The sequence below is a fragment of the Salvelinus fontinalis genome, chromosome 37, assembly GCF_029448725.1.
Source record: "Salvelinus fontinalis isolate EN_2023a chromosome 37, ASM2944872v1, whole genome shotgun sequence".
NCBI lineage: Eukaryota > Metazoa > Chordata > Actinopteri > Salmoniformes > Salmonidae > Salvelinus > Salvelinus fontinalis.
In genome coordinates, this window is record NC_074701.1 from 19,328,106 (window position 1) to 19,450,001 (window position 121,896).

At 43.0% G+C, this 121,896-nt stretch overlaps 5 protein-coding genes across 14 annotated transcripts in view; 2 read left to right on the forward strand and 3 right to left on the reverse strand.

The window, feature by feature from the left end:
* Positions 1-53,831, forward strand: part of kcnq5a (potassium voltage-gated channel, KQT-like subfamily, member 5a) — a 112,099-nt gene extending 58,268 nt beyond the window's left edge. The window contains exons 2-17 of one of the 7 annotated variants that reach the window (XM_055902341.1): positions 705-795; positions 4,568-4,694; positions 15,244-15,419; positions 15,672-15,797; positions 17,426-17,536; positions 17,647-17,742; positions 20,135-20,229; positions 21,371-21,397; positions 23,267-23,299; positions 25,031-25,266; positions 28,757-28,865; positions 31,981-32,112; positions 32,997-33,116; positions 44,383-44,509; positions 48,543-48,732; positions 51,786-53,831. In XM_055902341.1, the coding sequence (XP_055758316.1) occupies positions 705-795; positions 4,568-4,694; positions 15,244-15,419; positions 15,672-15,797; positions 17,426-17,536; positions 17,647-17,742; positions 20,135-20,229; positions 21,371-21,397; positions 23,267-23,299; positions 25,031-25,266; positions 28,757-28,865; positions 31,981-32,112; positions 32,997-33,116; positions 44,383-44,509; positions 48,543-48,732; positions 51,786-51,820 (1,831 nt within the window). In that variant the 3' untranslated portion in view covers positions 51,821-53,831. Of the gene's footprint in view, positions 1-704; positions 796-4,567; positions 4,695-15,243; positions 15,420-15,671; positions 15,798-17,425; positions 17,537-17,646; positions 17,743-20,134; positions 20,230-21,370; positions 21,398-23,266; positions 23,300-25,030; positions 25,267-28,756; positions 28,866-31,980; positions 32,113-32,996; positions 33,117-44,382; positions 44,510-48,542 lie in introns of all 7 variants that reach the window. The other 6 variants (XM_055902334.1, XM_055902336.1, XM_055902338.1 and 3 more) reach the window with 6 other exon arrangements.
* A 3,153-nt stretch (positions 53,832-56,984) lies between these two features.
* On the forward strand, positions 56,985-86,830 carry ddx43 (DEAD (Asp-Glu-Ala-Asp) box polypeptide 43). The gene is made up of 17 exons (XM_055902342.1): positions 56,985-57,530; positions 57,680-57,735; positions 65,075-65,198; positions 68,887-69,075; positions 69,240-69,321; positions 69,542-69,704; positions 70,858-70,976; positions 71,158-71,268; positions 71,503-71,644; positions 71,765-71,865; positions 72,034-72,121; positions 74,208-74,335; positions 78,964-79,073; positions 85,534-85,672; positions 85,819-85,906; positions 85,996-86,126; positions 86,620-86,830. The coding sequence occupies exons 1-16, from the start codon at positions 57,191-57,193 to the stop codon at positions 86,110-86,112; spliced, it is 2,097 nt and encodes a 698-aa protein (XP_055758317.1). The 5' UTR covers positions 56,985-57,190; the 3' UTR covers positions 86,113-86,126; positions 86,620-86,830.
* A 12-nt stretch (positions 86,831-86,842) lies between these two features.
* Positions 86,843-88,999, reverse strand: cgasa (cyclic GMP-AMP synthase a). The gene is given in 6 exon segments (XM_055902343.1): positions 86,843-87,295; positions 87,511-87,610; positions 87,757-87,955; positions 87,958-88,016; positions 88,137-88,359; positions 88,447-88,999. Coding segments are annotated over 6 exon segments (1,329 nt in total). The 5' UTR covers positions 88,870-88,999; the 3' UTR covers positions 86,843-86,970.
* A 984-nt stretch (positions 89,000-89,983) lies between these two features.
* eef1a1a (eukaryotic translation elongation factor 1 alpha 1a) lies at positions 89,984-100,998 on the reverse strand. 4 transcript variants are annotated; one of them, XM_055902345.1, is made up of 8 exons: positions 100,891-100,998; positions 99,300-99,474; positions 98,864-99,043; positions 98,344-98,640; positions 96,985-97,135; positions 91,462-91,718; positions 90,890-91,124; positions 89,984-90,784 (listed from the first exon to the last, which is right to left on the reverse strand). In XM_055902345.1, exons 2-8 carry the CDS (start codon positions 99,441-99,443, stop codon positions 90,660-90,662), a joined length of 1,389 nt encoding a protein of 462 aa, XP_055758320.1. In that variant the 5' UTR covers positions 99,444-99,474; positions 100,891-100,998; the 3' UTR covers positions 89,984-90,659. The 4 variants fall into 4 exon arrangements, with proteins under 4 accessions (XP_055758320.1, XP_055758319.1, XP_055758321.1 ...); XM_055902344.1 differs by having other exon boundaries at positions 99,300-99,647; positions 100,891-100,989; XM_055902346.1 differs by having other exon boundaries at positions 99,300-99,532; positions 100,891-100,986.
* A 2,682-nt stretch (positions 100,999-103,680) lies between these two features.
* Positions 103,681-119,527, reverse strand: slc17a5 (solute carrier family 17 member 5). The gene is made up of 11 exons (XM_055902348.1): positions 119,342-119,527; positions 108,461-108,654; positions 108,016-108,249; positions 107,757-107,844; positions 107,507-107,593; positions 107,149-107,267; positions 106,559-106,720; positions 106,350-106,482; positions 106,006-106,153; positions 105,737-105,827; positions 103,681-105,504 (listed from the first exon to the last, which is right to left on the reverse strand). Exons 1-11 carry the CDS (start codon positions 119,418-119,420, stop codon positions 105,367-105,369), a joined length of 1,473 nt encoding a protein of 490 aa, XP_055758323.1. The 5' UTR covers positions 119,421-119,527; the 3' UTR covers positions 103,681-105,366.
* Between the last annotated feature and the right edge of the window lie 2,369 nt (positions 119,528-121,896).

Here is a 121,896-nt window from a genome sequence, read left to right on the forward strand (position 1 = left end):
GCCTGGAGTGGACCGCCAACAGCCCTTTACTCACCCTAATATTTCACATGAATCCCATGGAAAATAAACGATGTTATAAATCACCGTCTAAGGGGAAAGGGCTGAGTTCAGCTCCAGGCGAGGGGAGAGAGGGAAGAGGGAGACAGAGGAGAGAAGGGAGACGGTAGAGGAGAAAGGGGTGAGCGAGGGGAAAGAGGGAAGAGTGGTGAGGGGTGAGAGCTGTGGAGATAAGACTTACAGAGTGACACTCACCCACACACTCATAGCAGAGCGTGAGGGAAGAGCAAGTCATAAGACAAAGAGAATAACAAAATGTCTCTTGCTGACTCTTGACAAGATGAACATAGTGTTTTTAATGAAATGGAAAAATCCTGTACCAGCCATAGCCCTAGGCAGAGTGGACTTTCTTAGAGAGAAAGAGATGGAGAAGAGGGGAGAAAGGGGAAAAGGCAGCAATAAAGGTGAGCACAAGATGAAGAAAGAGGAAGAAAAGAGTTTAACACAGTATAATCATCACACACTTTCATGCTGTGTCAACTGCTAGTTCTGCAGTTTTATCCTCAGCAGTGTACCTCATCACAGTAATAAAGCTGGGGGGGTTTCTGACAGCGCGACCTGACCTTGATTTCATGTGTATTGTGTATTATCTGTAGGGGATGTATGTGTTATCTAATGTAGTGTATGTCTGTTTCTCTCTCTGTCAGGTTCATCTTGGTGTTTGGCTGTCTGGTCCTGTCAGTGTTCTCCACAATCCCTGCCCATCAGGACCTGTCCAACCACTTTCTGCTCATCCTGGTGAGTGTAATGCCTCTTTCACATTACAAATTAGCAGTCCGTTGCGTTGCGCTAGATGTCATTCATTTCAATGGGGACCATTTCAATGGAGTGGAATCACAGCACCCCCTTGCAGTTGAAGACTCCTTTCCAAAACGGATGCCATATACTTTGAATTTTTTCAAACTTTGTGTCGTCTTCAGTTCAGCCAGAGTCCGTCAATAGAACAGGAAGTTACCAAACCACAGAACAAGATGAAAATATGTTGTTTTTGGTAATGGCTTTATGGGATAGCTAGCAACTTGTAAACAATTACCCATTCCTACAACTGAGTACTATTTTAATAGTTATATTGAATAATACACATTGGCTACTAAGCCAATTATATTATATGACTGTTGCTTCCGGTTTTAGTTATTGTGATGGTAATGCCGTTTTGTTTTTGATGAAATTAGATTGTCACTAGCTACAGTATCTTCAACCCAGTCTAGCTTTTAGCTAGCTATCTGCTCTGTAAGCTAGCTTGACTTGCTAGAAAGTTAGAGAAACAAGTTGAGTAAAAAGTAACTAAACTAAATAGGTTTTATTATCACCTAAAACAATATGTTTCTCCTGTATTGAATTCAAATCATATTTTGCAATCTACCAACAGAGTTGTGTACGGGGCATAAGGTGTGTGTGTGTCTGTGCTTGTACGTGTGTGTGCGTGTGTGTGTATCCCTGCTGATGAGAGCACAGTGTGTGTGCCAGGCTCAGAGGATCAGACAGACTGTAGGATAATAAACACTATTCTATGGGGAACTCTGTTTTCATTTGAATCTGAATGTCAGAGACAATGCCCCAAGCAGGATGAGCGCCTAATGTCCTGTACCTACCACTACATTTCCCCTCAAGGCTGCAGGACATATAAGTAAGAAGTAAGTAAGCATTGGACAAGGAAGCCTTGTCCGAGGCTAGAATGGTCCGTAGGGACAGGACTCTGTCTCCTCTTTCTGTGTTAGGCAGCTTGATGTAAATGTACACCCCATGGACAGGACGCTAGGACTTACACATATTTTTACATATGTGCCGTTTCAGAGATGTATTTTTATAATTATTATTATTATTATTGTTATTATTATTATTATTATTATTATTATTATTATTATTATTATGTGTATAGCGCTTTCCAGTACAAGTGACGAAGGTTTCACATAATAAAATAAATACAATTGCTAACAAAGAAAGGAGGAAGGAGAATAAAAAAAGATAGCTCATTCAAATCATACATTAAAGCATCTTTATGGGGATTTATAAAGAGCCACTGCATCTGCAAGCCTCTTCTGACGGACCTTTCCAACGTTTAGGAGCCCGAATGGCAAATGCCCAGTCTCCTTTAGTTTTCAACCTAGACTTCGGTATGGTCAACAGTTCCCTGCCAGAGGATTTCAGGCTGCGTCCTGGAGATATAGGATGGGGCTAAACCAAGCCTTAAACGTGATTAATACAATTTTGAAATTGATTCTAAAAGTGACCGGTAGCCAGTGATTAGAAGCTAAAATAGGTGTGATATGGTTACATTTCCCGGTGTCTGTTAAAAAGCCGAGCTTTAGCATTTTGAACTAACTGTAGACGATGGAGAGATTCCTGACTGAGACATGTATACAAAGAGTTACTGTAATCTAGGTGTGAGGAAATCAAAGCATGTATAACTTTCTCCAGATTTGTTACTTTTATTTCTTATTTTTTACTAATCTATTTTTTACTTAACATGTATTTTTCTTAAAACTGCGTTGTTGGTTAAGGGCTTGTAAGTAAGCATTTCACTGTAAGGTCTACACCTGTTGTATTTGGCGCATGTGACAAATACAATTTGATTTAATTTCACTGAAATAAAATACTTGACTTTAGTTATATTTCTTAGATGATAAAAGCAAGACTGGACAATCTTCTGTAAATGCAGCTCGAGGTTTAGGTCAGGGTCAAAGAAGACACTAAGGTTTCTGGCCGTAGGCTTTACATTGTTGGACAAATGACCAAGGTTATTTACAATCTGGGTTCTGGCAAGGTTTAGGGCCAAATAAAACACATTTCTTATCATTGAGCTGGAGAAAATGATCCGATATCCATCATTTGATGTCAGCAAGACACTGGTGAAGGGTAGCTACGCTGGCTTCGTCACTGGGTATGCTTGGTAAATAAAGCTGCGTATCATCCACATATTAGTTAAACTGAATGTTATGATCGAGTATGATGTAACAAAGGGAAAGTATGTACAGGACTAGAAGGATGGTGCCCAGAATTGACCCGACGGACGCCATAGTGAATAGGTGCTTGGGACAATACTAAACCACCTATGCATACCCAGTAGATATGACCTGAACAAGTCGAGGGCAATACCGGAGGTTCCCACCCACCTCTCTAGCCGGTCAACAAGGATGCTTTGATCAATAGTATCAAACACGGAACTCAGATCCTAAAGAACTAGAATAGAGCATTCCCCGGCATCGGCAGCCAACATTAGGTCATTGTTGACTTTAAAGCTATAAAGGAGCCAGAGGTCAGGGAGCTATTTACAATAGACAGAATGTTGGGGCCAACAGTAGGCATAACCTTTGTGAATAGTCTAGTAGGGATCACGTCCAAGGGGCAGGAGGAGGTCTTCATGTGAGCTATAGTGTCAATGAGGGACTCAAAGGATATTTGCTCAAAGAAGCTAAAGGAAGCAGTAGACAGTTACAGAGTAGTTGCCTCAAGTGTCTCCTGACCAGAAATGCTGGTATGGTGTCGGCTACTGTCAATTTGGGATCTAATATTTTTTACATTTTCTGTAAAGAATCTTAAAAACTGTTCGCAGAGGTCAGCGGGATGCAAGCATGTCACTGTTAAATTCAAGGGTAGCTGACGTGTGTGTAGACCTGTGTCATTTTTTATCATCCACAGCAGTTAGAGCCTCTCTACTGTAGACTACATGGGGTACTGATGGATTGCAAACATATTAATTACTGGGTCTGCCTCTAACTGCGTGTGTGTGTGTGTGTGTGTGTGTGTGTGTGTGTGTGTGTGTGTGTGTGTGTGTGTGTGTGTGTGTGTGTGTGTGTGTGTGTGTGTGTGTGTGTGTGTGTGTGTGTGTGTGTGTGTGTGTGTGTATAAACTGTACATGTGTGTGTTGAAGTGAAACAATGTAGAGAGAAAAAAATATATAAATAGAATACAAATAGAAAAATAATAACATGAGGACTAAATACACAATGAGTAACAATAACTTGGCTATATACACTTGGTACAAGTATCATGTCGATGTGCAGGGGTATGAGGTTGTTGAGGGAGATATGATAGATTAAAAGTAACATCAGCGTATGTGATGAGTCAAAAGAGTATGTGTATGTGATGAACATAGTGTGTGTGTGTGTGTGTGTGTGTGTGTGTGTGTGTGTGTGTGTGTGTGTGTGTGTGTGTGTGTGTGTGTGTGTGTGTGTGTGTGTGTGTGGTGTGAGTGAACTGTACAAGTGTGTGTGCTGCAGTGAAACAACACAGACTCAAGCATACTAATCTTCCTGACTGCTCTCTTGTTATTTTGCAGCACCGCACAAATTAAAACACATGAATAATGGAGACATTTCATTTACTGCAGCTATAGCTTATCAAACTTAACAACCCGAGATGCTATATTGATTATTGGTGATCATTATTAATAATTTTCTTTTATACTAAAACTGTCTGGTATAAATATACTATTTTGCAGTATATTAAACTGTCTCCCGTCGCCTCTTGACTGACAATAATGGTCTATGATATTGTGTGTGTCTTGTAGGAGTTTGTGATGATCGTGGTGTTTGGGCTGGAGTACATCATCAGGATATGGAGCGCAGGCTGCTGCAGTCGCTACAGAGGGTGGCAGGGACGCCTCCGCTTTGCCAGGAAACCCTTCTGTGTTATAGGTAAGTGTGTGTGTGTGTGTGTGTGCGTGTGCGTGCGCCCATACCGGAAATGTAAAATAAATATATACTGTATATTCCAAAATATATTATGGAATATATTTGAAATATACAGGTAACCGCCAAAATAAAGGAAACACCAACATGAAGTGTTTTTTATTTGGGCTTTGGGCCACCTCGAGCCAGAACAGCTTCAATGCACCTTGGCATAGATTCTACAAGTGTCTGAATGTCTATTGGAGGAATGAGACACCATTTTTTCACAAGAAATTCGATAATTTGGTGTTCTGTTCATGGTGGTGGAAAACACTTTCTCAAGTGCCACAGCAGAATCACCCATAAGTGTTCAATTGGTTTGAGATCTGGTGATTTAGACAGCCGTGGCATATGGTTGACATAGTTTCATGCTCATCAAACCATTCAGTGACCCTTCGTGCCCTGTGGATGCGGGCATTGTCATCCTATGGAGTATAGCCATAGCTATAGCCCATGGGGTATAGCCAAAATAATGGCCAAAATGATGGATTTTTATACATGACCCTGAGCATGATGGGACATTAACTCAGGAACCACACCTGTGTAGAAGCACATGCTCTCAATATACTTTGTATCCCTCATATGACAAAGCCACGCCCCCAACAAGCCACACCTCCAAGTCTTCTAATAGGCTGCCACCGCTACAATATATTTTATCAAAATGCATTTTTTTCTGTACTTGACACATACCAAAAGCACTAACATGCATTTAAATGACTACAAAAATGACTACAAACATGATACATTATTGGTCATGTAACAACTCCATGTATTTCATGTGCATATGACAAAAACAAACAAACTTGAGGAGTGCATTGCACCCAAGAGGCAGAACTTAACGTGTACTGGGTGGCCTGTTATATAAAAGGAAGTGCCCTATAATATAGACCACATGGAGATTTAATAAATATGATTTTCAATATGAATAAAGACTTGCTAAAATGCTAAAATTCTGCATTTTGACATGTCCCTCCATGCACCCTCTAGGACTTCTAGAACCATCATTGTGAAGCCCTAGTTATTTCGTTGCTTTGACAAAGTTTCCGATTTTTTTTTTCATGTGATTAGTGATTCATTTACGTCTGTGCCTCATTTTAAGGTCAACCCTGGTTACAGGAACTGAACTTTAGTTAAATATTTATTTCAAAAGAAACATTGAACATCAAATCGTAGCGTAAAAGCAGGTGAGCTGGTTCTATTCTTTTTGGTAATGTTCTGGTGTTTTGTGGTGAAAAACGTAACAAAAAGCGTAACACGTCAACCCTGTTACTCATATATAGACAGGCTAGAAATGTTTTAACAATACATGTTTGGGTGTGAATTAGGTGAAATCAAGATATTTTTTTACTCATCACAATTTCAATTATATCACCGCCAAAGTTTTGGCTTGGTGGCACCAAATATTATCTCCATTGATCAATACCTAAAGAGTCTTTTAAGAAGCCTCATTAGGAAGCACTTTGGCCACCCTGTAGACTAGATGTCATAGCCATGCATTTCTGGAATATTGTCAGGCTTTACATGCATTGAGCAAAGATGCAAATGTATATGCATGCATTTCAAATACATTTTACGTGACGCTAAATCTAGTGAAATGTGTATATACATTGCATTAGGAAAGTATTCAGACCCATTGACTTTTTCCACATTTTGTTACATTACAGCCTTATTCAGATTTTTTTACATTTTTTTAATCCTCATCAATCTACACACAATACCCCATAATGAGCAAGCAAAAGCAGGTTTTTATACATTTTTGCAAATGTATATATAAAAAACTATGAAATATTACATTTACATAAGTATTCAGACCCTTCACTCAGTACTTTGATGAAGCACTTTTGGCAGCGATTACAACCTCGAATCTTAGGTATGATGCTACAAGGTTGGCACACCTGTATTTGGGGAGTTTCTCCCATTCTTCTCTGCAGATCCTCTCAGGTTGGATGGGGAGCGTCTCTGCACAGCTATTTTTCAGATCTCGCCAGAGATGTTCGATCGGGTTCAAGACCAGGCTCTGGCTGGGCCACTCAAGGACTTTCAGACGAGAAGCCACTTCTGCGTTGTCTTGGCTGCTTAGGGTCGTTGTCCTGTTGGAAGGTAAACATTCGCCCCAATCTGAGGTCCTGAGCACTCTAGAGCAGGTTTTCATCAAGGATCTCCCTGTACTTTGCTCTGTTCATCTTTCCCTCGATCCTGACTAGTCTCCCAGTCCCTGCCGCTGAAAAACATCCGCACAGCATGATGCTGCAACCACCATGCTTCACTGTAGGGATGGTGCCAGGTTTCCTCCAGATGTGACACTTGGCATTCAGGCCAAAGAGATCAATCTTGGTTTCATCAGACCAGAGAATCTTGTTTCTCATGGTCTGAGAGTCCTTTAGGTGCCTTTTGGCAAACTCCAAGTGGGCTGACATGTGCTTTTTACTGAGGAGTGGCTTCCATCTGGCCATTCTACCATAAAGGCCTGATTGTTGGATTGCTGCAGAGATGATTGTCCTTCTGGAAGTTTCTTCCATCTCCCACACTTCTTCCATTTAAGAATAATGGAGGGCACTGTGTTCTTGAGGACCTTCAATGCTGCAAAAACATTTTTGTACCCTTCCCCAAATCTGTGCCTCGACACAATCCTGTCTCTGAGCTTTACTGACAATTATTTTGACCTCATGGCTTGGTTTTTACTCTGACAAGCACTGTCAACTGTGGGACCTTATATAGACAGGTGTGTGAATTTCCAAATCATGTCCAATCAATTGAATTTACCACAGGTGGACTCCAATCAAGTTGTAGAAGCATCTCAAGGATGATCAATGGAAACAGGATGCACCCGAGCTCAATTTTGAGTCTCATAGCAAAAGGTCTGGATACTGATGTAAATTAAGTATTTCTGTTTTTTTTATTTTTATACATTTGCTAACATTTATAAAAACCTGTTTTCATTTAGTCATTATAGGGTATTGTGTGTAGATTGACGAGGAACATTTTGAATTTAATCAATTTTAGAATAAGGTTGTAACGTAACAAAATGTGGAAAAACTCAAGGGGTCTGAATACTTTCCGAAGGCACTGTGTATTTTTGTATCGGCGTGTGTGCTGCACTGCAAAGGCCCTATCACTCCACCAAGAGATCTTCAACAAGGCTGATTTCCGATTGAAAGATAATGCACTTAAATACACAAACAGGGAGAACAGAAGCTGGCATTGAGTTCTCATAAAAGAAAGGATAAACACAGTTTCCAAAAACCTAGATCACAATCTATGTCTTCTTTCAATAGAGAAGACTAAAACCATCCAAGGTTAGTTTCAGAGTTTGAAATGTGTTTGCTGAAATGTGATTGATGTGAATTTGAGTGAAGCACAATATTATTGTGGTTTACTGTAGGAGCAATAGTGGTTTGTATGCTTCAGGATCCTGGCTGTGATGGCCCTAAGTATGTGGGTTTGTGTAAACCCTCTTTGCCCCTCTTATTCTCACTCTCTCTCTTATACTCTTCCCTTTCTCCTCTGATCATGTGAAAGTGAATACTAGGTACTTTAGATCCCCGTGTTGACTCCTCCAGTACACGTGTCGATTTTCTTAACCAGTCCTAGCGCTCCAGATCAACACAGTTGAGGCCTCTGGCCCTCTCTCTGGTGTTGGGCATCAACAGTCAATTTGACTCTCCCGATAATATACCATGATAAATTGATGTATTGGAAATTATTTTCCCACCGTAGCTACTGGCTTTCTGTGGCTTTACACTACACAGTACTAATCAATTCCTAATTTTATGATTGGATCCCCTCGCCGCCAATTATGCTTTGTTTGGCCTGGTCCTCAGAGGCCGTGGTTTGTGAAGGGAAAGAAAGTTGCGCAATGCTTGTAAGGAGAATGGAGCAATAGCGTCTTTCTTTCTCCCTCTCTTCTCTCTTCTTAATAAAACCCTTAATTCTGTGAGCTAACTTGTAAGAAGCAAAGAAGTACAGTCACATTTAACATGGTAAATTCATAAGCATGAATAAATATATACCATTTTTTAAATGGAGAAGGTTTCTATTGCTAAGTGACGAGTGCGAAATTCGATGAATAACTGCTAATGGTTATATTGGGCTCAATTTAGTGAGTTCAAAGACAACTTTGGTAGTATTATAAACGTTGAAACAACTGGTTTCTAGTAGGCTACAGAATTGGAGAAGGGCTGTTTCTCTGAAACCAGTAGTTTCAAGCAAGCCTGTTTCTCTCCCCAGTCAGAGGCAGCCTGCCTGTCTCACAGACTCTAACCAGCAGCAGCAACCTATTTATGTTTGGAAAACAAATGTGAAGGCCAACATTGACGGGGGATAGCACTCATCATGTTTATGCAACCTAATAATCACCCTAAGAATACTTCCAAAATCACCATTATATTTTATTTCAACTGAGAAAATCTACAAAAGAAATTGTCTCACACCTTGCAACAGTAAACTGGTTTATTTCTCCTTCATAAAAATGTTCTTCTTGATTTCAATTTGGAAGAGAAACCAGATACTGGTGTTTGTATGCACTGTTTCTTGATGAGTAAAAGGTGTCCCCGTTTCATGATAGGATGTTCCCCCATGATAAAAGGGGGGCCATGACTGAAAAAGTTTGGGGAGCACTGATCTAGCTAATGATTAGCACAAATACAGATGGGCATGCTTCAGCCTGTTTATTTATAGCAAAGTCACCAGGGCTGAGTTCAGTTTGAAAAAAATTATTGCAACATTCAATTAAATGGAAACGGTGCTGTTCTGAACAACCAGTTAAAAAACAGGGAGGTGTTGGGTTGTGGGTTCAAAATGCACTGCTGCCCTTCAAATACGTCACTCATTTCTTCAAGCTAGAGGTCTTAACGGGTCCCCAAAAAACTGAGCCGTTCCAAATGGACCCGAGGACAATCAGACCTGTTCCGAAAAGGCAAGTTTAAAAATAGACGCAAACAGACCCGTGCCAGTTCGGATCCGAGAGACCCGTTCAGATTTGAGAGTAGAAAGAGAGCGAAAAGGAAATATCCGACTGGGCACTTCCAGCACCATCAACAAATGAGCGAAATTGACCAAATGTTCCACAGTCACGTGTCCTTAAACTGGCGATAACAAATTACAAAAAACGACTTGTTCTGATTCGATGTGTAGCGTATTCAGAATCATGTTCCCGACACCGACATCATTTAAAAAAAAATACTTGTCAGTAGGCTTCTACTGCAGATACAGTGCATTCGGAAAGTATTCAGACCCCTTGACTTTTTCCACATTTTGTTACGTCACAGCCTTATTCTAAAATGGATTAAATTCCATCTTTTCCTCATCAATCTACACACAATACCCCATAATGACAAATCGATTTTTGCAAATGTATATATATATATATATGTATATAAAAAAATTATGAAATATCACATTTACATATGTATTCAGACTCATTACTCAGGACTTTGTTGAAGCACCTTTGGCAGCGATTGAAGCCTCGGTTCTTCTTGGGTATGACGCTTAGCTACAAGTTTCTCCCATTCTTCTCTGCAGATCTTCTAAAGCTCTGTCAGGTTGGATTGGGAGCTTCGCCGCACAGCTATTTTCAGGTCTCTCCAGAGATATTCGATCAGGTTCAAGTCTGGGCTTTGGCTGGGCCACTCAAGGACATTCAGAGACTTGTCCCAAAGCCACTCCTGCGTTGTCTTGACAGTGTGCTTAGGGTCGTTGTCCTGTTAGAAGGTAACCCTTCGCCCAGTCTGAGGTCCTGAGAGCTCTGGAGCAGGTTTTCATCAAGGATCTCACTGTTCTCCCATCTCCACAGAAGAACTCTGGAGCTCTTGTCAGAGTTATAATTGGATTTTTGTTCACCTACCTGACTAAAGCCCTTTCTTCCGCAATTGCTAAGTTTGGCTGGGCGGCCAGCTCTAGGAAGATTCCAAACTTCTTCCACTTAAAAATGATGGACGCCACTGTGTTCTTGGGGACCTTCAATGCCTCGACACAATCCTGTAATGGAACTCCTTTTTTTTTTTACCCCTTCTTCTCCCCAATTTCATGGTATCCAATTGATAGTTACAGTCTTGTCTCATCGCTGCAACTCCCGTACGGACTCGGGAGAGGCAAAGTTCGAGAGCCGTGCATCCTTTGAAACACAACCCAACCAAGCCGTACTGCTTCTTGACACAATTCCCACTTAACCCGGAAGCCAGCCGCACCAATGTGTTGGAGGAAACACTGTACACCTGGCGACCATGTCAGCGTGCACTGCACTGTGCACCCGGACGACGCTTGGCCAATTGTGCGCCGCCCCAAGGGTCTCCCGGTTGCGGCCGGCTGCGACAGAGCCTGGACTCGAACCCAGAATCTCTAGTGGTACAGATAGCGCTGCGATGCAGTGCCTTAGACCACTGCGCCACTCGGGAGGCCCCCTATATTGGAACTCTACGTACACAATCCTGTCTCTGAGTTCTACGGACAATTCCTTCAACCTCATGGCTTGGTTTTTGCTCTGACATGCACTGTCAACTGCGGGATCTTATATAGACAGGTGTTTCCAAATCATGTCCAATCAATTGAATTTACCACAGGTGGACTCCAATCAAGTTGTAGAAACATCTCAAGAATGGTCAATGGAAACAGGATGCACCTGTGCTCAATTTCGAGTCTCATAGCAAAGGGTCTGATTACTTATGTAAAAATAGCATATACATATATATATATATACAGCTGAAGTCAGAAGTTTACATTCACTTAGGTTGGAGTCATTAAAACTCGTTTTTCAACCACTCCACAAATTTCTTGTTAACAAACTATAGTTTTGGCAAGTCGGTTAGGACATCTACTTTGTGCATGACACAGATAATATTTCCAACAATTGTTTACAGACAGATTTTTTTCACTTATAATTCACTGTATCCCAATTCCAGTGGGTCGGAAGTTTACATACACCAAGTTGACTGTACCTTTAAAAAGCTTGGAAAATTCCAGAAAATTATGTCATGGCTTTAGAAGCTTCTGATATGCTAATTGACATAATTTGAGTCAATTGGAGGTGTTCTTGTGGATGTATTTCAAGGCCTACCTTCAAACTCAGTGCCTCTGCTTGGAATCATGGGGGAAATCAAAAGAAATCAGCCAAGGCCTCTGAAAAAAGATGGTAGACCTCCACAAGTCTGGTTCATCCTTGGGAGCAATTTCCAAACGCCTGAAGGTACCACCTTCATCTGTACAAACAATAGTACGCAAGTATAAACACCACACATCGTATCGCTCAGGAAGGAGACGCGTTCTGTCTCCTAGAGATGAACGTACTTTGCTGCGAAAGTACAAATCCATCCCAGAACAACAGCAAAGGACCTTGTGAAGATGCTGGAGGAAACAGGTACAAAAGTATCTATATCCACAGTAAAACGAGTCCTATATCGACATAACCTGAAAGGCCGCTCAGCAAGGAAGAAGCCCCTGCTCCAAAACCGCCATGGTTTGCAACTGCACATGGGGACAAAGATAATACTTTTTGGAGAAATGTCAAAGCCCTGACCTCAGTCCTATAGAACATTTGTGGGCAGACCTGAAAAAAAGTGTGCGCGAGCAAGGAGGCGTAAAAACCTGACTCAGTTACACCAGCTCTGTCAGGAGGAATGGGCCAAAATTCACCCAACTTATTGTGGGAATCTTGTGGAAGGCTGCCCAAAACGTTTGACCCAAGTTAAACAATTTAAAGGAAATGCTACCAAATACTAATTGAGTGCATGTAAACTTCTGACCCACTGGGAATGTGATGAAAGAAATAAAATATGAAATAAATAATTCTCTCTCTGCTGTTATTCTGACATTTCACATTCTTAAAATAAAAGTGGTGATCCTAACTGACCTAAAACAGGGAATTCTTACTAGGATTAAATGTCAGGAATTGTGAAAAACTGAGTTTAAATGTATTTGGCTAAGGTGTATGTAAACTTTCAACTTCAACTATATATATAGTTGCATACCACTGCATACCACTGCTGGCTCGCTTCTGAAGCTAAGCAGGGTTGGTCCTGGTCAGTCCCTGGATGGGAGACCAGATGCTGCTGGAAGTGGTGTTGGAGGGACAGTAGGAGGCACTCTTTCCTCTGGTCTAAAAAATATCCCAATGACCCAGGGCAGTGATTGGGGACACTGCTCTGTGTAGGGTGCCGTCTTTCAGATGGGACGTTAAACGGGTGTCCTGACTCTCTGAGGTCATTAAAGATCCCATGGCACTTATCGTAGGGGTGTTAACCCCGGTGTCCTGGCTAAATTCCCAATCTGGCCCTCAAACCATCATGGTCACCTAATAATCCCCAGTTTACAATTGGCTCATTCATCCCCCTCCTCTCCCCTGTAACTATTCCCCAGGGTGTTGCTGCAAATGAGAACGTGTTCTCAGTCAACTTACCTGGTAAAATAAATAAATATATATATATATATATACACACACATTTCTAAAAGACAGTTTTTTCTTTGTCATTGTGGGCTATTGCGTGTACATTGATGTTGAATTTTTTGGGGAAAAAAAAACAATAATACATTTTAGAACAAGGCTGTAACGTAACAAAATGTGGAATAGGGGAAGGGGTCTGAATACTTTACGAAAGCACGGTATACGAGCACAGAAAGAGGCAAAGTTTTACATTTTCGATCTGAATATGTTTTTTATAAAGATAAGCTTTATATTGTTAGATTAAAGGAGTAACTCTGGTAGTCCTAAAACATTGTTCCTCACCTCAGTTCAACTGTCAGAGCCAGTTGTAGTGCCAGGGCGCACTGCCTTCATAGGCTTGCAGTAGCTCAGCCTAATAATATCCATACCACATTCACAAAAGTTTCTTGACTTTATTAGGGGAATATCATAAGGAAGGCATGTCATTGTTTATACAGAAAATACAAACAGATTATTATATTGCAGCATTAAATTAAGTTTTGCATCTCGTCGTCTTAGTTTTTTCCTCCTTCATGGTTTGAGTGTGAGTAGATAGAAGCCTTCTGGTAATTTCTATTATATTGCGGCAAACACAACATTACAATTGGAACTTAATTTGGCCAAAGAAAATTGCAGAGTGAAACAACACTTGTTGCATATTTAAAGAACTGGTTTAAACCTTCACAAGTGTGAAGCAATTACCTAGAAACGCGGGTGCTTAATCAACAAATGGCAGCAATAGGCTAATGACAAAGGGCACAAAATTAAAAAGGCAGCTCAAACTTACTTTAGCCAACAAATGTCTTAACAAAATGAAACAAAACACTTTTTGCACTGGTTTAGATTGATAAATAGCCATACAATAATAACAATGATATACAATAATAATAATAATATATTTTTTTAAATCAAATAAACATGATCAATTCTAAAATTGCATCAAACCTGGATAGCGAGTTGCATCACACAGTACATTTACCTGTGCCAACGTTCTTTTCATCTTTGTCCACGGCAGTATTGTCCCCTTGTCGGCATCTTTTCACTATACTCTTTCTCGTCTAACTTTTGTTTTCCTTCAATGAAAAGGCCTCCTTCTTCGTAATCAATAGTAGCCTGGACCAATGCTCCTCTCACTCACTCTCTCTCTCTCCTCTGAAGCAAGCGCATGTGAGGTGAGCAGCCGGAACCAGTTTTAGCGGGACATAAGCAATACGTTTTAATGAGTTGCAATTAGCTGACACAGATAAAAAGCTCTAGCAATTCTAATCACCTCACACATTAAATTAACAGAGGACAGGTCTAATTGGGTTCAGTCGGTAAATACATTTTATTTGCACATACTCGAGACCCGTGTCAATTATATCAGACCCGAGACACGTGGCAATTATATCAGAACCGACCAAGATCGGAGACAAAACTCAAAATGTAGGACCCGCTCGGGTCCCGAGTCGGATCTCGGGAATTTCCTGTCTGTTGGATCCGTGAAGACATCTACTTCAAGCCACATCCTGCCACACCCACCAAAGTGAGCAAACGTAGGCTATCTCAAAGTCTGTTCAAGAACAATGAAGAACGTTTTGGGGAAATGTGTTGTTCAGTACAAGCCGTTACGCAACGTAGCAAATGTTCAATCAAACCCAAGAACAAACTTTCTCACCGTCATTCTACAAACAAATTGTCAAACGTGGTTACTTTCTGAACTGTTAGAGTTAGACTAACAGTTTCAAGTAATACAGAAATTATTGGCAGGCTATTTCAGTTGTGGTTGGGATATAATGACAAAATTATCAGGAACTTTTGGGATGTATTTTCCCTTTATTTCACAGCTATTTTTTTTTTTTTTTTTTTATCTCATGAGGGATATGCCCCTGGAACCCCATAGAAGGGTGTTGACCCCGGAAGCCATTGACCCTGACCCCCCCAATATGCAACACAAAGTTACGTCTTTGTGTGATAGTATCACGTGTGTCATTCACACACACTGCAATACATTATCGGTAGGCTCTAATGGAAGTTTACAAGACTGTAAATACTACTATAGTATTGAAGTTGGTTTTGGTGACTTTTCCCCATTCCCATTTATCTGTCATTGTCTCTTTCCAGACATCATTGTACTCATAGCTTCCATTGCTGTGGTGTCAGCGGGTAGCCAAGGTAACATCTTTGCCACCTCAGCATTGAGGAGCCTTCGCTTCCTGCAGATCCTGCGAATGGTGCGCATGGACCGCAGAGGGGGCACCTGGAAACTACTGGGATCTGTTGTCTACGCGCACAGTAAGGTACAACCATGTTTGTAGTCTAATTCGGCATGGACAACAGTCTGGTACATAGTCCTATGTACTCTGTTTTCCTACAAAAAATAGGAGGATGAGCTCCCTAGTGTCTGGTTCCTCTCAAGGTTTCTTGCTAGCGAATGTTTCCTTCACTGTCACCTCCACTTGATCTTTAGGGATTTAGGACCTGGTTGACACAACAAATAGAGTGAGATTGGATGTATTTGTTGACACACATAATACATTGATTTCCTATAGGAGTTGGTAACAGCTTGGTACATTGGGTTCCTGGTGCTTATCTTCTCTTCGTTCCTGGTCTATCTTGTGGAGAAGGAGTTCAACAAAGACTTTGCCACCTATGCTGATGCTCTGTGGTGGGGCACAGTGAGTCTACACGCACACACATGCACACACACTGGCCCATGCATACACCACACAAACACACGTGCACACTCCTCACATACACACAATAATTTGTAGTTTGATCAAGATGTTTCTATGTAGCCCATATTGATATTCACAGGACTGAAGTTTAATCAGCAGATACAAGAAAACAACTTAACCAGCCCATCTCTGAAAGACAAAGAGAAAGAGTAGCTTTAATATCATTACTGGACTTGCCCACCAGTCTATAATATGACCTTAAGATATTAATTTTTTTACAACAAAATCAACAAATCCCAAAAATGTAAATGGCACATTATAGAAGGGTCCAGACATGCGATTTCACTTGTTTTAGAGAAACGTACACCCAACCAAGGACTCCTTTCACCATCCTGGTTGTGCGGTACGGGGCTCTGAAAAAACATGAACAAAGGCTCCAAAAACACCCAAATACATCCTTTAAGAAATGGAAAAGCTCTCAGTATAGTGATGCAGGTTGTTGTACACATGAAATTGTGTGATTCTGAACTTTATCCGCAACATTATATTGCATTGTGTTGTGACTTGAGAGATAGCGGTCTGTCCATTCTACATGTAACTGCCAAAATAAAGGAAACACTTGAGTAAGTGAGGGATACAAAGTATATTGAAAGCAGGTGCTTCCACACAGGAAGTTCCAGACACTTGTAGAATCTATGCCAAGGCTCATTGAAGCTGTTCTGGCGCGCTCATGGGGACCCAACACCGTATTAAGACACTTTATGTTGGTGTTTCTTTTATTTTGGCAGTTACCTGTAGCAACAGGCTTCACGGAGAATGGAACAGCTGGATATGGGGAAACGGCCTCACAAAATGGAATAACGTTGCGGATACATTTCGGAATGACACAATTTCATGTATACAACAGCTAAAGACCTGCATCACTATACTGAGAGCGGTTCCATTTCTTAAAGAACGTATTTGGTTGTTTTTCAAGCATTCGTGCATGTTTTTTCAGAGACCCCATTTTTAGAGACCACATAATGTACAACGAGGATGAGGAAATTAATGGTAAGTTTCCCAAAACAAGTGAAATCGCATTTTTTTTAAATCTGGACCCTTAACATCACATTTACATAAAAAAATGCAAATTTGGTTGTAAAAAGCTAACTTATCCTTTAATGACCATGTGGCATAACAGAGCTACAAGGTCATGCTTGGCTGGTCTTCAAACACCTCCCGTTCCCTTTCCCAGGCACCACTTACCAGACTTTATACAATGTCGACACAAACAATGAATGCCCACTGCTTCAGACCTGCTAAAATTACCCAATTGATGAATGTACTTTACAGTGTCTGTCAGGGGAGACTGGGTTATTAGATGTGCAAGGGGAGACAGGGACAGGGAGAGAAAGGAGGTCACTGAAATACACAACACACAAAAGTGCAGTGTTATTCAAACCTAGTCCAGGAGGGCTCTATAGGGTGGATCTTTCTATTCAGGAAGGAATTGACTGAATTGAAAATGGAATTTACCTAAATAAAGGGGTAAATAATTTACCTCTGTGCATCTTGTGGGGCTGTGGGAGTTACAGTGTAACTATTGTATTGTGACTTCTGAACTCTGTGATGATGATGTGTGTGTCTAGATCACTCTGACAACCATCGGCTACGGAGACAAGACTCCTCAGACGTGGACAGGTCGTCTGATCTCAGCTGGCTTTGCTCTGATGGGCATCTCCTTCTTCGCCCTGCCTGCCGTGAGACACAGACAACCACACTGACACACACACACAGTTTGAAGTTCATTCACCAAACGTGGTGTCAAGACCCCAGATTCAGTCCATCGTGTGTATGTGTGTGTGTACAGGGTATCCTGGGCTCAGGCTTTGCCCTGAAGGTACAGGAGCAGCACAGACAAAAACACTTTGAGAAGAGGAGGAACCCAGCAGCCAGCCTCATCCAGGTACACAACACACACTAACAAGTTTATCACCAGACATGCTATAACTGTTCCATTGGAGGCTGGTGAGGGGAGGAAGGCTGATAATGGTGGAAGGATTGGAGTGAATGGAATGGTATCAAACACATGAAAAACCAGGTATTTGATGTGTTTGATATCATTCCATTAATTCTGTTCTAACCATTACTATGATCCCGTCTTCCCCATTTACAGTGCCACCTGCTACCACTGAACTGTTCTCTCTCTGTGTGTGTGTGTGTGTGTGTGTGTGTGTGTGTGTGTGTGTGTGTGTGTGTGTGTGTGTGTGTGTGTGAAAGTGAACATGCCTACGTGTCTTTGTATCAGAGTGTGTGTGTTTATATACAGTACCAATCAATAATAATAGTGAAGACATCAAAACTATGAAAGAACACATATGGAATCATGAAGTAACCAAAAAAGTGTTAAACAAATTAAAATACATTTTATATTTGAGATTCTTCAAAGTAGCCACCCTTTGCCTTGATGACAGCTTTATCAAATAGGGCTATCTTCTGTATACCACTCCTACCTTGTCACAACTCAACAGATTGGCTCAAATTTTTAACAAGGCACACATGTTAATTGAAATGCATTCCAGGTGACGACCTCATGAAGCTGGTTGAGAGAATGCCAAGAGTGTGCAAAGCTCCCATCAAGGCAAAGGCTGGTTACTTTGAAGAATCTCAAATCTCAAATATTTTTTGATTTGTTTAACACTTTTTTGGTTACCACATGTTTCCATATGTGTTATGTCATAGTTTTGATGTCTTCACTATTATTCTCCAATGTAGAAAATAGTCAAAATAAAGAAAAACCCTTGAATGAGTAGCTGTGTCCAAACTTCTGACTGGTACTGTATGTGTATGCGTGAGTGTAGAAACATGCACGTGTGTGTACAGTATGTGTGTGTGTTTGTGTGTAGTCGATACCTAATCGTGGCTGAGACTCTTTGTACTCTCTCAGGTCCAAAGGAAATACAGAGGTGATATTTATGAGCTGTTTCCACTAGAGCCCAGGGTGGATTTCCCTCTACGCAATAGCTCATCCTATCAGACAAGACCTGGACTATTACAATACCCCATCAACGCAACATACACAATGAACTCAAAAACAAACACAAAACACACACACATCTTGTTTTTCAAGAGATTTTAACATCAAGCAGAAAAAAACGATTAGGCTACTCGTTTGATTCATGTATTCAATTTAGCTCCCCTTTTCCCCTGCTTTAAGGCCCGCAAACAAGCAACTCCATTTGCTCTATTCATCATTTCTGTACAGTATGGCTGAGTTGATAAGGACCTCAACACTTCTTCATCTGACCAGATATCTTCTCTCGACAGATGGACTTACATCTGCAGTCGGCAGGAATGTGTTATCTCTGTTGTTTGTTAGCCCCTGGTATTTCGCTTTGTATATACACTGAGTGTACAAAACATTAGGAACACCGTTCCCCCTTTTGCCCTCAAAACAGCCTCAAAGCATGGACCAATATGGCAAAAGCGTTCCACAGAGATGCTGGCCCATGTTGACTCCAATGCTTCCCACAGTTGTGTCAAGTTTGCTGGATGTCCTTTGGGTGGTGGACCATTCTTGATACACACAGGAAACTGTTGACCGTGAAACATCCAGCAGCGATGCAGTTCTCAACACAAACTGGTGCGTCTACCGTACCCCCGTTCAAAGGCACTTAAATGTCTTGCCCATTCAGCCTCTGGGTGGCACACATACACAATCCATGTCTCAATTGTGTCAAGGCTTAAAAATCCTCTGTTAAACTGTCCCCTCACATTCATCTACACTGATTGAAGTTAGATTTAACAAGTGACATCAATAAGGGATCATAGCTTTTACCTGGATTCACCAGGTTAATCCATGTGGACAAGCAGGTGTTCTTAATGTTTTGTACACTCTTTGTATGTGTGTCTGTCTGTGTATGTGTTGTGCACCTCTATCCGTGTGTGTATGATTACGTGTACCCTATCTCCTCACCATGTTGCCATTGCTCCCGTCTATGTATGTCTCTCTATGCGTGTCACCTCATATCCCAGGCTGCTTGGCGTCTCTACTCCACCGACGGTGCCCGTACCTACCTCAGTGCCACGTGGCAGCACTACCAGGGCGCCCACTCCCCCTTCAGGCATGTATCCCCCCCTCCCCATGATGCCTTGACACCACCGGTTTTACTAATCACTCTCTTTGTTTTATTTCTCTTTCTTTCTTTCTTACCCCAATCCCCCTTCCTCCCTCCTCCGTTCCCTCTGGCCTTGTTGTATTTTTTATTTTTTATTATCCCCCTGTTCTCCCTCCCTCCCCTCTCTCTCTCTCCCTCTCTGTGTGTTTTTCTTTTGTTTTCTGTTGACTCTGCACGTAGTGTGTCTGGCGTAGTTATGCTGCTGATGAGAACTCGGTTTCCATAGCTACATGGAAGCCTCATTTGAAGGCGTTGCATACCTGCAGTCCTGCAAAGTAGGTAACAACTAAAGTACGGCTGCTGCTCTGCTCTCTTCCTATTTGGTCTCTGTGCACCTCTAGTTTTTTCCACAATTTCCTGCTCTACTTTTTTAGCGGTTGGTCTCTTGTGGATATTTCTCCCTAATTGAGTTTTAATCAGCTCGTCAACTCCTTTTGACATTCCTTCCTATAGTTATTTTGCTGTTATTATAATTTGATATAATGGTATGGTTACAATACTTTCATATGGACTTTTTTTTTAAGGCTCACAGTCATCAAATATTCCAATATTTCCAGGCGCCCACACACAAAGAACCAACTCACAAATACTTTGCTTTCAATTAATTAATTTAAACATTGAAAGTAAAACAGAGTGTACAAACATGAACATTTTCCAGCTTATGTTGTCCAGGAATGACATCCATGTCTTTTCTGTAGATTTTAGGGTGTGTTTAAGGACACATGAGAGGATCCTGGAAATATTCACAGGATGACGTGCTTTATCGCTCGCTCTTTCTCACGCAAACATACACATACATACCCTATAGATCTACATCCAGTGTGGGCGCAAACACAAACATCTGCTTTTTCAATCACAAATACACACACACCCCACTGGGCACAGAAGTAAGTTCAACGTCTAGCTTTGAATTACCTTTGGTTGAGTTGTCAACTAATGTGAATTCAACGTGAAATAAACACAAAATATCACCAATATCCATATTAATTCAATGTCATCACATATCCTTTTTGGGATGAAATGACGTGCAAACAACATTGATTCAACCAGTTTTTGCCCAGGGACACACACCTTTCTATCTTCTATCTCTGTCTGTCGGTGCTTTCCGAGCCCAGTTGAGTGGCACAGCTATTGCTTGCATGTATGCCTGCTGCAATGTTCTGTAAACTAGTTGACAAAATTGGTCTTGCACAAGGCTTTGACTGTAGTGGTTCGTGTTCTTCATGCCTGACGGTTTGTCTTCTGACATCATGTCTCGCATGCGATACACACAGGGAGGACGTTACAGTATGAAGCTGGCTGACTTCTTCATCTCTCTGTCCCTGTGTGTGGTGTAGGGAGACCCTGTAGACTCTGTCATTAACGACTGATATCTCTTCCTTTGTCTCTCTCCTCTCTTCTCACTAACACCTAAAGGAAAGAACAGGGTGAGACGATTAGCAGGTTTGTAGCTCTCGCCTCTACACACATCACGCAATGGTTCATTCAAAGACATTCACTCTAAAAAGAAGACATATGCTGGTTGATAAACGTGTTGAAACTGAACCCTTGTTTTCAAATTGTTTTGAAAGTCACTGTTTGACCAGAGCACTCACCTGGTGTCCCTGGTCAGAATCAGTCCCTGGTCAGAGGGGAACAACAGTGCTATGACAGTCGTCGTCCTGGATTGAGAAAAGGCTCTCTAGTGTAGCAGCCTCTGTCTCTCAGAGCACCATGGTCTCTCTTGGCTCCTGGCTTTCCAAGCCACAATGACTGGAGTACCACTTTTCTCTGTCTCTGCCGTGTTTGAGAGAGTATCTGAGTGTGTTTCTTTGCTTATTGTGTGTGTGTGTGTGTGTGTGTGTGTGTGTGTGTGTGTGTGTGTGTGTGTGTGTGTGTGTGTGTGTGTGTGTGTGTGTGTGTGTGTGTGTGTGTGTGTGTGTGTGTGTTTCTACGATATGTGTGTGTTATGTGCAAACCAGCGTCTGTACCGTGTCTGCACCATGACGCGCGTTTTCCATTCCAAGGGTATTTATTTAACTTGTCAAACACCAGTCTCGGTCGGCAGGCCGAGAGACAAGGAGAGGAGGAGGAAGAGACAGGGAGATCTGTGACTTTAAGTATGATTTCAGGTTATTATTTTTACAATACAGGGCTCCTTTAGCAACGGTGGATTTCTCGTGTCATGCCAGTGCAGCTAAATTTGGACTTTATGTTGAGAGACATATGCACAGCACATGCGCAGGCACACACACACACACACACACACACACACACACACACACACACACACACACACACACACACACACACACACACACACACACACACACACACACACACACACACACACACACACACACACACACACACACACCAAACTGTCATTCCCTGCTAATCCTCCAAGCTGTTAGAAGTCATGAGGTTTTCTATGCTTTCATTGGCTTCTCAAGTAACTTGTGTTGTGGTTTAGTCAATTAGGCGAGAGCTTTTGAAATCATAATTATAGCCCAGCTTTTCATACCCTAAAATGTATACTATACAATTAGCTGTATAATAGGATTTTTCCTCAGCATCGCTCACATCAACGGTTGAGAACTTAGGTAATGTTGTAATTGCTTTACAGTAGCAAATTAGTCTGGTAAAACTGACTTATATACTCAACAGGCACTAAAAAACTAAACACTGTGTGTGTGTGTGTGTGTGTGTGTGTGTGTGTGTGTGTGTGTGTGTGTGTGTGTGTGTGTGTGTGTGTGTGTGTGTGTGTGTGTGTGTGTGTGTGTGTGTGTGTGTGGGGGGGGGGGGGGGGGGGGGGGGGGGGGGGTGGTCTGTTTATATGTGTGAGAGTATGAGAATTGGGGTGTGTCTGCTTATTCTGCTCTTTTCACAACTTCTGACTTCTGACTATCTAGATTGTAAAGACACAACCACCATAAATGACTCTCATGGTTTGTATTGCAACTCCTACAGCTAAAGGTGTGTGAGCTACTGTATATAATCAGACCAGAGAATGCGAGATCTACTGTATAATCGGCAGTTTATAGTTCTGACCACAGGAGGTTGGTGGCACCTTACTTGGGGAGAACGGGCTGGTGGTAATAACTGGAGCAGAATCAGTGGAATGGTATCCAATACATTAAACACATGGTTTCCAGGTGTTTGATGCCATTCCATTTGCTCCGTTCAGGACATTATTATGAACTGTTCTCCTCTCAGCAACCTCCACTGCTTCTGACGGTATTGACCGTACAGATGTCTCTCGTCCCTCCCTTCCCCACTCCTTGGTGTTTTAACCCCTTCCTCCTCTATCTGTCTTCCTCCCTACCTCCCTAGTAAGGGTCATAGTAATAGGAGGCGCTTCAGAAGGTATTACGCATGGAAATTTAGGAAGTACCCACTACCCAGCATCCTCTCTTCCCTGGTCACATGATCTCTGGGAATGCTGACTAACTGCCAGGTGCATGGAGGATGATGAGAGAACCCCAAAACTGCCACCTACCCCCTCCCCATTAAATAATTGTATTAGCCCTTTGCTTGTCTAATGGGACTGCTGCCTGTTACATGTTGCCTGTTGGTTTCGACCTCCACCTCCCTTGGACCACCTTATCAGACACAACCCCTAAATAACTGTATCCCGGTCCCCTTATATAGCGGAAGTAGTTCTGTGTGTAGAAATCAGAACTCTTAACAAAGTCTTTCATCACCATAAAATCTACAGTCCATCTAGACCTCCATTTGTCTGCTGAGGTCTCTTGGCTTGGCTGCATGGTGCCACTGCATGTCCTCATAAAAATGGTCACCACCACCCCGACTGACCTTTGACCCTACTCATCCCACACGGCATTGATGCATCTTCCTTTACCTAGGCTTGGGGAAGGTCCCTGTTATCATGAATAACTTCCTAATGGTTACTGGAGCGCAATATTCCCTCCTGAAGTTTCCACAGAAACTGGGAGTTTGCTCACTGATCATTGGTGCCTGAAGAATCAAGCCTGACCATTGGGCCTGCTGTCACGCCATCTGATTGGTTCACAGCGTTGCATGCGTCTCTTGTTGTCACGGCAGGGGTTAGGGTGTGTCTCAGGTAGAGGCTGTCTGCATCTCCCACTCATCTATAAAGCTACAGTATGTCTAAGCACAGACTCACTGGCACAATACAGGTCTAAGTGTCCTAGAGATACTGAGATACTAGCTTACAGTATAAGTAGGAAGAGTGCTTCTATGCATCTGTATAAAGTGTAAATCTTGCGGTGTTCCTTGGTTATTGTCTTTGTCTTGGAACACTGATCAGTGTCATACTACTGCCTTTGACCTCTACAACAGTAGTCCCCAAGAACTCCTATAGAGGTCCTGGAGAGCTACAAGGTGTTTACCCTGTTAGAAAAAAAGAACATTACAGCTTTATTCTAAGGCTGTAACGTAACAAAATTTGGAAAAAGTCAAAGGGTCTGAACTTTCCAAAGGCACTGTTTAACCTTGTATTAGTGGTGGGTTCCACTAGAAACCAAAAAGAGTGCTTTTCAGAGGGTTCTCATATGGAGACAATTGAATAACCCTTTATGGTTCTAAGTAGTAACTTATTTTCAAAATGTTTAGGCTTTTGTTTCTGCCCAGCTGATTCAGCTCCTTCAGTGCTGGTCTGGCGTTAGCTGATTAAACTCAACTCTGCGATTTACGATAGAGTTGAGCGTCGACTAGGTTGGGCGGATTGGAGCTCCGACATCACATAACATTTTAATCATAAACTACTGATTTCAGAACCAAAGAATAGCTTGCAATTACACACAACATTGTTCGTAAATCGTGGAGTTTAGTCGGCTAGGCTGGAGCAAAAGCCTGCACACCCTATATCTCCTCGGGACCAGGGGACCAGGGACCACTGTCTTAGAGAGTAGATGGGGTACTCTTGGTGTATTGTGTATGAGGTAAGCATGTTTGTAATGTTCGAGAAAAGGACAATACACTGCACTACACTGTAACTACACTCTGTCTGCACACATTTGTCTCTCTCAGGGGGAATGCATAATAAGAGGCTTTTGCTCACTCTCTCTCTCGCTCTCTCCCTCTTCCTCTCTGTCTTTCTGTCTCTCTCTTTAGTACTAAGTTGAGCTTTAAGGAGCGGGTACGTATGGCAAGCCCTCGCGGCCAGAGCATGAAGAGCCGCCAGACGTCCATCAACAATGATCGACGCTGTTCCCCGGGCAACAATGTGGCGGGCGCTGAGACGCGCAGCAGCCCTGCCAAGGTGCAGAAGAGCTGGAGCTTCAATGACCGCACCCGCTTTAGACCCTCCTTACGCCTTAAGAGCCAATCACGCACCGCGCCCTCCGAAGGTGAGTGGACAGGATGTGTGCCTCTGTGTGTGTGTGTGTGTGTGTGTGTGTGTGGGGGGGGGTTACGTGAATGTGTGTGCATGCGTGCGTACGTACGTGTGTATACGGTATGCACTTTTTTCCCCACAAGGGTAGATTAATGAGTCAAGACTTACAATCCACAGAAGTTGCAATATCCTCCAACATGACATGTGGAGTTCCAGTCCACTGCCATATACCAAACATCACGAACACCTTCCTAATATTTAGTTGCACCCCCGACTTTTGCCTTCAGAACAGCCTCAATTCGTCGGAGCATGAACTCTACAAGGTGCCGAAAATGTGCTGGCCCATGTTGACCCCAATGCCTCCAACAGTTGTGTCAGGTTGACTGGTTATCCTTACACATAGACAATCAATTGTCTTTAACCTGTCTCCTCCCCTTCATCTACACTGATTGAAGTTAGATTTAACAAGTGACGTCAAGAAGGCATCATAGCTTTCAGCTGGATTCACCTGGTCAGTCTGTCATGAAAACAGCAGGTGTTCTTAATGTTTTGTATACTCAGTATATGTCTGTTTGTGTATGTGCTTTGCACCTCTATCTGTGTGTGTATGATTACGTGTACCCCATCTCTTCACCATGTTGCAGTTTCTGTCTGTGTATGTCTGCACGTGTCACCTTGTACCCCAGGCTGCTTGGCGTCTCTACTCCACTGACGGTGCCCCCGTACCTATTTGGCACCCCAAGTTTTCTAAGCAAAAAATAATCATATTTGTTTTGTAACTTTTTTTTTTCAATTTTCATTGTTGGACATAAAAGACTAACAACACCAGGAAATCAACTCCAATTGATTTGAATTGATGAAATCTGTTCCCAATCTTATTCCCACGCATAATAGAGAGATAAGTGATCGTGTACAAATGTAAGCAAGGTTTGAAATTATCATGTTTTAGTCAAACATATCTGTTTGGCCTTCTTGAGGTCAATTTGCAGTCTACAAATTATTTTTAATTATGTTCCAGCCCCCTGACTATTTAAGTGGATTTAACAAATGACATCAAAAAGTGATCGTCGCTTTCACCTGGATTCACCTGGTCAGTCTATGTCATGGAAAGAGCAGGTGTTCTTAATGTTTTGTATACTCGGTGTATTAACCTCTACTGTAACAGAGAATTCAAGCTGTATGTAACCTTCTAATAGAGGCGGGAAGTGCTTGGCTGAGCAGTTCCCTGTTTCTGTCACCCCGCCTCTACCCTGTATATCTATGCTCTTTATCTGTGCTCTTCAGGACACGTATCCTATTAAAAATCAATATGACCTGAGAAACTCTGAGTACTCTCATATTGTTGGCTAGATGATGTATGCATCCTCCGCCCATCACGCATACAAGCTGAGTGGACAATTATTGACCATTCCTAGAGATCCAATTTTCATTTGAGGAGAAAATGGAAAGCTGCAAACTTATTTTGAAATATTATATTGTGGAGTTTCAGCTTGGAGCTGAAGTCTGTAAGGAAGGAAGAATTATTTGGACACCTTTAATTTAGAATGCATTCTCTTTTGTAATTATGACCGGGGGAAGAGATGCGACGGTGAGGGGTTTAACCTGTTGAGGCTGGGGGCGCTGTTGTCACTATTTATGCTAATCGTGTAATTTTTGAAACGGCTTCCCACAAAATTCTTGATCGTACAATATGCATATTATTATTATTATTGGATAGAAAACAGTCTATAGTTTCTATAGGAGTTGAAATTTTGTCTCTAAGTGGAACAGAACCCATTCTACAGCAATTTCCCTGACATGGAGTCAGATTTCAGAAATGTTGGCCCCTGATCTGGAGTCAGTTAAAAGGCCACTGTTATTGCTATGAGTATACGGACACTGCTTACATCTTCCCCTGGATGCCTTTACGTGATGACGATTTGAATGGGGTCGATTGCGCGTTCACAGGCACTATAAATTAAAAAACCCTGTAGCTAGCAACTCTTTTCTTGGTGCGTCATGCGCGTGGAGGACACCGACCCGCACCTGTTCCAAGCATTAGTGTTGGGAGTAATCTTTCTCCGGTCATGTTAAGACTCGTTATAGGAGTTAAAAACATCATAAGGTAGTTAATTTAAAGCGTTTTATAGCAATTTATATCCGTTTAGTGCGATTTTGGGACATTTATTTCTGAAACGCTGTGAATCGCTGGGCACGCTTCCAGTTCATCCCGAACGCAGTTGGCATTTCCACATGGCAAGAGGACAGCTTTCCACCAAAAGACGATTAGACCCAAGAAAGGTTCCTTTGCCCAAGATACTGATGGAAGAACAGCTCAAAGTAGGACATTTTTATTATGATAAATCGTGTTTCTGTCGAAAAATGTTAGTGGCTTAGGACGCCATGTTTTTTGACGTAGCTTCGCTTGGCGCAAACTGTATTGAAAAGTAAGGATAATTTAAAAAATGTAAATCCGCGATTGTATTAAGAATTAAATTGTCTATCAATCGCTGTCCACCCTATATTTTTTAGTCACGTTTATGAGTATTTATGTATAAGAGTAGATCACTGTCTAATATGGCGCACCAACATTTTCTCACCAGCTGGGCTACTTTTGTCATTGTGTAACCATGATTTTGGTGGCTAAATATGCACATTTTCGAACAAACTGTATATGCATGTTGTAATGTGATGTTACAGGGGTGTCATCTGAAGAATTCTGAGAAGGTTAGTGAAAAAATAATATATTTTGGCGATGTTTACGTTATCGCTCACTTTGGCTAGAATTAATGCTGGGGTAATGTTTGCACATGTGCTATGCTAATATAACGATTTATTGTGTTTTCGCTGTAAGACACTTAGAAAATCTGAAATATTGTCTGTATTCACAGGATCTGTGTCTTTCGATTAGTGTATGCTGTGTATTTTTACGAAATGTTTGATGATTAGTAAGTAGGTAAACACGTTGCTCTATGTAGTTATTCTAGTCCATTTGTGACGGTGGGTGCAATTGTAACCTATGCCATCTACCTGAAATATGCACATTTTTCTAACAAAACCTATCCCATACCATAAATATGTTATCAGGCTGTCATCTGATGAGTTTTTTTCTTGGTTAGGGGCTATAAATATCTTAGTTTAGCCGAATTAGTGATAGCTACTGTTGTTGGTGGACAAATAAAAGATGGTGGATTATGCTAATGTGTTTTTAGCTAATAGATTTACATCTTTACATATTGGTGTCTTCCCTGTAAAACATTTTAAAAATCGGACATGTTGGCTGGATTCACAAGATCTGTGTCTTTCATTAGCTGTATTGGACTTTAATGTGTGAAAGTTAAATATTTAAAAAAAATATTTTTTTTGAATTTCGCGGCTCTGCCTTTTCAGTGGGGGTGGGGGGGAGTGCCGCTAGCGGCACCCTCATCCTAGACAGGTTAAAGAGCCAATTGGAAGCTGACTAGTAGGCTATGGCAGTATAAGAGACAAGTACATTTGAGACCACCCCTCTTTCTGTATCTCAGTGGACACAGGAATGGTGAATGATGACACGTTCGACGACAGGGGATGCCACTGTGATGTCACCATGGAGGACATATCAGCTCCACTGAAGGCTGTCATCAGAGCCGTCAGGTGAGTGCTGTTCTCTCTGCTACCGCAGCAAACAATACCGATGCACCAAGTCTGCAAACAACAGAACGCTGAACAGCTTCTGCCCCCAAGCCATAACACTGCTAAATAGTTAATAAAACAGTTCATCAAATAGCTACCCGGACTATCCGCATTGACCCTTGTTGCACTAACTTCTTTGACTCATCACATATGCTGCTGCTACTGTTTACTATCTGTCACTTTATTCCTAATTATATGTACATATCTACCTCAATTACCTCGTACCCCTGCCCATTGACTCTGTACTGGTACTCCTTGTATATAGCAGTGGAGGCTGGTAAGTGGAGGAAGGCTCATAATAATGGGTGGAACAGCATTTTACTTTTCTATTACTTCTCTATTTTCTTTCTCTCTGCATTGTTGGTAAGAGCCCGTAAGTAAGAATTGAATTGTTAGTCCACACCTGTTGTTTATGATTGATCTATATCTCTATACAAATCTCTATGTAGACTTGTGTTTTCTTACACAATCCTTTGTAAAAATGTTCTTTCTATTTTGTTCAGGACATGGCTGTTGTAAACAGTGTACATAGCGAATGCATACACTACAACAATCGTAAACATAGACATATATTGTAAGAATATATATCTGAGCCTTCCAGGTTCTTAGATACAGATCCAGAGCATGGACCTCCTCCATGTTGTTCTAGCCCAATCGTTCACATACTCTCACAGGGCAAGACCTGTGGATACTACAGTACTGTGGTTGTCTGCCTGACCAGGGAGGTGTTTTCGCTGTCAGTCCCTGTCAGTCCACAGTCTACTGCTGTGAGGCTCTGTGGTGCTTCAGGGGATTCTGTTTACCCAGTGAGAGGTCAGGGAGTACAGTTTTGGGGGCTGTGTTTTTTGTTACAGCTGTCCAGTTACTCACTCTCGCACCAGCAACGTGTATCTGTTTACTAATGTGGCCACCCTAATGGTACTGTCTCTCCCTCTCCTCCCCCCTCTCCCTCACTCACCACCTCTCACTCTCTTTTTTACTACCTCACCTCTCTCTTTCTCTCTCCCACTCTCCATTTTCCTTTACCTCCCCCTCTCCCTCACCTCTCTCTGACGGTGTCGGAAGATGTCCTATTTTGATTGGCTGCCAACACCCCAATTCCCAACACCAGGTTGTTGCTCCAGAGGACCCCCTCTCCCCTGGCCCAGCCTGTCCGCTCAGCAGGCCCCCTCAATGGGCAACGGGAGTGTAGACATGCCCCTGGCTTTCCCAGGGTGTCAGGTTGACACCCTCTCAGTCAGAACTATTATTGCAGCAGCTCATCTGTCATGATGGTTTCCATTTATACAGTGAGGATCATGAGCAACTGGAGCAATTCTGAAGCCATCAGGGGGTCAGAATGAACCAACTGTAGATCCACTTACCTGCATCAATATTATTTACCCAGCAGTAGTTGTACTTGTACAGTACATTAAGGTTGAGGGATAATACAATTCTAGCGTGGATTGGTTTCAAAATAGCTCTGTCAGGTTTTGTTGACATGAGCTAAGGTTTCATAATGTTCTTGTGAAAATATCAGAGTAATGTTTTTTTAACCAATGCTCCGAAAATAAAAGGTAAAGGCCAGGGGTTGGAACCAAAATTATTTTCCAGTCGTTTAGTTCTGAACAGAACCATCCGTTCCACTGTTCTGACCAGCCAAATAATGTTCTGAACCGGTTCAAACCCCCCAAAATACCTGTTTATATCATTCCTTTCTGTTCCTTTTTAAACCTCTGAAATCATCGTTTTTTTTTACATTTAGCTCAACATTAAATTACTTAATGAATTATGCAGTGCAGATAGGGCAGCTTGCTATGGAGCAGGCAAGCTGTAGCTCAGTGAGTTGTTTGTATTTGTGATGGAAAAACAAGTGTAGAGCACGAGATGGATCTAACATTTTGCAGGTTGGGAGAGAGTGAAAGAGGAGGCTTGGCTTGAAGAGCTGGGAATTTTGTGATGACATGCATTATCTGATTTAGGCCCACAGAATTATACCTACGCAGGAGCAGCTTCTATGGAAGAACTTTGAATGTCTTTGAACTTCAGAGTTGGATTAACGTTGGACCAGAGAAGCTAGCTAGCTAACAAGCTTGTGTGTGCACAGTGGCACACAAATTAAAAATCTTCCCTTTATGTAGTTAATAATCCAATGTGAAATGTGATAACTATAGTATCCCTAACTAAATGTAATTCTTTTCCGGGTTTTCGGTTTTGTTCACCGAACCAGTTCCAACACCTGGTGAATAAGTTTTTAAACAAATTAGAATGGAAATGAAAAGGAGAAGAACCATCGAAACGAAAGGAGGGGGTGAACAATGGGAGTTCTTGACTTTAGATTTTTTATATATATATATATATATATAATGTAAATGTGATGGAACTTACAATGTATGATATTAATCAATTTTCAAAATAATAAAGATAGCCAAATTTCTTTTAGAGCAACAACAGTTGTGACTGCTTCACGTGATGTATTGTTGTCTCTACCTTCTTGCCCTTTGTGCTGTTGTCTGTGCCCAATAATGTTTGTACCATGTTTTGTGTTGCTACCATGTTGTTGTTATGTTGTGTTGCTACCATGCTGTGTTGACATGTGTTGCTGACATGCTGTTGTTGTCTTAGGTCTCTTTATGTAGTGTTGTGGTGTCTCTCTTGTCTTGATGTGTGTTTTGTCCTATATTTATATTTCATTTTTAATCCCACCCCCTGGTCCTGCAGGAGGCCTTTTGCCTTTTGGTAGGCCATCATTGTAAATAAGATTTTTTTCTTAACTGACTTAACTTAGTTAAACTGTTCTTAACTTAGTTAAATAAAGGTTAAATAAAATAAAAAGTTACAAAAACAAGAAGTGATGAAAATAACTGATTGTATCTCAAGATTGATAAAATAAACTGAGAAATATTTTTTTAAAGCTGATCTTGTTAAAAAAAATGTTTAAATACAAAAATAAAGGCTACAATAACAACTGTCAGCTTCTTGCCAACATACAGGGTTATGCATAGTTAAGCTCTTGTTACCCTCTAGTGGCTGACTAAGAGATGACAAGTAGAACATTGACGGATCTCTGTGTGATTCCCCCTACTTTTCCACTCAGGATCATGAAGTTTCATGTAGCAAAGAAGAAGTTTAAGGAGACTCTGCGTCCATACGATGTGAAGGATGTGATAGAGCAGTACTCTGCAGGACACCTGGATATGCTCTGCAGAATCAAGAGTCTACAGACTAGGTGAGATGCACAGACACACACTCTTAGAAAAAAAGGAGCTATCCAGAACCTAAAAGGGTTCTTCAGCTGTGCCCATAGGAGAACCCTTTGAAGAACTATTTTGGTTCCAGGTAGAACACTTTTGGGTTTCATTTAGAACCCTTTCCACAGATGGTTCTACAGGGAACCCAAAAGGGTTCTACGTAGAAACAAAAAGTGTTCTCCCGGGAACCAAAAATGGATCTCCTATGGGGACAGCCGAGGAACCCTTTTGGAACCCTTTTTTTCTAAGAGTGCACACAATACACACACAAGCTGACACACAGACACTGAAACACACACACTCACACACCTTTCTATATACGTATGTTCACCTTCTCCACTTCATTAACGTGTGTGTTTGCGTGTGTGTATATATCTGACCCTCCTATATACCTCTCCCTCCCAGGCTGAGCCCCCCCCCCCCCCCCCCCCCCCGCACTTATATTACAGCCAGGCCAGGAGGAAGCGCATGCCAGGGACGAAGTCTGACTCAGGGTTAGACAACCCCCCCACCCCCTCCCGCCTAACATAGGTCAAATTGTAGACATCTCATGCATCTCTATGTGTGACTCTTGCATTGCGTTATTGTCTGAGACTAACCAACCATAACATTTCAGGAGTTTGGATTGTTGTCTTCGGTTACGTCAGTGATATAATCCTGTTAGACATGGCATTACATTGTGTACTTTTACTGATTAATAGAGTGGAATCTACTAGTGGATTCTAGTAGTTAGTCTGTTTTGGAGAATGTAATTGTGGCGGGTACGTGCTGCCTGTAGTTGTCCTTTTTTGCTACGCTTCAGAGTCTGAGTGTGTGTGCGTGTGTGTGTGTTGTATCTGACCCCCATGTCTCTCTCATACAGACTGGACACTGGAGTGGGCCACACCCTGAGCAGCAAACCCAGGAACATGTCCTCCCCCTCCCTGCACTTATATTACAGCCAGGCCAGGAGGAAGTCCGCCCCAGGGATGAAGTCCCCAGGGTTAGACAACCCCCCTCCCACACCAACCCCTAATAACATAAACCCCCAAGCCACTACCCCCAACTCCACCCTGTCCCCAATCCCTCACACAGAAGACAGAGTTTGAAAGGAGATGGTGCTATGTCAATGTGTCCATCAGGGAGCACAAAGCCTGTGTTTCTAGATCCACAGAGACAGGATAGGTTTAAAGGGGAAATGGTGATGGCTCAACCTGCAGGCTTCCAATGGGACTAGAATAGTTTCTACTATATTGCTTACACTATCCAGTTACTTTTAGATCTTTTGATTTCGTTCACCATAGTTCTGTATATTGACTAGAAAGGAGACACTGCAACCCAGTTGTAGGAGCTTTGGACTCCCTGATGACATATGCTTTCTAACCAATGGACGCATTCAACTAGTAGATGTTACGTGTGTAACATCTCACCAAGCGTGTGGTAGAAGAAAAGCTGTTATGAATGTGTGGTCTGTTTCAAATCTTTTGCATGTTGCTGTGCTTCGGGGACATAGATTGACAGCTGCTGCTGTATCTTTACTAACATAATTTTCCTCCTTCAAAGGATTGGCTAATGACTAAGGATTTTGTCAACTAGAGGAGGCCGGTTGGATGAACTATAGGAGGGCGGGCTCATTGTAATAGCTGGAATGGAATAGTATCAAACACATCAAACATATGGAAACTACATGTTCGACTCTCTTCCATGAATTCCATTCCAGCCATTACAATGAGCCTATCCTCCTATAGCTCCTCCCACCAGTCTCCTCTGCTCTCTACATGGATATTTTGTGAACACAGAGAATGGCTGTAGTTACTAGTTGGAGCAGATTGTTGTTTTTTATCATGCACTTGTTAAAGGAAGTAGATTCCTATGTGTTCGTTAACCAATTCAATTATAACAAAGCAAACACTCTGTCCGTTTCTAAGAATTTGTAAGATTCTTATTTGCATAAAATAGACAAAGACCAGTGTCCAAATGAATCAGTAACTTTATTCTCGAGAGAGCTCTACTCAAAACACCATGTACATTAGTTTATATATCACACATAGCATCATAGCGTCCTAAATGTCCCTCCTACCTGTCCGACAAGAACAAAGCTGATTTAAAAGTCCATTCCAACACACTAACGCACATACATTACACACTATATCTGGATTATCTGCTGAAGTCTCACCACAGTTTATTACCACTTAGCTGACAGTTCCAGTCCCGCCCCAGATACGGAAAACCTGGAGGAGCTTTCGCTGTCTTGTCTTATCTCCACAGAGTTATAGCTGGGTCGGTTCAAACATAGGTTAATGATCCACTTAGTTTTCTTTAATCACACTGTAGATTGCATTGTAGTTGATTTAAAATGTAGTTTAGAAACAATGTATGATTGTGTTTTAACTATAGTCTGCCGTCACAAAAACACGCATGTCAAATTTGCAGTTTTTACATGTGAATGTGTGTTTAATTTCACATGTGAAACTGCAGATTAGATTTTTACATGTGATTGTTTTTTCACATTTGAACTTGAAATTCCACATGTGAGAGTGAAAATCAAATTTTCAGTTTCACACGTAAGAAAACTCTCCTGATTTGAAAAATGTTTGTTAACATGTTGCAGTAGCAATGTTTCCACAGGTGGTATTAGGGTGACCACATTTAAAAAGCTCAAATGTGGGACAAGGGCATGGTTATGCGGGACATTTGCGGAACAGTTGTCACGTTCCTGACCTATTTCTGTTAGTTTGTTGTATGTGTTAGTTGGTCAGGACGTGAGTTTGGGTGGGCATTCTATGTTTTCTGTTTCTATGTTGGTTTATGGGTTGCCTGGTATGGCTCTTAATTAGAGGCAGGTGTTTGGCGTTCCTCTAATTGAGAGTCATATTTAGGTAGGTTGTTTCACAGTGTTCGTTGTGGGTGGTTGTCTCCTGTGTCAGTGTTTGTCGCACCATACGGGACTGTTCGGTTTGTTTTGTACATCGTCATTTATGTGTAGGCTATTTTCCCTGTTCGTGCGTTCTTCGTGTTTATGTGAGTTCGTCGTCCAGGTCTGTCTACACCGTTTGTTGTTTTGTTAGTTTTAGTCAAGTTCGTGTTTTCGTGTTTTCTTTAATAAATGATGTGTTCACAACCCGCTGCGCCTTGGTTCCATCACTACTCCTCCTTTTCGGTTGAAGAGGAGGAGGACCACCGTTACAGAACCACCCACCAAATCTCCAGAACCAAGCAGCGGATGTTCGAGCAGGATTATACACAGGACTACTGGACTTGGGAGGACGAGCTGGATGGAAAAGGTCCTTGGGCTCAACCAGGGGAATATCGCCGCCCTAAAGCTGAGCTGGAGGCAGCGAGAGCAGAGAGGCAGCGATATGAGGAGGCAGCAAGGAAGCAAGGCTGGAGACCGGAGAATCAAGCCCATAACCGGCGTTATGAGGGGACGCGTCTAGCACGGAAGCCCGAAAAGCCCGTGAGTACCACCCAAAAATGTATTGGGGGGGGGGGGGGGGGGGGGGTAAGAGGTAGTGGGCCAAGGGCAGGTAGGAGACCTGCGCCCACTTACCAGGCTAACCGTGGAGAGCGGGAGTACGGGCAGACGCCATGTTACGCAGTAGAGTGCACGGTGTCTCCTGTACGGGTGCATAGGCCAGTGCGGGTTATTCCACCTCCCCGCACTGGTAGGGCTAGATTGGGCATTGAGCCAAATGTCATGAAGCCGGCCCTACATATCTGGCCACCAGTACGTCTCCTTGGGCCGTCTTACATGGCACCAGCCTTACGCATGGTGTCCCCGGTTCGCCTACATAGCCCGGTGCGGGTTATTCCACCTCCCCGCACTGGTCGGCCGACGGGGAGCATTCAACCAGGTAAGGTTGGGCAGGCTCGGTGCTCAAGGGAGCCAGTACGCCTGCACGGTCCGGTATTTCCGGCACTACCTCCCCGCCCCAGCCCAGTACCACCAGTGCCTACACCACGCACCAGGCTTCCAGTGCGTTTCCAGAGCCCTGTTCCTCCTCCACGCACTCTCTCTATGGTGCGTGTCTCCAGCCCGGTGCCTCCAGTTCCGGCACCACGCGCTGAGCTACCTGTGCGTCTCCAGAGCCCTGTACACACTGTTCCTTCTCCCCGTACTCGTCCTGATGTGCGTGCACTCAGCCCGGTGCCACCAGTGCCGGTACCACGCACCAGGCATATAGTACGTTTTGAGAATCCAGTGTGCCCTGTCCCTGCTCCCCGCACTAGGCTTGAAGTGCGTGTCCCCAGTCCGGTGCCTCCAGTTCCGGCACCACGCACCAGGCCTACAGTGCGTCTCAGCCGGCCAGAGTCTGCCGTCTGCCCAACGGCGCATGAACTGTCCGTCTGCCATGAGCCTGCAAAGCTGCCCGTCTGCCATGAGCCTACAGAGCCTTCCGCCAGACAGGAGCAGTCTGAGCCATCCGTCTCCGCAGCGCCATCTGAGCCATCCGTCTCCCCAGCGCCGTCTGAGCCATCCGTCTCCCCAGCGCCGTCTGAGCCATCCGTCTCCCCAGCGCCGTCTGAGCCATCCGTCTGTCCCGAGCCATTAGAGCCGCCCGTCTGTCCTGAGCCGTCAGAGCCGATAGTCAGTCAGGAGCCGCTAGAGCCAGTCGTCAGTCAGGATCTGCCAGAGCCGCCAACCAGACGGGATCTGCCAGAGCCGCCAACCAGACAGGATCTGCCAGAGCCGCCAACCAGACGGGATCTGCCAGAGCCGCCAACCAGACGGGATCTGCCAGAGCCGCCAACCAGACGGGATCTGCCAGAGCCGCCAACCAGACGGGATCTGCCAGAGCCGCCAACCAGACAGGATCTGCCAGAGCCGCCAACCAGACAGGATCTGCCAGAGCCGTCAGCCAGCCATGAGCGTCCAGAGCCGTCAGCCAGTCATGAGCGTCCAGAGCCGTCAGCCAGCCATGAGCGTCCAGAGCCGTCAGCCAGCCATGAGCGTCCAGAGCCGTCAGCCAGTCATGAGCTGTCCCTCAGCCCAGAGCGGCTATTTATTCAGAACTGCCCCTCAGTCCAGAGCTGTCTCTCTGTCCGGAGCTGCCTTTCAGTCCGGAGTTGCCCCTCTATCCTGAGCTACCTCTCTATCCTGAGCTACCTCTCTATCCTGAGCTACCTCTCTATCCTGAGCTATCCCTCTGTCCTGAGCTATCCCTCTGTCCTGAGCTATCCCGCTATCCCGGTGCTGCCCCTTGTGTCGATGTTACCCAAAAGATTAAGTGGGGGTAATATGAGGGTGGTCATTTGTAGGGGGAGAGGTAAGCTGGGATTGACTATGGTGGGGTGGGACCTCGCCCTGAGCCACCACCGTGGTCAGATGCCCACCCAGACCCTCCCCCAGACTTTGTGCTGGTGCGCCCGGAGTTCGCACCTTATGGGGGGGGTTATGTCACGTTCCTGACCTATTTCTGTTAGTTTGTTGTATGTGTTAGTTGGTCAGGACGTGAGTTTGGGTGGGCATTCTATGTTTTCTGTTTCTATGTTGGTTTATGGGTTGCCTGGTATGGCTCTTAATTAGAGGCAGGTGTTTGGCGTTCCTCTAATTGAGAGTCATATTTAGGTAGGTTGTTTCACAGTGTTCGTTGTGGGTGGTTGTCTCCTGTGTCAGTGTTTGTCGCACCATACGGGACTGTTCGGTTTGTTTTGTACATCGTCATTTATGTGTAGGCTATTTTCCCTGTTCGTGCGTTCTTCGTGTTTATGTGAGTTCGTCGTCCAGGTCTGTCTACACCGTTTGTTGTTTTGTTAGTTTTAGTCAAGTTCGTGTTTTCGTGTTTTCTTTAATAAATGATGTGTTCACAACCCGCTGCGCCTTGGTTCCATCACTACTCCTCCTTTTCGGTTGAAGAGGAGGAGGACCACCGTTACAGAACCACCCACCAAATCTCCAGAACCAAGCAGCGGATGTTCGAGCAGGATTATACACAGGACTACTGGACTTGAGAGGACGAGCTGGATGGAAAAGTCCTTGGGCTCAACCAGGGGAATATCGCCGCCCTAAAGCTGAGCTGGAGGCAGCGAGAGCAGAGAGGCGGCGATATGAGGAGGCAGCAAGGAAGCAAGGCTGGAGACCGGAGAATCAAGCCCATAACCGGCGTTATGAGGGGACGCGTCTAGCACGGAAGCCCGAAAAGCCCGTGAGTACCACCCAAAAATGTATTGGGGGGTGGCTAAGAGGTAGTGGGCCAAGGGCAGGTAGGAGACCTGCGCCCACTTACCAGGCTAACCGTGGAGAGCGGGAGTACGGGCAGACGCCATGTTACGCAGTAGAGCGCACGGTGTCTCCTGTACGGGTGCATAGGCCAGTGCGGGTTATTCCACCTCCCCGCACTGGTAGGGCTAGATTGGGCATTGAGCCAAATGTCATGAAGCCGGCCCTACATATCTGGCCACCAGTACGTCTCCTTGGGCCGGCTTACATGGCACCAGCCTTACGCATGGTGTCCCCGGTTCGCCTACATAGCCCGGTGCGGGTTATTCCACCTTCCCGCACTGGTCGGCCGACGGGGAGCATTCAACCAGGTAAGGTTGGGCAGGCTCGGTGCTCAAGGGAGCCAGTACGCCTGCACGGTCCGGTATTTCCGGCACTACCTCCCCGCCCCAGCCCAGTACCACCAGTGCCTACACCACGCACCAGGCTTCCAGTGCGTTTCCAGAGCCCTGTTCCTCCTCCACGCACTCTCTCTATGGTGCGTGTCTCCAGCCCGGTGCCTCCAGTTCCGGCACCACGCACTGAGCTACCTGTGCGTCTCCAGAGCCCTGTACACACTGTTCCTTCTCCCCGTACTCGTCCTGATGTGCGTGCACTCAGCCCGGTGCCACCAGTGCCGGTACCACGCACCAGGCATATAGTACGTTTTGAGAATCCAGTGTGCCCTGTCCCTGCTCCCCGCACTAGGCTTGAAGTGCGTGTCCCCAGTCCGGTGCCTCCAGTTCCGGCACCACGCACCAGGCCTACAGTGCGTCTCAGCCGGCCAGAGTCTGCCGTCTGCCCAACGGCGCATGAACTGCCCGTCGGCCATGAGCCTGCAAAGCTGCCCGTCTGCCATGAGCCTACAGAGCCTTCCGCCAGACTGGAGCAGTCTGAGCCATCCGTCTCCGCAGCGCCATCTGAGCCATCCGTCTCCCCAGCGTCGTCTGAGCCATCCGTCTCCCCAGCGCCGTCTGAGCCATCCGTCTCCCCAGCGCCGTCTGAGCCATCCGTCTCCCCAGCGCCGTCTGAGCCATCCGTCTCCCCAGCGCCGTCTGAGCCATCCGTCTGTCCCGAGCCATTAGAGCCGCCCGTCTGTCCCGAGCCGTCAGAGCCGATAGTCAGTCAGGAGCCGCTAGAGCCAGTCGTCAGTCAGGATCTGCCAGAGCCGCCAACCAGACGGGATCTGCCAGAGCCGCCAACCAGACAGGATCTGCCAGAGCCGCCAACCAGACGGGATCTGCCAGAGCCGCCAACCAGACGGGATCTGCCAGAGCCGCCAACCAGACGGGATCTGCCAGAGCCGCCAACCAGACGGGATCTGCCAGAGCCGCCAACCAGACGGGATCTGCCAGAGCCGTCAGCCAGCCATGAGCGTCCAGAGCCGTCAGCCAGCCATGAGCGTCCAGAGCCGTCAGCCAGCCATGAGCGTCCAGAGCCGTCAGCCAGCCATGGGCGTCCAGAGCCGTCAGCCAGCCATGAGCGTCCAGAGCCGTCAGCCAGTCATGAGCTGTCCCTCAGCCCAGAGCGGCTATTTATTCAGAACTGCCCCTCAGTCCAGAGCTGTCTCTCTGTCCGGAGCTGCCTTTCAGTCCGGAGTTGCCCCTCTATCCTGAGCTACCTCTCTATCCTGAGCTACCTCTCTATCCTGAGCTACCTCTCTATCCTGAGCTATCCCTCTGTCCTGAGCTATCCCTCTGTCCTGAGCTATCCCTCTATCCCGGTGCTGCCCCTTGTGTCGATGTTACCCAAAAGATTAAGTGGGGGTAATATGAGGGTGGTCATTTGTAGGGGGAGAGGTAAGCTGGGATTGACTATGGTGGGGTGGGGACCTCGCCCTGAGCCACCACCGTGGTCAGATGCCCACCCAGACCCCCCCTAGACTTTGTGCTGGTGCGCCCGGAGTTCGCACCTTATGGGGGGGGTTATGTCACGTTCCTGACCTATTTCTGTTAGTTTGCTGTATGTGTTAGTTGGTCAGGACGTGAGTTTGGGTGGGCATTCTATGTTTTCTGTTTCTATGTTGGTTTATGGGTTGCCTGGTATGGCTCTTAATTAGAGGCAGGTGTTTGGCGTTCCTCTAATTGAGAGTCATATTTAGGTAGGTTGTTTCACAGTGTTAGTTGTGGGTGGTTGTCTCCTGTGTCAGTGTTTGTCGCACCATATGGGACTGTTCGGTTTGTTTTGTACATCGTCATTTATGTGTAGGCTATTTTCCCTGTTCGTGCGTTCTTCGTGTTTATGTGAGTTCGTCGTCCAGGTCTGTCTACACCGTTTGTTGTTTTGTTAGTTTTAGTCACGTTCGTGTTTTCGTGTTTTCTTTAATAAATTATGTGTTCACAACCCGCTGCGCCTTGGTTCCATCACTACTCCTCCTTTTCGGTTGAAGAGGAGGAGGACCACCGTTACAACAGTGGACAGAATAATTTTTTGTTAATGGTTCACTTTCAAATGCTACATCCATTTTTGGATGTATAAATTAATTAAATGTACCCATTGATTTTTGTTTTATATAACTTGTAAATAAATGTCTCATGTTGTAGCCCACCAGAACCCAAAATATAAGCTTGTTTCACTCCAATGTTTGTAAACAAAGTACATTTTTTAATCAATACTTTTTTTTAAACACCATATAGCCTAAAAACATGGTTAAAACTATAATTTTGATGTCAATATCAAGCAAAACTACAGAAGTAGAGGAGACAATTATACGTATTGCAAACAGAAATAATGATATCGAAAGCAAAACATAAACCCTAAAGTATTGATAGCAAAACAAAATATTGCATGGAAACCACTTCTTGCCGTTTTCCATATCTTTGGTGATGTTACCCTGGCCTTTGCTTTCGCTGCCTTGTTTACAGTTGCAAGTTTTGGCACATTCATTCCAGCAACATAGCACCCTGCATCCCCCTGTTGGTTTGCCTCGGAAGCTAAGCAGGGTCGGCCCTGACCGGTCCCCGGATGGGAGCAGGGCCAGCGCCAAAAGGAGTCAGTTGGAGGGACCTTTGATTTCCTTAGGCGGTCATGTTTTTCCAGGGACCTCCTATGTGTGCACACGCTTGCGCGTTCATAATTGTTTTAATGAGTGTTAAAGTAAAGACCATAGGCAGCTCGTGAGGTTCAAGTTTGAGGAAGCTTACAATTTCTTCTACCATTTCTACCGATCTGCGTGCCAGTTATGATTATATTTATGTGTGCATTTTCGTGGAACAGTTTCATTTAAATAATAATGTTTTCGTTTCTCAAAATCATTGTCACCTGGTTAATCATAAAAAGTTAAATGATAAAAATCTAAAAGTTAAAGAAGCTGTCACTAGCGAACTAGCAATATTATATCTATCAACTAGCCTATTCCGGGCCCTCTGAGTTTTCCGCACCAGTGAGCTCCTGACAGACCGCTGTATTTCAATGAAGTTTCCACTAGATATATGGAATCATCAGATCATGACATTTTGCTCTTTCTCGAAAATAAAGGAGAGCCGCACACTCTAGGAGCTCAGATGCAAAAATGTAATGTCCAACGTTTCGACAGCCAAGCTGTCTTCATCAGGGTATGATCAAACACTGCCGTATGACTCGTTTATATAGTGTCAAAAGACACAGGTGTCTGTAATCATGGCCAAGTGTGGCCTAATATCATTGATGAATTATCAAATATTAAAATAGCATACAAAGAACAGCATACAAAAAACAAATGGATAGCATACGATCATAGATTCATTTTAGACTACACAAATGGACAAAACACAAATGGCAAAGTCACAATAATCACAAGAATGGCTTCAGATCAAAGTCTACGTTGAGACCGAAGGGAGCAAGGGTCTTTAAATTAAAGATCCAGGCAGCCTCTCGTTTTAACAATAAATTATCAAGGTCACCCCCTCTCCTAGGGAGGGTTACATGTTCGATGCCAATATAACGCAGAGACGAAATCGAGTGGTTTGCTTCTAAAAAGTGGGCCGCAACTGAGGAAGTCAAGTTTTTGCACCTAATGGTGTTATGATGCTCTGAGATACGCACTTTTAATTCGAGCTTTGTTTTACCCACATCATTTTTACCACAAGGACAAGTTAAAAGATAAATAACTGCCTTAGTGGAGCACGTGATAACACCTTTGATTGGGATCTGTTTCCCTGTTTGTGGGTGTTTGAAGGATCTACATTTATAAGTGCCATTGCATTGAGCACAGCCATTACACTTGTAGTTTCCATCCAGTAGGGGTGCAAATAGAGGTTGTTCAGGAATATCTTGGGGTGGTAAATCAGAGTGTACCAATTGGTCTCTGAGATTTCTGCCCCGCGAGAATACGACCAAAGGAAGGTCAGAAAACCACCTCCTCCTTTATTTTCAAGTTTTCCACTCCGCTAGCCAGCACCTCGCCTAATAGGTGTGCGTTTCTTTTTCTTCTAGATTTTGCTCTTTCTCACCTAGGCTTGGTGATCATCCAGGCCGGGAGTTTTGGAAATATTTTTCATATACTGAGCAATGGATGTTAAAAAAACATACTTCTGTGTGAGGTGAAGAAAAAATGACTAGGCTCCGCTTATTAGGGGTGGACGTGATGAGTTATGACAATCAGAAATCCAGCAGGCCAAGGAGACCTACTTCTTTGTGCTCAGGTGCACGTGCTCACTCAACATTATCAGGAAAGAGAAAACCAGACACGTGCTCATTGCTCACATGGAGCACTCCAAACAAAATACAAAATATATATATATGTTTTTTTACAAAACTAGTAATGGTTATGAAATAAAACAAAATGTGTTTCTCACAAATGGAGCAGGTTGTGAACTCCGAGAATGACTGTAGCATAAGTAAAACATGCATTAGCAGAAATTCATGTGACCAAATGATGGGGGATTAACTGTACATTTTCACGACCTACTGGTGACACAAGTTATTGGGAATTGATCAAACAAATAAACAATCAAAGGAAAAACAATTCACACAATAAAACAACGAATGTGGCAGAATTGGCGGGAGACAGCTGAGCGCATTCAGGATAGAGATCCGCCATATCTTTGCCACACACCAATCCACTTCTTCATGCAACATTTTCAATTATACTCAAGACACATTATTTTCACATATATTTTAGATGTGTATCACTGACAGCCACAACTCAATCAGCTAGACCTATTGCCACGCGCGTTAACCAAATTGCGGGCTTCCCAAATAGGCATAGGCCTAAACGATTGTGATTTGAAACAATACAGAGCTATTTATAAAACAAATAAATAAAATAAGCTAATGGTCCTCTGTGGCTAAGTCATGCTCCCTGGTGAATAATTTTTTATAATTGTATTTAGACAGGAGTAATTATAGCCTATTATGGCGAAATATCCATTTATTTTAGGGGACTCCAGCATCCTAACAACTTTCCTTTCCAATTCGCAAGAGGCTGAACCCAGAGATCCGTATATAATGACGAGATGCACATGTCTCCACCCTAACAATGGAAGTTTTTGTTCCAAAGGCGGAAGGCAGGCGAAAACCTTAGGTCTGCATATTATGCCCATAGAAACACATTGGGCTTATTCTGGACAAATTCTGGCGAGAGTGAGCCCTCTCGCTTCGCCTCTTCCTCTCTGATAAATCTATGTCACTGGAGAAAGCATGCGAGCTAGTGAAACAGCGCCCCTCTATATGTAGCCCATGTACAATATTTGATTCTGTCTGGCCAGAAATAGTATGACATGCCTTATTAATTTGGTCCAGACAGCATCAGATACTTGGTCTAGAAGTACTGAGACAGAGGGGCACTGTTTCGCTGGCTCTGATGCTTTAAATTAGATTGTCTTTCTGTCGCGGTGCGTCTCGGTCAAATAACATTTGATTTGGATGTGCTAGGAGGTGCAGACCTGAATGGGTGACCAGATGTAGCTGAAAGTGGGAAGATTTACGAGTGAAAGAAATGCCACATGTGGGGAATTATTTTTGTCAAGAAAGGAAAAAGTACATGTGAAACTTCACACGTAAAACCACCTGTCTGACCCATGTGAAAATATAATGTACCAACTGGCTATCAAAGTCCACTATTTAATTCAATGAAATGTGTGTATCATAGGGTGGATCAGATACTGGGTAAGGGCCAGATCTCCATGGACAAAAGGATCAGGGACAAGCTTCACCCTGATGGGGACACACTGGAGGACATGAGTATGCTGGGACGTGTGTGTAAAGTGCAGAGACAGGTGAGCGTTTGAGCCAATTATACTGAACAAAAATATAAACGCAACATGTAAAGTGTTGGTCCTATGTTTCATGAGCTGAAATAAAATATCCCAGAAATTAGTGAGCATTTCTCTTTTGCAAAGATAATCCATGAACCTGACAGGTGTGGCATGTCAAGAAGCTGATAAAACAGCACGATCATTACACAGGTGCACCATGTGCTTGGGACAATAATAGGCCACTCTAAAATGTGCAGTTTTGTCACACAGCACAATGCCACAGATGGCAAGTTTTGAGGGAGTGCAATTGGCTTGCTGACTGCAGGAATGTCCAAAATAGCTGTTTCCAGAGAATTTAATGTTCATTTCACTACAATAAGCCGTCTCCAACGTTGTGTTTGAGAATTTGTCAGTATGTCCAACTGACATCACAACCGCAGACCACATGTAACCACCCCAGCTCAGGGCCTCCACATCCAGCTTTTTCACCTGTGGGATCATCTGAGACCAGCCACCCAGACAGCTGATGAAACTGTGGGTTTACACAACGGAAGAATTTCTGCACAAACGGTCAGAAATCGTCTCAGGGAAGCTCATCTGCATGATCGTGGTCCTCACCAGGGTCTTGACCTGACTGCAGTTCGGCGTCGTAACTGACTTCAGTGGACAAATGCTCACTTTCGATGGCCAGTCAAAAGTTTGGACACACCTACTCATTCAAGGCTTTTTCTTATTTTTTTTACTATTTTCTACATTGTAGAATAATAGTGAAGACATCAGAACTATGAAATAGCACACATGGAATCATGTAGTAGCCAAAAAAGTGTTAAACAAATCAAAATATATTTTAGATTTTAGATTCTTCAAAGTAGCCACCCTTTGCCTTGATGACAGCTTTGCACACTCTTGGCATTCTCTCAACCAGCTTCACCTGGAATGCTTTTCCATCAGTATTGAAGGAGTTCCCACATATGCTGAGAACTTGTTGGCTGCTTTTCCTTCACTCTCATCCCAAACCATCTCAATTGGGTTTAGGTTGGGGGATTGTGGAGGCCAGGTCATCTGATACAGCACTCCATCACTCTCCTTCTTGGTCAAATAGCCCTTACACAGCCTGGAGGTGTGTTGGGTCATTGTCCTGTTGAAAAACCAATGATAGTCCCACTATGAGCAAACCAGATGGGATTGCTACAGAATCAAATCAAATCAAAGTTTATTTGCCACGTGCGCCGAATACAACAGGTGTAGTAGACCTTACAGTGAAATGCTTACTTACAGGCTCTAACCAATAGTGCGAATAAAAGGTGTGTGTGTGTGTGTGTGTGTGTGTGTGTGTGTGTGTGTGTGTGTGTGTGTGTGTGTGTGTGTGGGGTAAGTAAAGAAATAAAACAACAGTAAAAATACATTTGAAAATAAGAGTAGCAAGGCTATATACAGACACCGGTTAGTCAGGCTTATTGAGGCTTACAGGCTTACAGGCTTACAGGCGTACATGTAGGTATGGTTAAAGTGACTATGCATATATGATGAACAGAGAGTAGCAGTGGCGTAAAAGGAGGGGTTGGCGGGAGGTGGGACACAATGCAGATAGCCCAGTTAGCCAATGTGCGGGAGCACTGGTTGGTCAGGCCAATTGAGGTAGTATGTACATGAATGTATGGTTAAAGTGACTATGCATATAAGATAAACAGAGAGTAGCAGCAGCGTAAAAGAGGGGTTGGGGGGGGGGGGGGGGGGGGGGACACAATGTAAATAGTCCGGGTAACCATTGGTTACCTGTTCAGAAGTCTTATGGCTTGGGGGTAAAAACTGTTGAGAAGCCTTTTTGTCCTAGACTTGGCACTCCGGTACCGCTTGCCATGCGGTAGTAGAGAGAACAGTCTATGACTGGGGTGGCGGGGGTCTTTGACAATTTTTAGGGCCTTCCTCTGACACCGCCTGGTGTAGAGGTCCTGGATGGCAGGCAGCTTTGCCCCAGTAATGTATTGGGCCGTACGCACTACCCTCTGAATTGCCTTGCGGTCAGAGGCCGAGCAATTGCCGTACCAGTCAATGATGCAACCGGTCAGGATTCTCTCGATGTTGCAGCTGTAGAACCTTATGAGGATCTCAGGACCCATGCCAAATCTTTTTAGTTTCCTGAGGGGGAATAGGCTTTGTCGTGCTGTGGTAGTCATGCTGGTTAAGTGTGCCTTGAATTCTAAATAAATCACAGACAGTGTAAGCAGCAAAGCAACCCCACACATCACACCTCCTCCATGCTTCACGGTGGGAACCACACATGCGGATATCATCCATTCACCTACTCTGCATCTCACAAAGACATGATTGCTCGTGTTTCTTGGCCCAAGCAAGTCTCTTCTTCTTATTGGTGTCCTTTAGCAGTTGTTTCTTTGCAGAAATTCGACCATGACGACCTGATTCACGCAGTCTCCTCTGATAATGTTGATGTTGAGAGGTGTCTGTTACTTGAACTCTGTGAAACATTTATTTGGGCTTCAATTTCTGAGGCTCGAAACTCTAATGAACTTATCCTCTGCGGCAGTGGTAACTCTGGTTCTTCCTTTCTTGAGTCGGTCCTCATGAGAGCCAGTTTCATGATAGCGCTTGATGGTTCTTGCGACTGCACTTGGAGAAACTTTCAAAGTTATTGAAATGTTCTGGACTGACTGACCTTCAAAGTAAAGTAATGATGGACTGTCGTTTCTCTTTGCTTATTTGAGCTGTACTTGTCATAATATGGACTTGGTATTTTACCAAATAGGGCTATCTTCTCTATACCACCCCTACCTTGTCACAACACAACTGATTGGCTCAAACGCATTAAGAAGGAAAGAAATTCCACAAATTAACTTTTAACACTTCTTAAAGTGTTTGCAAAGTGCCAAGTGTTTGCAAAGCTGTCATCAAGGCGAAGGGTGGCTACTTTGAAGAATCTCAAATATAAAGTATATTTTGATTTGTTTTTTGGTTAGTACATGAATCCATATGTGTTATTTCATAGTTTGGATGTCTTCACTATTATTCTACAATGTAGAAAATAGTAAAGATAAAGAAAAAACCTGGAATGAGTAGGTGTGTCAACTTTTGACTGGTACTGTATGTATATGTGATGGGATGTATAGACATTATGGACAGTATGTGGATAGAATATGTAGTATATCTGTAGAATATGTATATAGAATAGTATACATACAGCAATAGTTGTATAGAATGGCCTTGACTGGACTACAGTATATACTGTACATATGGCAGACAGCATGTATGGCTTCGTGTGGGCAAGCGGTTTGCTGATGTCAACATTGTGAACAGAGTTCCCCATGATGGCGGTGGGGTTGTGGTATGGGCAAGCATAAGCTACGGACCACAAACACAATTGCATTTTATCGATGGCAATTTGAATACAGAGATACCGTGACGAAATCCTGAGGACCATTGTCGTGCCAATCATCCGCCGCCATCACCTCATTTTTCTGCATGACAATGCACTGCCCCATGTTGCAAGGGTCTGTACATAATTCCTGGAAGTTGAAAATTTCCCAGTTCCTCCATGGCCTGCATACTCACCAGACAAGTCTCCCATTGAGCATGTTTGGGATGCTCTGAATTGACGTGTACGACTGCTTGTTCCAGTTCCCGCCAATATCAAGCAATTTCGCACAGCCATTGAAGAGTGGGACAACATTCCACAGGCCACAATCAACAGCCTGATCAACTCTATTCGAAGTAGATATATCACGCTGCATGAGGCAAATGGTGGTCACACCAGGTACTGCCTGGATTTCTGATCCACGCCCCTATCTTTTTTTAAAGGTATCTGTGACCAACAGATGCATATCTGTATTCCAAGTCATGTGAAATCCTTAGATTAGGACCTAATTCATTTATTTCAATTGATTAATTTCCTTATATGAACTGTAACTCAGTCAAATCTTTGAAATTGTTGCTTGTTGCGTATATATTTTTGTTTAGTGTCTATAGTGTGTGTTTGTCACTTGCACAGTGAACCCTTGTTGCTTATAACTGTCACCCCCCCCCCCCCCCCCCCCCCCAGGTGACGTCCATAGAGTCAAAGCTGGACTCTCTGCTAGATGTGTACAGGCAGGGCTCGTCTGCCCTCACCCTCTCCTCCCTGCCCCTTTTCGAGTTGGAGCACCAGACATCCGACTACCAGAGCTCCATCCTCAGCAAGGACCTGTCCTCTGGCTCCCCCCTGGGAGGGGAATGTGTAAGAGGGCATCCAGGTGAGGGGGGTGGGGGTATGTCCCGATCAACAACAGGTGACCATCTCTCCAGGGGCCTCCAGCTCATACTGGCCCCCAGCGAGCTCACCCTCAACACCTGCCCCCCCTCCTACCCTGCCTCCACCGCATCCCTCACACCCTTGCCCTTCCTGCCCCCTGATAGCACCTACCCGCTCCTCGCCACCCCCAGTAGTTTCCCCAAGCGAGCTCATTTCCCTAACCTCCTGCCCCCTCCACCATCCGCTGGTGCCGCCACCATCCAGCTGCCCACCACTGGCCCCCAGCACAGGCGACCCCTCTGCCCCACCCCGGATGCTCCTCGAAGGGGTAGGCTGGAGGAGAGCTCAGGCCCCTCTGTGATGGTGGGCTCCAGGGTGGACAATGGAGAGGAGGACAGAGAGAGGGAACATGCCCAGAGCAGGGTGCAGCTGAGGGGGAAGCCCCACTTGAGGGAAGAAGGCCCCTGGAGGAGGCACTTGAGCCTGGAGGTGGACCCCTTGCTGCTGTTCTCCTCTGGATGTGAGGGGGTACCCTCTGAGCGGGGACAGGGACAGGGGCTGGGGAAGTCCTGGTCAGCACACAACCTTACCCAGCCATCTGCAGACAACCCCCCCAACCTGTCCTCCCCCCTCGGCAACCGTAGCAGTTCCAGTGATGGCTCCCATGGCAACCCCGACGTTAGCAACTGGCGTGAGAAAGACCTTTTCATCACTGTCTGTGACCTGGAGCCGCAGATGGACCAGTTTGATTTCCTGTCCCAGGAGAGTGGCTTCCTGTCCCATCCCACAGCAGACGGTACTGGCTGCTTGGACCTCTTGATGACTGAAGATGGGGGGTCCTCAAGCAGTTTGATCAGACCCCACATCCCCACAATGGACAGTGCAGAGTCCCTCAACCAGCCTCCCCATGTACGACTAAAATAACTATTCCATAGGAGTGAATAAAATAACCCCTTCCCCCCAACACACACATTACTAATACGGCCATCCAGCATAGAGGATTCACTGGACAAAAAAAAAAAGATTTGAAACTGTTGATTATAACTCTGTTTTTAAGATGTTTGAGATGTCAACAAAAGATGTCCTCTCGTGCATATCATTGCATGGACTATTTCCTAAAACAGCAACAAGCTGAGAAACTAACAGGGGAAGGGGAGATCGAACAAAAGAGAGGTTAGTCAGATAGTGATACTGTTTGATCTCTCGACTATGCATGACCACCGCATGTCTAAACCGCACTTTAGGGTCGAGAGCATTCAAGCCCCCGAGCCTCTTCGATAGCCTTGGAACCACAGATATGATGGCTGAGTCCAACCTCATAAGCCCACATCTCACCTGTTTACCTGCATGTTCCATTCGTGTATCTTCCAAACCCTTGAGAGGCAATTTGGAGCAGTCAGCTATTATTACCCAAGTATACCTAACACGCTCACCATTTAGTAATAGATAATACAATCATTCATTTGATATTAACATAAGAAGATAACCCTAATGAAGTATATTTGTAAATTATTTTCCTAATAAATTATACAATCTTGTGAGGCCATTTGATTTTCAACAAATCCAATTTGCTGATTGCGTGCTCCAGTAGGATTCATTGTTTTTGACTTTTAAAGGCATTTAGTGAAAGACAAACAGCAGCCAAATAAGATCAGTTATGACTGTGATACAGTAGATAGTGAAACAAGGCTGTGGTACACTGCAGTTGTAGGTCACAATAAACACTACAGAATGCAGGGTTTCTTGTCTTACAGCTCATGTGTACCACTCCCTTGTGGTACACAGGCAGCAGCACTGTTTGACTGCCACTCAGCCTGAACACAGATGCCTGCTCTTGAATGAGAATATGCACAAAATTGTGTCAGCCATTTTGATTTCCTCTATTTTGCACCTTTTTGTTCTTGAAGAAGAGACAGACACAACAGTCTTAAATGTCTTCTGTCGAGTTAACGATGACAGCTTCCATTCAACACATTTGTTTTTATGGTGCATAAGTGCACTTGGCTTAGCTGATTAACAATTACACTGTAGAATGCAATATGTACAGATAACTGACAAAATAAAGAAAACACTTGAGTAAATTAGCGATTCAACGTATATTGAAAGCAGGCACTTTCACACAGGTGTGGTTCCTGAGTTAATTAACATCCCATCATGCTTAGGGTCATGTATAAAAAGGTCCAGTTGCCCATTATTTTGGCTGCCATGGCTAGAAGATCTCAGTGACTTTGAAAGAGGGGTCTCAAAGTAGCAGAAGTTGTTTATTAAAGGGTGTGTGTGTTTGTGCGCACATGAAAAAATACTATAGTATACTCTGGTATAAATACTATAGTATTCACTGTAGTGTTTTTGCAGACTTCACTGTAGTATTTACTGTTAACTATAGTGTAAATACTGTAGAGAAAAACTGTAGTATATACTATAGTATTTACTGTAGTGTTTTTGCGGATTGTAATATACTGTAGTATTTACTGTAGTGTTTTTGCTGACATTACTGTAGTATTTACTATAGTGTTATTGTATTATAATCTTTGACATAGAAGTGAAGGCTTCATCCTTCAAGAAACCTTCTGGAGAACTAATAAAAGAGCACATTTTGCATAACCTGTAGGTAGATAGGACTGGGGTCTGAACAGATAGTTCAGAGCTTCTGCTCTTTTCTATAGCCTGTAAGGAACACAATATATGGTCTATACTTGGCATGTAGGTTTCTCACTTATGGGTGGCACAAATTGCAATATCGAGTAGGGGAATGGTCAGGGTATATACAAATGAAATACTATAGTATTTACTATAGTTTAAAAAAAATGTGTTTTTGCAGACATTACTGTAGTATTTACTGCTGTTTTTTGTCGGGATAATACTGTAGTATTTACTATAGTATTCTACAGTATACTACAACATTCTATAGTAAGTACTACACATGATCGAGGGATACTACATTTTGTAGTATAATATTCTTATAATATTTATTATTTTCTATAGTAAGTACTGTATTATTCTATAGTAAACTGTAGTATATTTTCGTGTGTGTGTGTCTCTCTCAATCAACAGATCTCAACCCAATTAACCCTTATGGGGGATTCTGAAACACGAGGCCTGAGACAGCGTTTTCCACCACCATCAACAAAACACCAAATTATAGTGTTCCAGACATTAGAATCTATTTCAAGGTACATTGAAGCTGTTCTGGCAGCTCATGGTGGCCCAATGCCCTATTAAGACACTTTATGTTGGTGTTTCCTTTATTTTGGCAGTTACCTGTATATCATTTATGTTAATACAGTATGTGACCTGCAAAATCTACATAGCTGTGTGTTAAAAAGGGATATTATATGACTATGGCCGCAGTGTTTGAGCGGAGTTGGTACGATAAATGCGCAACTGAAAGCACAATCGTTTGGAGACTTTGGAACCTGCATATGTAACTGGTGGTTTTATGCTCTGTAATTAAATGTTTTTCAGATACATTATCAAAACAATGTGACAGACAGGAGGTACTTGTAGAGTTCAGCTCCATTGGAAGAAGGCTGAGTATCAAATCCACTTAGTTAACTATAGAGTATGGAGTCTTCCTTTGAAGAAATGTCATGCTTGGTCTGCAGACTGAAGTTATATAAAATTGACTGGTTAATTAATGGTTAATTTCCCTTAGTTTATTCTGTAAATGCTTAACAGTGCCTTTCTTGCATTTTAATATGATTATATCTATTTTTTCTCCACTGGGCTGCATGTGTAGCTCAGTGCCTAGCTACGTAGAATAACTCATACAGGTGTAAGCTCAGTTTCTGAAACTTGGATAACACACTTTTAATGGCTGCAAATCTACTACAGTACATGTTCTATATCACTTGTACTGTCATTTATTATCCAAAACAAGCCTAAAAGGGCAATTCCACCACTTTTCAACCTTATTTTCATTATCTCCAGCACAATTACAGTGTCTTCATATGTGAAAACGGCGCATTTGTAGAAAAAATATATAAAGTGAAAAAGTTCTACGTGAACATTAAAAAATAAACATTTATTTAACAGTGATTCCCTAACACTATGAGACTTGTGGGGATGTGGGGAGCAAGAAAATACCCTCCCTCTGGCTAGAAACTCATTGCAGGTTTTGAAAATCACACTTTTCTTTACTTTTAATACTTTGGAGGATATATTGGCATTTACAACACCAGTGCCAATATATCCTCCAAACACCGGGCATTATTACTTAAACAGAGTACGCATTCAAGAAGTGCTCTCAGTCCTCCGTTTCACATACTTTGATTTTGGCTCATACTCTGACCCTCCCATGCTCCAATTTGCGTGCTCGGAGCACAGTTGTATGCATTTTGAGAAACACCCTGAGTGTACAAAACATTAGGAACACCTGTTCTTTCCATGACATAGACTGACCAGGTGGATCCAGGTGAAAGCTATGATCCCTTATTGATGTCACCTTTTAAATATATTTAAATCAGTGTAAATGAAGGGGAGAAGACAGGATAATTGTAAAGAGTGATTTTTAAGCCTTCAGTCAATTGAGACATGGATTGTGTATGTGTACCATTCAGAGGGTGAATCGGCAAGACAAAAGATTTAAGTGCCTTTGAACGGGGTATGGTAGTAGGTGGCAGGCGCACCGGTTTGAGTGTGCCAAGAACTGCAATGCTGCAGGGTTTTTCACGCTCAACAGTTTCCCATGTGTATCAAGAATGGTCCACCACCCAATAGACATCCAGTCAACTTGACACAACTGTGGGAAGCATTGGAGTCAACACGGGCCAGCATCATGTGGGACGATTTCGACACAGTGTAGAGTCCATGCCCCTACCAATTGAGGCTGTTCTGAAGGCAAAGGGGGGTGGAACTCAATATTAGGAAGGTGTTTCTAATGTTTTGTACATTCCGTGTATGTAGATACTGTTTTGGTGCTGGAGATAATGAATACGGCAGAATTGCCCTTGAAAATACATGGTTGATAATGTTAACATTCCTAATTATTTCAAATTAATGTATTAAAGTGCACATAACAGAGGTTACAAGATCTCTGTGGAGGAGAAATACAAAATGAATTGTAATATTATACATCAATAAACTACAAACATGAAAGTATTTTTTGGTCTGGATGTCTTGAATGAAATACTGTATAACCACACCAAGTTGCACTATAAAAAGAGGCTTAGGGCTAGGATTGCAAAACTACTGGTGGTTTACAAAAGTTATTTCCGGTAATGTTAGTAATTAACAGGTAATCTATGGCAATCTATGGTAATTCTGGTAATTTACACTTGATTAACTTTAATAAAAAATGTATTCATATAAAGTATTCATTTGTTATATCTCTGTCCATATTGTCCATGGGTTTCTAGATGATAGACCATAAGGTTAATGAGGAATCAAATCAAATACATTTTTATTTTTCACATGCGCCAAATACAGCAAGTGTAGACTTTACCAACAATGCAGATAAAAAGTAAGACAATTAACAAATAGATAACTCTGCATCTCTTCCAACTATTTACTTTTTCACAACTGCCACCAGTTTGGCGTGACATTGACATTGACATAGTTAAATAAATAAAAGTGTGAACAAAATAAAAAGGATATTTCATGCTGAAACTCTCATATTAAACACCAATGGTATTCACTAAGTTGATGAGTTGTATTTAGGATAATGTTTACAGTTTTGTCATTCTATTTTTGATTTTAAAATAATCTTATTTTATTATTTTGTAAGGGTCCAGAGATAATTAATGACACCTGTGATAATCTGAATTACTCAAAAAGCCACTAGATGTCATGTGATGAAAATTCCATAAAATCCTTTAAAGTTACACACATTCTGGTAGTTTACTGGTAAACTTAGAAAGTTACCAGTAATATAATCTCCCTTTCCAACCCTACATAGGGCACTCAACTCACATAGGCCAGATCTTTCTGCAGCCTACAGAAAGCTGTGCAGCCAAGTACGGGCTGTCTGATAAGTACTTTGGACAGAGCTGTCACTTTAACTACACCGAACAAAAATAGAAACGCAACATGTAAAGTGTTGGTCCCATTTCTCATGAGCTGAAATAAAACAGGTGTACCTTGTGCCGAGGACAATAAATGGCAACTCTAAAATATGCAGTTTTGTCACACAGCACAATGCGCAATTTCTGTCTTTAATAAAGCCCTTTTGTGGGGAAAAACTAATTCTGATTGGCTGGGCTGGCTCCCCAGTGGGTGGCCTATGCCCTCCCAGGCCATTAAGACCTACTTCATTTATTTCAATTGACTGATTTCCTTCTATGAAGTGTAACTCAGTAAAATCTTTGAAATTGTAACATGTCACGTTTATTTATTTGTTCAATATAGATAATAGCCTACAAGAGAGGAGAGGCAGAGCCATAGGAAGAATCTCAATTGCATTTCTTTGATTCCTCGCTTCCTCTCTCCTCGCTTCCTTCTCAAAACCCATTGGATTAGAAGGTCAAAGGTGGGTAATGGAGGGTGATTCTCCTATATACACCAGTCAATATACACCACCATCTTTGATACTACAGCCTATGCCCTACTATGCTAAGATGTCTGTGTAAGAGGAAGCTCTAAGTCTGGTTCATGTTGCTTTCATAACCAAGTGTAAAGGTGGTAATTACCAGTTGTGAAGTCGTAAATACCAGTTGGATGCATTCATGAGCTATGAACTTGTTGAGAAACACTGACTGGCTAAAAAACAAGCTGTGTCATCCATGAACTAAAAGTACAGCTATCATGCTTGTAAACGAACTAGGTAGGTGACGTCAAAGATTAGCATGTGGGAGAAGTCGGAGCTCAGGGATGATAAATAAGTTTTCCACTAGTAATTACGAGTTTGAGGGGGGTTCAAGTAAATTTTTCCCAATCATATGTGGTAAATAACACCTTCCCACTTTGTTATAAATGCAGCACTATTTTTTTATTTAACCTTTCTTTAACACCTGCCGAACATGCTATTATTGAGGTAATTTCCTTAGTAGGTGACGTCAGAGGTCAGTATGTGGGAGAAGTTGGAGCTCAGGGATGATAGAAGAGTTTCCCCACTAGTAATTACGAGTTGGAGGGGTGTTCAGTGGGTTAGTGATGGGCATTCAGGCTCTTTTCACTGACCCGGTTCGTTCGGTTCAGCTCACCAAAAGGAGCCGGGTCTTTTGGCTCCCAAACGGCTCTATTTTTTCAAGTCAAACAGTTTGTGATAGTTTGACTATGATTGGTGTTAAAACAATTCTAATTAAATGATTAAATGAAATCATACTCTACCTTTACCACAATGTATTTAAAAATGCATTGGTTTGTTATGAAAAATAATGCTGTTAAACATTTGCATTTAAAGTGTAACTTTTTAATGTATATAAACAAAGTGCATATAAATCTAACCATTCAAAACGAATACAGTCTGAACAGCATAATAGAATATTGCACCATATCAAAGAAAAATAAATAACGATTTGCAAAACTGCAACATCCCACAAATTGAAATAAATGTAAAAAATGAAGGATGCTATTACACATGTGCATTTGAAGTATCACTTTTTTAACGAATATAAACAAAGTGCATATAAATGTAACAATTCAAAACGAATACAATCTGAACAACATAATAATATAATTTTGTACCATATCAAAGAAAAATAAATAACAATGTGCAAAACTGAAGCATTCCACTTAAAACGTTAAACTGGTCACTCTTTTCTCTCTCTTCTTAAATTGCCATGTTATAACCAGCAGCACACAGCAATGCTGACCATATTTAGCTTTTATGAGAGATTTGCATTCAGAAATGCAAGCTGCCTCACTTTTGAGGGGCTAATGCGGTTTCTTCTCTCAGTAATTATTTGTCCCGTTTTCGAGAAGACCCTCTCAGACAGAACGGATGTGGCCACTATGCAGTCTCCCTGTCATGACTTCAGTAAACCGTGGGTAGACAGAGGCCTTGTTCTTCCACCAGCTCAGAAGATATTTCAGAACGAATGTGTGTGCGCTTGAGCATTTAGGCCTATATTATTATTATTTTTTTCGTTCTTTGAAGTAGTTAATTCTATTCATTTAAATATTTTGATTATTCATATCCTATTTTTTTTAAAATGTATTTATAAATAGATTTGGCTCTTCTTAAATGCATGCCGGCTCCCAACGTTACCTACAACTCGTTCGCTAACGACCCATCACTACCGTGGATCTTTTTCCAGTTGAATGTGGTAAATATCACCTTCCCACTTGTTTATGAATGTAGCATAATCTCACCCAGGGAGGAAGACAAAAACACGCAAAAAACAATCCTCCTAAAAAGTTTGGATGGATTTTCATCCACCCCACTGAACTGCAAACAGCTGATTGTGTGAAAAATAGAAAGGTCACATAAAGGTCACAAAACCGGATGTTAGGGAACACAATTGGCATCAGGTGAGATGATATCAAATTAGCTAGCCAGTTAACGTTCTTTCTCGTTAGTAATGTCAGACTGGGAGGAGGAAAACGATGTACCTACGCCTGCTATCACAGCACCACCCACAGATTGGAAGTCTTCGTGGAAAGGGAGTGCGAAGGAAAATGTGTGTTTTGGGGTGGGAAATGCAGGTGGTTTCAGAGCGCCAAGAGGGAGAGGGGATCCCAACGGTTCGCATTGTCAAAAATGGAGGGACAGCTATGGTTGCAACAACGACCGCGTGTTCTCCAGAAGTGGAGATCGTTATGCCTGTAGAGGTGAGCGCGGAGGCCGTGGCGCAGACCGGTCGGCTTCAACTCCGCTCGTCACTTTCACGGTGGAAAATACCTCAATTGGAAGGGTTATAGGTAGGTCACCAACAACAACATTCCTCACAACAAAGATGCTATGCAAATGCTAGCTAGTTAGCGAAATGTGTGAATTAGTTAGCTAGTTAGGAAAGTTAGCTTGGCAAGTCTTGCATGTGCACTAGTTCATATTACGCTTAATTCAACAGGTCGCGGAGGAGCTAAAATACGTGAACTTGAAGAAACAAGTGGTGCACGAATCAAGGCAAGTAGCCAATTTGTAACTAGCTAGCCAATAGTAGAAAGTCGCAATGTATAGGTAGAATGTAGCCAACTTTAGCTAGCTAGTTATCTAACAAAAAGAATTGAGGCAAAGTGACTGACACCAACATGATCAAATCAAATTGTAACGTTATTTGTCACATGCCCCGAATACAACAGGTGTAGGTAGACCCCTTACCGTGAAATGCTTATATAGAAGCCATTAACCAACAATGCAGTAAAATATAGTTAAGAAAATATTTTATAAATGGACTAAAGTAAAAAAAAAAAAAAAAGATATTCTAATAAATCTAAAAGTAACACAACGTTACATGTATATAACAATAACGAGGCTATATACAGGGGGTACCGAGTCAATGTGCGGGGTACAGTGGTTAGGTCTGAAATGTCAAGTAGTGATGCTAACTAGCTCTTTTGGAAACAATGTGGTTGTTTGCTTTTTCTGGCTATCAAACCTAACCCCATGAAAGTTATTATTGCATTAGCATCGAATAGCCCCCGCGATATGCCACATTTCAGGCAAGTTAGGAACCAATTTACACAGACAGTTAGAAAGCAAAGGCCAACTTTTTCAAACAGAAATTTGCATCCTGTAGCACTAACTCCAAAAAGTTCTGGGACACTGAAGTCCATGGAGAATAAGAGAACCTCCTCCCAGCTGCCCACTACACTGAGGCTAGGAAACACTGTCACTATTTATAAATCCATGATAATTGAGAATTTCAAGAAGCATTTTTCTACGGCTGGCTATGCTTTCCACCTGGCTACCCCTACCCTGGTCAACAGCCCTGTACCGCCCCCACAGCAACTTGCCCAAGCCTCCCCCATTTCTCTTTCACCCAAATCCTGATAGCTGATCTGAAAGAGCTGGACCCCTACAAATCAGCCGGGCTAGACATTCTGGACCCTCTCTTTCTAAAATGATCCGCTGAAATTGTTGCAACCCCTATTTATTAGCCTGTTCAACCTCTTTCGTATGGTCTGAGATCCCCAAAGATTGGACAGCTGCCCCAGTCATCCCCTTCTTCAAAGGGGGAGACACTCTAGACCCAAACTGCTACAGACCTATATCTATCCTAACCTGCCTTTCTAAGGTCTTCGAAAGCCAAGTTAACAAACAGATAACCGACCATTTCGAAACTCACCGTACCTTTTCTGCTATGCAATCTGCTTTCAGAGCTGGTCATGTGTGCACCTCAGCCACGCTCAAGGTACTAAACGATATCATAACCGCCATCGAAAAGAGACAATACTGTGCAGCTGTATTCATCGACCTGGCCAAGGCTTTCGACTCTGTCAACCACCACATTCTTATCGGCAAACTCAACAGCCTTAATTTCTCAAATGACTTCCTCGCCTGGTTCACCAATTCCTCGCCTGGTTCACCAACTACTTCTCAGAGTTCAGTGTGTCAAATCGGAGGGCCTGTTGTCCGGACCTCTGGCAGTTTCTATGAGGGTGCCACAGGGTTCAATTCTCGGGCCGACTCTTTTCTCTGTATACATCAATGATGTCGCTCTTGCTGCTGGTGATTCTCTGATCCACCTCTACGCAGACGACACCATACTGTATACTTCTGGCCCTTCTTTGGACACTGTGTTAACTAACCTCCAAACGAGCTTCAATGCCATACAACTCTCCTTCCGTGGCCTCCAACTGCTCCTAAATGCAAGTAAAACTAAATGCATGCTCTTCAACTGATCGTTGCCCACACATGCCTGCCCATCCAGCATCACTACTCTGGATGACTCTGACTTAGAATATTTGGACAACTACAATACCTAGGTGTCTGGTTAGACTGTAAACTCTCCTTCCAGACTCACATTAAGCATCTCCAATCCAAAATTAAATCTAGAATCAGCTTCCTATTTCGCAACAAAGCATCATTCACTTATGCAGCCAAACATACCCTCATAAAACTGACTATCCTACCAATCCTTGACTTCGGCAATGTCATTTACAAAATAGCCTCCAACACTCTACTCAACAAATTGGATGCAGTCTATCACAGTGCCATCCGTTTTGTCACCAAAGCCCCATATACTACCCACCACTGCGACCTGTATGCTCTCGTTGGCTGGCCCTCGCTTCATATTTGTTGCCAAACCCACTGGCTCCAGGTCATCTAAGTCTTTACTAGGTAAAGCCTTGCCTTATCTCAGCTCACTGGTCACCATAGCAGCACCCACCCGTAGCACGTGCTCCAGCAGGTATCTCACTGGTCACCCCCAAAGCCAATTCCTCCTTGGCCGCCTTTCCTTCCAGTTCTCTGCTGCCAATGACTGGATCGAACTGCAAAAATCACTGAAGCTGGAGACTCATCTCCCTCTAACTTTAAGCACCAGCTGTCAGAGCAGCTCACAGATCACTGCAACTGTACATAGCCCATCTGTAAATAGCCCTTCCAACTACCTCATCCCCTATACTGTTATTTATTTTGCTCTTTTGCACCCCAGTATCTACTTGCACACTTATCTTTTGCACATCTATCACTGCAGTGTTTAATTACTATATTGTCATTATTTCGCCACTATGGCCTATTTATTGCCTTACCTACCTTATCCTACCTCGTTTGTACACACTGTATATAGACTTTTTTCTATTGTATTGTTGACTGCATGTTTGTTTTTTCCATGTGTAACTCTGTGTTGTTTGTGTCGCACTGCTTTGCTTTATCTTGGCCAGGTCGCAGTTGTAAATTAGAACTTGTTCTCAACTAGCCTACCTGGTTAAATAAAGGTGAAATAAAAAATTACTGAAACTCTGTTACCTTGATGAATGAACAATGTTAGTGAAAAGCTGTGAACAACAGTGCGTCATTAGCTAATAGCTAGCTCGTATAATAACGTTAGCTAGTAACTAGTTCATATGTAATATGAATGCATTTACCTGCCGGAACTCAATTGGCAATGCTAATTATTCATCAATATGTTTGCTTTTCCTAAATGGATTTGCATTTTTTGTGACAAAATTGAAATGTAAAAAAATATATAGCATTTTAATAATTGAGTATGCATAATGCCTGCCAATTTCAGAAATGTCATGGTACTGTCCAGTACAACACTGACACATTTTAAAAACTAAATGTAAATGCTTAAATGACAATTTCTCATGTTTTACATTTCCTCATGACATGAATTGTGACAAATAACATGAATTCTCAATTGCAATAGAAATCATTTTCTATACTCTGATTTAACTGTCATTCAAATGATCAATGAAATTCTAAAAACCAATTGCAATGCTTAATTTGGCTTTTTTATTTCCCAATTGCTCCTTAGTGTTAATTTTTTTGATGTGTTAGACCTGTCAATCAAACAGTGGGTGGAGTTTTGGTAAGCAGAAGAGGTTGTCTTGCTAGCTATGCTCAGACAAATACCGGCGCTCTTAATTTCGTAAACTATTTCTGGATCAGATGAAGCGGTGAAGCTGTACTATATACTGAAAAATCTTTGCTATGCTGGCTAGGACAGCCAGTGAGCAAGGAGTTCGCAGGGGGAGACAGACTGGGCATGGTGCTTGCTACTAGCAACGATGGCTAGTATATGTAGTTAGCGATCTAGGTTAGAAACAGTGCCATTGGAAAGTATTCAGACCCCTTGACTTTTTCCACATTTTGTTGCGTTACAGCCTTATACTAAAATGATTGCTGAGGCTTTTTAAAATGTTTTATCCCCTATCTACACACAGTACCCCATAATGACAAAGCAAAACAGATTTTTTGAAAACTCATTTACATAAGTATTCAGATCCTTTGCTATGAGAGACACACAAAATTGAGGTCAGGTGCATCCTGTTTCCTTTGATCATCCTTGATCTTTCTACAATTTGATTTGGAGTCCACCTGTGATAAAATTCAATTGATTGGAAATGATTTGGAAAGGCACACACCTGTCTATATAAAGGTCCCGCAGTTGACAGTGCATGTTAGAGCAAAAATGAAGCCATGAGGTCGAAGGAATTGTCAGTGGTGCGCCGAGACAGGATTGTGTCGAGGGCACAGATCTGGGGAAGTGTACCAAAACAATTCTGCAGCATTGAAGGTCAGCAAGAACAGTGGCCTCCGTCATTCTTAAATGGAAGAAGTTTGGAACCACCAAGACTCTACCTAGAGTTGGCTGCCCGGCCAAACTAAGCATTCTGGGGAGAAGGGCCTTGGTCAGGGAGGTGATCAAGAGCCTGATGGTCACTCTGACAGAGCTCTAGAGTTCCTCTGTGTTGATGGTTGTCCTTCTGGAAGGTTCTCCCATCTCTGCAGCACTCCACCAATCAGGCCTTTATGCTAGAGTGGCCAGACGGAAGCCACTCCTCAGTAAAAGGCACATGACAGCCCACTTGGAGTTTGCCAAAAGGCACCTAAAGACTCTGACCATGAGAAACCAAGATTTAACGCTTTGGCCTGAATGCCAAGTGTCATGTCTGGAGGAAACCTGGCACCATCCCTACGGTGAAGCATGGTGGTGGCAGCATCATGCTGTGGGGATGTTTTTCAGAGGCAGCGACTGGGAGACTAGTCAGGATCAAGGCAAAGATGAACGGCGCAAAGTTGTATTTTTAAGTACACAGATCTTTGTTGAAAACCTGCTCTAGAGCGCCCAGGACCTCAGACTGGGGTGAAGGTTCACCTTCCATCAGGACAATGACCCTAAGCACACAGCCAAGAAACGCAAGAGTGGCGTCTTTGAATGTCCTTGAGTGGGCCAGCCAGAGCCCAGACTTGACCCGATCAAACATCTCGGGAAATACCTGAAAATAGCTGTGAAGTGACGCTCCCCATCCAACCTGACAGAGCTTGAGAGGATCTGCAGAGAGAAACTTCCCAAATACAGGTGTGGCGAGCTTGTAGCGTCATACCCAAGAAGAATCGAGGCTGTAACCGCTGCCAAAGGTGCTTCAGCAAAGTACTGAGTAAAGGGTCTGAATACGTATGTAAATTTGATTGAATAAAAAAAATCTAACTTTTTGCTTTGTCATTATGAGGTATTATGTGTAGATTGATGATGACGGGAGGGGGCTGCGTCTGCTGGAAGAGCTGCTTGCTGGGGTTGCTTGTACACAGCAATGACATCATAGTTTCCTGAGGGTTGAAATACGAAATAGATTAGTTGAAAGGCACACTGTCAGGTCTGGGGTAAATGAGCTAAAATGCTTTTCTTCCAAGTATTGCTTTTGTTGCCTTCATATCAGACCACAGGAACTCTGACTGGTTCCAGTCCATGTCATATACACTACTCAAAAAAATAAAGGGAACACTTAAACAACACAATGTAACTCCAAGTCAATCACACTTTTGTGAAATCAAACTGTCCACTTAGGAAGCAACACTGATTGACAATAAGTTGTACATGCTGTTGTGCAAATGGAATAGACAAAAGGTGGAAATTATAGGCAATTAGCAAGACACCCCCAATAAAGGAGTGATTCTGCAGGTGGTGACCACTTCTCAGTTCCTATGCTTCCTGGCTGATGTTTTGGTCACTTTTGAATGCTGGCGGTGCCCTCACTCTAGTGGTAGCATGAGACGGAGTCTACAACCCACACAAGTGGCTCAGGTAGTGCAGCTCATCCAGGATGGCACATCAATGCGAGCTGTGGCAAAAAGGTTTGCTGTGTCTGTCAGCGTAGTGTCCAGAGCATGGGGGCGCTACCAGGAGACAGGCCAGTACATCAGGAGACGTGGAGGAGGCCGTAGGAGGGCAACAACCCAGCAGCAGGTCCGCTACCTCCGCCTTTGTGCAAGGAGTAGCACTGCCAGAGCCCTGCAAAATGACCTCCAGCAGGCCACAAATGTGCATGTGTCAGCATATGGTCCCACAAGGGCTCTGAGGATCTCATCTCGGTACCTAATGGCAGTCAGGCTACCTCTGGCGAGCACATGGAGGGCTGTGCGGCCCCACAAAGAAATGCCACCCCACACCATGACTGACCCACCACCAAACCGGTCATGCTGGAGGATGTTGCAGGCGGCAGAACGTTCTCCACGGCGTCTCCAGACTCTGTCACGTCTGTCACATGTGCTCATGTGCTCAGTGTGAACCTGCTTTCATCTGTGAAGAGCACAGGGCGCCAGTGGTGAATTTGCCAATATTGGTGTTCTCTGGCAAATGCCAAACGTCCTGCACGGTGTTGGGCTGTAAGCACAACCCCCACCTGTGGACGTCAGGCCCTCATACCACCCTCATGGAGTCTGTTTCTGACCGTTTGAGCAGACACATACACATTTGTGGCCTGCTGGAGGTCATTTTGCAGGGCTCTGGCAGTGCACCTCCTTGCACAAAGGCGGAGGTACCGGTCCTGCTGCTGGGTTGTTGCCCTCCTACGGCCTCCTCCACATCTCCTGATGTACTGGCCTGTCTCCTGGTAGCGCCTGCATGCTCTGGACACTACGCTGACAGACACAGCAAACCTTTTTGCCACAGTTCGCATTGATGTGCCATCCTGGATGAACTGCACTACCTGAGCCACTTGTGTGGGTTGTAGACTCCGTCTCATGCTACCACTAGAGTGAGAGCACCGCCAGCATTCAAAAGTGACCAAACATCAGCCAGGAAGCATAGGAACTGAGAAGTGGTCTGTGGTCACCACCTGCAGAATCACTCCTGTTTTGGGGGGTGTCTTGCTAATTGCCTATAATTTCCACCTTTTGTCTATTCCATTTGCACAACAGCATGTGAAATTTATTGTCAATCAGTGTTGCTTCCTAAGTGGACAGTTTGATTTCACAGAAGTGTGATTGACTTGGAGTTACATTGTGTTGTTTAAGTGTTCCCTTTATTTTTTTGAGCAGTGTATATATAACTTTATTTTATGACCCCAGAGCTCCAGTCTGCAACATTCAAATCAATGGAGGCCAGAAAAGTGGTAAAAATCTGGAAAATTATATTGTGTCAGCTAGGCTGAATTCTGTGCCAGAATTAAGCCTACTGGCTATCTGACAGGCTCACTAACCTGTTGAACTCGTCATCTTTCTTCACGAATCCGCAGGACATAAAACAATCGAGGTAAGATTGATATCGATTTTCAGACATGACATTTCCTTTTTTAGTGTACGCTTTTTATATTAATTTGATTTGAAATGTCCTGTTTTACGCTTATTTCTGAGAGAAATATTTGAATCTCTGTGAAATGTCAATGGGGCACTGAGCTTTAACCAAGCTGTTTATTTTCAAACCCTTTTACACTTAATTCAGCTCGTGTCGTGCTAATTTTGCGAACTGCTGAAACTACTTTGAAGACAGTTCAAAGACACATTTTCTACACTGCACCTAATCAATTGCCCTCCCCCTGTAGAGTTAACCTCCCTGCATGTGTTTGTGTTGTAGATCAGCAAGGGGGTCTATGAGGGTGTGGTGCAAATCTTTGGGAGCAGCAAGGTTCAGCAGAAGGCCCGAGAGATGATCGAGGAGTTGGTAGCCGGAGACAATGGCCCTGGGGGATTCCGCAGAGGTAAAACACACTTAAACCAATAGGAAAGGGAGAGAGCACTGAGTGTGGTACTGTAAACTGCAGATTGGACGGCGGTACATTCATGCTGCAAACAGCCCGTTCCATCTAATCCCAAAGATGCTATATTGGATTGAGGTCTGGGAACTGCTCATGCCACTCAAGTAAACTTAACTCTCATGTTCCAGGCATTGTTTTTCCACTCCTCAATTGTCCAGTGTTGGTGATTTCATGCCCATTGGAGCCGCTTCTTCTTGTTCTTAGTTGTAAGAGTGGGAACCCAGTGTGGTCTTTTTCTGCAATAGCCCATCCTTGACGAGGATCAACGAGTTGTGCCTTCTGAGATGCCATTCTGCACACCACTGTTATACTGCGCTGTTATTTGCCTGCCTGTTGGCTTGCACTATTCTTTCCATTCACCTTCGACCTCTCATCAACAAGCTGTTTTCGCCCACAGGAATGTTGCTTACTAGATGTTTTTTGTTAGTCGCGCCGTTCTCGGTAAACCCTAGACACTGTCGTATTTGTGTGAAAAGGCCAGAAGGACGTTATTTTGAGATACTGGATCCGGTGAGCCTGTTACCTACGATCGTACTACGCTCAGTCGCTTAGGTCACTTGTTTTGCCCCTTCTAACGTTCAATCAAACAGTAACTGGATGCCTGTCTGCCTGCTTTATATGGCCAGCCACGTAACTCACTGTCTGTAGGAGCGATCCATTTTTGTGAATGGGGTGGTGTACCTAATAAACTGGCCGGTGAGTACGTGTTCTTGAAGGACCTCTTCAACTATAGCTTTTTGCATTTACTTTGATCTTGTCTTAAAGGCCACTTCAACTTTTAATTCGACCTCATTCGCTATCTCCAGCACCAAACCAGTGTCTACATATTTGAAAACAGCGTGTTAAAAATAAAGACATATATATACACACACACACACACACACACACACACACACACACACACACACACACACACACACACACACACACACACACACAAAGTACGAGTCAAATGTTTGTCCACCTACTCATTCAAGGGTTTTTCTTTTCTTTTTACTATTTTTGACATTGTAGAATGATAATGAAGGAAGACATCAAAACTAATAAATAACACATGGAATCATGTAGTAACCAAAAAAAGTGTTAAAAAAAATAAATATATTTTCTATTATTCAAAGTAGCCACCCTTTGCCTTGATGACAGCTTTGCACACTCTCGGCATTCTCTCAACCAGTTTCACCTGGAATGCTTTTCCAACAGTCTTGAAGGTGTTCTCACATATGCTGAACACTTGTTGGCTGCTTTTCCTTCACTCTGCGGTCCAATTGGCTTGAGGTTGGGTGATTTGTGGAGGCCATGTCATCTGATGCAGCACTCGCATCACTCCTTGGTAAAATAACCCTTACACAGCCTGGAGGTGTGTTGGGTCATTGTCCTGTTGAGGAACAAATGATGGTCCCACTAAGCGCAAACCAGATGGGATGGCGTATCGCTGTGGTAGCCATGCTGGTTAAGTTTTACATTACATTTACATTTAAGTCATTTAGCAGACGCTCTTATCCAGAGCGACTTACAAATTGGTGCATTCACCTTATGAAATCCAGTGGGACAACCACTTTACAATAGTGCATCTAAATCTTTTAAGGGGGGGGTGGGGGGTTAGAAGGATTACTTTATCCTATCCTAGGTATTCCTTAAAGAGGTGGGGTGATTGTGTGCCTTGAATTCTAAATAAAAGCACCAGCACACCACCACCTCCATGCTTCACGGTGGGAACCACACATGCGGAGATCATCTGTTCACCTACTCTGCGTCTCACAAAGACACGACGGTTGGAATCAAAAATCTCAAATTTAGACTCATCAGACCAAAGGACAGATTTCCACCGGTCTAATGTCCATTGCTAGTGTTTCTTGGCCCAAGCAAGTCTCTTCTTATTATTGGTGTCCTTTTAGTAGTGTTTTCTTTGCAGCAATTCGACCATGAAGGGCTGATTTCACGCATTTCTCCACTGAACAGTTGGTTTTGAGATGTCGTTTTCTAGAACTCTGTAGCATTTATTTGGTCTGCAATTTCTGAGGCTGGTAACTCTAATGAACTTATCCTCTGCAGCAGAGGTAACTCTGGGTCTTCCTTTCCTATGGCGGTCCTCATGAGAAGCTAGTTTCATCATAGTGCTTGATGGTTTTTGCGACTGCAATTGAAAGTTTCAAAGTCCTTGAATGTCTTAAAATAATGGACTGTTTCTCTTTGCTTATTTGAGCTGTTCTTGCCATAATATGGACTTGGTCTTTTACCAAATAGCCCTATCTTCTGTATACCAACCCTACCTTATCATAACACAAGTGATGGGCTCAAACACAACCACTACAGGATTGGTGGGTCCCCCTCGGGATGGTTGAGCTAACGTAGGCTAATGCGATTAGCATGAGATAGTAAGTAATAAGAATTTCCCTGGACATAGACATCTGATATTGTCAGAAAGCTTAAATTGTTGGCAATTTAACTGCAATGTCCAATTTACAGTAGCTATTATAGTGAAATAATACTGTGCTATTTTTTTGAGGAGCGTGCAGTTATGAACTTAAAGTTATTAATAAACCATTTGGGCAGTGGTTCATTGGATCAGTCTAACACTTTGCACATACAATACAGTCATCTAGTGGCCAAAATCAAAATTTCGCATGGGCTGGAATAATACTTATGGCATTTCAAAGATGATGGTACAAATAAAATACAAAACAACGCATGTTTTTTTCTTTGTATTATCTTTCACCAGATCTAATGTATTGTATTCTCCTACATTAATTTCACATTTCCACAAATGTAAGTGTTTCCTTTCAAATGGTATCAAGAATATGCATTAAGAATATGCATTAGGTTAATTGAAAAGGAAAGAAATTACACAAATGAACTTTTAACAAGGCACACCTGTTAATTGAAATGCATTCCAGGTGACTACCTCATGAAGCTGGTTGAGAGAATGCCAAGACTGTGCAAATCTGTCATCTGGTACTGTATCTTTTTTTAATGTAATGCCTTTTGTGACCGAACACTAGCACTTTACTTTTTACCCCCTACTAGCACTCTTTGCTGATAAACTTCTTTATTGAGGAGAAATGTCATGTGGTTGTCTCACCTAGCAATCTTAAGATGCACTAACTGTAAGTCGCTCTGGATAAGAGCGTCTGCTAAAAGACTAAAATGTAAAAATATAAAGGTCCTAAAACATAAACATATGGTAAGATTAAAAGTAACAAAACGGTTTTCTTCAAAACCTGCAGCCATTTTTCTAGCCAGAGGGTGGGTATTTTCTTGTTCCCTACGTTACAGTGAATTTCATAGTGTTTGAAAATCACTGTTTAAAATGTTTTAACTTTTGATGTCATCGGGTAGAACTTTATTAACTTAATATTTTATATTACAAAATGTGGAAATGTTATTGTGCTGGAGATAATGAAAATGAGGTTAAAAAGTGGTGGAATTGGCCTGTCACGTTTTTAATTTCACTAACACCACATCTTTTGCTGTATCAAGTCAGTGTTCTTACAGTATAGAGTTCTCTGAAGCGTTTCATTGTCTGCTTTCAATGAAGGCTTTCCCTGCTATAACGGCCTCCTGTATTGTCCGGTGAACGACACTACTAGTTCTTCAGACTGAGTTTGTCTTTGTGTTTTGCATTCTCTCTCAGAACCTGGGTGTGATGGAGGATTTGGGGTTAGAGGTGGAAGATTTGGGGGTGCTGGTGGCGGAGGCAGGAGCAGCTCCATCTGGTCAGCTGCAGCCCTGCAGGCGTCTGTGGAGGACAATCCTCCACAGGCCATCGACTGGGTCTCCATGAGGGCCAACCGGCACAAATACGAGGAGTTGAAGTGGCAGGGTGAGTGGGGGAGATGCACGCACGCACAACACACACCGGGACTGTGTCACTGTTGATTGACAACTGTTCCTACACTTGATTCTCCTGTGTTCTTACATGACAGTATTCTGATTGATCGAGTTCTTAGTGGCTGAATAGAACGTTTTGATTTGGGATCCCTGCAGATCTCCCACCTCTGAAGAAGGATTTCTACTTTGAGTCAGAGATTGTAGCCAGTCGGTGTGAAGAGGAAGTAAAGGAATGGAGGTAAGTTGGGGACGAGGGCTTAATTTTGTCTCAATGGAGGTATATTTCTTGTCCAGCAGAGGATGCTGTTTATCTATCCACTTTCTGAGTTCAATTTTATTTTGTTTTTTCTGCTCAGTGACATGTTATCAACTCTTCTCAGTAGACTTTGGTTTTGTACCAACCTACATGAAAGTAAAGTAACTATATTCCTGACTAATTCCACCCTCTCTTCCCGTAGGAAAACGAATAACGATATCTTTGTGGATGACCTGAAGGAGGGAGAAGGGGAGAAGCGTTCCTTTCCCAACCCTGTGGTCACGTTCGACGAAGCCTTCCTGCGCTATCCTGGGATCATGGAGAATATTGTCAGAGTCGGCTTCGCCAAGCCAACTCCTATCCAGGTCCTTATTCAATCAGAGTCCAACCTCCCCTCCAAAACCTTAGTGTTGTTTGTATACAATCTTTGACCGTCTCTGAGCAAAGACTTGAGTGATTTTCACTGACCAATTTAGATGAGCAATACACTCCAAATTGAACTGACCAATATAGTGCACTCACTCCATGCCCTTCAAGTTGGAGCATGATGGAAGCGGTTCAACTAAGCTAACATATGGAATTGACTTAAGATGTTGATACCATGCATAATTTCGCCATTATATTGTAGTACCCCTTTAGTTATCAAAATAAATATTTAGTTTCAAAATATTGAATATGACCTTTACTACTATAGCCCATGGAAACGCATTGAATAACACATTCATAAATGGCAAAAAGACAGTCAGTTAATAAGGTTTTGAAGTGTCTGTCCTATATCTAGGAGATATAAAACATATGTGTTTTTTGGGACATAATTAACCCCAACAAAATGTTGGCTGTATTACAGTTGATGATTTACAATAACTTAATGGGTAAATTACAGTTGATGATTTACAATAACTTAATGGGTACATTACAGTTGATTTCCTGCAAAATATAGAAATTAAAAGCACTGGATTAAGAGAATTAGAAAATAATACTTCCCAATTCTCTACTTCCTCAAAGTGTTTACTTGTTCACTTTCCTTCACTGATTGAATTAAAAGGAAATGGCTGGTATTAGAAATATGTTGCAAACTCTATCCCATGCCTCCACCAATCCAATATGTTTACATTTGTGGGAAATAGTGAACGTGTACATAATTCAGTAGACATTTTGGCGCTGGCAAAAAAAAGGCATTTCGTTATACTTGTTCACTTGTATTGAAACTTTAAATGTGAAAGATGTTATTGGGAAACACCCTTTTGAAGCTCACTGAACAACATTTTTTAAGAGGTCTATGCCTGCTATTTAATGACTCATAGCTTACTGTTGTCTGTAGTTATTTTCAATATGCATGCAATGAGTTTCTGTTACGTCTCTGTCATCACACGGTCTTTATTGTGAGAAAATATTTAGTCTTCGCTAACAATAAATCCACTACTGTGATGCCACATTTGATACTTAGTACCATACACAGTTGCACTATAACTCCATGTTGTCAGTGTCATTCCCATGACAGTTGTCCCCCTGTCCCAGTCTCAAGCCTGGCCCATGTCGCTGAAAGGAGATGACCTGATCGCGATCGCCCAGACAGGCACAGGGAAGACACTGGCCTATCTCCTACCTGGCTTCATTCACATGGATGGCCAGCCAGTGTAAGTTTTTACCACCGTACTGGTATTTCTTCCAGCCATGCGTCTTTCACACAATTGCTCATTCCAAGATTGACCCCTACCCCTAATGGTCATGTGTAGTTCAGAAATAATGGGATAGGCATTCTTTACATTTTGTGGGTGTGTGGCATTTTTTACATTTGTGCCTGTATGGTTTACACAGAAAACGTGATAAGCAGGACGGCCCTGGTATGCTTGTTCTGACTCCCACTAGAGAGCTGGCTCTGCAGATTGAGTCAGAGTGCAACAAGTACAGCTACAAGGGCTTCAAATGGTACCATACGTGCTCCTAACACTGTATAGAATTATCATACTAGGGCTTTAACAAGCACCACATCTATTCTACTGTACTAACACCATAATACACACTAGCTTATTGAGGTACCATACGTATATTACTAACGCTACTTATGAAACCACAAGGGCTTCAAGAGATCGCATCTATACTATGACCTACAGGTGAGATGTCTGCATGTAGAGCTTCCCCCTCTGTGTTGTCTCTGTGTAGTGTGTGTGTCTATGGAGGTGGAGACCGCAGGGCCCAGATCAAAGCGATCTCAGCTGGAGTAGACATTGTGATCGCCACGCCTGGCCGGCTTAACGACCTGCAGATGAACGAGCTGATCAACCTGCGTTCCATCACCTACCTGGTGTGTGTGTGTGTGGGGGGGCAGTGGTGAGAATGTGTATGCGCACGACTGTATTTGTGCGTGGCTTTGTATATTGCTGGTAGCGTGTGAGCATGTGTGTAACTGTTTTTTTTGTGTTAGGTGCTGGATGAGGCAGACAGGATGCTTGACATGGGCTTTGAGCCTCAAATCATGAAAATTCTTCTGGACGTCCGTCCGGACAGGCAGACTATGATGACCAGGTAAAAGGACCCTAAGATGCGAACACCCCGTTACTTCAGACGGACTACAACTGTATCAACGTTCAGTTCCACAGTGTATATAGCTCATCTGTTTTGTAATGCATACCATTCTTTTGTTGATCTTTGCCCATCTTAATGTCTTGTCTCTTCTCCGATTGGCTGATTCAGTGCCACCTGGCCCACGGGAGTGAGGCGATTGGCCAAGACGTACCTGAAGAACCCCATGATGGTGTATGTGGGAACTCTGGACCTGGCTGTGAGTGGAGCTAATGCTTCTGCTGCTCATTCCAAATAAATAAGAAATGAATGGGATGTGTTAAGACCTAGGCCAGGATTCAATCTGATCAAGAGTTATATGTATTGTGGCTTTTAAAGGCAATTTCCGATTTAAGTGGACATGCAGCGTTTACTGTGAAGGGGATCTCGGCGAACGCGGGAACATTTTTAAAGCCGCAATGCCTATAACCCACAATTAGATTGATTGCAAGCCCTGGCTTATTCCGAGGTGCTTAGTCCGCGGTGCTAAAGGAGCTCCTTAAACTTGACACAAAAAAGCCATCTGAGTCAGATGGTTTAGACCCTATCTTCTTTAAGGTTGCTGCCCCTATCATCGCAAAGCCTATCTCTGACCTTTTTAACATGTCTCTCCTTTCTGGGGAGGTTCCCATTGCTTGGAAGGCAGCCACAGTTTGTCCTTTATTTAAAGAGGAGATCAAGCTGATCCTAACAGTTATAGGCCTATTTCTATTTTGCCCTGTTTACAAAAGTGTTGGATAAACTTGACAATAATCAACTGACTGGTTTTCTTGATGTCTATAGTATTCTCTTTGGTATGCAATCTGGTTTCCGCTCAGGTTATGGATGTGTCACTGCAACCTTAAAGGTCCTCAATGATGTCACCATTGCCCTTGATTCTAAGCAATATTGTACTGCTATTTTTATTGACTTGGCCAAAGCTTTTTATATGGTAGACCATTCCATTCTTGTGGGCCGGCTAAGGAGTATTGGTGTCTCTGATGGGTCTTTGGCCTGGTTTGCTAACTACCTCAAAGAGTACAGTGTATAAGTCAGAAAATCTGCTGTCTCAGCCACTGCCTGTCACCAAGGGTGTACCCCAAGGCTCGATCCAAGGCACCACGTTCTTCTCAATTTACATCAACAACATAGCTCAGGCAGTAAGAAGCTCTCTCATCCATTTATATACAGATGATAGTCTTATACTCAGCTGGCCCCTTCCCGAATTGTGTTAAACACTCTACAACAAAGCTTTCTTAGTGTCCAACATGCTCTCTCTGCCCTTAACCTTGTTCTGAACGCCTCCAAAACAGATGTCATGTGGTTTGGTAAGAAGAATGCTCCTCTTCCGTGTTATTACTACCTCTGAGGGTTTAGAGCTTGAGGTAGTCACCGCATACAAGTACATGGGAGTATGGCTAGACGGTGTACTGTCCTTCTCTCAGCACATATCAAAGCTGCAGGCTAAAGTTAAATCTAGACTTGGTTTCCTCTATCGTAATCGCTCCACTTTCACCCAAGCTGCCAAACTATCCCTGATTCAGATGACCATCCCACCCATGCTAGATTACGGAGACATAATTTATAGATCGGCAGGTAAGGGTGCTCTCGAGCGGCTAGATGTTCTTTACCATTCGGCCATCAGATTTGCCACTGCACTCTATACTCCTCTGTAAACTGGTCATCTGTATACCCTCTTAGGCCTCACTCCCCCCCCCTATCTGAGATCTACTGCAGCCCTCATTCTCCACATACAACACCCGTTCTGCCAGTCACATTCTGTTGAAGGTCCCCAAAGCACACATCCCTGGGTCGCTCCTCTTTTCAGTTCGCTGCAGCTAGCAACTGGAACGAGCTGCAACAAACACTCAAATTAGACAGTTTTATCTCAATCGCTTCATTCAAAGACTCAATCATGGACACTCTTACTGACAGTTGTGGCTGCTTTGTATGATGTATTGTTGTCTCTACCTTCTTGACCTTTGTGCTGTTGACTTTGCCCAATGTTTGTACCATGTTTTTGTGTTTCTACCATGTTGTCATGTGTCGTTGTCATGTGTCGCTACCATGCTGTGTTGTCTTAGGTCTCTTTATGTAGTGTTGTATCTCTCGTTGTGATGTGTGTGTTGTCCTGTATTTATATTGTTTTAATTTTTTAAATTCCAGGCCCCCGTCCCCGCAGGAGGCCTTTTGCCTTTTGGTAGGCCGTCATTGTAAATAAGAATTTGTTCTTAACTGACTTGCCTAGTTAAATAAAAAATATTAACAGCACTCATGTTTGTCCCTGCCCAACCTAATAATCTATAGGTTTCTCTCTACTCTCTCAGGCTGTGAACACAGTGCAGCAGACTGTTCTCTTTTGTCAAGACGAAGAGAAGAAGGCCTATCTCTTTAACTTTGTCCACAACATGGAGCCTGAGGACAAAGTGCTCATCTTCGTAGGCAAGAAGATAATGTGAGTGTTGCCCTGCACCCCTCTGTTCTCTCCTTGTTATATGTCCAATGTCAACAAGACATTGATGGTCAGCGAGACATTGAGAAAACTAGAGATAATCCCTAGTCCGATTCTAGAGGCACTTCATGTATATTTGACAGAATTACGTAGGTATAAGATAGGATAGGTGTAAAAAAAAATCAGGAAAGAAATCCCTGGCAAAAATCGAAGTAAACACTTTGTTTTCAGAGGATTTTAAAATGACCTAATTACTTTTATCAAAATTAAGTGCTTTGTATGATGTGTGTTATTTTTCATACAGTTCTTTAGAAGAATAATTGCATGTCAAATGTCTGGCACCCCTGCAGTTAACTTTTAAAACATATGTCCCCCTTAGAATATAGTTGAATAGCCTTGGTGTAATGGATATTGTAGTAGCTCCACCTTGCTTCTGATAGGTTAAGTGGACTTTTCACAAGGGCGAAAAGAGGTAAGAGTTCTACCCATCGCATATGTCCAAGTCAGCAAAACAACATGATGGTTGAACTGAGGAAAATAAATGACCAAAACTGGAGAGAGATTGCCAAGTCATTATTTTAGCAGTTATTGTATCTGATTCTGGCACTCGTTACATTTGTATTTATTATGGATCCAGCAGCTACTCTTCCTGGGGTCCAGCAAAATGAATACAGTTTATGCAATTAAAAAAATAATAATAATACAATACATTCACAGATTTCACAACACACTGTGTGTCCTCGGGCCCCTACTCCACCACTACCACACATCTAAAGTACTAAATCAATGTGTGTGTGTGTGTGTGTATGCATGTGTCTGTGCCAATGTTTGTGTTGCTTCACAGTCCCCGCTGTTCCATAAGGTGTTTTTTTAATCTGTTTTTTAAATGTAATTTTACTGCTTGCGTTATATGGCCTCTCCTCTGTCCTCTCTCGCTTCCTCTTGCTTGAAATGAGACGGTCCTTCTCCACTCGCGTGTCATTGGGCAAATGACGTTTACAGGGCTGGGTCCCAAAATAATAACGTTTACAGGGCTGGGTCCCAAAAAAATGTTGTTTACAGGGCTGGGTCCCAAAATAATGACGTTTACACGGCTCGGTCACAAAATAAATGTGTAAAATGATCAAAACAATTTCAATTAGTTATGCAAGACATTTTATAGATGAAACAATAAGTAGACTATTGCTTTTAAATGTGCATGGTTTTTCTCCTGTGACGAAACACAACTGAGTCGGGGGATGTGGCATATTTCTAAACTCTTCTGCGGTAGGATACACGTGAGTATCCTCAATGAAAGGTGGCTATACACTTCTGTTTGCCTACTAATGAAATGACACACTCCTCGACCACTTACTGGTTTCCGGGTCTCGGAGGAGAAGACTAAGGATGCTTTTTTTGCCCAAACGAGAGAACCTGTATGACTCAACTGTGTATGCAGCAGCCCACACTGGTTTGATTTAGACAGTGGGTGTCCCAACCTACCCCTCCAGGCTGTTTCGTACAGACTGAGCACTGTTTTGAGGTGTGGCTTTTATTTGCGCTTCCAGGAAAACAAAACACAGGCTATGTTTTAGTTATGTTTTCCTGGCACCACACTGCCAGGTCGCTGACCTCCTACCTGTAAAGCCTTGTCACTGACTGTAAGGCAGGGCTCCATTGTCCAACCATTTAGTCACATTATGCGACACTTTGATCTGGCTGTGCGAGTTCGATTTTTAATTGTTCTCACAGGTGCAAGCTGCAAATTCTAGCTGGACACTTCTGTCAAAACATTTGTTCTATTTGGGGGGTGGCTAAAACCATAATTTGGTCAAACTGTAAGCTGCAGTGCATTAATATCCTGATTCCTGCATGAATGTGTCTGCCCTAACCCAAAATGCAAACATGGGGAAACCCAGTTTTGAAAGTAGCTACTGTTGTAATGGTGGGAGAGAGGAGGATCTCATCTTTATTTAGGTATTCCATTTATTTCTCATATCTCAACATTTTTTACTGAAGTACAGTGCTTTCATAAAGTATTCCCACCTTTTTGACTTTCCACATTTTGTTGTTACTGTCTGAATTTAAAATGGAGATCATTTTTTTGGTCACTGGCCTACACACATTGTCAGTGGAATTATGTTTTTTGAAATTTTTTACAAAATGTTATGGCAAGCCTAAAGTTCAGGAGTAAAAATTGGCTTAAATCACACATTGTACTCACCGTGTGCAATAATTGTGTTAAACATTATTTTTGAATGACTACCTCATCTTTATACCCCACACCTACAGTGCATTTGCAAAGTATTCAGACTCCTTCACTTTTCCACATTTTGTTACAGCCTTATTTTAAATGTATTACAAAAAAAAAAAAAAAAAAAAAATGAAATCGTGGGTAGATGGGCCTTGGTCAGGGAAGTGACCAAGAACCCGTTGGTCACTGACAGAGCGCCAGTGTTCCTCTATGGATATGGGAGAACCTTCCAGAAGGACAACCATCTCTGCAGCACTCTACCAATCAGGCCTTTTATGGTAGTGGCCAGATGGAAGCCACTCTTCAGTAAAAGGCACATGACATCCCGCTTGGAATTTGCCAAAAGACACCTAAAGGACTCTCAGACCGTGAGAAAAAAGATTCTCTGGTCTGATGAAACCAAGATTGATCTCTTTGGCCTGAATGCCAAGTGTCACGTCTTTAGGAAACCTGGGACCATCCCTACGGTGAAGCATGGTGCTGTGAGGATGTTTTTTGGGACTAGTTTCAATGTCCTTGAGTGGCCTGAACTTAAACCTGATTTTGAACATCTCTAGAGACACCTGAAAATAGTTGTGCAGCGACGCTCCCCATTCAACCTGAGCTTGAGGATCTGCAGAGAAGAATTGGAGAAATGCTTCAAATAGGGTAGATGCTGATCTTCTCTCCCTGGTACTGCAGTCTCCCAATCTCTCCCGCCAGGTGAAGAATTTATTTAGCCTCGAAGCCATTTTATCATACACCAGTTTTCATTTTATCATAGGTCTGATGTGATGAGCAATGTTGACCACCACTCTAGTTTCTTACCTCCCAAAGAGGAACAAGAATGTGGTCCTCCTGAGCACACTGCACTAAACGGCTGAGATCAGTGATTGTGAGGACAGGAAGCCAGCCATCATCCTGGACTACAACCACAACAAAGGAGGCGTGGACAACCTGGACAAGGTGAATAGAACTTACAGTTTCAGGAGGATGACTGCCCGCTGGCCCCTGGTCATCTTCCATAACATCATTGATGTGTCCTCTGTACAATGCCTTTGTGATATGAACAAGATCAACCCTACCTGGATGCCTGATAAGTGGGAACAAGAGGAGTGTGTTCCTGGAGCAGCTGGGAAAGGCACATGTAACCCCACACATTCAAAGAAGGGAGCGCCTTCCCCGCACAGCAGCCTCTGCAGCGATTGTGAAAGCTGTCCAGGGGGCTGAATCTTGTCCTGATCCACCTGAGGCTGCAGCTGGGGCAGGCAAGAGGAGGAGATGCCAATTCTGCCCCCCGAAGAAGGACTGTAAAACAAATGCTATGTGCTGCACATGTGAAATACTTCTGCAAAGTCCATGCACCATGGTTGGCACAGTTAGAAAAAAACAGACATGCCACAAGGGTTTTTTTCATAGTCCCCAAATCCAGAACAATATCAAGAAAACGTACAGTATTATATAGAGTCCTTATTGCATGGAACTTCCATCTCATATTGCTCAAATAAACAGAAAACCTGGTTTCAAAAAACAGATTAAGAAACACCTCGCGGCACAACGCCTCTATTTGACATAGATAGTTTGTATGTATGCATTGATATGTAGGCTACGTGTGCCTTTAAAAATGTATGTCCTTGAGCTGTTCTTGTCTAATGATGATCTGTATTATGTCATTCTGTATTATGTTTTGTGTGGACCCCAGGAAGAGTAGCTGCTGCTTTTGCAACAGCTAATGGGGATCCTAATAAAATACCAAATACCATGCACACACACTTGCATACTGTCCTACATGTGCTAATTAGAGTTGATTTGATTTATGTTCTTCACATCTTATTTTATTGTTGTTTATACATCTTGTGGGTGGGGGCAATGGTTCAAAAAATGGGAGAAGACTAGTGTTTTGTAGTTGAGTTCAGTATTCTACAGTATAAAGAATATATCACTACGTTGCCAGAGAAGTTGAAGACATTGTTTCCCTTCAATAAAATGCATTCAAAACTACTTTCTGCACATTTCTGCTACTTTCTTAGGCTATATAAGAACTATCTCTTGCAAAAGAATGTTTACACCTATGCAGTACCTTTAGCAATAATAATAAACCTCTACTTTAGTAAAGAAAACAATTATGACAGGTGTGTTGTAATAAAAACGAGTGGTGTCCACTGATTAAATGCAGTCTTTCTGCATTGTGAGGAGGGAAAACCCAGATATTCATGAAGATTGTGATGAATGACCGGTTGTTTCTTCATGCAAAATAGATTTGGGGTTTAAAATTCAATTAAGCTGCTTTATTTTAGGGGTTTCGTGAAGGCGGGTCATTTTTTACCCTTAGGACAAGGGGAGAATACAGAATGTTAAGACTACACAAGGGTTAATCAATCACCAAGTACTAGAAGGTTTTCTGATTTCTTACCAAAAGGTGTGACGACCTGTCCAGTGACATGTGTCTGCGGGGCCTGGCAGTACAGAGTCTTCATGGGGACCGGGAACAGTGTGACCGCGAGGAGGCGCTCAAGGACTTCAAAGAAAGTAGGTTGATAAGTAATCCCTAACCACTGATCTGATTACAGTGGTCCTCTGGAGCTCAGTTGATGGAGCATGGCTCTTGCAACGCCAAGATAGTGAGTTCGATTACTGGGACCACCGATATGTAAAAAATTATACACACATGACTGTAAGTCACTGGATAGAACCGTCTGCTAAATGGCATATACAGTTGAAGTCAGAAGTTTACATACACCTTAGCCAAATACATTTAAACTCAGTTTTTCCCAATTCCTGACATTTAATCTGAGTAAAAATTCCCTGTTTTAGGTCAGTTAGGATCACCACTTTTATTTTAAGAATGTGAAATGTCAGAATAATATAATTATTTCAGCTTTTATTTCTTTCATCACATTCCCAGTGGGTCAGAAGTTTACATACCCTCAGTTAATATTTGGTAGCATTGCCTTTAAATTGTTTAACTTGGGTGAAATGTTTTGGGTAGCCTTCCACAATAAGTTGGGTGAATTTTGGCCTATTCCTCCTGACAGAGCTGGTGTAACTGAGTCAGGTGTGTAGGTCTCCTTGCTCGCGCACGCTTTTTCAGTTCTGCCCACAAATGTTCTATGGGATTGAGGTCAGGGCTTTGTGATGGCCACTCCAATACCTTGACTTTGTTGTCCTTAAGCCATTTTGCTTGCTTCAATATATCCACATAATTGTCCTTCTCATGATGCCATCTATTTTGTGAAGTGCACCAGTCCCTCCTGCAGCAAAGCACCCCCACAACATGATGCTGCCACCCCCGTGCTTCACGGTTGGGATTGTGTTCTTTGGCTTGCAAGCCTCCCCCTTCTTCCTCCAAACACAACAATGGTCATTATGGCCAAAAAGTTATATTTTTTGTCTCATCAGACCAGAGGACATTTCTCCAAAAGTATGATCTTTGTCCCCATGTGCAGTTGCAAACCGTAGTCTGGCTTTTTTTATGGCGGTTTTTGGAGCAGTGGCTTCTTCCTTGCTGAGCGGCCTTTCAGGTTATGTCGATATAGGACTTGTTTTACTGTGGATATCGATACTTTTGTACCTGTTTCCTCCAGCATCTTCACTAGGTCCTTTGCTGCTGTTCTGGGATTGATTTGCACTTTTTGCACCAAAGTATGTTCATCTGTAGGAGACAGAACGCGTCTCCTTGCTGAGCGGTATGATGGCTGCGTGGTACCATGGTGTTTATACTTGCGTACTATTGTTTATATAGATGAACAAGGTACCTCCAGGCATTTGGTAATTGCTCCCAAGGATGAACCAGATTTGTGGAGGTCTACAATCTTTTGTCTGAGGTCTTCGCTGATTTCTTTTGATTTTCCCATGATGTCAAGCAAAGAGGCACTGAGTTTGAAGGTAGGCCTTGAAATACATCCACAGGTACACCTCAAATATTGTCAATTAGCCTATCAGAAACTTCTAAAGTCATGACATCATTTTCTGGATTTTTCCAAGCTGTTTAAAGGCACTATCAACTTAGTGTATGTAAACTTCTGACCCACTGGAATTGTGATACAGTGAAATAATCTCTGTAAACAATTGTTGGAAAAATTACTTGTGTCATGCATAAGGTAGATGTCCTAACCGACTTGCCAGAACTATAGTTTGTTAACAAGTAATTTGTGGAGTGTTTGAAAAACGAGTTTTAATGTGTATTTAAAGCTGGGGTAGCCAACCCTCCTGGAGAGCTACTGGGGTTGCAGGCTTTCGCCTCATCCCCGTTGTAACGCACCTGATTTCACTATTCAAGGTGTGCAGCTAATTAGTAGAATCGGGTGTGCTAGATTAGGGTTGGCTCCTGTAGGAGATTAGCTCTCCAGGAGGTGGATTAAGTGTCCTGGAGAAGTCAGACATGTAGAGTGCATCATATTAACTAGTCATCTCAAATCAAATGTTATTTGTCACATACACATGGTTAGCAGATATTAATGCGAGTGTAGCGAAATGCTTGTGCTTTGTGTTCTGACCATGCAGAAATATCTAACAAGTAATCTAACAATTTGGCAACAACTACCTTATACAAACAAGTGTAAAGGAATGAAAAAGAATATGTACATAAAAAAATATATGAATGAGTTATGGCCGAACGGCATAGGCAAGATGCAGTAGATGATATAGAGTACAGTATATGAGATGAGTAATGTAGCGTATGTAAACATTATATTAAGTGGCATTGTTTAAAGGGGCTAGTGCTACATTTATTACATACATTTTTCCATTATTAAAGTGGCTAGAGTCGGTATGTTGGCAGCAGCCACTCAATGTTAGTGATGGCTATTTAACAGTCTGATGGCCTTGAGATAGAAGCTGTTTTTCAGTCCCTGCTTTGATGCACCTGTACTGACCTCGCCTTCTGGATGATAGCGGGGTGAACAGGCAGTGGCTCAGGTGGTTGTCCTTGATGAGCTTTTTGGCCTTCCTGTGACATCGGGTAGTATAGGTGTCCTGGAGGGCAGGTAGTTTGCCCCCTGTGATGCGTTGTGCAGACCGCACTTCCCTCTGGAGAGCCTTACGGTTGTGGGCGGAGCAGTTGAGGTACCAGGCGGCGATACAGGATGCTCTCGATTTTGCATCTGTAAAAGTTTGAATGTTTTTGGTGACCAGCCGAATTTCTTCAGCCTCCTGAGGTTGAAGAGGCGCTGCTGCGCCTTCATCGCACTGTGTGTGGGTGGACCATTTCAGTTTGTCCGTGATGTGTACGCAGAGGAACTTAACTTTCCACCCTCTCCACTACTGTCCCGTCGATGTGGATAGGGGGCTGCTCCCTCTGCTGTTTCCTGAAGTCCACGATCATCTCATTTGTTTTAATGACATTGAGTGTGAGGTTATTTTCCTGACACTACACTCCGAGGGCCCTCGCCTCCTCCCTGTAGGCCGTCTCGTCGTTGTTGGTAATCAAGCCTACCACTGTAGTGTCGTCTGCAAACTTGATGATTGAGTTGGAGGCGTGCATGGCCATGCAGTCATGGGTGAACAGGGAGTACAGGAGAGGGCTGAGAACGCGTCCTTGTGGGGCCCCAGGGTTGAGGATCAGCGGGGTGGAGATGTTACCTACCCTCACCACCTGGGGGCGACCCATCAGGAAGTCCAGGACCCAGTTGCACAGGGCGGGGTCGAGACCTAGGGTCTCGAGCTTAATGACGAGTTTGGAGGGTACTATGGTGTTAAATGCTGAGCTGTAGTCGATGAACAGCATTCTTACATAGGTATTCCTCTTGTCCAGATGGGTTAGGGCAGTGTGATTGCGTAGTCTCTGGGCCTATTGGGGTGGTAAGCAAATTGGAGTGGGTCTAGGGTGTCAGGTAGGGTGGGGGTGATATGGTCCTTGACTAGTCTCTCAAAGCACTTCATGATGACTGAAGTGAGTGCTACGGGGCGGTAGTCATTTAGCTCAGTTACCTTAGCTTTCTTGGGAACAGGAACAATGGTGGCCCTCTTGAAGCATGTGGGAACAGCAGACTAGGATAAGGATTGATTGAATATGTCCGTAAACACACCAGCCAGCTGGTCTGCGCATGCTCTGAGGACACGGCTGGGGATGCCGTCTGGACCTGCAGCCTTGCGAGGATTAACACGTTTAAATGTTTTACTCACGTTGGCTGCAGTGAAGGCGAGCCCGCAGGTTTTGGTAGCGGGCCGTGTCAGTGGCACTGTGTTGTCCTCAAAGCTAGCAAAGAAGTTGTTTAGTTTGTCTGGGAGCAAGACATCGTGGTCCGCGACGGGGCTGTTTTTTTTTGTAGTCCGTGATTGACTGGAGACCCTGCCACACACCATCTCTCTACGAGTGTGGTTGATTTTGTGTGTGTGCTTCGTAGACAACAGTTGTAGACTAACAGTGATATGTTTACTTATGGGCCCTTCCAAACAATGCAGAGATGTGGAAAAATAATATACTGAACTAAAATATAAATGCGACATGTAAAGTGTTTTATGAGCAGAACTTAAAGATCCCAGAAATTTTCCATACGCACAAAAAGCGTATTTCTTTAAAATTTTGTGCACAAATTTGATTATGTCCCTGTTGGTGAGCATTTCTCCTTTTCCAAGGTAATCCATCCACCTGACAGGTGGGGCATATCATTATGCAGGTGCACCTTGTGCTGGTGACAATAATAGGTCACTCTAAAATGTGCAGTTTTGTCACACACCACAATGCCATAGGTGTCTCAAGTTGAGGGAGTGTGTAATTGGAATGCTGACTGCAAGAATGTCCACCACAGCTGTTGCCAGAATTGAATGTCCATTTCTCTACCCTAAGCCGCCTCCAATGTTGTTTTAGAATTTTGCAGTACGTCTAACTAGCCTAACAACCGAAGATCACGTGTAGCCACGCCAGCCCAGGACCTCCACCTTGTTTCACCTGCAGGATCATCTGAGACCAGCCACCTGGACAGCTGATGAAACTGGATTATTTATGTCTGTAATAAAGCCCTTTTTGGGGGAAAAACCTATTCTAATTGGATGGGCCTGGCTCCCAACTGGGTGGGCCTATGCCCACCCATGGCTGCACCCTGCCCAGTGTTGTGAGATCCATAGATTAGGGCCTAATGCATTTATTTCAATTGACTGATTTCCTTATATGAACTAACTCAGTAAAATCAATGAAATTGTTGCATGTTGGGTTTGATATATTTCTTTAGCTATATAACACAATGAATACATTTCTTTAGCTATAAAAAGATAACACAATGAATAAATACACAATGAGTACATGGGGTTCCAACTCCATGTGCAGGGGTCGGAGGTAATTGAGGTGTATATGGACACCAAAATCATGGACATTAATGTGGAGTTGGTCGCCCCCCCCCCCCCCTATTTTTGCTGCTATAACAGCCTCAACACTTTTGGGAAGGTTTTCCACTAAATGTTGAAACATTGCTGCGGGGACTTGCTTCCATTCAGCCACGAGCATTAGTGAGGTCGGGCACTGATGTTGTGTGATTAGGCCTGGTTCGCAGGCGGTGTTCCAATTCGTACCAAAGGTGTTCAATGGGGTTGAGGTCAGGGCTCTGTGTAGGCCAGTCAAGTTCTTCCACACTGATCTCGATAAACAATTTCTGTATGGATCTCGCTTTGTGTACGGGGGCATTATCATGCTGAAACAGGAAAGTTTCAGCATGAAACAAACTGTCAAACTGTTAAACAAATTTGGAAGCACAAAATCATCTCGAATGTAATTGTATGCTGTAGCGTTAAGATTTCGAACTGGGCCTCCCGGGTGGCGCAGTGATCTAGGGCACTGCATCGCAGTGCTAACTGCGCCACCAGAGTCTCTGGGTTCGCGCCCAGGCTCAGTCGCAGCCGGCCGCGACCGGGAGGTCCGTGGTGCGACGCACAATTGGCATAGCGTCGTCCGGGGTAGGGAGGGTTTGGCCGGTAGGGATATCCTTGTCTCATCGCGCTCCAGCGACTCCTGTGGCGGGCCGGGCGCAGTGCGCGCCAACCAAGGGGGCCAGGTACACGGTGTTTCCTCCGACACATTGGTGCGGCTGGCTTCCGGGTTGGAGGCGCGCTGTGTTAAGAAGCAGTACGGCTGGTTGGGTTGTGCTTCGGAGGACGCATGGCTTTCGACCTTCGTCTCTCCCGAGCCCGTACGGGAGTTGTAGCGATGAGACAAGGTAGTAATTACTAGCGATTGGATACCACAAAAATTGGGGAGAAAATGGGATAATTTTTTATTTTTTTAAGATTTCAAACTAAGGGCCCGAACCATGAGAAACAGCCCCAGACCATTTATTAGTCCTCCACCAAACTTTAGTTGGCACTATGCATTCGGGCAGTTAGCGTTCTCTTGGCATCCGCCAAACACAGATTAGTCTGTCGGATGTCAGATGGTGAAGCGTGATTCATCTCCCCAGAGAACACATTTCCACTGCTCCAGAGTCCAATGGCAACGTGTTTTACACCACTCCAGCCGATGCTTGGCATTGCATGTGGTGATCTTAGGCATGTGTGGCTGCTTGGCCATGGAAATCTATTTTCATGAAGCTCCCGACAACAGTTATTGTGCTGACGTTGCTTCCAAAAGCAGTTTGGAACTCTGTAGTGAGTGTTGCAACCGATGACCAGAGTTTTTACGTGCTACATGCTCAGCACTCTTTCGTTCTGTGAGCTTGTGTGCCCTACCACTTCGCAGCTGAGCCGTTGTTGCTCCTAGACGTTTCCACTTCACAATAACAGCACTTACAGTTGACCGGCGCAGCTCTAGCAGGGCAGAAATTTGATGAATTTACTTGTTGGAAAGGTGGCGTCCTATGATGGTGCCACATTGAAAGTCAGAGGTCTACAGTACGGGCCATTCTGCGGCCAATGTTTGTCTATGGAGAGTGCCATGGGTGTGTGCTCGATTTTATACACCTGTCAGCAACCTGTGTGGCTGAAATAGCCGAATCCACTAATTTGAAGGGGTGTCCACATACCTTTGGCCATGTAATGTATGTACGTGTGTGTTTTGCCATAGGTGTTGTTCGTATCCTAGTGGCCACTGACCTGGCCTCCCGAGGGCTGGACGTCACAGACATCACACACGTCTTCAACTTTGACTTCCCACGCAACATTGAAGAGTATGTGCATCGCGTGGGTCGCACGGGCCGGGCAGGGTGAGAGAGTGTGTGTGTGTGGGTCTCCTTTCTCTACCTGAGCTGTTTCAAGAGATATCAGCATGTTTCTTCACTAATTGTCGAATATTTTTTTTCTGATGTGTCATTGACAGTTTAACATTTTTTTCTCTTCTCATAACTGGTAGACGCTCTGGGGCCTCTATCACCTTGGTAACGAGAGGAGACTGGAGGAAGGCTGCTGACCTGATCCCCATCCTGGAGAGGTCTGGACAGGTACTCTGCTCGCTCTCACACACAAGAGACAGAATTCACATTGTCTAACAAATGAGACATATTTGGATTGAACCTGAATCCCTGTGTAGGAGGTACCTGATGAGCTGGTGCTCATGGCGGAGAGATACGAGAAGCACAAGCGAGAGAAGGAGATGTACGGCCCCAGAGGAGGAGGGGGAAGAGGAGTAAGAGACAGGAGAGTCTAACTAAGCCATTACAGGTACACAGGTTAAGCATATGTGTGAAGAGAAGGGCTGATGTGTCAACAATAGTCTAGTCCTTTGGGTTCACAGATGAGACATCTTTGCTATTTATTCCCTTTTATTGAAAAGTAGGATATTTGGCGCATACACGTTGCAATTTATTGATATTCAGCTGAAAACACCACTGCCCTCGGGCCTTAAATTCCAATGCATGGCTATTAACAAAGAAACTGCTTTTGGTGGAAAAAGCTGAACAGAAATACAAATGCTGTGGAAAACACAACACGCAGTGTGTTCACATCACGCACACATTCTCTCTTAGACAGTTTGAGTCCGATAATATGACAGAGTGGTCACACCAATTATAGCTGGTGTTGACGTACTTCGTAGCAAGATTTCCTGAATTGTATTATTTTTAAACTGTTAAAATCCTCACCGACAGCTCATGTTTGCCCCTAGAGTCCAATATCCCTTTGCCAATTGTCAAATCTGTGTTTCTTAATTTTTCAGGAGAGGAAGAAGCAACTTCAGTTCTGAAAACTTCCGCGTTCATCCATTTTTGTGTTACACATTTTTGTTTTATTGAATAATTCATAGTGTTGTACAGACATTGTTTAAATTACCTTTTTATAATTTGAGTGAGAGCCAACTGCTCTTCTCCATGTATCATCTCTGAGAAGACTCAAAACTGTTCTGATCTGAATTAAATCTCAACTTCTGACTCTGCTCTTCAATTCCTCCTGCCTATGCCATTGCTTTTAGAATAGACAACATTATGGGACCACAGCTGTACTTCACTTATGTCTATTGGGGCTTTGGGTGAGTCACTAAGGGTGCAGTGATCGAGGTAGTCCCGACTCACTAGCCGAAGACAGGGAAACCTTTGTTGCGCTGCTCCTCAATGCACTAGGCCAGGATCTGGCAGCTCTTGCGGTCGTGGCCAGAGCCCAGCAGGTTGTGTGTGGGGATGAAGAAGTTGGGGAGCTTGCCGTCTTTCAGGTGGCCCTCAAAGTCCCTCAGCAGCTGCTGGAAGCAGGGTCCCAGCTGCGTCGCCTCCCAGTCACTGTCTTTGGTCCTGGAGCAGCATGCGTGCAGAAGGGTGGTCTTTGCGTGGTAGGAACAGAACTTGGACAGACTAGGGTCCTCTGCCTTCAAAAGGCTTAACAGGTGCTTCAGACAGTCCTTCCTGAAAGAAGAAAATGGGCAGCCTCATGCACACATGATCATACACAATTTATCAAATTAAATGGGTTTGGTTAATAAATTAAGAAATATACAATTTAAAGGTCTACTATATGGAAAGTACACTTCTCGTTAATGATTCCATGTACTGTAGCTGACAATTTGTCAAGGTTTTGCCAGGGCATTATGACTACAGTATACATTCTAAAGTAGACTTACCTGCAGCAGCGAATTCCGCTGGCCTCGCAACAGGTCTTCTGGGAGCCATGATTTGTTAGGATACTCTTCTCCACATGCGAGAATGAGATGCGCCAAGAGTCTATGCATAACACAAGAAAAATCATTTAGGAAACTTGGCAAAAGGCCATACATGCCACGTCTCCTTTCAACCGAACTCTAGTGAATACATCACAAATGAAAGTGATTGCATGTTTTATGTGTAAATCTTGTTGACCTAATGGTTACCTCTAGCGCAGACCCCTTCCAGTTCCACCGTGCCCTTTCCCTCGTACTTCGGAACGAGGTAGTATGACTGTGACTTAAGTAATTTCTTCACTTTGGTCCCAAGCAAGTTGTCTATTTTGAAGCCTTCCTGGGCGAAAGTGGGCCAGCTCGATTTGACCTGTAGTCCCAGAACAATGTCCAGTGAGATGGGGACAGTTCCGTTCCCGTCCCGTTTATCGTTAAGGTCACCGCCGGGCAACCCTTCTTCTCCAACAACACGTCTTGAAAGAAGTGAAATGCAAATAAATGTTTTTCAATACACCATTTTTCTACTTATACAACATACAAACCAATCAATCGTTTATGCATGTGGGAAGCGCGCGCTCTGCAGTCATACACACCTTTCTGTTTCTTCACAGACTTTATCACTTCGTTTCTGAACTCCGAAAGCATTTCACTCGCAGATACCGTGTTGTCCTTATCCTTATTTAGAAAGGGATCCAGAGGGTGTTTTCCCCGTTTAAATGCCACGCTATAAAAAGCTCCATCATCCCCAAATGTCCGAATATCCACCCGCTCGACCGGACAATAAAACATCACGCCAAATTCGTCAGGATTAGAAATCTATATTGATCAAAACATAAGATATCTGTAAGGCATGCAAGCGTATTGGGTCACGTTGGTGGTGCAGAATTTAATTTAATGACCCACCTTTAGATTTTCGTAGTAACTTCCAGTGCGCAGAACATTTACATTTTTGAAGCATTCTGTACACTTTTTCATGTGGTCACTTATACGCTTTACCACGTCATTGACCATTCTTGATGATTCCGATTTATCTGTCCTCTTAATCTTTAATTTATCAAGTGTTGTAAACAGGATCTTATCCTGATGTGAGTCAACAATTCTTGATCCGGTCTCTGGTGGCACAGTTGGCTTTCCCTCAGTGGTGCACTTAGGCTGATTATGCTCCTTGGGTTTCTTTTCCTCAGGAATCTGTTGCGTTTCCTTCGTGTCCATCACTGCATGGCAACCTCCAACGGAACCATTCTTGGCACACACTGGTTCTGGCCCCGGCTGGACTCTTTGCGCGGGCCCGGCTGGACTTTTTTTTGGCTTCCCTCTCCCGCTCATTGTAGTATGTATGATCGTGATGCGACACCCACTAGTGTCTACTATGACAGAGAAATGATCGTCTTCGCTGTTTTGGTTTGATGAAATGTGATTGTGAACACTCCCCTTTCTATATACAGTATCAGCTCATCGCCCTCGTGTCGCAAACTAGTGAGCCAAAATAAACAAAAGCACATTAATGCCTACCCCACGCTTGTCACATGATTGAGCTTCTACCTACCACCACGGATGGGCACAAATGACAAAATATAAAGATCAATGGATCAAAATAAACAATATTTGCATTTTGAAATGTATTTAATAAAAAAAAAATTTAAATACAGAAATACATTTGCAAGTAGCTGACCCAAACAGCAACAACATTCTCAATGGTTACAGAAACATTTTTACTTGCTATGACACCTTAGTTGAATGCGCTGACTAGCAGTCACTCTGGATAAGAGTGTCTGTTAAATAAATGTATATGTGAAAGTGAACATACCAAAATGAACTGCAAAACACACTGGGGATTATTGTTTGCCTTGTTTCGGGTGGAGCTCATTAGAATAATGCTTTGCATATATGCATTTAGTTCATATACTTGAAAGGGAGCCATAATGGTGAAGCTCTTAAATGTTTTTACCTCGAAAGTATCTTGTTAGAAAATACATTGGAGTGTATTTCCACCCAGTGTAATACAAAATACATGTAACAGATATATGCTATTGTCAGGTTAATCATGTGATAAATGTATGACAACTCTAAATCCCCATCTTCCATTAAGGACTTGCATTTTTATTTTATTTGGCCTAGGAACAGTGGGTTGTGCTGGGGCAGAACTACAGATTTGACCTTGTCAGCTCGGGGATTCGATCTAGCAACCTTTTGGTTACTGGCCCAACACTAACCACTAGGCTACCTGCCCCCCGATACAACGATAGATACTGTATGTAACTTGTACTTTTCCTGGCCCTCATTAATTAACTAGTTTACTACACAATGGCAAATGACAACGCAAACCCAGTTAAACAGTATAAGATTTCTCCTCAGTTATCGATGAAATAGAACGCACAGATTAGAGCAATTTAATGATTCACTTCAATCATTCAATCGAAAAAGGGTTGAGACATTCTGGTTGGTTAAATTATCTTTAATGTCATGAGTCTTGTGCCATCTCGAACAGAGTAAGGTGCAACAGCTTCTGCCAATTAAAAGTTTTCCAGTGCAAAGATAGCAAAACGCCAATTAAAAGTGCTTGGAGAGTCAACGATTGGTATACTCAGAGTAAGACAATATCATTTTTTACTTTAAAGCTATAACACAACATACACTTTAGAGAAATGATTTTCTACTTGTAAGAGTTAAGTTATTACCAAAGGCTACTATAAAGCACCAGGTAGTTTACAAACAAACACTAAAAGCAAGACAACAGATCACGTGAAGAGTGACTTCTAACTGCAGTACAGAGAGGAAGGGGGTGGGAGTTTACACGCCCCTCTATGGTTACAATATCTCACACATGGGGAACATGGTCATTCACATATTTAACAGTACACGTTTAAAACTAGCAATGTGCTATTACAACGTAAATAAATACACATGAATCTAACCACTTTGAAATGAGAGGGGGAACAAACGCTGTCTTAAGGACTAGGTTTAATATTTGTTTCTTTCCTTCTGATACTTTTGCGATGCATTGTGATTATTAACCAGTCTTTGACTATGGAGTTGCAGCAGCCGATAGGGGGGTGGAGTTGGGTGACTACTGTCCTGCTATGGGTGACTCTTGAGTCAGCAGCACAGCACAACATTCATTTGGTCTTCTGGGCCTTTTGGGCAGACTTGGTGACCTTACCAGTGGAGGGGGCTTTCTTCTCAACACCCTTGATCACCCCGACTGCCACAGTCTGGCGCATGTCACGCACTGCAAAACGACCTGCAGAGAGAGGATGTCAGATCCAAGGTAACTTCAAGGGAGAGTGGAATCATTTTCAAAGAATTCCAACCAGGCCCAAGAGTTATGCTACCCAACAGTACTCACCCAGTGGAGGGTACTCTGAGAAGCTCTCCACACACATGGGCTTTCCCGGGACCATGTCCACAATGGCGGCGTCTCCAGACTTCAGAGCCTTTGGGTTGTCCTCCAGCTTCTTGCCTGAGCGACGGTCAATCTTCTCCTTGAGCTCAGCAAACTTGCAGGCGATGTGGGCAGTGTGGCAGTCCAGCACTGGGGCATAGCCAGCACTGATCTGCCCTGGGTGGTTCAGGATGATCACCTAGAGGAGATATCAGACACAGTCAACATGGTTGTTCTGTCAGCACCTGTATCAGCACTGATTTTAGATGTTGGCCTCTTTACTGCCAAAACTTGTACCCCACAGCTCATCACACTGTGCCACAAATAGATATGTGAGAGAAGAGCAGAATGAATGAGGAAAGGAATAGATGGGATATTAATAGTAACTGCCAAGCTGTATCATCACCACCAATATTTTTATCCATGTGATCACTACTGTGTATCATAGTTGAACATTGTTTTTAGTTGTATGTCTTTTGGTTCTATGGTTTTTACACCTCTACAGTAGCTGTGAGTGTGTATCTAGTCCTGCCCACCTGAGCAGTGAAGACTGCTGCCTCCATTGGGGGGTCGTTCTTGCTGTCTCCGGCCACGTTGCCACGGCGAATGTCCTTGACAGACACATTCTTGACATTGAAGCCCACGTTGTCTCCGGGCATTGCTTCGGTCAGGGCCTCGTGGTGCATCTCCACAGACTTCACCTCAGTGGTCACATTAACAGGGGCAAAGGTCACCACCATGCCTGGCTTGATCATGCCCGTCTCCACACGCCCCACAGGCACTGTGCCAATACCTGAGGGAGAGCGGATAAGAAAGTGAAGGTGGAGAGAGGATGAGGAAGGGATGTATTAGGGATGTGCATCTTTCCCTTTCAAGACGATACATATCTAGATACATGGGCTCTGATACGATACAGGAACGATGCGTTTTAGTTAAACGATTCGGTGCGATTCAGTTTGATGCATAAACACTAGATTTTCCATTCTAAATCAAATCTGCTGCTGATGAAGCTCATGAGCTGGGCCCAGTGAAGACATCAACACTATGAAATAACACATGGAATCATGTAGTAATCAAAATATATTTTTTATTTGAGGTTCTTCAAAGTAGCCACCCTTTGCCTTTTGACAGCTTTGCACACTCTTGGCATTAACTCAACCAACTTTATGAGGTCGTCACCTGGAATGCATTTCAATTAACAGGTGTGCCTTGTTAAGAGTTCATTTGTGGAATTTCTTTCCTTAATGAGTTTGAGCCAATCAGTTGTGTAAGGTAGAGGTGGTATACAGAAGATACAGCCCTATATGGTAAAAGACCAAGTCCATATTATGGCAAGGGTTAGTAAAGTATTCATGAATTGTGAAAGCTAACTGTGCTTCCTCACTAATCCCATTCAACAGTATACACTAATATAATTGCTAGGTTACCTCACCAAATAATAATTTTGGTTGAGTGTCACCTGTGTTTGATCTATACTAAATAATTTCTAAACATTGACTAGAAATGACTGAAGACATGAAGTAAATCAGATTGTTTATTAGTTATGTTGCTCATCTAAGGCAGTACTATTTACCAGTCTAAAGCAGTACTTACAAATGTTTGAGCTGTATTGTAGCATGTGGAGGGGCGTGGCCTCCAAGTGCACAGGTCATTATTGTCTGCTCATTAAGGGACACTCCATTACTAATTGGGGGAAAGAGTTTCTTCCCTAGTCCAGCTCTTTAAAATTATTCTAGATAATTCTGTATTGTACAGGTTATAGTATCTAAACTGTTATTGTAGTTGTTTACTTTACAAAGTGTTTCTTGGCTTAGTTTGACAAAGTGCTTTCAATTACAAGTGTTTCCTGTCACCTGGTCTCTGCGAGGTTATAAATGCTCAGATGTAGAGCTTTATGGGAAGGAAGATTGCCACCTGTCTCTGCAGGGGTTAGTTAGGGTTGTTCTGAGCCCTAGGGGCTAGTCAGACTGATCTTCAGTTTTTTATATTAATCTGACTAGTTTATTATTTTCTTTGAGCCTGGTCCAGCACCTTGTTGGATGATTTGTATATTTATACCTGCTTCTGCTCCAAGAGCCTTAAAATTAAAACCATGCACTGGATCTTCTGCTTCCTGCCTCTCCTTGCTCACCATCACCAGCCAGACAGCTCAAACCATCCAGGACAAAATGAAAAATAAAAAAAAATGATATGGAGAGCCTTTACGTACTAAATATATTAGTGAAAGTGGTTTGATTAATCCTGAAAGTTGCCCTATTGTTCAATCTATGAAATATTGAAGGTGAGTAAAGTGTACAATAGGGGTTGAACAGTAGTCCTATAAATCTACCCTAATAATCCTCAAACAGTGTTTTTGTCATGAACTGTGCTCCAGGTTTAAACTGCTACGTATGGTCTGAGTCTCATAATGATTCAAATAGGCTACATGTCCCAATTGATTGCACAACTCGTAATATGTTAGCCTAATATGATCCACTATTGCTAGCGATCCACAGGAACAACCACACGAGCATAGGTAAACTAATGATGTAATGGAATGATGCAAAATTAAATGAACAAGTCAATGACCATTATAAATGTATGCGGTGTATGTAATGTATACTGACGGTGGCTACTGATAGTGGCTAATATTTAACACTATACATTGTTACAAAAATTGTATTAAACATTGTAGAAATCATAATTCAACTCTAGGTTTGGCGCTCTACTGTCATTTGCACATGGCTACAGAAGCCTATAGCTTGGGTCTCCAAATTTCATCCCAAGTTACTGTATAAGGCCAGCGTTTTATAAACTTCACTGTGGAAAAGGTGATCTGTTGATGTGTTTCAGTTTGCTGCCATATGACTGGTTTCACGTTTGTCTCCAGCGATCATAAGGTAAAATAGATCGTAAACAATGTATTTATATTTACAATCCGCTTACACATTTACCTCCTATCAACATCTCTTATCAATTTGTAAATTAGCGTATGGAGAAGGGCGTTATTTCTATTGCGGGGGGGTATAGATGTTCCATTTGGAACCGATAGGTTGGGTGACCTTAATCATTGTTTCATCGCGCATAAAGGTGGAGGAATTATGAAGGAATTAAGTCAAGGTCAGAATACGGTGTACAGTGCTTCTTCCTTTAAAAGTTGTGCCGTACTGCACCACAGCTTGCGGGCTGCCGCAGAATTCTATGTCAAGTTATTTAAGTGTCAGCTATTGTTGCCATTTCATGCTAATTAGTGCTAGTTTGACCACCAGAAGGCATCTTTGAGAAGCATGTGACTTTTTTATATTGGCTGTTGGCTGAACATATTGGCTGAGAATTTAAAACCTTTTTTTTTTGTAAGAACATAGTATATGGGATTGATTTGATTAAATCTAGCTTAATATTATGGTGTTTCTATTCCAAGAAAAACTTCAACCGAAACCCTCAGGACGCTGTACAACGTGACCAGTTGGGACTAGGCTACTGTACTAAGAGCAAAATAATCCTAACATTTCCACACCCTAATTGTAGGCTAACCAATAGCCAAACAGAGATTCAGTGAAAATAAAGCCATGAGTGTGAAGCGGTGCTGAAATAGTTGACCACGTCATTCAATGATATTTATTCACATAGTAATTCATTATGGATCCATAACGAAATAAACATCTGCATTACAATTATAATGCAGGGTTAATAATAAATTAATATATTTGTAGGGGTTGACGCATTTTTTTTGCTGGGGCAAATTGGGTTTTAGAGTACTTAAAACAATGCATTTGGTGGACTCGGTAAGATGGACTCACTGATGGTTGAAGATGATGAGCGATCGGCAAAGGCAATCAACATCACTCTAATCACAGTCAGAAGACCGCTGAAGAAACTTGTGTTGACCGGTCTGGAGTAGGCCTAGGCTACTAAGTGACTGCGAGTGAAGAGCAAAAAATGATCCTAACATTTCCAAATAAAAATCTGATTGATTAATCAAGAACAGTCCATGTCATTCAGTGATATTTATTCCCTATTGTCCTGCTGATAGTTGAAATAAACATCTGCATTTTTGAAAGAGTATTTTTATCCTTATTTTATTAAGGAAAGCATAAATACTGTACAATATATGCCTGATCTGACATTTTGCGGTTGCATGAGGTTTAGTTATAAATGTAAACCTTTAGAGTACTTAATACATTGCAAGTGGGGGGGGGGTTCACACCTACAGTAGCTGAGCTATTAGACTTTGTAAAGGTTGAGTCTATTGTCCTGCTATTAGCCCATCCTAGAAACGTTGTTTGCAGAATTCACAGCTTGCTACATTTGTTTTCTCTTCCTGTTTTTAGAGGGAGAGAAACTAAAAGCCCGCTGGCCGGCCAAACCCTCCCCTAACCCAAACGACACTGGCCAATTGTGCATCGCCTCATGGGTATCCCGGTCACAGCCAGCACAGGTATCGAACCAGCATCTTTAGCAATGCAGTTTGCACTGCAACGCAGTGTCTTAGACCGCTGCGCCACTCGGGACCCCATCCAGTTTTTAACACCGATCAATTTCCTTGCACAGTATCAAAATACAAAAATACTAAAACAGGGCTCTTAAAGAATTTAATTTAAATGTTCATTACATTTTTTTTATCACAGAAAATAAATAAATAATGAAATGTTAATTATATAAAGCAGCCCCTGTAATCATCGGCCAGAGAGTAGCCATAAATAGGCCCGAGCCCCAAGTAATATAATTGGGCCAGATAACTTACACCGGAATCAAACCGAGCATCATCAAGAGACATACTGGACCCTATGTCAGAGGTGTTTTTGGGACCATATCGTGTCTATTGTCCTGCTAATAGCCTACAGTAGATCTAGAAATATGTTTTTATCTCTACATGTAGGTCTCCTGATTTAAACCCGATCGAACTTGTTGCAACTAAAATGTAGTTGAAATAATCATCTGTATGTTTGCCTGGTATAGATTGTGACTCCATCTTGTTCTTCGCCCTCTTCAACTCCGCCAATGCCGCCTGACTCTCCGCCAATTTAATTTAGAGGATTGGAGGATTCTAAATGAATATCTAAGGGGAATGTTTCATTAGGGCAAATCTGATCTGTGAGAATACCTAAGGGGCTTTTATATAATTCTAATGTAGGGTTAATAATAATCACTTTGTTTAAAAAAAGTATTATATTTTGTTGATTTCGTTTCAAATAACCAAAAGTGAGCGATTGTAGTAATCTGAATAAAGGGAAAAAGGCCATTCTTGAACATGGGGTGAGACATTCTTACTAATTTGTAAATAAAGCCAGTTAGTTATTTAGAATTATTTCTGTTTTCAGAAGGAGAGAAAACAAAAGCTCACTGTGCATATTTTTGGGGAAAATCGTCAGTCCACATGGTCAAGTGAAATTCCCCCATTTGTATTTATCCAAGTTCTCTCTTAACTCCAGGACCACCGACAGTTGTTGTGGCCTGATGCATGACTCTCGTGCCAGAGGAGAGACTCTGACTGAAAACGCCACAGTTTAGACCTACCGATAGATCAGCGTTATAACTCCCCCTTGTGATAGTGTGGTGCAATGACAGAATACCACTACCTACCACAAACGGTCGCAGCATAAACTCGTAACTTTTAAAGGAAGAACCACTGCTGGCTGAGATGTCAAACTTTAAAAATAAAACAAAGTCTGCACCCCAAACGAATAGTGGGTTAATAATGCTTAAATTCAAGGTCAGAATAGGCGTAGAGAGAGAAGTGCATAAAAAAGGAATTATGTTCCATTTACGGGCGCTTAGCTCGTGTTGGAATTCCCCCCATAATGATTAATTAGTATTTTGCAGTGTCAGCAAAGTTGTATGCAGTTTGACACAGAAGGAGCCGACACATCAGTTGTCACAATAGATGAGGTATTTTCGGAAGGTAGAATTTATTTTTTATATAACTGAACCAGCGATTTTGTTAAGTTTTAATACATTTTCGGACCGATGCATGCTTCAGTTTGGGGTACGCAGACCAATGCACTTGTATCTTAAACATTTGAATCAGGGACCGATGCATATCTGTGAATCGTTACATCCCTAGAATGTATCATGCTCACCTCCAATCTTGTAGACATCCTGCAGGGGTAGGCGGAGGGGCTTGTCGGTGGGGCGGGACGGGGGCTGAATAGCATCCAGAGCTTCCAGCAGGGTGGTCCCGGACGAACTGCCATCCTTCCTGGTGATCTTCCATCCCTTAAACCAGGTCATCTGAGGATGCAGGAGACCCGAGTGAGCAGTAGGTCAAAGTTATGAAGTGTGCCGTGCTCCACATTTTTCATTGACTTACTTTCTTCAAATTAAAGCGGAGAGCAGATTATATTAGGGGTGTGCCGAATAATCGGATAAAACTAGTATCATACCGGATATGGAGAATTTTCATAATACGATTGACAAGTATTTGTTTTGTAATTATCAGTGATCGGACATGTTTCATTTTCAGCTGCCATCACGCATCTTTCTTTCACTAAAACAGTGTGAAGCTCTGTGTGCTCCAAACTATTGACTAGTTCTTCTGTCTGTAAAGAAACTGGCGGACTATTTGTTGAGCCTTCTGCAACAATTGGATTAGAACAAGCCGCTCTCCGTCTGCTCTAATTGACCCAGCCATGCACGGCTGTTTCACTAACAGTCACTCTTCTCGGGGCACAAGTCTCCCCTTCTCCAAACATCATGTATGAATCCGTAGCTAGTGATTGAACAACAATCTAGTTATTTTCCGTAGACTTTGTTAAGGCCATATATTCTGTCTGCTTGGCGTTGTTTAGTAGTCCTACTTTGTCTGCCAGTATAATTATTCCATTGTTGACATCTTATGTCGTGATCCAAGCCCATGCTTCTTGCTATTATTTATTCTGGCCCAGGCTTGTTTACCGAGTGACAGATTATTCGAAAATGAAATTACCAATGTTGATATTTTAATTGTACAAATGTTGTGGCATAAGTGTCAGGTGAGAAGTTCTGCTGTGAACCAGTATAAGGGGCAAGCAAATTAGCCTAGCTTCCTCTAAATCTGTGTCTGGAATAAATGCATGCAGTAGTAGCCAGCCATGCATTATGGTATTTATTAGCTTATTTTGTTGATAATTGAATAGGACTAAGTAAATGGCCCTAATGAGCATTTATCTGTCCGGGTCGTTTACCTTTGAACAATGTGTATGAATGAGTGAAGGAACATAACAATGCCCAGTAATGTGCACTTGAGGTATAGGCTTTACCAGCATTTAATTAGCAGCATTTAAAGCGCACTTCCTGGTTTTACGGGTACCAAGTGATAAAACGGATACGTTTACGTGTATGACGAGATCGGCACACCGCTAGATTATATTACATATACTCATAGTCCGCTCACTGTGGCTGCAATGCTATCCTAGTATAAATATAAAAAATAAATGCCCTTTAGCTTCTTGCTTACGTACATTAGGACTGGCCTCCAGCATGTTGTCTCCGTTCCAGCCAGAAATGGGAACAAAGGCCACCGTATCCGGGTTGTAGCCAATCTTCTTGATGTAGGTGCTGACTTCCTTCACAATCTCCTCATAACGCTTCTGGCTGTAGGTGGGCTCAGTGGAGTCCATCTTGTTGATGCCCACGATCAGCTGCTTGACCCCCAGGGTGTAGGCCAGGAGGGCGTGCTCGCGCGTCTGCCCGTTCTTTGAGATGCCGGCCTCGAATTCACCCACACCGGCTGCCACAATCAGCACGGCACAGTCTGCCTGTAAACACCAGAACATGTGATTAATAAATACAATTGTTTTTCAAATGTCCTATGCAACTAAGATGGCACTTTGAGTCCGCAAATTGCCTGTGGTTATAGTACAGCTATAAGCTAGCCTGTAAAACCAAAGTTTCAAGTTTAATAATAGACTTCCAGGCACTTGAATGAAGACCTGGCAGGTGTCTGTGTGTAAGAAAGGACTGTGCCATTGTGATTCAGACCTGGGATGTTCCAGTGATCATGTTCTTGATGAAGTCCCTGTGTCCGGGGGCGTCGATAATGGTGACGTAGTACTTGCTGGTCTCAAATTTCCACAGTGAGATGTCAATGGTGATGCCACGCTCCCTCTCTGCCTTCAGCTTGTCCAGCACCCAGGCATACTTAAAGGAGCCCTTCCCCATCTGAGAAAAAAAACACACACGTCACTGGTTATATGACGTTTCTGAGGAGAAGTCAATGGTAGTGAATTCTATTGGCAAGATGGGTTGTCAAATTAGACAAGATATGGCAATATAAGTGTCAATCTTTAGGTAGCCTATGAAGATTATTGGTTAATACAACAACAGCAGCGTACAGAGCCTTTTTATAACACGTTGGCCAATAGAAGAACGGACTATCAATAGATGTTTGCAAAGTACAGTACCAACTCTTACTCACCTCAGCAGCCTCCTTCTCAAACTTTTCGATGGTCCTCTTGTCAATGCCACCGCACTTGTAGATCAGGTGGCCAGTGGTGGTGGACTTGCCAGAGTCCACGTGGCCGATCACCACAATGTTGATGTGGAGCTTCTCCTTGCCCATGGCTGACTGGTTAAAGTGACAGTGAGAGAGTCTGCAGGTGGAAAAGTGCAGCACGGTCTATGGATCTGAAAGGATTTCCTGGGCAAAGACTCCGCAAGGGAATACAGTGAATTACAGCACCATGGACAAGGACACTACAGCTGACTTCCCATTCCTTAACAGCCACAGCAGCTACTGCCTCAGCATAGCGTCTAAGGAAAAAAACTGTTTACACACAAAAACAATTTCCCATAAATGGCACAACGAGAACAAACAGCAATCATTTAATGTTAGCAAACTGTCAGTGGGAACAGAACTGCATCAAGCTCAAGACACAGTTAGTTTCTAGCTAGTTATCCCTCCTTTTCTCAGCCACCCCAAACAAAATTGTATTGGCACACCGGATGGGTGCAGTGAAATGTTGTTTAACAGGGTCAGACGTAGTACAGTGATCTTGGAGCAAATTAGGGTTAAGTGCCTTGCTCGAGGGCACATCAACTGATTTTTCACCTCGGCTCAGGCATACTCACCCGACACTATAACCGCTAGGCTATCTGCCACTGCTCAGCAGTGAGACACTGAGACAATTAGCTCTTATGTCACTGAATATCCTCCCTATTCCATATCAACTTGCTAACTGTAACCTCAGACAACCCTCCATTTTGTCATGAGCCTTGGCATTGAAAGTGCAGCAGCCATTTCTGAAGCCAGACTACTGCAGTGGAATGCACAGGTTAAATGCTGGGGAATAACACCATAACACAAATGACATTTAAATAAATGCCAGTTTTACTAGGACAGTAGTGTTGATTCCTTTTCATTGACTTGCATGACAATGACAGAAACACCACAAATTCATCTCATTTTCCAATTGCAAAATTGATCAACACACTAGGTTGTTTATATTTATGACAGACCATTTCATTAGGTGAGCAATGTATGGAAATGGTTACAGTAGCCTAGTTCTGCATGCTTATCTAGGTGCACTGGGAGCTGATACCAGATATAACCAGAACTGACTGCTATTTCTAAATTAAAATTCTGGTAGCTTTGCAATAGTTTATTTTTCTTTGCAATAGTCCCCCCCCCCACACTGTTCATTTGACTTTACTGTCCATGTAGCCTATTTAAAAACAGGTGACTGTAATACGGGGGTAGGTGCTACAATTAGCAGCGCGACCGGATAATTCTGATGAAGTCTAAAGGATTTAGCAGGATTTCCAAACAGTCCTCCTGCCTCTGCCGCCATGTTCTCTCATCGCCTACGCTTACTCGAATATGGCCTATCTATGCGCATTAGCAGTCGACTGTTGGCTTCCAACAACAATGCAATATTCACACGCCCACAAACGTTATGCACAACAATATAAGGGCAAATTGAAAATATAAACATTCAGTCATTCGCCATTTACAGCATTAGATTTGAAACAATGTATCACATGCGTAGTTATTGGAAAATATTGCCTACCTGCGCAAACGAATGAGTCAAGTCCGGTGCTGAATGAGACTGTGACGAGATGCTGATCCGTTTATCGCAGACAGGAGGGGGTTACGCAATTGCGCTCAATTTGGGGGTGGCAGGTAGCTTAGTGGTTAGAGCATTGGGCCAGTAACCAAAAGGTTGCTAGATCAAATCCCCGAGCTGACAAGGTAAAACTCTGTCATTCTGCCCGTCGTTGTAAATAAGAATTTGTTCTTAACTTAAAATAAATAATTAACCCAAGTCAGCAAAAAATTTTTAGATTGGTAAGTGAGTTTTTTTTGTACATCCAATTTGAATCTTTTTCCTTCATGCTGAACAGCCAAAAAGCACATGGAATCGGATATTTCAAGCCACATTTCAAACCACCTTCTTAGGTGGTTCTAAAAAAGAAACGTCCTCACTGTCAACTGCATTTATTTTCAGCAAACGTAACATGTGTAAATATTTGTATGAACATAAGATTCAACAAGACATAAACTGAACAAGTTCCACAGACATGTGACTAACAGAATAATGTGTCCCTGAACAAAGGGGGGTCAAAATCAAAAGTAACATTCAGTATCTGGTGTGGCCACCAGCTGCATTAAGTACTGCAGTGCATCTCCTCCTCATGGACTGCACCAGATTTGCCCGTTCTTGAGGTGAGATGTTACCCCAGTCTTCCACCAAGGCACCTGCAAGTTCCCGGACATTTCTGGGGGGACTGGCCCTAGCCCTCACCCTCTGATCCAACAGGTCCCAGAAGTGCTCAATCCAGGCTCTTCGCTGGCCATGGCAGAACACTGACATTCCTGTCTTGCAGGATATCACACACAGAACGAGCAGTATGGCGGGTGGCATTGTCATGCTGGAGGGTCATGTCAGGATGAGAATGCAGGAAGGGCACCACATGAGGGAGGAGGTCTTCCCTGTAACACAGCGTTGAGATTGCCTGCAATGCCAACAAGCTCAGTCCGATGATGCTGTGACACACCGGCCCAGACCATGACGGACCCTCCACCTCCAAATTGATCCCGCTCCAGAGTACAGGCCTCAGTGTAACGCTCATTCCATCGACCATAAACGCGAATGCGACCATCACCCGTTGTGAGACAAAACCGCGACTCGTCAGTGAAGAGCACTTTTTGCCAGTCCTGTCTGGTCCAGCGACGGTGGGTTTGTGCCCATAGGCGACGTTGTTGCCGGTGATGTCTGGTGAGGACCTGCCTTACAACAGGCCTACAAGCCCTCAGTCCAATCTCTCTCAGCCTGTTGCGGACAGTCTGAGCACTGATGGAGGGATTGTGCATTCCTGGTGTAACTCGGGCAGTTGTTGCCATCCTGTACCTGTCCTGCAGGTGTGATGTTCGGATGTAACGATCCTGTGCAGCTGTTGTTACATGTTGTCTGCCACTGCGAGCACGATCAGCGGTCCGTCCTGTCTCCCTGTAGCGCTGCCTTAGGTGTCTCACAGTACAGACATTACAATTTATTGCCCTGGCCACATTTGCAGTCCTCATGCCTCCTTGCAGCATGCCTAAGACACGTTCACACAGATGAGCAGGGACCCTGGGCATCTTTCTTTTGGTGTTTTTCAGAGTCAGTAGAAAGGCCTCTTTAGTGTCCTAAGTTTTCATAACTGTGACCTTAATTGCCTACCGTCTGTAAGCTGTTAGTGTCTTAATGACCGTTCCACAGGTGCATGTTCATTAATTATTTATGGTTCATTGAACAAGCATGGGAAACAGTGTTTAAACCCTTTACAATGAAGATCTGTGAAGTTAATTGGATTTTTACAAATTATCTTTGAAAGACCAGGGTCCTGAAAAAGAGACGTTTGTTTTTATGCTGAGTTTAGATTTGAAAGTGGGATCATCTTATCCTTTGAGGCTTTAAGTGTTCTTACACTATGATTGAACATTCAAAGCAACTGGGAAAGATCCGTGGCAGGCATCGTCACCTTAGCTTGCTATATAACTTCTGAGTGATGGGAAGCACGAGCACCACCAATCAGCCTACACCACTGCTCACACACCCGTTGTTACTATAACAACTAGCATAGCCATGTCAGCAAATGACTGCTGTCTGAACACTCACACATCCGATTTGGTCACTTTTAACTTGTCTAGACAGTCAGTATTCCAAAAACAAAACTGATTTGAGCATTAAGGCCTGCAGTGTGAACAAGGGTTAAGAGCTTTCCACACCTGGATTGTGCAACATTTCCCAAGCTGTCAAATTGGTTGTTGATCATTGCTAGACAAGACATGTAGATTTAAGTCATAACTCAGGAACATTAACCGACTTCTTGATAAACTCGTGTAGATTTGGGCTTGTGTTTCTAGGATTTTGCCTGTGCTTACCTCCATTTGTTTGTTTTATCCTGAAAAACTCCCTAGTCCTTACGATTACAAGCTCAACTATGCTTGAAAATATAGTGGTACTCAGTAATATTTCTATTCAGGACAAAAAGTTGAGTTGCCACATTTTGGTAGTATTACTTTAGTGTCTTGTTGAAAACATGTTTTGGAATATTTAATTTTGTACAGGCTCTCCTTTTCACTGTCACTTACATTAGTATTGTGGAATAACTATAATGTTGTGTATCTATCCTCAGTTCTCCTACCACAGCCACTAAACTTGAACTGTTTAAGTCAACATTGGCCTCATGGTGAAATCCCTGAGCGGTTTCCTTCCTCTCCGGCAACTGAGTTAGGCAGACAACCTGGATTTTTGTAGTGACGGTGTATTCACACCATCCAAAGTGTAATTAATAACTTCACCATGCTCAAAGGGTAATTCAATGTCTGCTTTTATTCAATCAATTTTAAATTCAGGCTGTAACACAATGTGGAAAAAGTCAAGGGGTGTGAATACTTTCTAAAGGCACTGTGTAAGACTATTATCCATGTTTTGCACAGCAGGCACATGATTGAACTTTACAGCCATATCCTGGTTGGCTTTAGAATTACCCCAAATGAACTTGTCAGTGTAGCTACAGCTTAAATGAGTCAAGACACCCATGCATATTCAATATGATTTCCTTGAAATGCTTTATTAGACTTACATCGGTCATTGACTGAAATGTGCGGTTCCTCATTTGACCTCTTAGAAGATCAAGCATAAAATATGCCAATATCCACATTTAAGATAATGTGATTACTGTGGCTGCGTTTAGACAGTTCAATTTATTACCAGTTTATTTTTTGTTGATGGGTTTACAGGTACATTATCCATTTCAATTTAGGTTTATAAAATATGTACCCGTCAGCTGACTCAATTGGTTTTCAATATTATTTTCCAGTTAAACGGTTCTCTTTTCATGGCTAGCTCAAAATTAGCTTTCCAAAAGTTATTTATATTGAGATCAGTTTCAGGAGCCCAGATGGTTTGGTAGTTGGGTTTGCCAAGGGATGCCATAACTAAATATTTGGAGTACAGGCATGCCCTTTTGATTTCCAGTTATTGTTGCGCGCAATAACAGGCAGCTCAATTCTGATTTGACAGATGGGAAAAGATCTGATTAGTCAAAAGACCAGTTAATGGAAAATAGATCAGAACGTCTAAACGCTGCCTTGTGTACAAAGCTTATACAGAGACAGTATGTAACTAACACAACGATGAAATGGCAATTTGAGAAACGGACCATTAGAGGTCTCAAACATAAGTCTGTTCCTTTAGGTGGGGGAAACAAAGCCTGCGCAATAAATATCACCCTCACATAAAGCAACCAAATTGGCAGTATGCCATGATTAACATTGTAAGTAGTGTGTAAAACAGCTCTCCATCCTCTGAAATAGTCATTAAAAATAAATCACATAGATAATCCCTTTAACTCAGTCATTGTAGTTGGTCCAGCAATTAAACATAACTGATCAGTAAAAATAATAAATTAAAGACAGATTTGGATGGTAGACAAATTTACACAGGGAATACTGCTGTTTATCAGTATTCTGTCACATGTATTGATTAGATTAAATCTACTGGATTGATGATCATAGTTCTATACTTTAGGCACAAGCGGAAGGCCAAAAAAAGTAGAAACCCACATGTATTCTATCCTGGGTGACTGTGCTCTTTCAGTTGGCAATAACTCTGCTACATACAAAAACCTTAATTTATATGGCTTTTTTCCCCTCCTGAGCATCTAAGAGGAGCAACAAATGACAGAGTGGAAATGCTACTTGTCTGTTCATTTAAGACTTGAAATGTAACGGAATTTAAAAACAAGCTAACTCTTAACTGTAAACAAAGTAAAACACTAAAAGAGGTTATCATATCACAAGAGCCTACACAAAGAGTAAAATATGAATTGATTTAAAAAAATGCACTTATACCTATTATTGGGTCCAATTACCAAAACTAAAAACGTTAAAATATTAAAGGTTACTTTAGAAGGCTATTTCCCCACTAGGGTTGTGTAGAATAGCTTGGTTGAAATGGTCCCATGGCTGTGAGTACATTTTGGTCCACCTGTCCCCCTCAGTTGCCATGGGAATGGGGATTGTGGACAGCCCAGGGTTGCACCACGCCTTGACCAAACACAGTGTAGAAAACTGCTCCAAACACGTTGATCCCAGCAGAGATGTAGAACACGGTCTGCCACTCCTCTATAGTGTTCTACAATAGGAAACAGAGCCATCTGTGACACCAATAAAGTAGGTTGAAGTTGCCCCCATCTATACTCTGGTTTAAGGTCAGTGCTGCCTTGTTTCTCCCAAATACTAGTTAAGGCTAAGCTGATCCTAGATAAGTGGCAACTTTTACACACACCCTACACTTCCAACAATCATGAGTTGTGACACTGCTTTCATTGTCTGAAAAATATGATGAAACCAGATGTGATTCTTACATTTTTGGTCAAGGCTCTTGCTATGACTGGTCCCACCATACCAGGTATTGTGGCAAAGGAGTTGGTGATTCCCAACAAAATTCCAGCATAACTAAAAGGGAAAAGGAACATTCACACTAGACAATTATACATCTCACAACAAGACAATTTGATGGTTATTTCTGTTTTACCAGTTTACTATGCCATTTGAAGTACATTTCTGGTAATTTCTCTTGCTTAAAATTAAGCACTACCATTGTAACAGTATCAATAGTGATGAATAGTCTTACGATGGGGCGATGTCGAGATGGTTGATGTTGAAGCCGGAGGCAACGATTCCTCCCAGGGAGGAAGAGATGGAAAGGAAGGCTACTGCCAGAATGTAGTTACAGCCTGTATGCCCAGCAGCCACGATAAACACTGCCGGCCCAATCATACCTACATACACAGACCGAATATGGTAAATGTAGGCTACATACATAGAAGACATTGACAACAAAAACTTGATTTATCCAAATGGGGAGGTAAAGTGAGATACAGCTAAAAGACAGACCATGTGGGTGTTTGAATTGGCAGATCGTGAGCAGAGATGTGTATGACTGCATGTGTGTGTTACGATGATGCTGCTCCTCACCTACGAGACTGAAGGCCTTCCTGACAACCACAGTCCGGTAGAAGCAGTTCTCCCTCAGGTAGTCAGCCAGCTGGCCTCCCAGCACGGCCAGCAGCCCACAGCCAATGTAGGGCAGAGCCGACAGGGCACCGTTCTAATATGAGAAAACACTGGGTTAATAACAAGAGTCTGTGGGTGTGTATAAACTCAGAACAAGTGTATAAACTCACCTCTTTGATGCTGAAGCCCAATACATCACTCATGTATGTGGGCAGCAAAGTGAGTAGCGTGTAGAATGTCCAGTTGTAGGAGAAGTGAGCCACTACTATGGCCCACAGCGGCATGGATGTAAAGATGGCCCCCCAGGGGATGTGGTCACCCGACGAAGTGAGCTGAACCAAGAGAACAAAAGACTACCAGCTTAAAATACCACTTGACTTGCATGTGAAATATCAGTTCTCACAGGCTTATTTGAGGGTGGCTGAGAAAAGCACTTTGTGGATGTAAAAAATAATAATAAAAAAATAAAGGGGGGGGTGTTTCTAGCCAATGTAAGTCAAATATAGTAAAAAAGTTATGACTGCACCAAAATGTGTTCCTCCAGTTGAATGTTGTTACACCAAATAGTTTGACATTACACCGTTACTGTAACAAAGACTTTTTTTATTTTCTTCTCAGATATACTACACAACTTCCTTGTATTCTACAATTATGAACCAAATCCTCACGAGCCTGACACAACCAGTCTGCCATTTGATCAAGAGATTGGGCCTTAGATAAAGTTCAGACACTACAATTCCCAGCTGCTTTTGCAATGTACCTCCTTCTTCAGGGAGGAAGTGATGTAGAGTCGCTCCTGTTCTGTGATCCGCGGGTGTGTGCTGGGCGTGTTACTGACAAGGAGCGCCCACAGGATGAACCACACAAATCCCACAATGCCTAAAAACAGTCAAATAATGCACAAACTAAGTTGCTTGGATAACATTGTCTGCTAAATAACTCAAATACATTTTTTTTTTTAAACAAGCATTGCTTGTGACATGGACTTCTTCACTAACTTTCCTTCATTTTCCGTAAAAAAAGATTGTATAAAACAAGGAAACAGTGTCTGTATTCCTTGCATTTGTAAGCATTAAAACAGACAACTGTCACTACAGAAAACCCTCTGCTAGCCTTACCAAAGATATAGAAGACCCAGGTCCAGTCAAGGTAAAAGCAGATCTGAGCAGACAGGGGAAGGGCGACCACTGTACCCAGCTGAGCACCTGGAGAGAGGAGATTTTTATTAAACTGCTTTGTGTAGAAATATATATATATATATTTTTTTTTAAATCACCTACATTTAGGAAAAATATAAGCCACACATGCAAACATGAGTCCCCAGAGTAAGAAAGGGTGTGTGCAGGGTGGGATAAAAGTTCACATTACCAGTGTAAGCGATGGTGAGCAACCGGCTCCTCTCCATTGGCGGGGCCCAAAATGCCCACATGGCGTGCATGGCTGGAAACGTCACTCCCTGTTGAGAAATACAAAAATATCCCTGGGTTACAGACTCGGTACACACAGAAGTAGTCAGGTAAACATTATGAGCAAAATAACCCACTTTTTTTTGTGATTAGAGGTCATACAGATGCTAAAGTGTGAGTCCTCATGAGTATAGCAAATCTTGCGTGTACACGCACACTACCTCTCCGATACCCTCCAATACTCTGACAGCGATAAGGTAGCCTGCACCCAGGTCGGCAGCCATGGGGGTGAGGAGGGTGAAAACCACAGTTCCCAGGATTCCTAGGCCCAGTAGCCATTTGGCCCCATACTTGCTTGCCAGGTAGCCCCCTGGGATCTGAGTCAGGATGTAGCCGTAGAAGAAGGAGCCCAGGATCCAGCCTTGTGTCTCAGAGTCCCAGTCATACACACTGGCCTGCCAGACACACAAAAACACAGATAATGCTTTCTGTCTGGCCAGAGCAAACAAGACAGTCAGATGTGGTTGCTAATCATGTGGTGTCGTGATTAAGTGTTACAGTCAGTCATAGTGCGGTTGTGTAATGTGTGCAGTCAGTGGTCGTCGGTATTACATGGTTACTCATATTGTGGTTGTGTTTGGGGCGAGCTGGGCTGGTGGTACTCACAGTGTGGTTGTATGTGGGGCGAGCAGGCCTGGAGTGTGCAGGACATACTGATTTGCTGGTGTTGCCGCTGGCGTCTGTGTTGTTAAGCATGTCCACCATGGCAACGCTGAGGTTTACCCTGAGGGCATAGGCCACAAAGAAACCATAACAGGAGAGCAGGGACAGACCGTACCTCGAAGAGCAGCACGCAGGGGCTGAGAGAGAGGGAAGACCAGAGAGAGTTGTGAGGTGCTATAACTAATTGGATCAGGCACAGTACAATACATTATGAGAAAGCTAAATGTTGACAGCTACGTCTTTTGTCCTTCACAATATTCAACAGCAGTGAAAGATATTTCTGCCGAGGTGCACTTTGAAGATGCTAGAACAGTCCACATTCACAAACAAAACGAGTAAAGAACAGAAACTGTTCTACTATGGGGTAGTCTGATTTATCTATTTACCTTGTTGTGCACACTGCTGTTGGAGCAAGGAATACAAGCATTTAGCTACACCCGCAATAACATCTGACAAATGTGTGTGATCAATGCATTTCGATTTATGCGAGATAAATATTTCCTTGCACAACAGCATGTGAAATTTATTGTCAGTGTTGCTTCCTAAGTGGACAGTTTGATTTCAGTGTGATTGACTTGGAGTTAGTGTGTTTAAGTGTTCCCTTTATTTTGTTTAGCAGTGTATATTTTTTTATGTCCTTTAAAAAAAAAAAAAAAATGTCACCAGAACTGACCTTTCCAGTCCTAAATTTAAAAAAAGATCGGGGGGGGGGGGGTGGCCTTGGCAGGGCTCGAATTTGGCCATAGATGCCGCCTTGTGGCCATAATGTCTTCTAAAACAATTTATGCCTTGTGGCAAAAGTGGCAGTTGTGCCCTTGGACTGAATATAAAAATTATAATTCCCTTCTCCTGGCTGCCAATCAGCATAGCCTACTCCAAAGAACCTCACTCACGTGGGTGTCTCGGATATTTCAATTCTTATTAGCCAATGCCCGTCACGTGATCAGGTCCTTCACAGGCATTGCAGTTCTGAAGTAGGCTACAAGTGAAGTACGACACATCAGGGATGCAACGGCGCGAGTCCTTCATTGAATTCCGAGTCGCATATTGAAGATGTTAGAACTGCCCACATTTACTTCAACAGCCAACAAGATGAGTAGGCCTAACGAACAGCAAAAGCACTAGTCTATTTCAATCTACTATCCCCCAACAAAAGTTGACCTATTCTATTGGTGAGCTTGTCCTGTGTGAGAAATAAATATTCCAAAAATCCTCTGGGAGAGTTGTGGGACCCAATAGATCCCAAATTAATACAAATCACTGTACATAAGATATATTTTTACGCAATGAGGCTGATGCAACAGATCAGAATGTTTAGCTTAAAATTGTAATAAACTATTAGGTTATTTCACATTATAAAAAAAAGGCAGCAATGTGCACACGGCAGTAGGCTATAAGCGCAATTGTTCCAAAATGCAATTAGCAGGAAAACACTGTCCTCAAAAGTGTGCGGTTTCATATGAGATAAAAATATCCTTTTGACATGTAGAAAGAGGGAAGCTCTAAAGCCACATCAACAAGCATGGGTTGTTAATATGACTAGGATTGTGTCTGGCTGCTGGACAACAGAAAATACTGGTGTTAATGAGGAAGGGTTTATAAAAGAATCCCCTTACCATGTTCCGACCATAGGCATGTTAAGATATGCCTCAACTGCAAAAAAATAGAAGTCCAGGTTTTAAGTAATTACATTTATGGATAAATTGTATCTAAAAGTTGACTGCCTCCACTCAGATTGCAAGGAGGGTGATGTTGCAAAGCGCAAAAGGCACTGTCCTTTCTCTCCTATCAGAATGAACAATGCCTCGAGTATGTCACAGAAGCAAGCCTTTAGACATGATTACCCTACATTACAATATTTGCAAAACATGACTGGCGTTTAGCACACACATGACCAAAAGTATGTGAACAACTGCTAGTCGAACATCTAATTTCAAATCATGGGCATTAATATGGTCCCCCCCTTTGCTGCTATAACAGCCTCCACTCATCTGGGAAGGCTTTCCACTAGATGTTGGAACATTGCTGCGGGGACTTGCTTCCGTTCAGCCACAAGAGCATTAGGGAGGCGATTAGGTCTGGCTCGCAGTCGGCGTTCCAATTCATCCCAAAGGTGTTTGATGTGATTGAGGTCAGGGCTGTGCCAGACTGTCAAGGTCTTCCACACTGATCTCAACAAACCATTTCTGTATGGACCTCGCTTTGTGCACGTGGCATTATCATGCTGAAACAGGAAATAGCCTTCCCCAAACTGTTGTTGCCACAAAGTTGGAAGTCAAGAATCGTTGCGAATGTAATTGCATGCTGTAGCATTAAGATTTCCCTTCAATGGAAATAAGGGGCCTGAACCATGAAAAACAGCCCCAGACCATTATTCCTCTTCCAAACTTTATAGTTGGCACTAGGCGGTCGGGCAGGTAACGTTCACCTGGTTTCCAAAAAAAATGGCTCCAGAGTCCAATGGCAGCGCTTGGCATTGCGCATGGTGATCTTAGGCATGTGGGCGGCTGCTCGGCTATGGAAACCCATGGATCGCTCAGTGAACAGCTCTTGTGCTGACGTTGCTTCCAAAGGCAGTTTGGAACTCTGTAGTAAGTGTTGCAAGCGAGGACAGACATTTTTACACAATACACGCTTCTGTGAATTTGACAAACTGACTTGTTGGAAAGGTGGCATCCTATGACAGTGACTTTCAACATGGCACTAACCTCTAGTAAGGCCATTCTAATGCCAATCGTTGTCTATGGAAATTGCATGGCTGTGTGCTCGATTTAATACACCTGTCAGCAACATGTGGATGAAATAGCCAAATCCACTCATTTGAAGGGGTGTCCACATACTTTGTATATATACAAAGTACCAGTCAAAAGTTTGGATACACCTACTCAATCAAGGGTTTTTCTTTACATTTACTATTTTCAACATTGTAGAATAATAGTGAAGACATCATAACTATGAAATGACACATATGGAATCATGTAGTAACCAAAGTGTTAAACAAAGATTTGTTAAACAAAAGTTAAGCAAATCAAAATATATTTAATATTTTAGATTCTTCAAAGTAGCCACCCTTTGCCTTGATGACAGCTTTGCACACTCTTGGTATTCTCAACCAGCTTCATGAGGAATGCTTTTCCAACAGTCTTGAAGGAGTTCCTACATATGCTGAACACTTGTTGGCTCCTTCTCCTTCACTTTGCGGTCCAACTCATCCCAAACCTCAACCCAATTGAGGTGGTTATCTGATGCAGCACTCCATCCCTCTCCTTGGTCAAATAGCCCTTAAACAGCCTGGATGTGTGTTTTGCATCGTTGTCCTGTTGAAAAACAAATGATAGTCCCACTAAGCGCAAACCAGATGGGATGGCGTATCGCTGCAGAATGCTGTGGTAGCCATGCTGGTTAAGTGTGCCTTGAATTCTAAATAAATCACAGACAGTATCACCAGCAAAGCACCCTCACACCTCCCATGCTTCAGTGGGAACCACACATGCAGAGATCATCCATTCTCCTACTCTGCATCTCACTAAGACACAGCGGTTGGAACCAAACATCTCAAATTAGGACTCAGACCAAAGGACAGATTTCCACCAGTCTATCCATTGCTCGTGTTTCTTGGCCCAAAAAAGTCTCTTCTTATTGATGTCCTTTAGTAGTAGTTTTTTTTGCAGCAATTCAACCATGAAGGCCTGATTCACGCAGTCTCCTCTGAACAGTTAACGTTGAGATGTCTGTTACTTGAACTCTGCGAAGCATTTATTTGGGCTGCAATTTCTGAGGCTGGTAACTAATGATCTTATCCTCTGCAGCAGAGGTAACTCTGGGTCTTCCTTTCCTGTGGCGGTCCTCATGAGAGCCAGATTTATCATAGCGCTTGATGGTGGTTGTGACTGCACTTGAAGAAACTTTCAAAGTTCTTAACTTTCAGGATTGACTGACCTTCATGTCTTAAAGTAATGGACTGTCATTTCTGTTTGCTTATTTGAGCTGTTCTTGCCATAATATGGATTTGGTCTTTTGCCAAATAGCTACCTTCTGTATACCACCCCTACCTTGTCACAACGCAACTGATTGGCTCAAACGCATTAAGGAAAGAAATTCCACAAATTAACAAGGCACATGGAGCTGGTTGAGAGAATGCCAAGTGCGTGCAAAGCTGTCACCAAGACAAAGGGTGGCTAGATCAAGAATCTCAAATATTTTTGGTTACTACATGATTCCATGTGTTATTTCATAGTTTTGATCTTCACTATTATTCTACAATGTAGAAAATATTACAAATAAAGAACCCTTGAATGAGTAGGTGTCCAAACTTTTTACTGGTACTGTAGATGTAATTAAAAGTCTCATTAAAGTTTGGCTACATTTTCAGGCGCCTCATGTCAGCATAGGTCTGGACATGACAGGATGTAGCCAAAGGCTATCACCGACACTTCAACATTTAGGCTAATATTTACGTCCATTTGCATACCAATTGTTTTTCTTAAGTGAATAAGCTCCTGTTTTTTGGTTGTCAAATACATGTAATTGGCTATTTTGGTTAATTGGGAACTTCTTGGAAGGCCAAATGGCCTTGCCCCTAAAATCCTGTGCCCCTAAAAGGCCTGTACCTCAGACCCCCTTTGTGATCCACTGCTACACATTTTTTTCAGAGGAAACACTGTTCTACAGCAAATCTGTTTTTTGTACCATTAGCTATGGCTGAGAGCAGTTTATGAGACTGAAGATTGTTATTGTTGAATCATGGCATACTTTTATTACCCAAAGCATTCCTTCCAGAACAGAAGCTTGTTTAATGCAGCCTGACAACTATTGCTCTCATGACCACCATTCAAAACCGATGTCTGTGGGAATGAAATGGTGTCTGTCTACTCTTTACCATGGAGTATCTAAACCTGGAGGTAATATAAGACATGCAACTCAGAGTGAAGGGGATGGCTCACTGTTCATGTAAATGGTTAGGCCTACAGGCTACTTCTGACAGTTGAGGCACCAGCAGGTCTAAAATAAATATTTGACAGATGAATATGGTAATATTGGTAAATAATGCATAGGAAACAAATGCTTGGTAAACTAGTTTTTTTTAATGCCCGTTTTAAAATAAACCTGCAACAGTTGTAAATGACATTTCTACAACCCGTGACACAAGCAATAAACTGCTGGCAAGAAGAAAATGCAAATCACAAGACCATGGAGAAATATTAAAGCAGTGGCACTGACTACACAGAGAAGGTAGGGTGGTCAGTTAACTAAAAGGTGAGACTGTGTCCCCCATATTCAGCTGCTGTTCACATGGTAGACTGCTTGTAGGCCCCACTCTTGTTCGGGAAACACTGGATTATCCTTACTTCTCCCACCACTACCACTCTCCCCACTCCATTATATCAAAACACAAAAAAACGGGGCAACTTCCAGACAGTTACATAGGCCTAACAGGCTGACTATGCCTAAATTCTTACCTGACAGGACAGCAGACATCCATTTCCGTAACACACTTGAGTGCATTTCCATAAGTTATTTAGCGTGGTTCTCAAACTCAATATGCTTAACCAATATTGATCTGTCCAGAAGAAAAACGTTGTGGCCTTTTAACAGATTTAGAAATTGGATGTGTTGATTCCTGCTTGCTGGCTTCAATTTGCTACAGGAGAAGCGCAACCCCAGTAGGCTAATCGACCTTATGTATACATACCCTAAGTTGATTCCTGGGCCTAAGGAGAGGTGGAGTCAAGGAGTACACGATACGATCCTCAAATAATATCCCGATATATAACTATCCCCCCCATCACTAGCGATTAAGGACCGTTTAAAACGGACCAGTTAGAGCCCTGAAGGAGCATCTGTCTCCCAGGGGAATGTCCCACTATTAGTCCAAGGGCCACTAACCAAAAAGTGTTGTGACACAGAAAACAATAACGTAAAATGTCTACATCATTTTGGAGATCCATTTATTAAGAATTTGTGATCGACAACTTGTAAAAAGGTTGCACATTAAATATTAGAAACAAAGGTAAAATTTTGAAATCATAGTGCATTTTGGGTAAATTCTCCCATCTTGGTTACAATTGTTACACATGTTCTCATAATTGCAGAAAGCAACACATGTACTGAGTAGAGTCTCGGGCTGGGCGATATGGCCTACAGCTTGTTGGGGCGGCAGGTAGCCTAGTGGTTAGAGCGTTGGGCCAGTAACCTAAAGGTTGCTGGATCAAATCTCTGAGCTAACAAGGTAAAAATCTGTCGTCTGCCCCTGAACAAGGCAGTTGGCCTACTGGGGAACAATGGGTTGTCATTGTAAATAAGACTTTGTTCTTAACTGACTTGCCTAGTTAAACAAAAGGTTACTTTTTAAAAAATATATAATTAAGAAATTGGCCAAAATATATTTTAAACATTGTATTTAATGTTTTTGAATAATACAAGTTCACCAATTTCTTCATGAGTAGTGCTAGGGTCACACACACACCTAGGGTCACGCACTATTCTAAGTGATTTCAATGGGCCTTTCTGCATTGTGATTGTTTTCTACTGTTCAATTCAACCAAAACCATGTCAGCATTTTCATCAACTTCTGCATTTGTTGCACTCATTTCCACACTGCAAAGTAGGGCTGCACGATATGGGCAAACAATCTATACCTTATTTTTACCCAAATGCTGCAACTGCGATTTGACTTGCAATTTAGAGTAAAACACTTTGGTGAACTGTTGGAATCATGGAAATAGAATGATTATTCTAATTCTATAGTTAGAATATAATATAGTGGGCACTTTGAATTCAATGTTGTTTGACCATTCCCAATCTGGCCCTCAAACCATCATGGTCACCTTATAATCCCCAGTTTACAATTGGCTAATTCATCCCCCTCCTCTCCCCTGTAACTATTCCCCAGGTCGTTGCTGCAAATGAGAACGTGTTCTCAGTCAATTTACCTGGTAAAATAACTGTAAAATAAATAAAAAAATTACAACGAATGAAAGTGCCAGAGAGGAGTTATTGTGACATCAACAGTTCCTACCCTAAGTGTTTCCTAGGGGACTCTATAATATTTGGCTACATTGAAAGTTCTCTTAGCTACTTAATGTAGCTAACTTTCTTGCTTAGCATATTCCTCTAATTTAGACAACGTGCTGATTTAGGTCTACACCATCCCTGGTATTATCAGGCTGTATATATAGCTAATTACGTTTGCTCTGACTCAGTACATTTATTAGCTAGCGATTAGCGGCCCAACTTGCTAAGAAAAGACCAAACTAGCTGTTTGCAGATTTAAGAAACACAAACCAATAGTGTAATTATAGAACGCTAGTGGATTTATACACTGCTCAAAAAAATAGAGGGAACACTTAAACACAATGTAACTCCAAGTCAATCACACTTATGTGAAATCAAACTGTCCACTTAGGAAGCAACACTGATTGACAATAAATTTCACATGCTGTTGTGCAAATGGAATAGACAAAAGGTGGAAATTATAGGCAATTAGCAAGACACCCCCCAAAACAGGAGTGATTCTGCAGGTGGTGACCACAGACCACTTCTCAGTTCCTATGCTTCCTGGCTGATGTTTTGGTCACTTTTGAACGCTGGCGGTGCTCTCACTCTAGTGGTAGCATGAGACGGAGTCTACAACCCACACAAGTGGCTCAGGTAGTGCAGTTCATCCAGGATGGCACATCAATGCGAACTGTGGCAAAAAGGTTTGCTGTGTCTGTCAGCGTAGTGTCCAGAGCATGCAAGCGCTACCAGGAAACAGGCCAGTACATCAGGAGACGTGGAGGAGGCCGTAGGAGGGCAACAACCCAGCAGCAGGACCGCTACCTCCGCCTTTGTGCAAGGAGGTGCACTGCCAGCGCCCTGCAAAATGACCTCCAGCAGGCCACAAATGTGCATGTGTCTGCTCAAACGGTCAGAAACAGACTCCATGAGGGTGGTATGAGGGCCCGACGTCCACAGGTGGAGGTTGTGCTTACAGCCCAACACCGTGCAGGACATTTGGCATTTGCCAGAGAACACCAAGATTGGCAAATTCGCCACTGGCGCCCTGTGCTCTTCACAGATGAAAGCAGGTTCACACTGAGCACATGAGCACATGTGACAGACGTGACAGAGTCTGGAGACGCCGTGGAGAACGTTCTGCTGCCTGCAACATCCTCCAGCATGACCGGTTTGGCGATGGGTCAGTCATGGTGTGGGGTGGCATTTCTTTGTGGGGCCGCACAGCCCTCCATGTGCTCGCCAGAGGTAGCCTGACTGCCATTAGGTACCGAGATGAGATCCTCAGACCCCTTGTGAGACCATATGCTGACACATGCACATTTGTGGCCTGCTGGAGGTCATTTTGCAGGGCTCTGGCAGTGCACCTCCTTGCACTAAGGCGGAGGTACCGGTCCTGCTGCTGGGTTGTTGCCCTCCTACGGCCTCCTCCACGTCTCCTGATGTACTGGCCTGTCTCCTGGTAGCGCCTGCATGCTCTGGACACTACGCTGACAGACACAGCAAACCTTTTTGCCACAGTTCGCATTGATGTGCCATCCTGGATGAACTGCACTACCTGAGCCACTTGTGTGGGTTGTAGACTCCGTCTCATGCTACCACTAGAGTGAGAGCACCGCCAGCATTCAAAAGTGACCAAAACATCAGCCAGGAAGCATAGGAACTGAGAAGTGGTCTGTGGTCACCACCTGCAGAATCACTCCTGTTTTGGGGGGTGTCTTGCTAATTGCCTATAATTTCCACCTTTTGTCTATTCCATTTGCACAACAGCATGTGAAATTTATTGTCAATCAGTGTTGCTTCCTAAGTGGACAGTTTGATGTCACATAAGTGTGATTGACTTGGAGTTACATTGTGTTGTTTAAGTGTTCCCTTTATTTTTTTGAGCAGTGTAGTAAGAAGCAAAATGAAAACAGCATCGATGTCATCAACATTGTTGAATGTGCTGTATTGCCCATGCAGCCTGGTTTAAGAACAAATGCTCGTGGCGGGGCTAAGTCTGTCTGTATAGGCAGCATGGAGAGAGCGGGGATAGAGATGACTCAAGTAGCGAACACCAAAACTGGACGTTACAGGCGTATCACAATTAACAAACCAAAACATTCAAATACCGCTATAGAAGGTAAAGTAAAAACCGGTCCGTGCATCAATACTGGTATATCATCAACTACGGTATACCGCCTAACACTACATAAAAATAACTTTAACTAGTCAAGTCAGTTCAGAACAAATTATTATTTACATTGACGGCCTACCCTATATGGGGACTGCAGTTTCTATATGCAGCGCCCACTACATGCTGCACCCACTACGCATCACTACATACCGTTCCCACTGCCATTGAGGCTCCAAGCTAGCTAGGACCTTTGTACAGTGTCCTTTGATCCCGCCTGACGAGCACTGCTTTCTTGCAGTTATTTTAACATTACGGCGAGGGTAGTGCCAGACAAGAGTTGGGTTTGCTACACTAGCTAGCTACTTGCACTGCAGTAACCGTAACAGAAATGCGGGAGAGCAGTGCTCGGCAGGCTGGGGCGAAGGACAATGTGTGCCGGTGTCCTAGCTAGCTAGAAGCCTCCTGTGGGTTTTTTGGCGGTTGGCATCCAACGTTATTGGTGCATTACCGCCACCTGGTGTGTGGACCAGAGACAGCGCTAGCAGCCTCAATGGCAGTGTGCCCAGTCTGTATTGACACTGTGTGGCATGTAGTGGGCATGGCATGTAGTAACCGCAATCTGCAGATAGATATTATAGCAGGTACCGGACCGGAGGAGTCAAATAATCATATGAGATATGATGCTGTTGAAACACACTAAATATATTTTTTTGGCAGATTGGTTGCCACGCAAGACTGCTTGCTGCTTCCTTGTAGCATTTCAGCTAACCATAACTCATTCTCCTAACCTGCCAAGTTAGTTCTCCTAAACGCTAAATAGGCAACAGCCAGGTTCAGGAATACAGTATTTTCAATCCACCTCAGGTATCATTGTAGGTCGTCACTAGCTACTACAGCCAAAGTCCTAAACCCCGCCTATTTCCACAATTTATCTTCTTAAAATTGTATTTTCAAATGAACCCCACTGCTAACCTTAAGACCAAAAAGTAAATTTTATTTTTCATTAACTTTTACGATATAGATGACTTTATGGCTGTGTGGTAACTAGTGGAAACTGTCTTTCTACGCCTGCTACGTTAGGTTTCCATACACCAACGTGTCGATCCACCCACTTATTTTGCAACGCCACTTTTACGCAGTTCAGTTACCCATACCTGGTTCTGGGCCACGGGACAACACATTTGATTGGTGGCCCTTGGACCCCACCATTTCAATAATACATGTCACTAATAGCAAATGGACGGGCTGATCAAACAAGTAGCTAAAGACTATGGTTTACCGTAAATCATACAGTCGAGCCAAAACATTATGAACAGTTCTCTATATTACCTGTGTAAATACGTTTTTTTTTAAGTGCCCTGGGGTTAAGGAATGTTTTTGGGATTTTTAAGTCTCAGCGGAGCACCTGATTAAATGTTTGGTTCAAATTGGGCTGAAGCGCGTTTAGGGTACGCTCTCTTTCCATCACCTGATTCTCGTAAACAAAAAAAGGGTGAGGCAGTTTGCAAGCAGCAGAGGGATTAACGTTAGTTTGCTACTGTAACTAGCTAGTTACGCATATCATTTATTCGAATGTTTCGAAATTAAATAGTAAGTTAGTAGGCATTTCGTTTAGCAGGCATTTTTTCTGTAGTCTGTCAATTTAAGGACGCCGATTGTAAATATTAGTTAGCTATCTAACACGGCAGGTGTGTCAGCTGGCACTCGCTCACCTCTTTCGACTTTTTCATCTTGTTGACTGAGCAACAATGGTTGTTCTTGGTCATCGGTCTCCGATATATATCGGTCCATTGCACATCAGAGTTCAATGTTTTGAGTTGCCATACCTGTAGTTAAAATTTAGCTATTTATATGAACTGTGAACGGAAGTTTGGAAAGGAACCGGTGTGACGTCTATTTCTTCTTCTTTGGTGGGGTTTTACGGCGGACTACATCCTCCAATGGTGTATTGCGCCATCTATTGGGTGGGGTGAAAACTAAGCAGCGTTAACTCCAAAAAAGGGGGAAGCTTTAAAAACATAATATTTTATTTAACTAGCGAAGTCAGTTAAGAACAAATTCTTATTTACAATGACGGCCTACATCGGCCAAACCTGGAAGACGCTGGGCCAATTGTGCACCGTCCAATGTAACTTCATAGCCTGTATTCAAACCAGGGTGTCTGTAGTGACACCTCAAGCACTGAGATGCAGTGCCTTAGACCACTGCACCACTCAGGAGCCCCTATAAAACATTAAACAAAACACACACACAAATCATACTCAGTCTTACTCAAATGTCTACTCAGATCACTACACAGGCTCCAATAATGTTTGTACCATGTTGTGCTGCTACAATGTTGTTGCCATGTGGTGTTGCTACCATGCTGTGAAGTCATGTGTTGCTGCCATGCTATGTTGTTGTCTTAGGTCTCTCTTTATGTAGTGTTGTGGTGTCTCTTGTTGTGATGTGTGTTTTGTTCTATATTTTTTTTATCCCAGCCCCCGTCCCCGCAGGAGGCCTTTTGCCTTTTGGTAGGCCGTCATTGTAAATAATAATTTATTCTCAACTGACTTGCCTAGTTAAATAATGCTTAAATAAAAATTAAATAAATGGTGCCCAAGAGGGGAGAACATCTTCAGATAGTATTCGCTGCAATGTCTCAGCTATGAAGTCCTGGAGATCCAAAAACCCTTTACCGCATTTACAATGATATCCAATTTCTTTGATTTCTTGTTAGTTTGGCCACTACAATTTAGCACCTGCGCAATAAACGCAACAAAATCCACCATCTTCACAATCGTTGTTTCAGGATCCCTCAACTGATGATTGACATTCTCTGCGGGGTATCCACTGCCATATCTTCCTCATCTCCATTTTTTGCAGGCCATTAATAATTTGGCCATGTAAAAATGTATTTGAATGGGCGTTTCACGATCTGACATGATGGTTGCCTCCTGGGCTTTACATTGGAGTTTAGCATTTTTTTTCATGGTTCTAGTTCGATAAAATGGCACCGATGGAGAAGGGCAACATCTTACGAGTTCCAACCTAACTTTGCCCTATAGTGACTTTTATCGTTTTTATCTTTACTTTTTTTGTACAGAAAGTTCATACTATTATCACATATGACCGCCAAGCACTTATGGACATCAGATCGACAGTTACTAACCTTGATTTCAAATACGACTTCAACTCCAACTCAGCTGTTCCACTGTTCAAACCGGACCTTATTTCTTTGTTCCATGGGCTAACAAAATACTGCAGTTATAGATGTGGGTGACAAGGTGGAGTCCTGGTGAAATTGAGGTGAAGAGAAAAGTGAACGGCGGCGCTCCCCTCCGTTCTATTGGCAAATGGCCAGTCACTCGAGAATGAGATGGATGAGCTTCGTTCGATAGTCTCCTATCAGAGAGACTTGAAAAGCTGCAATACTTTGCATTTTGTTTTTTGTGTGTTATCTGTTAAATGTATGCTCAGCCCACATGCTCACACGCTCTATACATTGAGAGTACAAAACGTTAGGAACACATGCTCTTTCCATGACAGACTGACCAGGTAAAATCTATGATCCCTTGTTAATGATTTTCACAATTCACAAGCATGCTTGGTGCTTATACTGATGTTTAGGTTACTAATATTTTCTTAATTGACCATGCATCTTTGTGGTTTGGGTATTTGTATTTGTTTCGTCATCATAAAAATATGCTTTACTGTGTTTCATAGTCGTAACAAACGCACTACACAAATAAAATAGATTTTACACAGTAACATAAAGTAATGAATGTGTTATTGTTCTTTCAAATAGTTACATTTCATATTCTAATGCTATCTTCATAAGGCTGGCGGCTACTCTAGCCCACTTTTATTCTACCCACAGAAATGCATACAAGGCCCCTCTCGTCCTCCCTTTGGAAAATATGACCTTGACTCCATTCTCCTGCTTCCTGTTTACAAACAAAAACTCAAACAGGAAGTACCAGTGGTTCGCTTAATACGAAGTGGTCGGACGAAGCAGACACGAGGCTACAAGACTGTTTTGCTAGGACAGACTGGGATATGTTCTGGGATTCATCCGATAGCATTGAGTAGTTTACCACAACAGTCATGGGCTTCATCAATAAGTACATAGACGATGTCGTCCCACAATGACTATAAGAACGTATCCAAACCAAAAATCAAGGATTACAGGCATTATCCGTGCTGGGCTAAAGACTAGAGCTACCGCTTACAAGAAACGGGACACGGATGAATACAAGAAAGCCCGCCTCTAACGAGACATCAAACA

Bases quoted from the DNA above. Each gene is read 5' to 3' on its own strand.
- slc17a5 (XM_055902348.1), bottom strand. From the start codon at position 119,420: ATGGACCGATATATATCGGAGACCGATGACCAAGAACAACCATTGTTG. The intron at 107,268-107,506 runs GTAAGGCTAGCA...GACTGTTTTTAG, and splicing joins CTGGGTCTTCTATATCTTTG to GCATTGTGGGATTTGTGTGG. The intron at 106,721-107,148 runs GTACATTGCAAA...CTCTTGGTTCAG, and splicing joins CTTCCTCCCTGAAGAAGGAG to CTCACTTCGTCGGGTGACCA.
- ddx43 (XM_055902342.1), top strand. From the start codon at position 57,191: ATGTCAGACTGGGAGGAGGAAAACGATGTACCTACGCCTGCTATCACA. The intron at 65,199-68,886 runs GTAAAACACACT...ATTCTCTCTCAG, and splicing joins CCCTGGGGGATTCCGCAGAG to AACCTGGGTGTGATGGAGGA. The intron at 79,074-85,533 runs GTAGGTTGATAA...GTTTTGCCATAG, and splicing joins GCTCAAGGACTTCAAAGAAA to GTGTTGTTCGTATCCTAGTG.
- eef1a1a (XM_055902345.1), bottom strand. From the start codon at position 99,443: ATGGGCAAGGAGAAGCTCCACATCAACATTGTGGTGATCGGCCACGTG. The intron at 99,044-99,299 runs GTGAGTAAGAGT...TTTTTTTCTCAG, and splicing joins TTGAGAAGGAGGCTGCTGAG to ATGGGGAAGGGCTCCTTTAA. The intron at 98,641-98,863 runs GTCTGAATCACA...TGGTGTTTACAG, and splicing joins TGATCACTGGAACATCCCAG to GCAGACTGTGCCGTGCTGAT.